Genomic DNA, 144,179 nt, shown 5'->3' with positions numbered 1-144,179 from the left:
TAATATCTTAAACCAGAAAATGAAGTATCATATAAGAGCCAAGTACACAGTTTCAAGACATTGATATATCTGCTGTCTAAAGTCCAAATAATTGGAAGCATTTAATGGAGTTGTTGAATGTGCCTACGTCAGCCATTTCGTAACAATAATAGGATATATAGACAATGTAAAGGAAAATACAAATGCCAAGTGGGCACTTCCTGAAAACGAATGTTATTACAGCCGCAAAATATGACTATGGGTAAAATTATTGGGAAAATCGAGACAACTCATCAAAAACTTACATTTAGGCTTATTTGACTGGTAGGTACTTTTCATATCCAGCAATCTATGTATTTTTCACCTCTAGGCTTGGAAATTGCAAAAAGCATGATGTGTGCCATCTTCACCTTTTTCATTCAAATATATATGGAAATAGAGATACATAGCCACATATAAAGTCGAAAGTAAAACAAAAGCACATGTTGCTTTTAGGATATAGTCTGTCCCACCTAACACGTAAACAATAAATCTATTTGCAAATAGAGAACATATTTTGCGACAAAATTCTTCACTAGTTAATGCAATAAAATAACTTCCTTAGACTGTAATGCAAATGATACTGAACGTCTTTTCATCCGTTGTGACTTTTAACTATCTATGTACTTACCAATTAATTGACCAACTAACCTTTTAAATAATTATGATTCATCAGAGTCCTTGACTGTAATGAAAGCTATTAGAAATAATATAATAATAAGGAAGCCGCATGATGCTGTGAACAATTAGTTACATTTCCTCCGTTCAAGGAAATATTGTCTCATTGTCTTTCTTCCAAGTATTCCGGATCCTATTACTTTTGAAATATGTATATGTAATCAAAGTATTCTATGAGATAATTGGAATATGAAGTGTTCTATAAACAAATGAGACATGATAAGTACACAAAGAAATAAAGAAAGCTTTTTATACATACGAGGGCTGTTCAGTTATAACGTACAGTACAACCTCTCCAGAGCGGCCCTTAAGCAAAACCCTCTCTATAACAACATCATCAAAATTTCCTTAAGCTGAAATATACTATCAAATGTACCTCTCCTTAACAACAATCTCTACATAAAGGTCAATATTTGTAGATTTTTCTCTAGCTTTGAAGCAACACAAGAAATATACCCACCATGATCTTTCAACTAAATGCACTGCAAATTTGACGTGATTATGACCATACAATCAGGTATTTATGCCTCCTCGAAAACAGTCACCCCGCACGGTGGTCATATTTCAACGACGATAACTACGTCGTGTCCCTTCCTCGAGATGTTTTTATTAAGTATGTATTAATTTATATTTCTAAATTTCTTTCGTTAGTTTTGATGAACAATACCTAAATCATATAAGTTGTTTGGTTAGAATACTGAAAAAAGAATGAACACTTATGCCAAGCACTTCAGACAGGGTGCTCAACGTGATTACTTCATCTTTATCCAAGAAGTCATACATTGATGTTAACGTCGAATCACGGATTTGTTTTTCTCCCTCCAACTTCGCTGACTTTAAGCAATTCTGGACCATTTGCGAATAGTGTGTACCACTTGAAGATCAAGACACAGATGACCGAACTTTGTTGTGGTGTCTGCTTCGTTAGTTTATAAATTCAGTTGTTGTTCGCCAAAATTTCTACATAACTAAACAACTGTCTGATTATCTGTGCGAAACGATGGCGACATTACATGCATTATAAACAGTAATACCCACGTTGTTTACTTCCGCCTCTTACGTCCGACGGGCGCCATACTCTCAGTGTTCGCCCCGACGTGTTGCTACACTTTGGCGTATTTTCTTGCAAACAAGTTTACTATCAGTGAGAACATTAGCGATCGAATTCAAATCATAACAGATGGAAAAGCGACTGGGGCGGTTACGCGTAGTTATGCTAATAAAACGTTCTACGCGCTCCGCCTTTCAGCAAAAATGTTATAAAAAAAGTATGGCAAAATTACAGAAAGATTGCGAATAACAATGATATCTTTCACATCGTTCCTTACACAACCGAGGTCAAAGCGTGAACTTAAATGTAAAACTGAAGATACGTAATTTTTGCAGCTTTAGAAGTGCAAAAAGAAAACCAGTTTTCAAGATTACAATCGATTTGGTTGTACGGAGGTATTTCATGTTCTAGGGTTGTTTTAAACGAAGAGTGACATATAGTCTAAAATGAAACGAATACTTAGCTATATAACATTCATTTAATGTAGCTCTAATGTAGCTTTGTACAAGTTGAACAGCCGTAACGCATGTTTATTTCTTGTCTAGCATCTGCAGGATCCCTACGAGCTCGGACACGAACCAATCCTTAGGGATTTTGCAGACATTATAACACAACAAGACATGTATTAATCTATTTTCTAATACCGTTTTAATTTTAACAGTAATCAAAGTGTTTGCAGTGTCTTTTTATACTTCCCTATATCTCCGAACAAACTAGCATAATCGCTACAAGAAGGAAGAAAAAAAGTAGACAAACCGAAAGTGTTATATTACTCCCTTAACGCATAAAAGCATTGTTCATTACATGTGATTAGAAAACTTCTGAAACTTCTGCAGAAAATGTGTTTAAATAGATAGCCAGGGTGCGCAAATAACTTTATACAAAGGAATAAAATTAATAAACACTAACATGTAAATTGTAGTAGTGGCAAGTCGAATTTTCACGCAGTTTCTGATGAACGTTGAAAATCTATAACTGTAAGTATTCATTGATCAGCTAATTTTTTATATGCATGTATACTGGATCGGAATGAAAATGCAACGTGCACATACGGTAAATAGTTCTTTCTTGCAATTTGCATCCAAATAGTTGATGTTCATAAATGATTATATATTAAATTTGATCTAATAGTGGTTCTTAAAGAATGGATGTCGGAATTCTGAGCACATTGAGCTCGTGCTGTAAATTATGTCATATAAAATTCACAGCTTTCATTTACAACAACAAACGTTCATAATATGTTTCAGTCCATATCAATTCACTATCGGCAATTTTCTTCATATTTTGTTCTATCAATTCAAATCTTTATGGAGATTTCTTGTCAAAAGTAGGCATATCTTAAAATTTTTAATCGAATACGATATAACGAGATCAAACCCCATCGACTTATCAAGATGCGCGGAAATAGACCAGGCAGACTGTGACCTAGAGTTCTACCTTTGGAAAACAACACCAACGTTTTTAATCATTTCAGTGTCTAACTACACTTTTACTAATCGATCCTGTGATATTAACAGTGTACTATACAATCTGTTTATAAAAATGATATTTTAATCATACCAATAATGTCTAATCTGCATGAGGAAATTTACAGAGATATATTACTTTCTTTTAATCGAAGTTTTAAAAGTTCTGTTTTTTAGTAAATAATGTCACTGTGTCACTCATGCAAAGGGAAACTAAAGGCTCGTGATTCCTTTGTTTAAAATTAGGTTGCTGCATTTTCCGTTAAGAACATAAAATCCATTAATGTCTTGTTAAATCGTATTTTCGATCAATGTTTTCTCTAATAATTGTTAAAGGTTTAAAAAAATGATGAGCATAGTTTTATTGAATTTATTGTTTTTGATTACCTCCCTTTATGACTCTTACTGCAAATGTTAATGTGCAACATTTAAAGTAGCGCTTTTCTAATAGTATAATTATTCACAACATCTATTTGGATAGCTGTTTCTATGTTTTTAACATAAAATTTAAACTCATGTAGAACTTTTAAAGTAAAATGGTGCATCTCTTTTTGTGTTAATTGTGGTAAATGAGTTAACTTTTCACTTATGTTCTCATTGTTGGTATCCCTATGACCGTAACCTAAAAACTAGATGCATCTGTGAGGTAGAATATAAATATCTGCTTAGATATAAACTTATCCGAATCATGGTCCCCTTATTTCTTATCCATATATGAGCCGCGCCATGAGAAAACCAACATAGTGGCTTTGCGGCCAGCATGGATCCAGACCAGACTGCGCATCCGCAATGTTGTTCGCTAACGGTTTCTCTAATAGCAATAGACTATGAAAGCGAACAGCATGGATCCTGACCAGACTGAACGGATGCGCAGGCTGGTCTGGATCCATGCTGGTCGCAAAGCCATTATGTTAGTTTTCTCATGGTGCGGCTCATATATGATTATATACATAATTAGGCAACTACAAGAACAAATTCTTTCGAATTTAGACATAACGATGTTGCGTTCAAACTTTGAGCCAATGTACATGTATAATAGAATGATATGCTTTATAAAGCCGATTTACCCGACAATTTACCAAACAAGACGATTTTTGTAGGGGTAAAACATTTCTTAGACTTGTCCATAGTTTACTGTTGTGTTTGCAACTTGATAGGATTGAAAAGAAAATTTTTAACGAGTTTCAACACAACATAGGCGGTTTTATTGTTTAGGGTTTTATTGTGAGGAGCTATGTTCATTAAAAGTGGCTGTTCATATTGCTTTTGGTAGTGGCCAGATGACCAGCAAACAACCGTTGAGCGTCGAGGATGTAATTTATAATATTTTAATTAATATATAGGAAAAGTATTACTTAAGCTTTCGCTTTTATAAAGAAGTGTTTATGTTGAACGTTTTCCAAATATGAAATGCTCATCATTGGCAATAGATAGCTGTTCAATTGTTTTCTTTTCCAGATTGAAAGTAAGATGCAAGACAATATGAAAAGTATTAACGAAACCTCTTTAACGTCATTGTCAGATCAAGACAAACTATTGCAAGAAGCCAACCGGCGAAAAGTAATAGAACACATTCCTCTGATAGTTGTTTTGTTTATAATAACAGTTATCGGAATAATCGGAAATATTCTGACAATTTCATTTTATGGCTTCAGAGCGAAAAGGACGCCAACCTTCACATTAATAAAATTGTTGGCAATCGTTGACCTAATTGTCTGTTTCCTCTGCTTTACAACAATTGCAGACCTTTGCGTAAACATCAAGTTTACAAGTGCAGTACTTTGCAAATTGATGTACTTTTTAGACCATTGGTCAATGCAATCGTCCGTGCTGATACTTTGGATAATATCCATTCACAGATACAGAAGACTCTGTAAGCCTGTTGGACGGCAATTAACCGTGAAATCTGCCACTATAGCAGTCATCCTTTTGTCAGGATTTTCAATGATATATTGCACGAATATCTTTATTACTTATAATCCCGTGAAAGTTAACATCTCTACTTCAGATGCTTCTATTCCGATTGTGATTGGTCATTACTGCACGAATACGGATGAACCAAATTTGAATGGTGTCCTTCTTACTTTCCATATCAGTGATGTTGTATTAGTAATATTTTGTTTCATTACATTTGTCTTTACATACGGCAATATCTGGCGAACGGTTAGAAAACACAACAGGAAAACGGCGGCAATACATAACGTTCCATCTAAACACCCAAGGCAAAAGTTAGACTAGCTCCTAGACTATGATATATCTTTTTTTTAAAATTTACATTTTTTATGATTGAATGTAGTGAACTGAGCCAGTCTATATCCTATGTCCAATATCATAGTCTAGTACAATCCGAAAATTCACAAACCTCTTTTTAGGTTTGTTATCAATCAATGTCAAGAACTGACCACAGTCTAACTGATAGAGATCAGTGGTTTACTGCGATTTGTTTATGCAATTCATTGAGACCATCTGGTAGCTTGGGTTAAGAAAGGCAGGGGTCAGCTGAGCAGAAACGAATTTTCATTTCTCTGTATTGGTACTTGCAGTTAGATTTGAAAATCTGAAAGATACACTTCCTATGGCTTGTCATAAAATGGACATAAGGAATTAAACTGTAATTGAACAATATAGGAGTAGAACAGATATGTTTTTCCCCCGACTGGTAGAGGAAAAAGTTAGCTTTTGCGATATTTGTGTTAAAACCTTAAACGTTAATAGACGGAATGCACAAATTCAATATTATAGTGGTGCATTAAAGAATATCCCGGTCCAGGGGCTAAATAATGCATATTGAAGTGTTGTATTTGAAGGACAGTGAAACACAAGTACACTGGATATATAAATCTGCAATCTTGCTCTGAGAATATTCGGACAGAATGCTTTCATTTCTTGTTATCCTGTATTCTGTTAGTTAGAAGGTCTATGGCTTTTCTGAAAGATTTTTTAGCTTTAAAAATGTGTATGTAAATACATAAAAGCATATTTTTTACATCAAAATTGGTATTTCTGCAGAAGATAGAAACGTCTCAAAGTTAGAAATACATTTTAGCTTATAATTCTTGTAAGTTTCTTATTTGTGCAAATTTCGCATTTAGCATACTATATTCTTCAGTTAACTCCAGTTGGTTATCTAATGCTTTACAAATCAAGAAAACCCCATACTTGTATTCTTTTTCGTAAAGATTAGCAGAGCCAAATGTCTTAAAATAAAATTAATTGATTTGTGAAAAACATCATGTTAAATAGAGACATTTGGTTTCAAAATGTTTCTGTGTTGAAAAGGTAACTCTCCATATTAACGATTAGTTACATATCTTATAAGGTACATGCATTTGTTCAACTAATCGCCAGTGTAGAGAGGACTGGAAATGGCTGAAAATCTTATGTATACTATAAAGTAATATTATTTGAAATTTTAAGCGCTGGTTATCTTATCTTATTAGACCACTTTATTTGCTATTTAGTTGATAATAGTATAGTTTTATTCATGAAAGGCTTGTTCAAGTTACCAAATACTTCATTTTAACGTCAAAAATATTTAATACTCTAAATACAAGTAAGCATTTGATATTTGGCATTAAATATATAGCATTAGGAAGTTAACATTATAACTCCGCCCTTTCATTTGAAAAATGCCACATGCCAAATGCAAAATGTTTAATGCCAAATGCTTAATCGTAAACATTAAGTCATAATTGTCAAATGCGATGGCAAAACAATACTGTAGAAAGGACGGTGCGCCATGCTAATTTCCAAATGATAAATGACAAATGATTTAATAAAAAATAACATTTAGCATTAAATAATATATGAATTTAGCATAAAGTTATCGGCATTTAGCATTAAAATTGACATTCGGCAATTAGCATGGTGCACAGGCTCTCCATACAAAGCTGAATGCTAACATGCATATGCTATTGTCCGATGTTGGTATGACATGGTAGAACATTCTTCAAATCAGACTCATAAGACATGATGCAGATCTTTATTTCATAAAATCAAAGGACAATCAGAATTATCTTTCAGCATTATAGACATTAGATATTTGAAATTTTCGCATTTATTATAAGAGCAAGAATATTGTATTTAGCTATTAGCATTAGATATCTGGCAATAAGAATGGTGCACCAGCCTTTCATATATGCATCGACCTTCAATAGTTTTATTATTTATCAATCTTTGTTAAGAAAATAAAACATCTTTTTTTGTTTGGTGCTGCAGTGACTAATATTTTTAACTAGTTTATTTAGTGACTAATTATAATAATTTTTTGCTGACACTTGTGTTTCTTTTAATTTTGGTACAGCCTTCTCATAATTTTGTCTATATCTGCTGGCTTTCCAATGGGACAAGTCTCAGTTTTATTAACACCTTTGAAATGTTTTTTATGGTAGCAATCATAATCTTCCTTTTTGCCACATAATGTACCAAGCAGTTTTTTTATCGTTAGAATAAACTTGAACTCAACATATCTTTTAAAATGAGCTTTTGACAATGGCATGCTGTAAGAAGCTTAAAAAATCCATTCTTCAGTTTCAGAATTTTAATTATAAGAATAATCCTTTAAATAAAATAAACATGTTATTGTTAATAAATACATTTGCAAGATGACCTATCAAGATTTCAAAAGTAGCAGAATGAATTATTCTAGATGAGAATGGTTCTTCAGTTATCTCCATTAAAAATCAGTAAGGTAAACAGATTTATGATGAGTAGCGTAACACTTGACCACTAGCATGATGTACCAAATTATCCACGGGTAATCTAATAGCCATAGGTGCCAATCATCTCTCTGAGAGCATTTCGGATTGTACTAGACTGATAATTTCAACATCAGTCCTGTGTGAAAATCTCTAAAATAGACTGGCTTTTGTCTCTATGAAACTGAATTCGTCAAAAAAGGGAAAAATATAGAAATACAGTTATTATCAGTCTAGTGGCTAGTCTAGGCAAAAGTTAGCGGATGTCCGTTTAGATAGCAAAACACCGATAAGTAATGCCAGCTCTAAAGATAATTTGTCTGCTGAACAAGCAACAATATTTCAATCGCATATAGATTCAACTACTGTAGAAACAGAAATTTTTTCAACCAAGCAATCAGGTTCTTCTGATCAGACTTTGGCTAAAATTGGAAAGGTAACCGCCGTCAAAAGCTTTAGGAAGGTCCAGACACCATCAAAATCAGCGACAGTTACGCGTGAACGTAACATTACCGCTGTTATGTTTGCCGTTACCGTGGGGCTAGTGATATGTTTCACTCCATATTTCATTGCTTCCGTCGGAATACGAGCGATGTCTGCCACAACAGAAGAGGAACTAAACACCGGCATGGAGCTGGCACTTAGGTTTCCCTTCTTTAACAGTGTCATCAACCCCATCATATTTTGCGTTTTAAATTCTCAATATAGAAGGTACATTAAGGAGAAACTGACATTATGCTTAAATACGGAATCACATTAAAATGTAACAATACGTGACTGAAATTCTGGATTACGAATTATGTTTTTGTTATCTTAAAGTTTGGAAAAGGATGTGTGTACTTATGCTGTATCAGGCATTTGATATGACTAACTAGACAGACAAAAGATCTACCTGTGTTTTACAAACTTTTGATTGGCCTTGACTTCTTTTGTTCTTTCTCGATGTCTGATTTACATTTCAAGTCAAACTGTGTACGTAAACAAAGATATTTTACCTGTCCAAACAAAGATGTGAATAACTAGCCTTTAAACACATTGCGTTATATTGCCTGTCCTCATTCGCTTGTTTGTAAATGTTCTAGCTATGTGTAACTTTGCCAGTAAAGTATAGAAGCATTACATAATAACAGAAGCGAATATAAATTCTGACGCAAGACAATATCTTGGCGGTTTAAAACTAACTCATTTAATGCGTGGACAAGAAATCAAGCCAGTGACAAAATACTGACAAGGTAGCTTTGCCAACGGTATAATGTCGTATGAAAATTAAGTCTAATATTGAAATTTAAAAGGATAATCAGGTATTTTATAAAGAAATGGGTTAGTACATTTTTCCGTTCATGACCATGGTTCTTACAGTATACCTGATGCGAATTACTCACTGACACCAGACCAGAATGAAAATGCCACTGTACATGATATACACTACCCTATAGGTATATTGTAAGAACCATGATCATTAATGGGAAAGAAAATATATTTACCCATTTAAACCGTGCATTTCTCACGTTAAACGAGCATTTCGACAAATGGGTACTATGCTGCATATTGAACGAGTGGGTATTTATCTTCCTTTTGCACCAGTTACATTGTCTCAATATTTTATATGGCAGATTATACTTTCGTCAATGTTACAGGAAAAACTTGGATTAACTTCCCTAGCGAACTTCCGGTCTAGACTACACGGTTATGTGCACATGTAAGGCGGAAAGTAAACAAATAAAAGCAGAATGTAACATATTCGCAATTATATGATGAATGAAAGTCGTCTGAAAAATTGAAATCATAAAGTGGTACACATTTGTATTGTTTATTCATTTCACATTGTACCGTGCTATTTCGATGCTTGATTGGACCTATCTTATTAGAAAATCGGGTAAATCTGCGAGTATAAATTATCAGGTAATGGATAACGTTTAAACGATTGGTCTATCATATACAGAATAGCCTGAATTCATAAAATGTCTGAGATAAGTTTACCACGAATTTGTGGTATTGAACAAATTCTTTTTCATTTTAAAGCATGCAGTCAGAAGAACATCACAATGTAAAAGTATATGAAGCCGATAACACTAAACAACGTATACACTGTTATTATTTAAGAAGGTATGACATATCAAGGTAAAATCCTTATCTTTACGTTTAACAAACAAACCCGACAGATTGTATAAGGGTAAAGCATGTTTGTTTCGTGTATCATAAATAACACCTGCAGAATCCAAAGCCGAGTTCAGGAGGGCATAACCAGCAGGAATATATTGATGTTCTACTGCGCTAATGTTCATGAAATGAACGGAATTATCAGCGTTGTTTTATTATGTCTGCGTCATTTTCTTTTGAATTGTGCGTCAAAAGGCCGCAATACATTTACGCTTTGTCGCGGGAAGCGCATATGTAAAATGCGAGAATCTCTCTGTTAGCTTGTTAAACCACCTTCTGTAAAAGGACAAAATTGCAGTTTCATACTAAACGAGAAAAAGTGTTTCAATATAAACCGTTCATAAATATTGTCTAGATCTCACTGAATTGCTTTAATACAATAGATAACAAGCGAAACTACTTTCTAAATTTTAAGCAAAGAACTAGAGTCGTTCCTCTTTATCTTCAAGTTGATACAAGTGGTAATTGTTTTGAAAGCATAGTGCGAATAGCTAACAGCAAATCAAGGGCTCAGAGCGAAACTAGTCTATCTGCTTCTATTTCTATATAAGCTTAGACTAGTTTCGCTCTGGGCTCTCGAAATGTAATGTAGACGTACACTACGGTTTACGCTTTTCCAAGGAAAGTGCGCATGTGCTAATATTTATCATCAGTTACTATCACAAACTTTCTAAATCAATAAAGGGATGGAGAAATTGTCCTCAAGGATGTTAAACAAACAGGGCCAGGGAGTGCTGTAGTATGCAGACTGGCAATTCATGCGAAGGGAGATGGCAAGAATTATCTTATTCTTTGTGCTTCTTTCCACTATACAGAGGTATGTGTTTTTGGGAAAAAAAATCATTGATTATCATTCTTCAAATTGTTTTATATCATTGAAATTGTTTAATTGCTGATTTTAAATTAAATTGGATAAAGAGTATTATTTGGAAGATGCATTTTAAGAATGATGGCTTGACGAAATTCAGTTGGCTAAAATATATGTAAGAACATTCTTAGGAAAAAAAATTCCGTTAGAAATTAGAAAAATATGTGTGGATTCATATTTAAATATTTACATCCGCATTCTGTCCCATTGAGAGTTATGACGTTCAGCAAAATGAACAGCAAAAGGAAGGGCGCGAAAGTTACGCCATCGCTGCTTAGTGATAACCGACCGCTGTTTTGACGACGTCCGTGTATATTCATTGAAAACGTTCCTTAGATGACGTCGCAGTTGTTCCGTCCGGTGAACAGAATGGCCGGGAAGCTGATTTTAATGTTAAATGCCACAAAATATGTGCGATTTATAATATTATCTTGTTTACAAATGGAAAGGAAATGTAAATATAAGAAATGAAACTATTTTTTCGGTGTTCATACGAAATGAACGACAGAATAGGATCGGCAAATTAAACAAGAATCGCTTGCGCGATTCATGGATTTGCCGATCCTATTCTGTCGTTCATTTCGCATGGACACCGAAAAAAAAATCATTTCTTAATACAATGCTGCTTTTCATGAACATCTTGATCAATGAACATTTAAAAGCGTTGTTGTTTCTAGGCATAAATGACAATGGAATTTAACAATTAACGGTTTGATTACTTGTCTCCTTATATAAATCTCTAGTCCATAGTCTGTGCTATATGACAGGTCTATTAGACCTTGAGCTGACAATAACCCCCCATCCCCCCCTCTAGGGATATTTCTACGCTATGATTTTCTTAAAGCATATAATATGAGCTATCATTCCAGAAATTCTGCCATCTGGTAGTCGGGTTCTTTTTACGTTACAGCCTACTTTATACGTTACCATTAATAATTTCTAAAAAATACTGACTGGCACTACAGTTACCCATAAATGGATTACTAGCTACACAATATGTCAATATATAAAGACAGAATATACAGATTTATATCTTGAAGGTAAAATTGACACTTATAGGCATTTGCTTTACGTTATCAAATGTACGTTACCAAAAATTGTAACGAAAATAGAAAATATAACTATGTGATTTTATATCTTATTTGAAATGTCTATGTCAAAAGAGGTTGTGGTTATAACAGATAAGAGCTTGACATAATTTTATCAATTGTGTAATATTTTTAATTATTACGAAAAAATAAGCGATATTGTATAGTAAAGAAGATAAAATGATATAATGTTGACAATATGAGTTTCAAATTTATAATAATTATTTTTTTACAAAAGTCGAAAAATATTTGGGATATGGTAAAATATTTTGTTTAAACAGATATGTAACATGTACAAATTCCATAAATATGTATTATATATATTAAAACGTATAAATATATCACAAATTATAAATCTATGTAACGAAACTTACTAACTACATAAATTATATATAGTTTTCTTTAAACAAGATTAACAGAAAATCATTTTTCATGATCGTGAAATGAAACTGATTTCATTGAGTGGAAAATGAAATGAATTGAAATAGAATGAAATAAATAAATAAATAAATAAATTACAAATGTGTGAAATGATTTGCAGAGAGTGAGTGCTCAAACTTGTTTCATATATATGGCACCTTGGAATTATTCAATCAATGATAATGCTACAGTCCAGCATATGTTAAAAACGTCAGTAGATGCAAGTAATGAAGTTAGCCTGAAATATACTATAGTGACATGTGACTCGGCTGTTGCTAAGAAGGCATATTCTTTGGTTCTTCAGTCTAGAGATGGACTTGGTAACATAATTGTTAGAATGGGTGTGTTTCACACAATCTGCTCCATATTTGGGCCTGTAGGAAAATTAATGAAGGACAATGGTCTTGTAGAACTTGCAACAGAATAAGGAATTTGTTCTAGTGGTTCACTTGATGAAGTATTACCAGGTAAACGCTACAACCATACCCTAAATGTACTCAGGACTGTAATGGAAGTTCTTGAGCGTTTGCTTCTATGCATGTTTGAAGAGACAGAACCCCACAAGGAAAGCATTTAAGAAGGTACTAATATTACAGAAACGGACTGAAAGTTCATGCAAAGAAAAAGTGTTTGAAATAAAAAGAGAATTTCAACAGAGGTAAGCAGTTCAAATCAGAAAGGGTGAAAGTGGCAAAACTGCTCAATTTTGGTTAATGTATGTAGACATAATTCACATGATATTGTTGCTCATCAAAGCAACACAGATTTATGCTTTTGATTTACATATATCATCTATGTACAAACTGTGCTCTTTGTTCTTCACATTTGACCGCAATAATTATGCCCGCTGCCTCCTCGTTTACCTGTTAACATTGATGAATACTGATCCAGGAGCAGAAGAGCTACTCTGAAGTAATGATTTTAGTGTATCTGGGTCTTCTGTACCGGCACTGAGAAATGCAGTAGATATTACTACAGAGCAGACAATTAACAGACATGCAAAGTCTGTGGTTGGCATACTTGGTTTCAGTAGAAACTATGCTGCATATTTCCATTGGTGCATGGCCCGTCATTACAGGGCCAGGCATGTTGAAGCAACACTTCAGAATGCAGACGTACATAGAGAAGACATGTCCGACCACAAAGAAGTATAACCTGCTCAGATAGGCTTGAGTGAAGAAGTTAACAGGATTATGATGGCATAGAAACCTTCACGAACCCATTCCAGGCCGAAAAAGATAAAACAACAAAGATAAAATTTACTGCGTGTGGTCTGGTATTCATGCGAAAGCAGAAGTCGCTCATGACCTTAAGGCAACTGAAATAGGTGAAAAGACAATGGATGGATTATCAAAAGAAGATTGATTGAAAAATCAGTTTCTTTCAAAGACCCCATTAAGAGAAGAAAACTTAATATATTTGCCACAGCTGAAGTTAAAAGGAAAGAAACCAGTTCTCAAAACAAAATACTACAGATAAGAGCAGAACGTAACGTGTATGAACAGTTGGTACTTTTAGCTGTTCAGCACAACATAGATCTAAAATTGACACTTTCTTTTCCTTTAGGACCTGTCACCTGGCCGTTATAGCTACTGCGACTGGAATGCCAATGAAAACAGACAAGTCAAAAAATACTTCACTATGTAGAGGCTGCTGCCATCAAAAAAAGTTGACATTGTTTTGTTGATTGACAGTAACGCCCTGCTGCAAAGCTTAGTAACCATTCCTGCAACATTCCAAGACGTAGCCGAAGCTGTGTTCATTCAACTACCTAAGACAGCTCGTGTCGATTTTGTAACTGACACTTAGAGTCCTCAGTTGATCAAATCATATCAGCGTGGAAGACGTGGATCTGCTCCAAAATTCTTACTTGTCAGGAGTAAAGACCAAAGTACCATGTGACTGAAATGCATTCATGTCAAATAGTGAAAACAATATCTTCAAAAACACGAAATACTGTTTTATTTTACACTGGAACAGGCAATAAGAGACGCCATATAAATGCTCACAACATCTTGATAAGCAAAGGAGAAAGAATCTGCTCAATTTTGCCTGCAATACTCTGTCTGACTGGTTGAAACAACCAGTGATTTTGTTCACACAGGGAAAGTTACACCCCTCAAATTAGTAGAGGAAAAAAACAGGTGTATGTTGCAACATTAGCGGAAGTAGTTCATACACATCACTGATCAGATGGACTGAAGAATACAATAACATCAATAAACTTATATATGACATGTTTCTTGCAAAGTATCAAGTACGTGCTGGCAATGTCCCGAGTACATATAATGGTATGGACATGAGTCTAGCTGAAATTGTCGGCACATGTGACTGATGACTCTGATGATGACTATGAAGAAGAAGAGATGACCAATATAATTGACACCATATACGAAACAGACAGTGATTATGACGACTTAGATGACTGAACCCCGCAACTTAGTTGTTTCTCAATTTGGGTTTATGTGAATTTATCTGGTTAAACAGATAAGCGATTGTAAGCGTGTATTTTTCAGTTACTAAAATACACATTAAGTAACGTATCATAACGTAGGTTACAATGTCAGTACTGTGCTAATATGCATTTTTATATCGAACTTGATAAGAGACTTGCATTATCTAAGTTTGAAATAATCATAAGGATTACATAAACAATCTATTGACTGAGAAATGAAAATCTATATATCGTAAATATCGTAACTTTTAGTAACGTATATAATAATGGTAACGTACTTGTTCTTGAAACTGTTGAACAATGAATTTTTAAATACTAATGTATTGTGTGTCTGAAAATACTATACTTTAGACATATCTGATATGTTCTGACAATTAAACCTACTGAGTTAATAGATACGAGTATTTTTTATAAATTATAATGGTAACGTAAATTACAAAATGAATTGATCGATTTAGAGAACAAAACTAGGCGGGAACATTAAAAACAGCATATTCTGCATATCACTGAACACACTTGCTAATGATTCTGGTTGTTTCTACCATATAAATCACCACATTCCAGTGTTATCATCTATTAAATAACTGTTAAGGTAACGTAAATAACAGGCTGTAACTCATAGAGAACCCACTTGCCAGATGGCAGAATTCAGAAATATGATCTACATACAAGGGCTTCAAAACTAATGGGGTCTACAAAAATCCCTAGAGGGGGGGGAGGGTTTCACCTTTCAGCTCTAGGCCTATATACTCAACACATATTTACTGGGCTAGTAAGTCAAAAAGTAAAAATCAAAACTGGACTAGTATGTGAAAAATTAACAATCAAAACTGTGAAAATTAATTACTTAAGTCATGTAATAAAACACTTATTAAATGGCTTGCCGACCAGTAGTCAAAACTATTGGCTCTCTGTTCTTCAAACCTTGAGCAATAGCTTTGCCTGTTTACCAAGAAGCCGTTCAATAATTTCATAATTCATTGTCTAATTTAAGGTAGTGGACCCGTAATGACAATCGGCAATTTCTGTTCGTTTACATATTCATCGTATGCGATTTTCAACATTCTCCGTTGGTTATCAAAAATAAGTTTCTGTTATGGCCGATGGATGCTGAAACCGCATATAGAGGATACGTAATGGCGCGGAAATTCCCGATTGTCATTACGGATTCATTACCTAAAGCGAAGCTATATTACCCAAGTTCCTTTAGTTTAACCCTTACCCTGCTAAATTTCTATAATGAACTTGTCCATCTTTCAATTTGGACAGTACCATTAACTGTTAAAAGGGGTGCATACCAAAAAGATACTGACTGAATGACGAACAGTGCAGATCATGATCAGACTGCACGGATGTGCATGCTGATCATGATCTACACTGGTCGCAAAGGCAGAATCAATCATGTCCAGCATTGTAAGGGTTAAACACATCTCCTAAAACTATTTATAGTGTTTCTTTTTAGGGTGTTTTGTTGTTATTGCTCTTGTTGATGATTTCATTGGGTTTAATGTCACATCGACACAATTTGTATTATTTGGCGACTTTCCCAGCTTTTGATATGGGGGATTTGGTGGGGAAAGTGTGGGGGAGCCAAGCTGCCGCTTTGAAAATACTCTTAACCGTTTTCATTAAATTCATGTCATTGCCACAAAAATGTATTGGTAAAGAAAATTGGTGTATTGCTAGTGTTTCGGTCTATGAAAACTGGGGGGAAATGTTATATCGTTGCTGCGTTGCTGTAATGCCAAAAATAAATACCTGAAAAACTTTTATAGGAATTAAACAACAAATTTAGTAAAATTGACAATTAGAACCTGTTGTCCAAAAGTGATGAAATTTAAAATGAGAAAAATACCTCTTTAAAATGATTTTTGATGTCAATGTACGAGAAATTAGTTAAGGATGTTCCTTGAACCATCTTGTAAGTTCTTTAGATTCTATCCAATAGAATTATTTCCATCAACAATTTTAAATATTATAAAGAAAATTAATTGAAAATTTTGTTATGGAATAGTATAACAAACAATACTTATATGTTGTTATTATAGCTGTAACAACAATAAAACTTGTGGAAAAACTAATATTAGATCTGCTTGTATCTTCTTTGTATAAAGACGTGTATCTCTAAACTTTCCCTTTTTGAACTTTTAGTTTCACAGATGGAGAAACCTTCCCAAACCAAAGAAATGAGGATATGTCTAATGGCATAGGGCTAAAGTTGAAAGCCCAGGTACAGACTACTGCAGAATTAGATGCTGCCATCCACAAAAAGGCAGAAATACCAGAATCAAAGCAGTAATTAGCCCTGACAAAGCAAGCCTTCGGAGAAAGTCAATCGAACCGGACACAGAACAGGACACTAAGGGAAATCCAAATCAAGGTTTGGGATACTTGGTTTCCACAGAAGAAAATACAATGGAAACACGTGCAGATGCAGGAAACACCGTTTTACTTGAGGATAGTCAGAAGAATATAAAACTGAGTATGCCACGAAATAATCTCTTGGTCAACAATGCTGAAAGGAAACGGTTCCATGGAAACAAAAGAAACGTCCCTGCACATAATATCAGGCACTGGTCCTCCCGTGGACATGCTGTGTTTGATTCACTTGTGCGCAGAATTCAAAGAATTTGATAGGTTTGCATTCTACAATGAAACAACATTTTACTGTTCGTTTTTGTAACAATCATGTATGCACACTTAATATCGAGAATTGACCAAAGATGATTACTGCGAAATCAGTTAAATTTGTAGGCATAGAATTTCTGCTTTAACAGCAATATCTTTGGGAAATGTATTGGATTATGTAAATTTCAGAAAATAATATAAATGGGATGTCAATTTGTTCGTTAGTCCTTATCATGCTGGACACGACTGGTTCTGCCTTTACGACCAGTGTAGATCATGATCAGCCTGCACATCCGTGTAGTCTGATCAAGATCTGCACTGTTCGCCATTCAGTCAGTATCTTTTTAGCAAGCACCCCTTTTAACAGTTATTGGTACTATGGACAAGTTCATTATAGAAATTTAGCAGGGTAAGGGTTAGGATTGATACAAGAACGAAATCCACGAAAATCAGTCCCCACACCAAGGTTATTCCGATCAAAGTATAATTCAGGATCTGACCATGTACGTAATATTTATATGTGATAGTTTAAATCTACTCGCCCGCAGTTTGGGTGAAATTTTTCAACATGTTCATTTCCAATAGGTTTGGCACAGAATGTATATATGACACTGAAAAATAATAAAGTGGGTAGAATAAAAGTTAGATATTGGTAAAAATGCATGAAAAATGTAAATTTTCTGCGTTATTTCAAAAGCGCTGCAACGGTTTACTATCTTCTGCACAATAATTTTGGTAATTTATAAGAATATCTTGCAAAAATCGTATGTCAATATGCTTGTACTACTAGTCACTCTTAGAGTACTCACTTTTTATGGATTTTTGACAAAAATTATTTTTCGCCCAAAATGTGTGAGTTAGTCCCTTTAAAAAAACAATATGAAAAATGACTAGATAAATCGCTTTTAAACATTTTAGTAAAATACAGAAGGTTGTTTTGTTCTGGATTAGGTCAATGTTTGATTGATGTCTTTGTATTTCTAAGATATGTATAACACAGCATGATATTCAGATTTCACCTTAAGCAAACTGAAATGGCAGTGTTTACGTCAGTGCCAAACATGCGCAAATAGACGCATAAGCAGTGTCGTCACTTACAGATAATTGACTACAGTAACTGTATTTTCTGAGAAAGAACTTTAAATGACTTGTAGTTTATAATGTTCTTTTCTGAAAGCTTAAAATTGTCCACTAAAATGTAAATTATTTTTTAAAAATCCATTTTGGCCCATTTGAGTGGCTTTAATCTAAAACTGATATTTACAAAGCGGGTTATTTGAGTGCACACACTGTGTGCGATTTGCCATTTTCCTCTACCAATGATGTCCCTTGTTGTGCACTTGAATAATATTACCTTGTTCCATAGACGGTATTAAAATAGCTCATCTGCATAAACAAACCTTTAAGCAAACACATATTAAGAGCACTTTATAGTTGTGTGGAAATAAATATAGGACCTCGTGTTTTACTTTGCGTTTTTTTTCCATTAGCACTGTGGAGTAGTGTTTTATGTTTGTGAAACTTATGTGTACACGACATTTTAACAAATGTTTTGTAAGCTAGTTATCAAACACAGTGTCATGGAAACAAAAAATGTAAAATCGATACATCTTGTTTAAACAATTGAGTCTCAATACTTTCAAGTACTTGCAGTTTGAAAACATTTGTATAAGTACTAAGATGGTGGTTATGCAAGTAACGGCAAACTGAAACAAGAACTGTCTGAAAGATAGCGCACTCTACTATTTGAAAATGTTTACAAAGATATTTTATTATATTGTATACATGTATAAGTAAGAAATAATGAAAAATTGGAAAGGGTGAAGGGTAAGTGTAGGGAGTGGTTGATGGTCATTATGAGATCCACATGAGATATAAGTAGCTATGAGAAATGATAATAAAAAATGTTTCGGACGTAGGGAGTGGGGGTGAAAAAAACATCCCTGGATTGGTACCTTTTTATGGAAATGTACAATACATAGTATTTGCTAAGATTGAAATCCATACGCCAGTTAGTCCTCCCACAGTTGAAGCAGGTCAATATCTTCTTGTAAAACCCCTCCATCTTATGCAGTTTTAATCTTGCTTAAGAGGGGACTGTCATGCGCGAAGAGTTGTAACGGTCAGGTGACTCTGCCTGAGTTTATTATGGACAGAAAAAGGAGCAGGTGACTGAGGAGTGTGTCTTGTAGAACAACTTAGGTAACGGATAAAAGCTGGAAACATTTCCTTCTACCATTATTTATTGACTGCAGCGGCCCAGGAAGTTCCCACACCATTTTACTACGTTCTGTCTAATGAAGTTTCATTAGAAGGTGTTCACGGTGAACTTTGTCGAAAGCCCTACTGAGGTCCAGGAGCACTGCATATATCTGTTCCCCCATCATCTAATTCAGATGCGAGATCATACAGAGATAGAATAAGGTGGAGCTTCTTTCTAAAGCTGTGTTGTTAATAGGATAAAACATTATGGATGCCTAGATGTTTCTTACCGGCTATGTAGGGTGTGCTCAAGGATCTTACAGTATACTGATGTCAAGAGTTTGCAGGTAAAAAGCGGTTAGTTAAACTTATGGATAACGGGCGCCCTTGTTTCAAAATTAGGAAAGTTAAGGACTATGCTATTTCGACAATGCAAAATTCGTATGTAAAACTGAGATTGTCGTAACAACGCGAGAAATGCACGGGGATCAAAAAGAAACTAATAATTATAAGAAAATGTATCTCCGAATAAATTATAAAGTATCAATGACACTCAAAAACATGTCCCAACAGTGCACTAGAAGAAAATGCATAGAAATTTTCGGGGTAAGTATTTGGTACCGTAAGTCTCTCATATATATACAATATATATATTCTTCAATCAAGGATATGTCAGTGTAAATGAGCTGAGCGTTAGCTTTCTAAGAAAACGCCGTTAAACTATGTTACACGAATCACACGTGCACCGCTCTTTTACAAAACTGTGTCCGCCATGTTTTCTTCAGTGAACGAAATAAAAGGAGTATTTTACCTTAGATTTCCTTATTGTAGAGTACGATTGACTTTCTAATCTAAATAAAACATCACTTTTTTATAACATCCCACTGTCCGATTTTTCTGATCACTTAACGATCACTCACAATTACAAAATAAAACCAATGTGTCATCAAAATTATCACTTTACACGGCTTCATGGACATCACGGCCTACTAACATTAAATTTGTAATCATGCGCCAATCAAACAAATGATGAAAGATCGGTACTTTTTCAAAGACATGTTTTATTTCCTGTAATTTTCTGATATTCTAACCTTCAAACAACCGAATTGTATGCACAGAAATAACGAAACATTTATGCAATATAGCTTTTAGTATAAATTTTGGATCTATCTTTTTCCAGCCCAACAACAGACATGTATATGTCACAAACCCGGTCTGTCCTCGAAGTCAGTGTCAAAGGTTACTAGAACATAAATACAATAAATAAACAACCACTCACTATGTTCTTGTAAGTCCTGTAAGATGAAACGGCTCGTGTTTATATATTCATATATATTCCGTATCGGGAACATTGACAATCACAAGTCGATCCTTACCACGAACATGAAAACAGTTACTTTTATGCCTTTGTTTACATTTCAAAAGTAACTATTCACATATACGTTCAAGAACGTAAATTTCGTGCTTTCCGACCCACATGGTGTGTAAACTTCTGTATTTAAAAGTATGGTGTATTCGGCAAACCATTTGTCACTTCCGACGTGGTAAATGTCATTGTCAGTTATGTTTACGAAATTTAATTGAATATTTATGTTTTATACTTGCAAAAGAAAAACTTGATGGTCATGGTCGCTGGCTTCGAATTCCTCGCCCATCACCGACGTGGGATCAAAAACCCACTTGAGGTGTGAAACTTTTCACGTAAGGAAGCCATCCAACTGAGGTTAGTGTCTCGATCTAGGTACTAGTCTGAGCCTCAAAAAATGTCTGGAGGGACCCCTGGAGCCTTTCACCACCAACAAAACCTGGGAAAAGTTCATTGTGTCGTTTCGGTGTTACTCATAATCAAACAAAATAAACATTGTTCCCGTTTTTGTTTGTTTGTTTTATATAAATGAATATGCAAAAAGGGTTTGTTTGTTTCAGTGTAACGTCAAAATATAATATTACAATTATATATCAACAGTGAACGCCACATGCATTATTTGTTCACGAGGGGTTATGCTTTAATCTTACAGTTAAAACAAATATATTCCTATTGTATAAAGGGTAAAGGTAAATATATATGTATATGTGTGTGTACTCGTGGAATTAAATGTTAAGTGTAAAAAGTATATATTCACAGTTTAAATCATCCATGCTAAATAATACGTACGATATGTTTGCTTTCTCACTGTCTAACATGTTCGAAATGATTTATTCGATTTTTATCATAGAGTTCTAGTTTATTTTTCACCTTAAATTAAAGCAAACGTGTTCAATATAATTTTAAACAAACTCTGAAGTTTAGTAGGTTGTAGCATTCTCTAGGTCAATGGTATTTTTATTACCTTCTGTAGTCAGTCATTATCTATTGTAAAAAAAACTGTTTTTAACCAAAGTGGAAAAATTCAGGTACTTGAAAATGCAGCTTTCTAAAGTTAGAATTCTCGATGTCATTTGTCAGACATACCTTGTAAATAAATAATATTATTACAAAATTAATACTGCTATTTCTTTTGTTGCACTTTGCGGACTTATGATAAAGTTATTTATGTGCATCTGTTCACAACGAAGCACTGACCCTGAGGACTATGTATGGGAAAATATAAGAGTGAACTAAGTGTTGACTGAAAAAGGACAATATTTATTTTGCCGAACAATACCTTAACAAATATATATTTTCACATATCTGGGCGAAAAATACCGCTTAACAAATATATATTTTCACATATCTGGGCGAAAAATACCGCCATTGCAAAACAATACATTAAAAAAATATATATATATTTTCACATGTCTGGGCAGAAAATACCGCCGAAAAATACCTTAACAAATTTATATTTTCACATATCTGGGCGAAACATACCGTCCTTAACAAATAGATATGTTCTCATATCTGAATGGAGTTACAGTCCAATACCATAACAAATATATATATTCACATATTAGGGCGGATATAACCGCCGAAAGCATATCAAGAAATGTAGATGAATTTGCATATTAAGAGAAATCTTTCAAAATTAGAAAATTGTCACTTGAAAGAGGAGGCTGAATGGCATGTGGTGGTAAGATAAAACCAGAAATTAGTCAAAATAAAATTAAAGAAAGAAGCGTGCTATTCACTCTTGAATGCTGACGAAGAAGGAAGATGTCGTTTCACGATTGGTTCAACGGTATAAAAGGAATTCATTGATTGGCTTTTACCGTAGTATATAAATTAACATATTTCAGAATAGAACCGATTTGCTCCAAATGTACAATAATGACATAAATAATTTTATCTACCTATAAAATTCATATATATATGAGCAGTACAATTCCTGTAAATGAGCACTACGTAAGCGCTCAGGCCCCTCTCGCACACCATACCTATAGTTCGGACTTCTTTAATGTGTAAAGGCATGTGCACAAAAATGACAAATTTTGCCAACACCTGGTAAATTGTAATGTGTTTTTTAGAAAAGTAATAAACGGAAATAGAAAAATAGCTCTCAGCTCATTTACACGGATAGTTTAGCTTTATTATGTATGTTATAGTTTTTCGCAGTTATGCACGATGACATAGAATACTTACCCCGAAAATTGTGACACGAACATACTGATAACTTTTCCCACTTTACTTTTTAAATTAAAGTAAGAGTTCAGCACTTCATGGTTTTGATGTATTGTCACATTGGAATAACGTTTGTTTTACAGTAACTTCGAAATTAATCAGAAATAATATCATGTACCCCACCCACCTAATTCATAATTTCAAAATAGCATAGGCCTTAAAAGAAAAGCTACTAGTTAGAGTAATATACTCTAGGTTATGAAAGTAGCCTCCCTAATGCTGCAAGGATAACTGACACTAATTACTTAGTTTAATGACCTATATTTTCATTTTATTTTTTTTTTATTAAATGATATAGTTAACAAAATAAGTAGTAAATTTAAGTAGAATAAAGAAGGATTAACATTTTGTGCATATTGATATATACTGGTCCGTTTCAAGATTTAACCACGTTGCGGTTTATCTGATATTTTTTCAAATACCTCTGTGGGTTTGTAAAACGCACAAGAGGTAAATTTCAGGCAAAATATCATTTGTTAATATGTGTTATCCTTACACTGATAATATAGTAGGCAACTGTTACCATTTTTCAATTTTATTATTGCTTCAAAAAAACTAAGTTTTCAATTATCTGTACACGGCTTGACATTAAACTTTCTTTCATGCACTGCCTGAATTATTCGTATATTGTTACATTTATTAGCGTTACATTTTACTCAGATGTGGTACTGTGAAGCAGAGGTCATCTTGTGGCCGAATCACTCTAGTAATCAACGTGAGAGTTAGAAACTTTGGTTGAAATCTTTTCAATATTACAAATTCAGCTATTTACCTTTAGATAGCTTTTCCCAGCTTATTGATAAACGTTAAAAGTTTGAAACAATCATTTTTATAACAATTACGGAATTTTATTACGATTGAAAACATGGATTATAGAGAATAGAAGGTTTTACATAGATTTCCAATACGATTTCTAACCATTCTGACTAGCGACTTCTTTCCATGGTCAGCATGTTACCACTTTGTATCACACAAAACATTTTTTAAAAATGCAACACTATTTCGAAAGCAGTAAGTATCGACTATGCATGTTTCGCTTGAATTCAATGTACACTGTTTTATTTTGAACAAAAGTCGATTCACAAAGAACTTACAAATGCGTAGATACTGTTCTCTTTAGTTTTTGTCTATTTTACGAATAGATATTACGTAAAATAAATTATAGACAATCTAAGCATATCTAAATATTGAAGTTAATGAAATTTATTTAAACGTATACGTATGTTTATGAAAGATATCTATGCATTTGGGTATTATTATCAATGAAGCCTCATAGGGTTACAAAACAAGAAACACAGCAAGGCACCGCCTGAAAATGGTCAGTACTAAAATCACAACCGTGTGCTTGTTAGGTATTTATATAGTAACCCTGTCAGTTTTTCTGCGACAAACTCAAACTGGAGCTGTCATTGACGGTGATTCATGCCCCCCACCCCCCAACCCCCAATTCGTAAATAAGGACCGTCCTAAACCATAATCATTATCGTTAAATGCATGAATTGTTCAAATTTTAACTGCAACAGATATGATATAGAAAATCACCAACTTTCCTACATTAAATTTGACCTACGTCATTGAAGTTGAACAGTAAGAAAAAATAGTATTCTCAAGTAACTAATTAACAACTAATTAGTTTCAGCATGGTAACTGCTACTTATATTTCTGATCTACTGAAAGTAAAGGTAACGAGACTAATGGGTAGCTATCAGATTTCAGCCAAACCATAAAGTGTTTCAATATATCTACTGTGAAACAAATAATATGAACAAATAGATCGATTCAACACAATAACACATGTTTTCCTTTCAAATTATAACTTGACTTCTAACTAGGTGTTCATTATTTAGTCATTTTAAATCTATTGAAGAAGTATGTAAATGTTTGTTCTAAGTTCTTCCTATTGTTTATTTTCTATTCGCCTAAACCGGATTTAAAATATTTAGATATTTAATATATTCAGTAAGACATTAAATTTATTATCTATAAATATCTAATATATTCAGTGAAACATTTTGAAAAATATGTTGAGCATAACTAACATTTTTGTGCGTAAAATTTCATTAACTTTGGAAGCAGTCCAGGAATATTTAGGTAAAGTAAATTTTTAATTTTCATTGCTTTATGCGAAACTCAAAAAGCGAACACTTTTGGATTAATAACTTAATATAAATCTAATACTGTCATCTTTTTTTAGCTGGGTGATAAAAATGATAAATGTTTTTATAAGTTTATTTATTTTAAAATTTGGATAATCAAAAATATTTGTATTTGTTTATATATTACGATAGAATGGTACTGAGTTTAGAGCGGGCCGTTAGTCTGATAGACTTGCGCAGGACTCAGAGGCGGGTAGCGGCACTGATGCTGAATGATAAACATGTGGAATTACAGAAATACCCAGTAAGAAAAGCTTAACTCTTTTTACCAGTATAATCAAACTAGAATTTGTTCATGTGTTTTCTTCATAAAAAGCTCAATTTGCCCTATATGTTTTACAGACAAGCATTTTATTATGTTAATTACATTTTACAATCTTTTACCATTGATGTATATAATATAATGTTGAGATTTGATTTCATTCTAACAGTCTTGTAAAATTGATGTACGCTGAACAAAACAGCTAACCCGCCATTTTGCAATTTAAATTACTGCATACACTTGAAATTATGCATACATTTAGATCAGTATTGAGCTATTATTTTAAATTTAACACAATTTTTCCAAAATATCGAATAACACAAAGATATAACTTTATTCATTTTACTACCACGCGACATTTTTGTTTTTAAAAAATCGCAAAACTACAAATAAAAGTTGTGTAGATACCTTTTATAAGAATACAGAGGTGCAGATTTGATTTTTCTGGAAAAGATATATCGCAATTACCAGATGGTCTTTTCTGGTAGGGCAGGACTTCAACGTTTTTGTTGTTGTTGTTGTTGTTGTTGTTGGGTTTTTTTGGGGGGGTTTTCTTTGTTGTTGCTGTCTTTTTGTTGTTTTGTTTTGTTTTTTGTTGTTGTTGTTTTTTTAGGGGGGAGTGTTTTTGGTCCTTTTCTTCTCTAATAAGTTTATTAATTCTATACATTTTAGTGGATTTTGTGACTTTCCAAGAATAGGTCGAAGTCGTAAAATGAGTAAATTTGTATGATGGAATAGCTCGATTTTGTTGAAATTTAAAAAACATTATCAAGCACATATTGTTCTGAGGGCACGCAAACTTTAAAAAAGAAATGATTTCATGAATCTTCAAGATAATAAAAATATCAAATAGCGGGTAAATTGTTTTATTTTGTATATATAATACTGCACGGAATATTTTATTTTCTATGATGATATTGAGATATAATAAAATAGAAAAAGCAGAAACTCCTTTAAGCTGGTTGTCGTTAGGCTATTATCCAAACAGCATGTTTGTGTGAAAAATGTTTGTCTGCATGTTAATGAGAAACTTTATTGTCTAGTAAAGATATATGTAAACATTTTGTTCTTTCAGTTGCGAAAACGTACTTTACCACAAAGAGTTTGCTACGTTTGCAGCCGAATTGATCCGAATGGGTTATTTCGTAATCCAGATGACCATCTATATAGGAAAGGGTTTTTCAACTCATGTGACCATTTGCACAACGCTCCACATACAGTAATTGTGCATGATGAACACACGAAACAAGATAGTTACGGCGAAGATTCACTTACCGAACTTGCAAAAAAACGTACAGAAAAAATAAGTGTCACTATACGTAGAGGGTCGAAGTCGACAAAGCTTCCTTCATCAATGAAACAAGAGGAAATATATGAATCAGATATTAGCAAAATTACTTACGAGCATCGTTCACCAGGAGACAATTTGTTAGTGAGAGAAGTATCTGATTCTTCAGGCAGGAAATTTAGTTTGCCACCTATTGTCCCGAAGAGAAGCAGTCGCCTGAGCGATAGATCTTCAAGACAAACAGTCACCTATTCAAAAATTATGAGGACGCCGTCAACCGTATTGTCAAGAAAATCTCCGTTTCTCTCTGAAACACTGCCTGTCGGAAGTGAGACAGAAACAGTTTCAATCGGAGAACGCATTACAGTTATACCGACGGGCTTCGACAGAACAAGTGCAATATCAGGGCTCTCAACATTTTCTGAAGGTACAACTCCATCTAAATCAACCAATGATCTTGATTCCAAGTTCGCGTCTGAGGAGGGCAAGTCATTACCCATTAGACATTCAGTTACTACAAGGACGAGTCAACGTTCAATTAATACGCCCATTGTTGATAAAAATTCAGTAACTACATTTCCTAGTAAACAGACACATACAACAAAGAGTAAAAAGACTCTATCTACTTCTGAATCCTCCACACTTATTGATATGTTTCTCAACCAATCAGATGACTTACAAGATGGCTATCGTCCAGCGCCACCTGTCAAAGAGGAAGTGATGATAGGTGAAAACCGGGAACCAGTTAGTCGACCTAAAGCAGGGCACCAGCGTGAACGAATTTTACAAGGAAGGCATCAAGTGACGTCAAAACAAAGTGGTTCAACCAAAGTATCGGAATCAGGTAGACTAGAACATTCTTTTCGTTACAGTCTAGACATACAAAAACCCAAACTAGAAATGTACTGATAATCTTTAAAATTGTAATCCTTTAAATCAAACTGATAAATTGCAAGTCAAAAGACCAAAAAAGCCGTATAGTAGCACTGATTTTCATTTATTTGCTGCCTGCTTTATCACACATATCTGCTTATGCTTCGCTTATAAAATACTAGCTAGAAGGTATACACCAGAGAAATACATATAAGTTAAACATATACAGTTAAACACTTTCCTAGGAAACCAATCTTTATTCTATTTAAAAAACAACTTTACTTCGGTAGCAAAATTACAGATAACAGAAACTGAAATTAAGACTAATTAACAAAGTCAATCAAACAAACCTCCTCCCCGTTAATGAACAAACATCCACCTTTATCTGAATTCATATCTAATTATTGTAAATAAATAACGTAAAAGACTTAGATTACTGGAAGCGAAAACAGAACGATGAACGAAGGCTGATCCAGAAGTAGTTTATTTTGTTCCTTGCATATTTATTCATCATCAATTTATAAAAGAAATTAATATGAAGAGATTAATTCAATTATAATTACAAGGGTGAATTTTTTTCTAGGGTTGTTTCATTTAAAATAATAGAACATCAAAGTTCACCAGTAAAGACATTTGAAAGCACGCAAAAATAGCACTTCTTTCTTTAATAAAAAAAAAGAAACGTCCAAAAACTTTCATAACTGACAACAAAACAACACCTAATCATATAAGTTACATCTTTCAGCATTGAATCGTGAAATTCATATAAGCACCCTGGCAGGCTAAAGTTTGCTCTGTAGCGCTAATACAGTCTATATGTGGATCCGTTGGAAGCATATTTCTAATGCAACCACGCAAAATAATAACAGACTCGGTTTGACTGAGTCTGTTCATGAGTGGTTAGAGTGGAAAGAGCAACATCCCTCGCGCCCCCTAACACTGTCTTCAGCGGAATTCTATTACATAGATATTAAATGGACTACATGACCCCAAAGGACAAGAAATTATAACAACACCGAATCCAAGTATTGGCAGACTTTTTACGGCCGCCACACTGCACTTAAAGATTGCTATTGTAATAGTTAATAAAATCTATATGAAGATCCTTTGGACCATGCAAGCAAGCAAGATAATAGCAGACTCGGTTAAGGCTTAGGCTTGATATTGGAATCTATGTTGTTTTACGTTTTGATGGCTCCAGTGATGCTGCTTCTGGATCAACCCTCGTAAATGAAAGTGCTTTGCAATTATTCAAACAGATACCGTCAGTTCAAATAACAAAATGGTCCAAAGTCAAAGACAAGTGTTTTCGTCCCATCTCTCTATGCTATTCTCATTGAGAAGGAATGAATCGAAACTTTTTTTAATCACCCTTCATAAACTCGATCTTTACAGATATGGGAGATCCGTGGAAACAAATCTAAGTAACCACAGCGATTTAAAAAAAAAATTATAAATATATGCCTATAAGTACTGTCTAACATTCATTAATACCACAACATCTTCCAAATTGTTCCAAGGTTCTTGGAGCGTTTGGACATGATAGATTACACTGTCACATTGCTTAGTCACGAGTGCAATAAAGAACAATTGTTTAAATTACACAATCCAAAACAAACCTGCTCTTTTAACTCAATTATTTTGTGATTTGAATTACCTCCCTTGTTTCAGGCTATGGTTTGAATGATGATCTGCTCACGGATCTAGGGTCTGAGAATCCACAGACACAATCAGAGCACGACATGGAGAAAGAGATGGGCAAGACTCAAATAGGTAGCTTATCTGATAGCTGCTCTTCGAACGGTATTAGTGACGCATCCATTATTTTCTCCGAGCAAACTGCAGAATCGCGTTACCCGACAGAAAAGCATGAATTATGCCGATGCTCTACGGCGCAAAGAGAAAAAAGTTTTTCGCGAAATTTATGCAAAGCGTGCGGTAAAAAGTATCAGTTAGAAAGTAGCATGTGGAGAGATATGGGGTCACAGCAAATACATACACAAACCGGAACCGGAAACGATACTCGCGCTTCAAGTAGCACGCGCTGTTTGTCTACACGACAACAAATGCTCCAACACGAAGAAGCAAAAGTGAAAACTAGTGTAAGAAGTAAAACAACTACCGATGAAGACCGCTTAACAAGAATGTACATAAGAAGTAAAACCTCCATCGATGAAGAACACTTATCAGGAATGTATATAAGAAGTAAAACAACCACTGAAGATGATTATATGACTAGGATGCATATGCGAAGTAAACAGTCTCCTGATAAAGATTTCATGGGTAGAATAAATCTAAGAAGTAAGCAAACGATAGATGAGGACTACATGGATATGGATAACATTATATACGACGATGACGGTCGGTATTGGTCTAGTGGGGAAGAATCGCCCTCGCCGACACCCATGTATCGTCACCAGCATGCACATCCCTATCCATTAGTAAACCCAGATATACATAAAATTGTTTATATACAAGCCTTGCAAGCAGCACAAGCAAGAAATATAAAGGACATTGAAGATTTCGATGAAATGTTACGCCGTCCAAACGTTTTCTCTTATATACCTCTGCTACCAGATAAAAACCAAGAAGACGCGAAACATATTGGACTACGACCAGATGACTCGACAACCCCAAAGAAAGGTCAGCTTATGAAACATATTTTTGGGAACTTTCGGCCTGATGACTATTATAAGGGAAATAAAACTGAAGTTATCTTCGACTATACGTCGAATGATTCTAGTACGGAAAAACTGACTTCTGGTGAGACTCCAATACCGACAAATTAGTCTTCAGTATACATGTACATGTATTTGAAAATGTCAAGGATTTTAAATGAATTGTGGAAAAGGATGTAAACGAATGTGTTTAAGTACGAAATTGTCTACTCGTATATTTTTTTTATTACCACACAAAAAAGTAATTTTATCATTCTGCTATTAGATCTAGTTTTGCTCGATCATGTAAAAAAATGTTTTTAGAACGGTACTGAAATCAATAGTCATAATCCCATACATGTATATATACTTCCTTTCTTCTGTTCATGCATTGCCTAAATCAATTGTGTGACATCTTATTATTCGTTTTCTTTTTGCCATAGAATGTGGTTTTTGTCACTTGTAGGAACATGAAGAAACATTTCTAACTACCAGTTGATTTAGTGTGGTGTTTTACATCAGTTAAGGTAAGCATGTGCACATAATTAAAGCCCAAGTGCAAGATTGCCCTCCTAAACTTACACAATGTAATCAATATTAAATGTAAACAACACTACCCTATAAGTAGCAATGTTTTCTCTGTCATAATATCTGTAATTGTCGTCAACTTCTGTCCATTCTATTATGACGTTGAATAAATTGTTTGCAGAGACAATCCTAGAAATTACAAATACGTATTTTTTGAAAGTCTTGTTAATATATATCTTGTTCTTGTTGCTGTCGTTGTTGTTTCGTTTTTGGTGATGATTGTTATACCTGTGATTGCAAGGAACGACAACTCTTACCACAAGTGTGTGGTCGAGTCAAAATTGAGAAAATATTGACAACTAACACAAATATGATATGTTCAAATAAGTATAAATGAGCCGTGCCATGGAAAAACCAACATAGTGGCTTTGCGACCAGCATGGATCCAGACCAGCCTGCGCATCCGCGCAGTCTGGTCAGGATCCATGCTGTTCGCTAACAGTTTCTCCAATTCCAATAGGCTTTAAAAGCGAACAGCATGGAGCCTGACCAGACTGCGCGGATGCGCAGGCTGGTCTGGATCCATGCTGGTCGCACACCCACTATGTTGGTTTTCTCATGGCACGGCTCAAATGAATTACACCTACATCTTTTGCTTACCAGACTGGAGTTTTCTAATTGTTCTCACGGCTGCTCGAATTACATCCATCTTACATATAGTGGGTGTAAGATAACTCTCGCGCTGTAAGCGTTGTATAATGAACTGCATTTATGCAGTAGTTTCTTGTAGTGATTATTTTGTTTTTTACGTAAAACCGGAGAACAACCAAATACTAGTACCACGATTGTTCCACTATCACTCTTTAAGTATATTTCTCATTCAAAAAACGTATTTACGAAACAAATATAACATTGAAACAACATTCACATCTGCCTTATAATTGGATTTCTTGTCTATGGCACTGAAAGAGAAAGGTATTATGAGGAAGTGTATAATTGACTATATGTGTGCTATTATTTTTCGAGTATTGCATGCAAGAAAAAACATAACTGGTTGTATTTGCAGATTGAAATATCCTGGTATTAGGTAACTGATTACGCGATAGCTCGACAGAGCCTTATTACCGCCTAAATAGTTACCGTCGAGCAGTATATTATTCCTATCTGCACCTACAACCAGTGAAAAAAATCACTTAGTAGTTATCTTGTACAATGCAGGTAGCACATTGTTGTCAGGTGTTATATAGTTCATCACAGGATGTATAAGTAAAGGCAAAATCATTTTGCTTTCTAAGACAAGAGCTAAAGCCCTGCCTCCCGAAAGCGCAACCCACACATAGAGGAACACATGCACATACAAAGACAAAGCAAACACACGAGGATTAAACAAACAAATAAAGGAACACAGTGGGGCACCGCCTTTGAAGTGTCACTGGCAATACCACCGCGGGTGCTTAAATCGGTTTATGATGTGCGCCTAACCTCGCTCCTACCTCGATCCGCCTATTCCAAAGTCAGTGCACTGTAAATAACAGTAATATCGCCGCAAGGTGAATCCCTAACACACACAATGGCAACAAAACAAATGGCATGCAAAACACAAAAATGCCCTTGTAAAATTATATATAAAGCAAACCGTAAGAACCAAAAACGCATATACAGATAACTCAATGCTATTGCAGAAGACAGAGCATTAAGAGAAACACCCTTAAGGGCCTGACGAAACAGGCCGGAAGATAGATATATATCAAAATAGCTCAGGCCCGGTGGGGTCTAAAAACTGACTATCAAAGAGTCCTCCCCATGTCCTGTCAGACACAATCAAGCCTAATTCTTACAGAGGGAAGATTAATAAATCAGAAAGGTAACATTTCATTTTAGGTTGACTGTTCATCAATTTCATAGAAAAAAAAATATAATCATTTATTTTATTTTATGGTTTCCATCTAAAGTGTTTGAAATTTTGCTAACAATATTTCCCAATTATTTCATTTTGGTCATAGAGAGAATGGCACTGAAGCTATAGAAGAAAAAAAACGTTATCATTCATATACATAGCTGTTTAACAATGACAGAAAATGCGTTGCAATGGAAATATGAGCCCGCGACATAAACATTTTAAGCTAACGTACATACTAATAAAACTGTTCCACTACGCAAACTCCTACGGATAACAATGAAACCGAAATGCACTGAAAATTATTGTTAAATATCCGTATTTTTCTCTCTTCTTTCAATATAAAATACCTTTGGAGGGCCATGTACTTCAAACCTAGATAAAATTATACTTGAAGGGACAGAGGTAAAAGAAACTGAGATTTGTTGCAGTTAAAACATGAAATTACTCGAAATACAATAGATTAATTGCTACAGTTCAATTATTTTCACTCTATCCTAGTAACAAGGTATACCATAAACGGCGTTAAAAACCCAGAACAAATAAACAAACAAGGTATACTACCTCCTAAACGGGGAAAGAAATGGTGTTGTTATGTTAATTTTATCTGTAAGGATTTCTTTAATCATTTAAAGAAGTGGAAGCATTTTCAAAATTGGCTTAAAAATGAGAAAGTTACGAGCATTTAAAAATATTTGATCAAAATGTCGGCCATTTTGTTTCCGTGGCAACAAAACAAAATGATAGATTTATTAAATTTCTAGATGCATATTTAAACTGCATTTATGTATTCATGTAAAATATTTTCTCTACTGTTTCCAACTATAATTAAAGAAATTACCGTGTTTTACATCTTACATAGAGAAACATATGATATTAATTAATCTAATTAAAAGGGTTATTTCCTAAATAAAGAATTCAGCAGTGTGTAAATGACGTCATAAGAATACTAAAGTAGCGTCCTCCATGATCAGCCATTTTCTTAAATTTCAAACTGCCTTATCTTGTTCTTATAAAGTCCGATTTTAAAGATTATTTCAGCGTATGTAAAGCTTGAGGATGGCTTTAGTATTATATTAACCTTTCGTCAGGCACTTCTTAAATTTACTTTTAAAAACTGTCCTGTGTTATTTCTGCATTAATTACATCAAACATTCGGAATATAAAAACATGTATGAACCCACTTAAAAGCATGTAAAAGATAATTAATACGTTCTTTATAACAAAAATAGCTACATGTAATTTCATATTTTTATAGGATCGGAAATCACTCTTCTTACGTATATTTTAATTCGTACTATATCGTAATATATGAAACCGAACTGACCCAAAATTCATCAAATTATATTATTTTTCTGATAATTTATCGATTTAAAACACTTAAAATCCAATCAGAACATTTCTTTTTAAATACTTTTTATAAGAATCGTTAATATATTGCTAGAGGTAATTAAGCTTTCAAGCCAATATTTATTTATTGTCGGTAGATTTATTTAACGTTGCATATAATCCAACATACAACACGAATAACAAAGCTCTTGTGCGACAAACGAGGTATCCAGTAACAGATTATCACCTGTGCTTATTTCACCTCCTGGTACAACCCTTTCAATGCCGAGTGCAAAGCAAGGGAGCTACCAGTACAATTTTTCATCTCTTTGGTATGACGCGGCCGGTGAATCGAACCCCAGACCTCCCGCACTCAAAGCGGACACTCTACCAGTAGGCTATTGAGGTGTTCGGGTTTTTCTGATAAAATAACGTAACTAGAAATAAAGCTATGATCACCGGTATGCCTAAATAGCAGACACTTTTTTTTGCAAAAAACACTTTAAATAGCAAAAAAAGCTCAGCATTTGTTTATTTTTTAATTTATTTACATGGTTTTTTTTTTCATATCGTAAATAATGTTAATAAAGCCTACTATACGAAATTTTAGCTATGTATACCGAAAAATGATAAAATTATTAAATGTTTTCAAAGCGCACCATGTAAAAATCTTTTTCCGCTATTTTCGCCTATGAAGTTTAATAGCAAAAAAAGCTCGGCATTTGTTTATTTCTTAATTTATTGACATGATTGTTTTTTCATATCGTAAATAATGTTAATAAAGCCTACTATACGAAATTTTAGCTATATACACCGAAAAATGATGAAGTTATTAAATGTTTTCAAAACGCACCATGTAAAAATCTTTTTTCGCTATTTTCGCCTATGATGTTTAATAGCAAAAAAAGCTCGGCATTTGTTTATTTCTTAATTTATTGACATGATTGTTTTTTCATATCGTAAATAATGTTAATAAAGCCTACTATACGAAATTTTAGCTATATACACCGAAAAATGATGAAGTAATTAAATGTTTTCGAAACGCACCATGTAAAAATCTTTTTTCGCTATTCTCGCCTATGATGTTTAATAGCAATAATAGCTCTGCGTTCGTTTATTTTTTTAAATTATAGACATGGTTGTTTTTTCGTATCGTAAATAATGCTAATAAAGCCTAATATACGAAATTTTAGCTGTATACACCGAAAAATGATGAAGTTATTAAATGTTTTCAAAACGTGCCGTGAAATTTTATTTCGCCCATTAAGTTTAATAGCAATAATAAGCTCGGATTTCGTTATTCTTTGATTTATTGGCATGTTTTATTGTTTATATATATATATATATATATATATATATATATATATATATATATATATATATATATATATATCGTAAATAATGTTAATAGACTCATATATATATACGATACTTGACCAGCATCATGAAACAAAACTTTTTTTTTCTTTTTTTTGCCGCTGTGGTTACCTATAATGTAGAATAGCAAACAAAGCAAATGTTCCGTATATACATCAAAACATCGTACTAGATCATAAGTCGACGTATACTTTTGAGGATGAGACGGGGCGGTTCATTAATTACGATAATTTAAATTTAATTCAAATATTTTTGTTTTTTTTTGCCGCTGTGGTTACCTATAATGTAGAATAGCAAACAAAAAAAAAACAAAAATATTTGAATTAAATTGAAATTATCGTAATTAATGAACCGCCCCGTCTCATCCTCAAAAGTATACGTCGACTTATGATCTAGTACGATGTTTTGATGTATATACGGAACATTTGCAGACAGCGCACATAATATTTACGATTTGATATTGACCAGCGTATACATACAGTAATCTCATAACTATTTGATATAATTAATCATTGATTACATCATGCTATTTTTTATTAAATGCATCCATAATAAATTGAACTTTAACCAACTTGGTACTTGCATTTTGTTTCAGTAGTTATATACTATTGACGTCACGAACTAAAGTTTACTAACTGTGACTACATGACCTCAAAGAGGCATTGCAAAGAAAATAATACTACAGCAGCAAAAATCATCGTTTCCTTAATCTCTTTTTATCTTGAAAAAAGAAAGGACTGATAACATCAAGCCAAACCATAAAACACATGTGATGGTAATTAATATGCAAGATAAATATATCTGGCTGACCACTAACTGAGTATCCATTTTGCAGATGACTATTAATTATTGACATGCTGGAGTGCTAATATGTTTCCCTGGGAAATGAACATCCCCCTTTAATCACTTGTTTATTTAACGCACGTTTTACTTATGAGTGTCCTCGGAGCTTCAAAGTAGATAGTTTCTTATTACAAAATTACTCAAAAAGGAATTAAAATTAAAAGAGTAATAACAATTATGAATGTTCATATATAGTGCATTTTACTAATGTTCTCATCCTTCTTTTTGCTTTTGCATCAAAATGTCAAAATCAAAATTCTCTTGTTATGTGTGCAGTGAAAACTGCAAAACGGATTGTATTAAGTTTTGTGATTTAATTTTGTTATAATTCTACAATATTTTCGTAGCTTATGGTACCAAATATTAGAACGTATTGGAAACGCAATTTTTTATCATAATTAATTTTCTTTGTATTCGCATGGGATGTCTCGCCGTTTCACCATAAAGTCCATCAAGATTTGTTGTCTTTTTTTACGCATAAGATTTTTCTAAGAAATTTACAATGTATCATTTCTATATTTTTTATATAAAAAACTAAAGGTGATGCCCCCGTAATTACCCAGTAAAAAAGAAAATAAAAAGATACTGGTCTTAAAACTTTAAAAATGCTTTAATAAAATAAATATTGAATAGAAAATAATATAAGCATGTGATATAATGTGAAAATGATTAATTGCTAAAGCGATTTTGAAGAAATACACCGATAAATTAATGAAACTTGTTCCGTTAATATCAAACATTGACATTTAAATACTTAGAGTTGATTTTTACAGGAATGTGAAAGATAAATGTACAAATTTAGGACAACATGATTCTGTATAAAGATGGATCTCATTGCCTCTTGATATATATTGTTTAAGATCGAAAAATTATAAAATAATATTGAAAAATGTCCAGCAAACATGTTGTATATTCAAACGAACATTGCCGCCGCCTCAGTACCATGGTCGCGTTAAAAATGAGAATGGCAATGTAAAGTACATTAGAACTAAAGACTCAGTGATGAAAAAATTGAAATCAAGTCTGAAACAAAATCCCATGAAAACCGTAGAACGACAAATGAATAGAGAAGAAAGTGACGACTTAGAAAAAACAAAGAAACGATAAATTGCTTAGAAATCTAAAATACTCAATTAACAAGGAGAAAAAAAACACCACATGAAAAAAACCAAAATGTCGTTGATCATGTTCAAGCTGTTGAGGAAATGACAAAAAAAGGTGATTTTGTTAAAACTGTGACACATTCTGAAGGACTTAACTTTCCGTTGATAACGTTATACACAAACCAGCAAATAAAGGATATTAAAAGATTTTGTTGTGTAGAAGGTGGTGCTGTTTTAGGTATATATAAGACTTATAATCTTGGAGCTTTTCATGTAACACCCACTGTTTATAAAGACATGTCCATGACAAGACGTGACGGCAAAACACACCCTATCTGCTTCGGACCCACATTGATCCACACAAATTCATCAACAAATTCATACAGACATTTCATGCATCAAATTGCCGACAATCTTACAGATGAAGAGATTACCAAGTTGACCATTGGAAGTGATGAAGAACTCGCCTTCAAAACTGCAATTAAACGTTGTTTCCCAGGATGTACTCACGTTTTATGTACGCGGCATCTAAAAAAGAACGCTACTCATTACATGGAGGCTACTGTTGGGTACAACAAAACTGAGCGTGATGCAGTTTTAGATGACATCTTTGATACTAATGGAATAACTGAAGTCAAAGATATTGACACATTAAATTACAAAGTTGGTGCTATTGGTGTTAAAATTGAAAATTACGATCAGAGAGTGAAAGAAGGTGATAAAACGTTTAAGAGTTATTGGGAGTCGAAAATGCTTCCAATGTTAAAAACACACATAATAGAGCCATCACAGTCTGGAAGAATTTCACCTAACTGGACTAACAACAACAGCGAGAGTGCCAATCAAATACTGAAGCGCGCAACACAGTGGCAACTCAAAGAACTTCCAGAATTTATTAGAATGTTTACAATAAAAAAGCTAAGTACTAGTAACAGTTACCATTTGTATAATTTATTAAAAATATACTATATGTTTAATAAGATTATGATGCCAACCATTGAATATTGTTTTAATGCATTGTGTTCTTTTGTGACTTATTACATAAAATGTAGACTTATTAATATTGTGTATATGTGTATATTATTGGTACCATACTTTTTTCACTTGAAATTTGTGAATTCTGATTCTACAATGATAAAGCTAGTAACAGTTACCATTTGTATGATTTATTAAAGATGTAATATATATTGAATAAGATTATGATGCCAAGTCAACCATTAAATATTGTTTTAACGCATTGTGTTCTTGTGTGACTTCTTACATAACATGTAGACTTTATCTAATCGTTTTAACAGGTTACAGTTCAAAACATGTTTGTACTATAGTTTGTTATAACTGAATCACTGATAAATGACAGCGACTGGCAACTGAAAAATCTAAAACTGACAGGAGTATGTAACAATCTATAGAACACACCTGTTTCGTACTGTAATCTGTTTCTTTGTGTTGCCCTTGTAGTAAGACAAAAGATATTTATAAGACAAAAGATCAATGTCATGCACAGACATAGTCAGCAGATCTACAGTATTCGTCCAACTTTGTATGCAAAAATACCTGACATAGTCCTCACGAAAAAGACTACTGGTCACTTGCTCATATTGACATAATTATTTTTTAATTGAATGAATAACATTTCACGGCCCACCGAACAATCTATCTGTCTGTCTGTCTGTCTGTCTTTCTGTCTGTCTATCTGTCTTTAACAAATGCTGACTTTTTGCTATTATACGCATAATATTTCATATGCGAAAATGGTGCACGTTTAAAACATTTAATAATTACATCAGTTTTCAATATAAGATGCTTAAATATCGTACATATGAGTCTATTAACATATTATTTACGATAATTAAATAAAACATGTTGATTTATTGAATAATAAACAAACGCCGAGCTTTCTTGCTATGGTACCTCATATGCGAAAATAGCGTAAAAAGATTTTTTTCATAGTGCGTTACGACAGGTTAACATATAATATCTTCGTCATTTTTCGATATATCATGGCCAAGTATCGAACAAATAAGTCTATAAACATTATTTATGATATTTATGAAAAAACATGTTGATAAACTAAATAATAAACGAACGCCGAGCTTTTTTGCTACTTAACATCATAGGCGAAAATAGCGAAAAAAAGTTTTTTCATGGTGCGCTGTGAAAACATTTAATAACATCATCATTTTTCGATATATCATGGTCAAGTATCGTACATATGAGTCTATATACATTATTTATGATACTATTGCTTTAAAATGTTAATAAATTATATAATAAGCAAACGCCGAGCTTTTTTTTTTTTTTTTGCTATTAAACATCAAATGTGAAAATAGCGGAAACATATTTTTATCATTGTGCGCATTGAAAACATTTAATAACTTCACCATTTTTCGATATATCAAGCTCAAATTTCGTATTTATTAGTCTATTAACCTTATTTACGATATGAAAAAAACAAACATGTAAATGAATTGAAAAATAAACAAACGCCGAACTTTTTTTGCTATTAAATATCAAATGTGAAATTAGCGGAAAACAGATTTTTTCACTATGCGCATTGAAAACATTTAATAACTTCACCAATTTTCGATATATCAAGCTCATTTTTCGTATTTATTACTCTATTAACCTTATTTACGATATGAAAAAAACAATCATGTAAATGAATTAAAAATTAAACAAACGCCGAACTTTTTTTGCTATTAAATATCAAATGTGAAAATAGCGGAAAACAGATTTTTTCATTGTGCGCATTGAAAACATTTAATAACTTCACCAATTTTCGATATATCAAGCTCATTTTTCGTGTTTATTAGTCTATTAACCTTATTTACGATATGAAAAAACAATCATGTAAATGAATTAAAAAATAAACAAACGCCGAACTTTTTTTGCTATTAAATATCAAATGTGAAAATAGCGGAAAAAGATTTTTTCATTGTGCGCATTGAAAACATTTAATAACTTCACCAATTTTCGATATATCAAGCTCATTTTTCGTATTTATTACTCTATTAACCTTATTTACGATATGAAAAAACAATCATGTAAATGAATTAAAAAATAAACAAACGCCGAACTTTTTTTGCTATTAAATATCAAATGTGAAAATAGCGGAAAAAGATTTTTTCATTGTGCGCATTGAAAACATTTAATAACTTCACCAATTTTCGATATATCAAGCTCATATTTCGTATTTATTAGTCTATTAATCTTATTTCCGATATGAAAAAACAATCATGTAAATAAATTAAGAAATAAAAAAATGCCGAGATTTTTTTGCTATTTAAAGTGTTTTTCTGCAAAAAAAAAGTGTTTTCCGCTATTTAGGCGTACCCTATGATCACCATATAAAAGATATGAGCATTCCCCACCTCTCCTTTTTTTTTTAACAATTTGAGATGACGAAGATATTTCCATAAAATATCATTCGTAACATGAAAAGTCTAGTGGAGGACAACAACAACAACACAGTTACTGTTGCGTAAATTATTATGGTTTCAGTAAAATACAACTCTTGAAGAAGTAGTTGCGATACAATACTAACATGAATAATCTAAAGGTTTGTATTCGTGACTAAAAATCAGTACAAAGAAAGAGGGAACGTGAGTGCAGTGTGGTGCGACAATAGGTACTCAAATTAACTCGTACCATGGTCCACTCCTAACATGATACGTTCGTACTAGAAAGTGATTTCACATATTCTTTAATATCACTGCAAGCTGGTGAAAGAAACTTTCATCCATTATCATCAGCTTCACAAATACAGGGGTCAAGGGTTGTTTTTTGGGTGCAGTGTCATTTTTCAACATTTCAGTAAATGTTATGAATGGAATGATGCCATTGATTGGCTGTGCACATAATTATTTTTCCGGCAGTGGCTTGGGGTCCAGTAACCAGTTACTGGACCTCTAGACAACCCTTATAGGAACCGGTTACTGGACCTCTATGCAACCTGTACAGGACTGGCTAGAGGTCCGGTAATTAATATGAATACTGTGCACAAGAAAACTGTATTTTACGGGATATGATTTCAATAGTTTGTTTTTGTCTGCTTATAACATGTGCTTCTCTTAATTTCATGGTAATAGTTACATAAGATACAGGGCTGTCGATATTTGCACTAATTTCATTCTATATCTATGTACAGTTTTGAGTGGCTAGATGAACCTTGACATGAACTGACCTTCATCTTGACCTAGTGACCTATTTTCACATTTCTGTAGCTACAGCCTTCAAATTTGGACCACATGCATAGGTTTGTGTACTGAAATAAACTTTGACCTTGACATCAACTTCGTGACCTACTTCCACATTTTTGAAGATACAGGCTTCAAATTTTGACCACATGCGTAGTATTGTGTACCAAAATGAAATTTTACCTTGATTTTGACATAGTGACCTACTTTCACATATCTCAAGCTACAGCCTTCAAATTAGGACCTAACTCAAAAAGTATTACAAATAAATTGATTAAACCTTGCATGAGTCTTAATCATGGTATGAACTTGTGTACCTCCTATTTTTTGTCTGCCTCCGCGCCCTGTTTTCAGAGTTATGGCCCCTGAAATAGTAAAAAAATGCACTTTTTGTGCCCCCCAATTGAGTGGTGGGAGCATATAGATTTGCTCTTGTCCATCCGTCCGTCCTTCAGAGAATGTTGTGTCGCGCCTAGCTCCAAATGTATTTGACCTAGAGTCACCAAACTTTACAGGAATGTTGGTCAGCATGTGCAGTTGTGCACCTGGGGTTTCGCGTCCAGATTCATTCAGTCGTGTAGGAGTTATGGTGCCTGACTTATTTTTTTTTTTTTTGAAGTTTTTTCATTACACAAGTCCAAACTTTTTGTCCAGACTTACTCAAAAATAAAAAAGTTTGTGAAACATGTATGTTAAAATGTACTTGACCTAGAATCATAAAACATTATAGGATTGTTTTATTGCCTGTGAAGTGTTCTCTTTAGGATTTTACTCAGCTAGGCCAGAGTTACAGCTAATTAAGTAAAAAATACACATAAGGTTTTTAAAAGTTTGTGTTGCAAACATCTTAAAAATTATTTAACCTGAGTCATAAAACCATGTTACTGTAGCAGGAGTGAGGGCACCTGTGTCCTATAGACACACATCTAGTTCATCTTGTGACGCACTTAGCTCAAAAGGTATATGATATGAATGGATGAAAACTTGCATGAGTCTTTATCATGATATAAACTTGCACACCTCTTATTTTTCGGCTAGCTCCACCCCCTATTTTTGAAGTTATGGCCCCTGAAATAGTAAAAAATGCACATTTTCACCTAATTATGTGCCTAGCTCAAAAAGTATTTGATGTAAATTCATGAAACATTGCTTGAGTCTTTTTCATGATGTGACCTTGCACTCTTGGCATTCTTCTTGAGAATCTTAGCGCTTATTACAGAGTTATGACCCTTGAAATAGCCAAAATATTGGATTTTTTGTTTCTGATGCTCATAGCTCAAAAAGTATATGGCCTAGAATAATGGATCTTTTTCATAAAATGTTTGTTGAGGCTGTACCCCATTAAGACTGCAAACATTTGAATTATTTCCCCTTATTTGTGACAAATGTACCAGTGGGTGGCACACCCTTTGTCCTACAGACACATTCTAGTTCAACTTTAATATTCATTCAATTGACAAGACTGTTGAATAGTCGAGCGTTGCTGTCCTCTGACAGCTCTTGTTTATAGTCAGCCTCTCTTTGCTTTCGTAGCTGCTATTGAAAGTCCGAATATCTTTCATGTGCATTTTTAGAATTGTGACCAGTCATTGTCCGGTGTGGGACATGCGTTCAGCATTAACATTTGCCTTGTAAACATTCTGGAGGCCACAGTTGTGATCCAATCTTTATGAAACTTGGTCAGAATGTTTGTCTTGATGATCTCTAGGTCAGGTTCGAAACTGGGTCATCTGGGTTCAAAAACTAGGTCACCTGGTCAAACTAAAGGCCACAGTTTTATCTCAATCTTTATGAAACTTGATCAGAATATTTGTCTTGATATCCTCTCGTTTAAGTTCTAATCTGGGTCATGTGGGTTAAAAAACTAGGTCACATGGCCAAATCAAAGGAAATGCTTGTGAAATCTCTAGAGGCCACAGTTGTGACTCAGTCTTTATGAAACTTGGTCAGAATGTTTGTCTTGATAAACTCTAGGTCAAGTTTGAAACTTAGTCATGTGGGGTCAAAAGGTAGGTCTCTAGGTCAGATCAAAGGAAAATCTTGTTAAAGGTGGATAATCAGATTTTGGCCATGTAACGGATTTGTTGGAAACTTTGCTTCTGATCATTTACACTCATTTATGTTCACTTAACACTTAATACAAATTAGATTTTCACTGGAGGTATTTTTAAAATTTCATTTTCCTATCCTGGTTGCCCAACCAAAATAGAGTTATTTTATCATAAGTATAAATTTGATAAACATACTTTGCCAAAGGAAATGTATAAATATTAGACATATTGTAATATATTTGTAAAATATTTGCATTAAAAATTATGTATTTAGATGGAATTCATTAGAAACACAAGTTTGAAAAATTATTATTACCTCCCTTTGCCTATCTTGGTTGCACAACCAAGATAGATTGGAAATAAATGAATTCAGAAGCTACACACAGCTTTAAAACTTGCATTTTGGTTCAGATTGTTCAATAGTCGATATGTCTATCAAATGCAAATGTAAAACTAGACATTGTATCGAAATAAAAAGAAATACTCAGCTTTTTATATACTTTCATATTAAAGGGGAGTAATTACAAAATTTTATAAAAATAATAAAATATACATTTCAAATAGGAATCTAACTCTATGTAATCGGTCTTTTTGTTCCTTAAATAATTCTCTACCAGAATATACAAAAAGTAAAAAATGTCATTAAATGTTGTTTAAATGTGATTGACCACCTTTAACACTCTGGTGTCCACAGTTTATGTTTGAAACTCATGAGAATTGGTCAGAATATTTGTCTTGATATTCTCTAGGTCAATTTTAAATCTTGGTCATGTAGGGTCAAAAACTAGGTAATATGGTCAAATCAAAGGAAAAGCTTGATAACACTCCAGTGGCTACGTTTTGACCCGATCTTCATGAAACTTGGTCAAAATGATGATCTTGATGATCTTTAGCCCAAGTTCGAATCTGGATCATCTTGGGTCAAATTTTAGGTCACCTGTTAAAATAAAAGAAAGACCTTGTGCATGCAATAGGGGCTGCATTTTTAGCTCACCTGTCACATAGTGACAGGGTGAGCTTTTGTGATCGCCCTTCTTTTAGCTATTTTGACCTTGTCTGCACAATAGCAGCTTCATTTATGATTTAATTTAATCAAACTTGCACAAAACTTGTGTCACCATAAGATCTCGGTTGCTTTCTTCAACCAACCAGATCCCATAATGGGTTCCAGAGTTATGGCCCCTGAAAGGGCCAAAATTAGCTTTCTTGAGCTTGTCTGCACAATAGCAGCTTTGTTTATGATTTGATTTTAACCAAACTTGCACACAAATTGTATCACCATAAGATCTCGTTTCCTTTTTATATGCCCGAAGGGACATATTATGTTATCGCCTCGGTGTCCGTCTGTCTGTATGTCTGTTGGTTAGCAATGTCCCTTCCGCTCTGTAACTCTTGAACCCCTTGAAGGATTTCAAAGAAACCTGACACAAATGTTAACTGCATTGAAACGATGTGCAGAGCGTATGTTTCCGATGGCTAACTTCAAGGTCAAGGTCACACTTAGGGGTCAAAGGTCATATGACTTTGTTTTGTATGTATATTGCTCTGCATTTGTGTCAATTGCAGTGCTCTTGTTTTTATTTGGCAGATCCTTTTGTTCACTTACAATAATTTTTTTTAATTACTTCCCTTTTGTGTTACTATAAATAGCTTATTTAGTAACTTTTTTATTATTGGCTGTAGGGAAAAACCAAAACCACTTTTCTGTGGTACCTCCAATTTTTAGGTGTCTTTTGACATATCTGTACCTTGTAAGAATTTTTTTTTCTTTTTGGTTAAATTCTTCCCTTTGTTGTTCCTGTCCTTTGGACATAGATATTTTTCTGAGTACTTAGATTTATTTTTAATTTCTTCCCTTTGTTGTTCCTGTCCTTTGTGCTTCATCAGTCAAAATTTTGCTCCTAACCTTCTCTGATGTAATCCTTTGGGCATGGAACTACTGGCCTGATTTGAAAATAGTTTTATTAGCTCATCTGATTTTTTGAAAAAAAATGATGAGTTATTGTCATCACTTGAGCGGTTGTCGGCGTCGGCGTCGGCGTCTGCGTCGGCGTTGCCTGGTTAAGTTTTATGTTTAGGTCAGCTTTTCTCCTAAACTATCAAAGCTATTGCTTTGAAACTTGGAAGACTTGTTCACCATCATAAGCTGACCCTGTATAGCAAGAAACATAACTCCATCTTGCTTTTTGCAAGATTTATGGCCCCTTTTGTACTTAGAAAATATCAGATTTCTTGGTTAAGTTTTATGTTTAGGTCAACTTTTCTCCTAAACTATCAAAGCTATTGCTTTGAAACTTGGAATACTTGTTCACCATCATAAGCAGACCCTGTACATCAAGAACTAACTCCATCTTGCTTTTTGCAAGAATTATTGCCCCTTTTGGACTTAGAAAATCAGTTTTCTTGGTTAAGTTTTTATGTTTAGGTCAGCTTTAATGCTAAACTATCAAAGCTATTGCTTTAAAAACTTGCAACACTTGTTCACCATCATAAGCTGACCTGTACAGCAAGAAACAATAACTCCATCCTGCTTTTTGCAAGATTTATGGCCCTTTTGGACTTAGAAAATATCAGATTTCTTGGTTAAGTTTTATGTTTAGGTCAACTTTTTCTCTTAAACTGTCAAAGCTATTGCTTTGAAACTTGCAACACTTGTTCACCATCATAAGCTGACCCTGTACAGCAAGCAACATAACTCCATCCTGCTTTTTGCAAAAATTATTGCCCCTTTTGGACTTAGAAATCATTTTCTTGGTTGAGTATTATGTTTAAGGCAATTTTTCTCATAAACTATCAAAGCTATTGCTTTAAAACTTGCAACAGTTTTTCACAATCATAAGTGGACACTGTACATCAAGAAACATAACTCTATCCTGCTTTTTGCAAGAATGATGGCCCTTTTTAGACTTAGAAAATCATGGGTAGGACAATATTTCTATTATACAAAAAAAATCAGATGAGCGTCAGCACCCGCAAGGCGGTGCTCTTGTTTGAAGTAACTTTAAGAAAATTTCAACTATATTTTCTCATAATTCTTTTGATTGATCTTGATTATGATTTTTGACCTTCTTGTCCTTAAGTGCATTGATAACAGGTGAGCGATATAGGGCCATTTTGGCCCTCTTGTTCATTTGATGTGCATGAAACTTGGTCAGAATGTTTGTCTGTATAACATCTTGGAGGATTTTTTATCTGGGTCATGTAGGGTCAAAAACTAGGTCACTAGTAGGTCAAATCAAAGAAAATGCTTGTTTACACTCATTAGAGCCCACATTTTTTTTTTGGTCCAATCTTAATGAAAATTGGTCAGAATATTTGTCTCCATGAAATTACTAAGTAAAACATGTTTACACTGTTATGGTTTGTTACTCAGGTGAGTGAACTAGGGCCAACTTGGCACCTTGTTGGTAAGATTAATGTTAAAGAAATGTGTAAAAAAGTTTAATTACTTATTTTAATATCAAAATAACAGCAAAATTATCATCAAATATTTGTCCGGCTACTGGTTTAATTCACGGGGAAAATAACGTCTTTTTGTGACCCCATTTGACGCCCCATGGGACCCATATTTGACGTAACAATGTGATACTGATTGCAAAACCGGATGCAGAATGAGCTTAACTTTGTGCAGTCTGAGCTTCATTAATGTCAAATATTTTTTGAGGAAATAATGGAGCAGAAATATGAAAAATTTTCTGGCTACTGGTTCCCAACCACTGAACCAGTATAGTAGTTATTATCAGCAACTTGGAAAACAATCCTGAAAAAAATAAATTCTAAAAATTTCACTAGGGGATACTTTAAATTTGTAATTTATTTAACTGTCTACCAGTAAATCTTGAAACTAAGTTTTAAACTATATTTAAATGTTAAAAACTCGCTTAATTTGTCGATACATTTTCGCAGTTTTAGAAATTTACCGCGTTTAAAATTCCCAATTTGACCAGAGGCCTTTTTCCCAAAAACCCTAGAAAAATGCCATGACCATTTAGAGAATAGGTAGAGCTATTAGACTCATCTATGCATTGGCGTCCACGCCGTCATCCCAATTTGGGAAAGTTTTTGTATGTAAGCTGATATCTCAGTAACCACTTGTGGGGATGGATTGAAACTTCACACACTTGTTCACCGTGATAAACTGACTTACGTTGCAGTTTCCATAACTCATTTTTGCTGTTTTTAGCTCGACTATTCATAGAATAGTGAGCTATTGCACTCGCCCATGCCTCGGCGTCCGCGTCCGCGTCCCGATTTTAGTTAAGGTTTTGTATGTAAGCTGGTATCTCAGTAACCACTTGTGGGAATGGATTGAAACTTCACACACTTATTCACTGTGACAAACTGACTTACATTGCACAGGTTCCATAACTCTATTTTGCTTTTTTACAAAATTATGCCCCTTTTTCGACTTTGAAATTTTTGGTTAAGGTTTTGTATGTAAGCTGGTAACTCAGTAACCACTTGTGGGAATGGATTGAAACTTCACACACTTATTCACTGTGATGAACTGATCTACATTGCACAGGTTCCATAACTCTATTTTGCTTTTTTACAAAATTATGCCCCTTTTTCGACTTAGAAATGTTTGGTTAAGGTTTTGTATGTAAGCTGGTATCTCAGTACTTACTAATGGGAATGGATTGAAACTTCACATACTTGTTCACTATCATGATCTGACAAGCACTAAGCAAGTCCCCTAACTCTACTCTCTTTTTTTCAAAATTATGCCCTTTTTTGACTTAGCAGTTTTTGGTTAATTTTTGTATGTAATCTGATATCTCAGTATCCACTAATTGGAATGGATTGAAACTTCACACACTTGTTCACTGTCATGATTTAACATGCACTGTGAAGGTCCCATAACTCTACTTGGCATTTTTACAAAATTATGTCCCTTTGACTTAGCAGTTTTTTGTTAAGTTTTTGTATGTAAGCTGGTATCTCAGTATCCACAAATTGGAAAGGATTGAAACTTCACACACTTGTTCACTGTCATGATATGACATGCAGTACAGAGGTTCAATACCTCTACTTTGCATTTTACAAAATTATGCCCCTTTTTCAACTTTTGTATTCATTCAATTGACAAGGCTGTTGAATAGTCGAGCGTTGCTGTCCTCCGACAGCTCTTGTTTTAAATTTTGTCCCTTTTTCAAATATTTTATTAATTCAGTTGACAAGGCTGTTGAATTAACGAGTGATGCTGTCCTCCGACATCTCTTGTCTATTAATTTAACTATGATTTGTATTTTTAAAATTGAAAAAATTTTATGGATAAAAATACGATGTCCAGCAGCACAAATTTTATCAGATCCTTTTTTTTTTTGAGCCAACTTCCCTGAAATTTTATAGACTTAGATATTTTTTATCTTTTTTAAAAATTTAGCTGTCAGAGAAAGAAAGAAAAGTCTTTCGAGTTTTTCCAGGGGGAAAAACTTTTACGGCGGGGAAAAATTAGTTCAAATTATTTCAAAAAGGAAAGTAAAAAGGGACTACTTTTTCAGTGTTTATGCACCAGATTTTAAAGACTATAATGTTTGTTCTGTCCATCAGTCTTTTGGTAATTTTTTTGAAACCAGTTTTGGATGAAACGGTTTTCTTATGTGTTTGTACTGCCCATAAGCCCGCCCGTCCCACTTTTTGGGGTAACAACCCAAATCACAGTTTAAAGCATTTAAAAAACTGAAACTTTTTGGACTTTTCTTCAATATAAAATTGGACTGAGAAAAAATTGTCAAGACTTTGTTTGTTGAAAATTTTTCGGGAGTTTGGCTTTTTTTTTTTTTGGACTGCCAAAATTACGGGTTACATTAAAAACGTTGTGTAATCAACCCCTCTACAGTTGCCACCCAACTGAAATAAAAAATTGGTGCCCTGTATGTCATCAACAGGGAAGGGGAACAGGGCCACATAAAAATCAGGACTTTCTTTGTCATTTTAGCTAAAAGGTCAAAAGGGGAAAATGGAAAACATTTTAGTTCCCCAGGGGTGCCAGGTGTTTCCTATCATCTATTCTTAGAAAATTTTCAAAAAAAAAACAATATTGCGCATGAAATTGTTCTTTTCTTAGCCTTAAGGAAATTGATAACAAAGGGAGGGGCTCAATAATATTTTTTTTTTTGTTATAAATTACCCCCCCCAAATTTTGGAAAGAAAATTAATGTGAAAAATTTTACTAAAAATTGGAAAAAAAACGGGGTTAAAAATATTTTTTTGGGTTTCCAAAAAAAAAGTGTTGCAGATCAAAAATAACTTTACCCATTTAACATTTCTTTTTGAAATATTTCAGTTTTCCCTTAGGTATAGGGGGCTTGCTGGCATGTCTTTTTAAAAAAAAGAGGTAAGAGTTAAATTTAAAAAAAAATAATTTTTGCAAAAATTTATTTTAATTTTTTAAAAATGCTACGGACGGGTTTAAACATCCCGTAGAATACATTTTAAAAAAGTTTTGATAACAGTTTGGGAAAATTTTTAAAAAAAAAAAAAAAACCCCTTTCCCTATATTATTTCAATTTATCTCATTTGTATTAAAAATAAAATAATGTTAAAATATGTTTTTCTTGGTCGGGAAAGAAAAGGTAAAGGGTTTATGTCACTTAACATTTGTCATCATTAGTTGATTTTGTCATTTCATGTGTATACTTATTAACTCACCTGAGCACAAAGTGCTCGGGGTAAGCTTTTGTGATCGCTCACCATTCACCATCCATCCACACCTCTTCAAACAACATTCCTGAAACCAACAGGTAGATCTTGATGAAATTTGGGGCCTGGATTTTTTTTGGGTGGTCCTTTTCCAAATTTTTAAAAAAACAGTTCCACTTTTTTTGAAATAGGGGCCCTGCTGGAGTTTAAAAATTTTGGAAAATCAGGAAAAAAAAACTCCCCCAATTTTGGCTGATCAGATTTTTAGTTTCCCGGGAGCATGAAGTGCTCAGGGAGGATTTATTGTGACACGCTGTGTCATTTCACCCATCGTGCGTGGGGGTCTTTTGCTCTGTCGTCCCCAATTTCTTTGAACGAAAAACTCCCCCAAAAAACCCCCTTAAAGGTTTTGATGAAATTTGGGCCCTGGGTTTTCCCCCTTGCAGGGTGCTCTTCCAAAATTGTTCAAGGGTTTCCCGTTTGTTTGGTTTGGGGGGGGCCGAGCAAAAAAATAAAAAATTCTTCAACAACATCTTTTTTTAAACCGATCCGGGGGTTTGATTTTAAAATTTGGGTTTCACACAAAAATTTTTATGAAACAAACTTCCCAAAAAATTGTGGTTTGCCAGGGTGCATGGTTTTTTTTCCTTTTATTAGTATATTTTAAAAGCTATAAAAATTTTCTCTTTTTAAAAACTGCTGCCAGTTTTTAAAATACTTTCACAAAATTTAGTCCTTGGGTGCCCCTTTTCCCCAAAAAGTTGTTCAGTATTTTTCGATTTGTCATAAAACAGGGGCAGCCCGGGGGTTGTCTTTTTTTCCCCTTCATGCTTTCTAGGGGAAAAACTGTTTTCCCTTGTTGAAACTGCGGGGCCCGATTTTAAAAAAATTTTTCACACAGATGGTCTTTGTGTGGCCCTCTCCCAAAGATTATTCAAATTTTTCCCAAAATTTTTAAAAATTTTTTTACAAAAAAAAGTTTTTATGTTGGGGCCCTTTACAAAATATTTTGTTTCATTAAAAAAAAAAATTTGGGTGCCTGGGATGTGTTTTACTTTTCCTTATCTTTTATGTATTTTCGGAAAATTTAAAAAAAAATTAGGGTTTGGGGATTGTCCTATCACATCATTCCACCAGTGTTTTACCCTACCTACCCCAACCACTAACAAACATACACTATTTGCCCATATCTATTTAGCAGAAAATTTAAAAAAATTCTTGTAAAAATTTTATTATTTCAAAATGATTCTCAGATTCTTTCCTTGTATTACCATCTCCAAAACTGTTAGGGAAAAACAGTGTAACTCAGGGGAGAAAAATTGAGCAAAACCCTTTGGCCCCCTTGTTTTAAAAATACACGAATTGGATCAAAAAAAAACCAGTATTGAAGAATTATTTTTTGGATTTTGCCCGTTCCTGTCAGGGGATTTAAGGTGCTGCAGGCACTAGTGAAAAAATGTTTGTAGGAAAAATTAAAATAAACTTGTAATAAATTTTTCCTTTAAAAATTTTAAAAAAACAGTTAACAAAAAATGATATTTTAAAAATTGTAAGTATTTTTGCTTTTCTTCAGGGTCGATTTGTTCCAGCAGACCACCCTTTTAAAAGGGGTTTGGTATGTTATTTTTTTTAAGTTTTTCCCCTTGGTTCTTCTTATTTTTGGCTTTTACTATTCGAAGAAAAGGCTGAGCTGTTATTCTATGTTTAAAAAAAAGTTTGGGTTTACACCTCGGGGAAAGTTTTGCTGCAAAATTTGTTAGCTGTTTTTTAAAAACATATTGTTTTTAAAACCCCCTTTTTTTGGGTTTTTTTGGGGCAATTTCCAAAACCCTTTCTGGGTCAAGTCCATGGGCTTTGACCAAATATTTGGCCAAAAAAATGCCCTTTTTAAAAATTGGGGTTTGGGAAAAATTTTTTTTTTGGCCTTTTTTAAAAAAAAGTAGAGCTATTACCCCTCCCTTTTCTGCGCCGTTTTGGGGGAAAATTTTTTATAAAGTCAAATTTTCTCTGTTACAGTCAAAATTTGATTTTGAAAAATTTTAAAATGGTTTTTTTCTATCGAAATCTACACCAGGAGAAACAACCTCCATAACTTGATTTGAAATTTTACAGGGCTTTCCCTTTTTTTGCTCAAACTGATTTTTTGAAAAAAAATTTTGAGTTATTGTCATCACTTGGGGTTGTCGGCGTCGGCGGGCTGCGTCGGGGGGTTGGCCCGGTTAAGTTTTTGTTTTTGGTAGCTTTTTCCTAAACTATTTAAAACTATTGCTTTTGGAAAAATTGGAATATTGTTCACCATTTATAAACTGGGCCCGGGATAGCAAGAAAAAATAAATCCATCTTGCCTTTTTTCAAGTTTTTTGGCCCCCTTTTTTACTTTGAAAAAAATTTTAGATTTTCCTTTTTTTAAGTTTTTTTTTTGGGCAAATTTTTCCCTTAAAAAAATATCAAAGCTATTGCTTTGAAATTGGAAAAACTTTTTCACCATTTATAAGCAGGACCCTGTACATCAAGAAACATAACTCCTTTTTGCTTTTTTCAAGATTTATTGCCCTTTTTGGGCTTTGAAAATCTTTTTTTTGGTTTAAGGTTTTTTGTTTAGGTAAACTTCTTTTTTCCCAAAAATATCCAAAAACTTTTTGGTTTTAAAAATTTCAACACTTGTTCACCATCATAAAAATTTAAACCCTGTATAGCAAGGAAAAAATAACTCCGTCCCGCTTTTTGCAAGATTTATGGGGCCCTTTTTTGGGCCCTTTTTAAAATAAACAGATTTCTTGGTTAAGTTTTTTGTTTAGGTCAACTTTTTTCTTAAAAATATCAAAGCTATTTCCCTTTTAAAAATTGCAACACTGTCCATCCCTAAACTGACCCTGTCAGCAAGTAACATAAAATCCTCCTGCCCTTTTTGGGAATTAAATTTTTGCCCCTTTTGGACTTAGAAAAAAATTTTTGGGGTTTAGTATTTTGTTTTTAAGTCAATTTTTCTAAACTATCAAAGGGTATTGCTTTAAAAAATTGCCCAAAAGTTTTTCCCCCATCATAAATGGACACTGTACATCAAGAAACATAACTCTATCCTGCTTTTTGCAAGAATGATGGCCCTTTTTAGACTTAGAAAATCATGGGTAGGACAATATTTCTATTACACAAAAAAAATCAGATGAGCGTCAGCACCCGCAAGGCGGTGCTCTTGTTTATACGCCCGTTTGAAAAACAGGACGTATTATGGGAACGCCCCTGGCGGGCGGGATGGCGCGCGGGCGGGCGGCGTCCACAGACTTTGTCCGGAGCATATCTTCTACATGCATGTAGGGATTTTGATGAAACTTGGCACAGTTGTTCACCATCATGAGATGGAGTGTCATGCGCAAAAACCAGGTCCCTAGGTCTAAGGTCAAGGTCACACTTAGAGGTCAAAGGTCAAATTCAAGAATGACTTTGTCCGGAGCATATCTTCTTCATGCATGGAGGGATTTTGATGGAAGTTGGCACAATTGTTCATCATCATGAGACAGAGTGTCATGCGCAAGAACCAGGTCCCTAGGTCTAAGGTCAAGGTCACACTTAGAGGTCAAAGGATACAAGAAAGAAAACTTTGTCCGGAGCATATCTTCTTCATGCATAGAGGGATTTTGATTTTAACTTGGCACAAATGTTCACCACCACGAGGCGGAGTGTCATGCGCAAGAACCAGGTCCCTAGGTCTAAGGTCAAGGTTACACTTAGAGGTCAAAGGATACAAGAATGAAAACCTTGTCAGGAGCATTTCTTCTTCATGCATAGAGGGATTTTGATATAACTTTGCACAAATGTTCACCACCAAGAGGCGGAGTGTCATGCGCAAGAACCAGGTCCCTAGGTCAAAGGTCAAGGTCACACTTAGAGGCCAAAGGTCAGATACAAGAATGACTTTGTCTGAAGTATTTCTTCTTCATGCATGGAGGGATTTTGATGTAACTTGGCACAATTATACACCATCATGAGACGAAGTGTCATGCGCAGTTCCTTTCTTTAGAATTACTTCCCTTTGTTGTTACTATAAATAGCTTATATTGTAACTTTTTCATTACTAGTCGTAGGGAAAAATCGAGATCACTTTTCTGTAGTACAACATGCATGCTACATCCAATTATGAGGTGTATTTTGACCAATCTCTACCTGGTAAAGATTTTTGTGTGGACTTAAAATTTTTTTTTGGATTTTTTTTTTTTTAAGATTATCTTCCCTTAGTTGTTACTATAAATAACTTATATTGTAACTTTTTAGCTCACCTGTCACAAAGTGACAAGGTGAGCTTTTGTGATCGCGTGGCGTCCGTCGTCCGTCCGTCAGTCCGTGCGTGCGTGCGTGCGTAAACTTTTGCTTGTGACCACTCTAGAGGTCACATTTTTCATGGGATCTGCATGAAAGTTGGTCTGAATATTCATCTTGATGATATCTAGGTCAAGTTCGAAACTGGGTCACGTGCGGTAAAAAACTAGGTCAGTAGGTCTAAAAATAGAAAAACCTTGTGACCTCTCTAGAGGCCATATTTTTCATGAGATCTTCATGAAGATTGGTCAGAATGTTCACCTTGATGATATCTAGGTCAAGTTCGAAACTGGGTCACGTGCAGTCAAAAACTAGGTCAGTAGGTCTAAAAATAGAAAAACTTTGTGACCTCTCATGAGGCCATATTTCTCAATGGATCTTCATGAAAATTGGTCAGAATGTTCAACTTGATGATATCTAGGTCAAGTTCGAAACTGGGTCACGTGTGGTCAAAAACTAGGTCAGTAGGTCTAAAAATAGAAAAACCTTGTGACCTCTCTAGAGGCCATATTTCTCAATGGATTTTCATGAAAATTGGTGAGAGTGTTCAGCTTGATGATATCTAGATCAGTTTTGAAACTGGGTCACATGCGGTCAAAAACAAGGTCAGTAGGTCTAAAAATAGAAAAGCCTTGTGACCTCTCTAGAGGCCATATTTTTCATGAGATCTTCATGAAAATTGGTCAGAATGTTCACCTTGATGATATCTAGGTCAAGTTCGAAACTGGTTCACGTGGGATCAAAAACTAGGTCAGTAGGTCTAAAAATAGAAAAACCTTGTGACCTCTCTAGAGGCCATATTTCTCAATGGATCTTCATGAAAATTGGTCAGAGTGTTCATCCTGATGATATCTAGGTCAAGTTTGAAAATGGGTCACGTGGGGTCAAAAACTAGGTCAGTAGGTCTAAAAATAGAAAAGCCTTGTGACGTCTCTAGAGGCCATATTTCTCAATGGATCTTCATGAAAATTGGTGAGAGTGTTCAGCTTGATGATATCTAGGTCAAGTTCGTAACTGGGTTTTGTGCGGTCAAAAACTAGGTCAGTAGGTCGAAAAATAGAAAAACCTTGTGACCTCTCTAGAGGCCATATTTTTCATGAGATCTTCACGAAAATTGGTGAGAATGTTCACCTTGATGATATCTAGGTCAAATTCAAAAGTGGGTCACATGCCTTCAAAAACTAGGTCATTAGGTCAAATAATAGAAAAACCTTGTGACCTCTCTAGAGGTCATATTTTTCAATGGATCTTCATGAAAATTGGTCAGAATTTTTTATCTTGATGATATCTAGGTCACATATCCTCAAAAACTAGGTCACTATGTCAAATAATAGAAATAACGACGTCATACTCAGTTCAACACTGGGTCATGTTGGGATAGGTGAGCGATTCAGGACCATTATGGTCCTCTTGTTTTATAATTGACTGTAGGGAAAAGACAAGACCACTTTTCTGTGGTACAACATAGATGTTACTTTCAAATTTTAGGTGTATTTTAAGGTATATCTACCTGGTGAGGAGGTTTTTTTTGGACTTAGAAAAACAAATGACTTACAATGATTACTAAACAACCACAAAATTAATATTCCATTTGCAAATACAGGTGCTAGAGTAAAGAAATTTGCTGTGACGGGCGTATATTGTGACATTCTGGCACTCTTGTTAACTTAGAATTTTTTGGTTAAAGCTTTATAAAGTTTTTACTGGCAAAGCTCTAATTCAGTGTCAGGCACTGAGAAAAGTCGAGCTTGCTGTTTTACGGACAGCAGTTTTTGTGTTGCGCCAGTCCATGAAATTTAATCCCAACAAGCATTAAATTTCAGTTTATTATGTTTTCCAAACATTGAAATCAGTATATTTATATTGCCATTAAATGGTCTTTTTTGGCTAAAAACCATGAAATTCTGTGCCCAAAAATTAAATGATTTTACATTTCATAATTATAACATTTCTTTGCATTGGCAGTTAATATTGTCAACAATAGGAAAATTATGTCAGTTGAGGCCAAGACAAACAGCCAATGTGATATATTTATTTTCATAATTATAAATAAGAAAAAAGTATAGATATATACAGTTATGAATATGTATCCAGTTATTGCATTTAACAAGCATCATTTCTGAGACACTCTAAGTTTAAAATGTGAGAAGACTTTAAGTATTCCTTAAATGGGTTGACATTTTTTTTTTAAGTTGCTGGTGGCGAAGACCCAGGAGACACATAGTGTTTGAACTGTCCTTCCACACTTCCTTTTGTGCTCAACTCCCAACTAGTTTTGTCCATCCATTTGAAAGGAAACTTGGTATACTTTATTCAAGATGAAGTGGACATGTGCATAATACATTATGTACTCAGCTGCAACAATAGCCATCCAATTGAAATTAAATTTTTTGTGGTATACATCATCAACTGGAAGCGGACTTGCACAAATTGTTTGGGCTTTTCCTGTCCAGCTACATGGAAAAATTGTGTACATTATATATTCAGTTGAAATAAAACTGTATATACATCATTGACAGGAAGTGGCAGTGATTATTTTTTTTTTTGCCCTTTTGGGAAAAGGTCCGGTACCGGATAAATTGGGAAAAATAGTGGGGTTTTCACTCAGATTGGGAATTTTTATAGTTAATTAATAACATCATTTAGAATGCTTCTTCCTTTAATTCCATGTAAATATCATCAAACAAACTGTTTGAATGGTTAAATCATGGTGAATGTCAATGTAGCTAAGTTTTCCTTCTGCAGTCATCAAAATGCAAACTTAATTTGGTCATTTGGGGAATTTTTGGATGATAATTGGGAAAAAAGATTGCACTTTTCAATTGGGAAAAGGTCCTTTTAGGGGTACTTTATAAAGAAGGAAAAAAATCACTGAGTGGACATTCTCAAATTAAAGAGGACTTTAACGTTAGAATACTTTATATGGAGGTTGGCCCTGTTATGGACTTTGTATTTTTATTCTATCTATGAGGGTTTATCCAAAAGTAATGGCACCGGATCCATAAAATTTTGTATACAGAAAAGTTATTAACAAAAAATCCTACCCACGTACCTTTATCTATTTGCAATACTTTTCGAAAATACCAGAAAAAAAATGTAGCCATCTTATTCAGATATCTACATCCACAGAAAGCATGATGGCGAAATTCGCCGCATGTCGTGAACAGTACTGAAGTCAGAAATAGATAATAGTTGACTACTTCAAGACTTGACTGCGTAGCATAATGTCATATGAGTATTTGTGTTGTTTTGATGCAGTTGATAATTATTTTTTGTCGAGCCCGCTTGCAGAAGCGAAGACATAGTTGTCCAAATGCCTGTTCGGTGTATGTGCGTCCGTCCGTGTGTCCGTCCGGATTTGTTTGTCCGGACCATAACTTTGACATGCATGGAGCAATCTCGTTTATATTTGGCATGAATGTTTACCACAGTGAGACAGAGTGTCTTGCGCAAACCGCAGGTTCCTATCTCAGAGGTCAAGGTCACACTTGGAGGTCAAAGTTTAAATTCAATAATGACTTTGTCCGGAGCATTTCTTCTTCATGCATGGAGGGATTTTGATGTAACTTGGCACAAATGTTCACAACCATGTGACGGAGTGTCATGCGCAAGAACCAGGACCCTAGGTCTAAGGTCAAGGTCACACTTAGAGGTCAAAGGTCAGATACAAGAATGACTTTGTCCAGAGCATTCCTTTTTTATGCATGGAGGGTTTTTGATGTAACTTGGCACAATTGTTCACCATCATGAGACGGAGTGTCATGTGCAAGAACCTAGAATTACTTCCCTTTGTTGTTACTATAAATAGCTTATATTGTAACTTTTTTATTATTGGACGTAGGGAAAAATCAAGACTACTTTTTGTCGAGCCCGCTTGCGGAAGCGAAGACATAGTTGTCTAAATGGCTGTTCGGTGTAAGTGCGTGCATCAGTGCGTCCGTCCGGATAACTTTGACATGCATGGAGCAATCTTGTTTATATTTGGCGTGAATGTTAACCTCAGTGAGAAGGAGTGTCATGCGCAAATCCCAGGTTCCTATCTCAAAGGTCAAGGTCACACTTAGAGGTCAAAGGTCAATTTCAATAATGACTTTGTCTGGAGCATTTCTTCTTCATGCATGGAGGGACTTTGATGTAACTTGGCACAATTGTTCACTATCATAAGACGGAGTGTCATGCGCAAGAATCAGGTCCGTAGGTATAAGGTCAAGGTCACACTTAGAGGTCAAAGGATACAAGAATGACAACTTTGTCCGGAGCATTTCTTCTTCATGCATGGAGGGACTTTGATGTAACTTGGCACAAATGTTCACCACCATGAGATGGAGTGTCATGCGTAAAAACCAGGTCCTTAGGTCAAAGGTCAAGGTCACACTTAGAGGTCAAATGTGAGAAGTCAGATACAAGAATGACTTTGTCCAGAGCATTAATTTTCTTCTTCATGCATAGAGGGATTTTGATGTTGCTTGGCACAATTATTCACCATCATTAGAAGGAGTGTCATGCGCAAGAACCTAGAATTACTTCCCTTTGTTGTTACTATAAATAGCTTATATTGTAACTTCTTTATTATGGGTCGTAGGGAAAAATCAAGACCACTTTTTTGTAGTACAACATGCATGTTACATCCAATTTTGAGGTGTATTTTGACATGTCTCTACTGGTAAGGATTTTTGTGTATTGACTTCAAATTTTTTTTTTTTTTTTTTTTTTTTTTTTTAGATTTACTTCCCTTTGTTGTAACTACAAATAACTTGTATTGTAACTTTTTGCAATCTTTTTTTTATTTGGCATAAATGTTTGCCTCAATGAGGCAGAGTGTCGTGTGCAACTCCCAGTCCTTTAGACAGCTGATGGGCTCGACATGTTGCCCGTGGGCATCTAGTCTTTAGTACAATATGCATGTTACATCCAATTTTTAGGTGTATTTTGACCTATCTTTACTGGTAAGAATTTTTATGTGGACTTAGATTTTTTTAAAGATTTACTTCCCTTTGTTGTTACTATAAATAACTGATATTGTAACTTTTGCAATCATTTTTTATTTGGCATAAATGTTTGCCTCAATGAGACAGGGTGTCATGTGTAACTCCTAGTCCTTTTGATAGCTGGCAGGCTCGACATGTTGCCCATGGGCATCTAGTGTTTGGTTGATTTTACTGTTGGCGTTTCTTTCTTTTTTTGTTTGGTTGATTTTCCGAAAGAAACGCTACTTTTGCATGTGGTGGTGGTACGTCCTCAGGGGTAAACCTTGAAATACTCGTAGAAAATAATATTTATGCCTTGTGATCATAATTGATAGATTACATCTGGATCTAACTTCTGTAATAATACAGTCATGAATAAATGCACAGTGGATGAAGTGACATTACTTCTGGATCAACCCTCATAGTATTTTCATTGGGGAGGGGAATGAAAGAGCATGTATCCTCATATACTGATACCATTCTTATGTTTAGACTTTACCCTGCTAAAAACTATATTTATTATTCTGACAAGCATTTTCAGAGGGCATGCATCATACATTATTGATGTTATCATTGGTTTTTTTTTGTTTTTTTCTAAACAGTGGTAGCCAAAAATAAAGACAGTATATTTCTAAACAAATACTAAGAGCAGTTAAGTGAGCTTAAACACTTTTCTGCTGGTATTAATAATGGTATTTTATTAAGGAATTTTTTTTAAGAGATCAGGTTTTCTTAATGAGAATATTTTAAATAACTTTAATAAAGATTCAAGAAGTGTTTCATCTCAATGCTTTTCGAAAACAAACTGAAAATTGTTAAGTGTGAATGTTCAAAGTGCAGTTGTTTGACTTCTATAGCTGCTGGATTTGGTGGATACCTGTTGGGTAAAATGTCTGTTCCGAGTCAAGTCAAGGAGGAGTTGCTAAAGCAGTGTCCTGATGGAATATTTGCCAGAATGAATAATCAGTTTGAAAAACTTTCACCTGAAGAAAGAAAGGCATTTGTGTCAGAGTATGTATAATTCTTAGCTAAATGCATATATAAAACCTTTAACCTTTAGCCTGCTGGCAGCAAGTAAATCTGCCTTTACAAACAATGCAGACATCCGTGCAGGCTGATCATGGTCTGCACTGTTAGCTTTTCAGTCGGTTTTATGTGAATTAGAACAGTAAAGAGCTGTGGTTTAGAGCTATGTTTGTGTGTGATTTTGAGCAAAGTCATATCTCTGTAGGGTCCTCGAGGGGTTGAATTCTTCATGTGAGGCAGCCATCCAGCTGGCATACAGAAGATCAGTTGTTCTACCCTGACGCCTGCTTGTGATGAAATAATGCACAACTGAGGGGTCTTCCTCCACCATCAAAGTTGGAAAGTTGCCATATGTCCTATAATTGTGTGGGTGTGATGTTAAACCCAACAAAAACAAAACAAATCTGTCTGCCATATTTTGTGTCCAAAACACAATTACATTTCTAGGTGTTGACTTCAAACTTTGCAAGTAAGTAGATGGTGAGATGATGTGTAGAAGGCATGAACTTTGTGGGTTGGTCAAAATTAGTTTTACAAATTGAGTCTAAACATTTTATTGAAAACCTGAGTTATTAGATTGGGGTATGTCGTTGGGCGGGCGGGCGGGCGGGCTTCGGCGTCAAACTGGTGTTTCCGGTCAATAACTTTTGTTTCGGTAAAGATATTTGAGTAAAACTTGGTATGTATGTAGCTTATATCAAGACAAAGGCTGGGATTGATTTTGGGGTTTCTGGGGTCAAGGTCAAGGTCACTGTTACTTAAAATAGAAAAAGGGTTTCCAGTCAATAACTTAACTTAGGAATGAGCTATCATGATGAAACTTGGTGTATAGAAAACTTATATAAAGTTGTAGCTTGGGATTGATTTTGGGGTTTCTGGGATCAAGGTCAAGGTCATTGTTACTAAAAATAGGGTTAGGGTTAGGGTTGTGCTTTAAAGTGGTGCACTGTGATTCAGTATACTTTTTTATTCTTATGAAAAGTGTTGAAAACCTGGTTTCGTGGCATTGCCGCGTTTCTTGTTGTATTTTATGTCTTGAACTCAACTCTAGACTATTCGAGGTATTGACTTTAAAACTTGGAATATAAGTGGATGGTGATGAGAGCATTTGAGCAGTGCAACAATCCACATTACTCCCCCCTCACCCTCTTATCACACACGCATATTACGATTCTTCTCCCTTAGTATTCTGTTACCGTTACCAAAGCCTCACCTACCGCTACAGCACATCCACGTCTGACATACATACCTGAAAAGATTGTCTATAGATTTTACTTCCTCCTCCTCTGATCCAAAACTTAAGGCATATATTGCCCTGCTTTGCTTTGTTCATTATACATAAAATAGAAAAACCTTTAAACAACTTCTGATGAACCGCTTGATGGATTGTCATCAAACTTGATGTGCAGCATTCCTATAAAGTCCTCTGTTAAATTTCTTCAAATTGGGGACAATAAAAAGTAGAAATATCTTTAAATGACTTCTTCAGACTAATCTTCATTAAGTTTAGTCTGTAGCATTCCTTTAAGGACCTCTCAAATTGGTTCATATAGGGGAACTTGGCCTGTTCTATTTTGTTTTGTTGTACTTAACACACTTACTACCATTCATGATTCAGTCTGTCATACGTTGATCTAAGGTAAAATAATCAGCTATAGGTGAGCGACTTAGGGTGACTAACTTAAAGGCTGTTTTGTATACTGTACAGGTTGTATGGAAATGCGAAAAATAAGCCACAAGGACAGATAAATGAGACTTCACCTGGAGTATCATCAATGTCTACAAGATCAGAGCCAAGCACAGAAACTCGAGATCCTTTGTTCCTCGGGTCTTCAGGTTATATTAAGTTTAATACACATGTTCATAATAAAAGACTCCAAATATCGTTACATTTCTTATCAGGCATATTCATCAGTTTAATAATAAACTGTGAAATCATTAATATTTGTGGGGGATTAATTTTTGTGGATTTTGTGGTTGAGTCAATCCACGAAATTTAATCCCAGTGAACAAGTAAAATTCCCATTCATTTTATGTTCAAAATTTGAAATCCACAAATTCATATCCCCACGAAATTGCTGTTTTGACCAAAACCACGAAATTTCATGCCCACAAAATTGAATGATTTTACAGTATAGTGTTTGTGTCTTTTATAGCTTTTTTTCTTGAATTCAGCTTTTTAGGGTTGCAAAAGAGAAATGCTTTCCTGAGTTGATATATATTCATAAATATATCTCATAGAAGCCAGCAAGATTTCTTTTGTTTTTGTCGCCAGTTTTCTTTGCTATATGGCAGCTGTACAGTGTTAAGATCATTAACCTTTAGCCTGCTGGTGGCAAGCGATTCTGCCTTAGCGACCAATGCAGACCAAGATCAGTCTGCAGGCTGATCATGGCCTGCACAGTGTTTTCTATTCAGTTTGTAAATTTTCAGTCAGAACACCCCTTCCAATAATAAATTGTTTTGCCCAAATTGAATTTAGAAATTTAGCAGGCTAAAGGTTGAGTACCGAATCCAAATCAGCTGAAAGGAAGCCATCCATACGACTTATAGAAGGTCGTAAGTTCTACCTAGCTACAACTTGTGACTAATTTAACACCTAGAGAGACACCTTTGATCTTCCTCCACCATCAAAAGAACCTGGAAATTATTACTAAATGACATAGTTCTGTTGCTTTGATGTTAAAGGCAACTCTGTGTATTTACCATAAAGTGGATTTGCCTGATCTCTAGTATATTGTCTACTAATAATAAACCTAGGTGCATGTTTTGTTGTTTCTCTGACAGGTTCTACAGGATCTCCACCAGCCCAGCAGCCAGCAAGAGACAGTCAATCTACATTTTCTTATGCTGAACAGAGGTCAAAGTATAGTAACACTGAAACAGGTAATTAACATTTTGTGTGTCCCAACTCCTCCCACACTATTAACCTGATTAATTGCAGGTAACCATAAAGGAAGGATTTTTTTCTGTGAATATTTTTACTGCAGTTATGGCCCTTTGATAGTTTTTGTTATATAGAGGATGGCAAAGTATGTGGAGGCATCCGTGTCCTATGGACACTATTCTAGTTAATAAATGGACTACAAACAACAAGTGAATTTGAACTTTTATCTATGCAGTTGATGAGATCCTACAAGCTGGTTGCGCTATGTACTGAAGTAATAGACACATACCTTTACCAAGTAACTTAACATTTACTCTGCTAAATTTCTAAAATGGCCTGGTCAATCATTCAATATGGGCAGTACTGTTTATTACTGGATGGGGTGTTCACTGAAAATTTACTGACTGAATTGCAAACAGTGCAGACCATGATTAGCCTGCACAGGTGTGCAGGACACAGAGGTGCAGACTGATCTTGGTCTGCACTGGTTGCAAAGGCAGAATCACTTGCCACTAGCAGGCTAAAGGTTAAAGAAAATGCATAGAGATCAGAAAATCTGTTTAATAGTATCACTCCTGTCTCTAGTTTGTTTATCAGAGATATTTTTGTAAAGTTTCTACATATAGTTTTTGTTCTTTTACATCTGATGTACTGTGGATAGCATAAAATTGTGTGGTATTTCTTGCGGATTGAGATTTTTGACTTGCTAGTTTTGAAGATAAAATCAATTGGATTTTATTTGCTCTTTGGGATTTATTTTTCTTGATTGGCGGAACTGGGAAATATATGAAAACTAGTCCCCCATGAATATGAATGATTTCATGATATTTGTAAAATGTCAGTAACCATAAAATAACATATTATTATGCAGTAATGATTTATACACTGTATGACTTCTTTCTTGACTTCTAAATTTGAGGACCAGGGTCAGATCTTTCTTATACTGGGATTACCTAAGTTAGGAGCGTGGGTATCAACTAGGGATATATTCAGTGAAATTGCTTCAGGAACACACAAGTTGTGACCTTAAGTACTTATGGGTGGTTTTCAAAATAATGAAGCAAAAGTGTGACATAGGGGTTGAAAATTCAAACTTATTTGTTAGGGTGGTCACCTATTTTTTATGATAGCAAATACTTCAGATTTAAAGGAAATAACTCTCGGAAAGTGTTGAGAAATGCCAATAAGAAAATATTTCAGCCTTTAATTCGAAAGTTCAGTGAATTTCCCGTAAGATGGGTGATAAATGTTGCAGTGTTTTATGACAAGGAATTATGTATAACAGTAATTTTTTCAACATAAATGATAAGTAATGGGTGTATGTGTATGGTTTGAAACTTATTTACTCAAATGTTTGTGGACACTGGTTTTTAAAATCACAATTTCTGCACAAATCTGACATGAAAATAAAACTTTACCTAGAAAAATTGTTGCTAAATGCAAAATAACTAACATATAATTATTAAACCTATTTTTTTCTCTCACTTTGCATGTTTATAAACCACATGCCAAATTTCAAGAATGTCCAGTAATTCTAATTTCTAGAATTGTCAACTCAAAATTGAGTTATTGTACAGATGCACAGGGGACACATACTAAAAATCAGTGTAATATTTATCCATTATTAGTTTTCTATTCATAAAAAGACTAATGGTGATCAACTTTAGTCAAATCCTATTAAAAAATTGATTTATTCCACAAAATAACTACAAAATTGAAAATTTTCACTACAAAACATGAAAATTCAACTGAATGTAATGCTTTAAAAGAAAAAATAAGTGACTTTATACATAACTAATACACTGAAATCATTTAGTTTACATGCAGTGCTTATTCATAGTAGACAAATGACGAAATGCCATGCATGATAAAATGGAATAGTAAAATTCATACATACTTTATAATGTTACTAAAAAGGGTGCACAGGGGACAAATTGTATCAAAATATTTATTCATAGAATATGTTCATGGTAAGTAAAATTCTTTTAACTACACAATATTTACTAGTGAACATTAGATATTTAGGTAAATTTAAAGAGCTTAAGAAGCAATAAAATTGATGTATCCACTTTTAAACTTGAAAATTGGCAACTTCAGAAATAAATGCAAACAATGAATTTTAAATTGTCCAGGGTTTCTTATATAATGCTAAATTATCAAGTAATGCCTAAATTTTGCTTTCACACTGTTAAGAATATAGAACTGCCACCACAAATTACAGTAATGCTATGAAAATTGATATATGTCAAAAAAGGGTGCACAGGGGACATCACTTTTGGCTCTGTGAATGTTTAACAGTCAGTAATATGTGAAGTTGAATGCTGCTTTTGTATCTGTTGTAACTCCCTTTCAAGGAAAATAAAGTAAAATCCCATTTTATTTAAAGAATATAAGAAATCTGACACTTAACAACTGAAAAGGTGCACAGGGGACATTTTTAGGTGTATAGACATCCAGCAAGTTTCTGAGAAAGTTGATTTATTAAAGAAAAAAATCATACTGTGTCTTCACAGCTGAAGGGATAAGGATCTTAGAAAAACATTAAGACTTTAGAAAAGTAATAGGGTTATGAAATTGTAGTGTTCAACATTTAAATTTAGTATTTTTTTCACTATTTTTTGTGAAGGGGGTACCATCACAAGATGTGAAATATTGGTAACAATAAGATGTAGGTAATGAAAAGAAGTATTTTATTTAAATGTGCAGAGTTTAAGTTACACGAAAAAGCCAAAGCTGTTACAATAAAGCATGGTTTTAAAAAGTAAGCCACAGTTGAAAACTATACTTCATGTAAAATGTCACACTTTTTTGGGTGCACAGGGGACAAAATTAGCTATATAATTTAATATAACTTTAAAACTGTTTGATTCATTAAGCTGAAATTGCACACATTTATTGACTACATTGATTTGGATATAATTTGCCCCAAAATGCATTCTAAAGCTAAACTGAATTAAAGTAAGGTGAGAGAAAAGAAAAAGCTTCATTATTTTGAAAACCACCCTTATACAATGTCATTTTAAGATTCATTTTTGTTATAGGATATTGTGACAAAGCTTAGTACATATATAGCTTTGTTGAAAACTTGTAGAGTAGGCATTTTGGTCACTGGGGTCAAGGTCAAGGTTGCTGTTACTATAAATAAAAAAAATATGTTTCTGCGCAATAACTTCACTAAGAATAGGGTGTTGTGTCTATACTTGGAACTTATGATTCTTGCACGGAGACCATGGTTTTAGACATGTATTTTTGTTTGCTTAGGTCAATGTTAAGAACATTGTTACTAAAGATAGAAAAGTGGTTTTCTCACGATTACTTCAGTTAGGAATGAGGTAAGCAGACCAAACCTGGTAAACAGGTAGCTTCCATTGAGATTGTTTTTTGTTGTTTTTTTAGCTCACATGTCACAAAGTGACAGGGTGAGATTTTGTGATCGCGTGGCGTCCGTGCGTGCGTAAACTTTTGCTTGTGACCACTCTAAAGGTCACATTATTCATGGGATTTTTATGAAAGTTGGTCAGAATGTTCATCTTGATGATATCTAGGTCAGATTCGAAACTGGGTCATGTCGATCCAAAACTAGGTCAGTAGGTCTAAAAATAGAAAAATCCTGTGACCTCTCTAGAGGCCATACTTTTCAATGGATCTTCATGAAAATTGGTCAGAATGTTCACCTTGATGATATCTAGGTCAGGTTTGAAACTGGGTCACGTGCGGTCCAAAACTAGGTCAGTAGGTCTAAAAATAGAAAAACCTTTTGACATCCTAGAGGCCATACTTTTCAATGGATTTTCATGAAAATTGGTCAGAATGTTCACCTTGATGATATCTATGTCAAGTTTGAAACTGGAACACGTGCCTTCAAAAACTAGGTCAGTATGTCAAATAATAAAAAAATCTTGTGACTTCTCTAGAGGCCATATTTTTCATGGGATCTGTATGAAAATTGGTCTGAATGTTCATCCTGATGATATCTAGGTCAAGTTTGAAACTGGGTCAACTGCAATCAAAAACTAGGTCAGTAGATCTAAAAATAGAAAAACCTTTTGACCTCTCTAGAGGCCATATTTTTCAATGGATCTTCATGAAAATTGGTCAGAATTTATTATGTTCACCTTGATGATATCTAGGTAAAATTCGAAACTCACATGCGGTCAAAAACTAGGTCAGTAGGTATAAGAATAGAAAAACCTTGTGACCTCTCTAGAGGCCATATTTTTCATGAGATCTTCATAAAAATTGGTGAGAATGTTCACCTTGATATCTAGATCAATTTCAAAACTGGGTCACATGCCTTCAAAAACTAGGTCATTAGGTCGAATAATAGAGAAACCTTGTGATCTCTCTAGAGGCCATATTTTTCAATGGATCTGCATGAAAATTGGTCAGAACTTTTATCTTGATGATATCTAGATCAGGTTCAAAACTGGGTCACATGCGCTCAAAAACTAGGTCACTATGTCAAATAATAGAAAATACAACGTCATACTCAGTTCAAAACTGGGTCATGTGGGGACAGCTGAGTGATTCAGGACCATCATGGTCCTCCTGTTTTCATTTTAGGTACCTTGGGTCAAGGTATAGACAAAAATGGTATTCGATCAGTTATTAGTCCCCTACTGGTTAAAAACCTGTTTCGGGTACTATAGGAATGCGCTTTTCCTAAGTCTTTCTGTCATTCCGTCCTTCCATTTGTCCACAATTTGGTGTCTGGTCCATAACTCTGTTATCCATGAAGGTATTTTAATATTACTTGGTACAAATGTTCCCCATGATGAGACAATGTGTCATGCGTAAAACCCGGACCCCTACCTTTTAGGTCAAGGTCACAATTGGAGGTCAAAGGTCAACAGGACTTTTTTCCTGCCCGGTCCATAACTCTGCCATCCATGAAGCGATTTTAATATTACTAGGCACAAATGTACCTCATAATAAAACAACTTTCAGACCCCTAGCTCAAAGGTCTTGGCAGTCAAGTGTTAACATGGCATGAACAGGGTCAGTTTGGTGTGCCGTCCATAACTCTGTAATTCATCAAGGTATTTTAATATCACTTGGCACAAATGTTTCCCAGTATGAGACGACATGTCATGCAGAAATCCCGTACCCCTGGCTCAAAGGTTAAGGTCACAATTGGGAAGTCAAAAGTTAATTTGGCTTTTTTCCTGTCCGGGCCATAACTCTGCCATCCATGAAGGTATTTTAATATAACTTGGCTCAAATGTTCCCCATGATGAGACGATGTGTCATTTGCAAAACCCGGATCCTTAGCTCAAAGGTCAAGGTCACAATTGGAGGTCAAAGGTCAATAGTGATTTTTTCCTGTCCGGTCCAGAACTCTGTCATCCATCAAGGGATTTTAATATTACTTGGCATAAATGTTCCCCATGATGAACCTAGGTTGAAGGTCAAGGTCACACATAGAAGCCAAAGGTAAGATACAAGAATGACTTTGTCTGGAACATTTCTTCTTCATGCATGGAGGGATTTTGATGTAACTTGGCATAAATGTTCGCTACCATGAGACGGATTGTTATGTGCAAGAACCAGGTCCCCAGGTCTAAGGTCAAGGTCACACTTAGAGGTCAGATGCTAATTTCAAGAATGACTTTTTCTGGAGCATTTCTTCTTCATGCATATAGGGATTTTGATGTAACTTGGTTCAAATGTTTACCACTATGAGGCATCCTTGTTTTTAGAATTATGTCTTCTGGTTGTTACTATAAATAGCTTATATTGTAACTTATTTATTACAGGCCGTGGGGAAAAATCGAGACCAGTTTTCTGTGGTACAACATGCATCTTACATCCAATTTTTAGGTGTATTTTGACCTATCTCTACGTGGTAAAGAGTTTTATGTGGACTTGTTTAGAATTTGTTTTTTTTTTTTACTATTATAAATAACTTACCTTTTTGATAATTGGCCAAAAAATGCTATATGAAAACAACTATAGGTTTTTATACATACAAATTTTAATCCAAGTGTTTTGTTATTACATATTGTATATGTAGTACAATATTGTTTATACATTATTGACAGATATCAGTTCATTATGTTATACTGCTGTAGAGAAAATTAGGTGCCATCCAGTAGGGCATGGCAATACTTCATTCACTTGTTTAGAATGAGTAGCTTTCAAAAAGACTGAAATTCTATTGCAGTTAAGTACTTTTCACAGGCAGAGAATACTTCTTCAAGAGTAAAACCTTTATCCAATTTGGCGGGGAATACCAATTCACTGAATTTTAAATTGACATCATCCAAAGCCATGCTTACATATAATTATTATTGCCTGTTTTGTTATTATATCTGTTTAGGTATACCACAGCCTCCTCCGTCTTCTCGGCAACCTGAATTTTCATACGCCCAACAGCGAGCATTAAATTCCGGAGGCAGTATACAACCAGTACCAACTATACAACAAGACACACAGCCACCTCAACCTACAGGATTATCAAATCCACCAGCTGGGACTGGCAAAAAAGGTAGGAACTTTATCAACTTGATAGGATAAGGGGTTGTATCCTCCCTGATTTTTCAGTGGGAGGCGATTTGTCCACCCGTATTTTTTAGTGGGAGGGGTTTTTTGCACCTTGAAATTTAAGCACAAGGGTTTTTTTCCTGCTCGTTACAACAAAGTGTTGGATTTTGTCCTACCTCATAGAACAAAGGGAGGGGGTTTGTCCTACTTGTTAAAGGGAGGGATTTTGTCCTACCTGTTAAAATGAAGGAAGGGGTTTTGTCCTACCTTTTAAAGGGAGGGGGTTTGTCCTACCTGTTAAAAGGGAGGGGTTTTGTCCTACCTGTTACAATGAAGGGCGGGGTTTTGTCGTACCTGTTACAATGAAGGAAGGGGTTACTAATAGTGAGGTATTGTGATCACGGACAGCCCAAACTAGAAATAGAGAAATGTGCACTGAACCATGGTAGATCAGGCTCTGCTGTGTGAAAAAAGTTCCAGAACTGCATGGCAGATTATTAGCTCACCTGAGCACAAAGTGCTCATGGTGAGGTATTGTGATCATGCTGTGTTTGGCGTCCATTGTGCGTGCGTCAGACCGTCTGTCTGCCATCAACAATTGTGTTTAAACGACATCTCCTCCAAAACCACTGAATGGATTTTGATGAAACTTGGCATGGATGTTCCTTGGATGGTCCTCTACCAAAATTGTTCAAACGGTTCTGCTTGGTTAAACATAGGGGCCGCCAGAGCTAAAAATAGAACAGTTTTCAAACAATATCTCCTCCTAAAGCAATGGTCCGATTTTGAAATAATTTCACTCAAATGGTCCTTATGTAACCCTCTACCAAGATTGTTCAAATTATACCAATTCATAAAAAAACATGGCCGCCAGAGGGCGTGGTCACTTTTCCCCATATGTATATAATGAAATTTAAAAAATCTTCTTGTATAAACTGCTGGCCTGATTTTAAAATAATTTTACAGAAATGGTCCTTGTGTGACCCTCTACCAAGATTGTTCAAATTCTTTCGATTTGTCAAAAAACATGGCCGCCAAAGGGCGTGGTAACTTTTTCCCATCTGTACATGTATATAGTGGAAACTCTGAAAATCGTCTTGTGTGAAACTGCTGGCCCGATTTTAGAATTATTTTACACAAATGGTCCTTGTTTGACCCCCTACCAAGTTTGTTCAGATTATTTTGATTTGTCAAAAAACATGGCCACCATAGGGTGTGGTCACTTTTCCCTTTATGTATATAGTGGAAACTTTAAAAATCTTCTTGTGTGAAACTGCTAGCCCGATTTAAAAATAATTTTACACAAATGGTTCTTGTGTGACCCTCTGCCTGTAACCAGGATTGTTCAAATTATTCTGATTCATCAAAAAATATAGCTGCCAGGGACGTGGTCGCTGTTCCCTTCATGTATACCATACTTGTCCTAATTATTGCTTTAAGGTAAAAAAAATGGCCACGCCCCTGTGTCTGACATGTACTTACTATAGGCTTTTATAGAAGAAATTTGAAAATCTTTTTCTCTGAATCAATAATAGCAAGAGCCTTGATATTTGGTGTGTAATATCAGAATTTTAATGTCTACCATAACTGTTCAAGTTATTGCCCTAGGTTCAAAAGTTATGTGACATGTAAATAATATAGGCTTACATAGAAGAAAGTTCAAGAAACCTAACTCTGACTTAAACAAACACACTTGAAGCCTTGTACACAGGTGAGCGCTTTAGGGTCAATGACCCTCTTGTTATTTGTTATCATAAGTCAGTATCTGTATGAATGATTAAAGGGCATTTTTATCCTGATGTTATAAAATAAATTATGTTCATATTTTCTATTTTCAGTTAAAAGAAACATATATGGAGATGAAATGGACTGACGGAATGTATTTCTTGCATCAAGAATGGTTCCCATCTCATGTCTTTTCACTCCCGGAAAGTGGCCACTATAAAAGTTCTGGTCTGATCTGTGATATAGACCAACAAGGATTAACAATAAATTATTTGTATTTTAATTTTGTCTTTGTTGTACAGTAAATGCCATACTTCTAGAGGGCTAACACATTACCTTATTTGTAGGTCATTTTTATTCATATATTAAAGATGAAAACTCCTGGTTTCCATTCACTGGTGATCTGTAACAGAGGTTTTCCTGTATTTCAAGCTTTTTTTTATTAGCTTGACTATTCAAAGAATAGTAGAGCTATTGGACTCGCCTGTGTGTCCGTGTCCCGATTTGGTTAAGTTTTTGTATGTTAGCTGGTACCTCAGTAACCACTTGTGGGAATGGATTGAAACTTCACACACTTATTCACTGTGATACTTACATTGCACAGGTTCCATAACTCTATTTTGCTTTTTTTTCAAAATTATGCCCCTTTTTGGCTTAGAAATTTTTGGTAAAGGTTTTGTATGTAAGCTGTTATTTCAGTACCCACAAATGGGAGTGGATTTAAACTTCACACACTTGTTCACTGTCATCATCTGACATGCACTAAGCAGGTCCCATAACTCTACTTTGTTTCTTTTTTTCAAAATTTTGCCCCTTTTTCGACTTAGCAGTTTTTGGTTAAGTTTTTGTATGTAAGCTGGTATCTCAGTACCCACCAATGGAAATGGATTGAAACATTACACACTTGTTCACTGTCATGATCTGACATGCAGTGCACAGGTTACATAACTCTACTTTGCAATTTTACAAAATTATGCCCCTTTTTCGACTTAGCAGTTTTTGGTTAAGTTTTTGTATGTAAGCTGGTATCTCTGTACCCACTAATGGGAATGGATTGAAACATCACACACTATTATTAGACCAACATTTCGGCTTTTACAGAGCCTTCTTCAGTGTGTATTATTGTATAAATGATAAAAATTTGTTATTACGCCTGAGCGAAATTGAAAATGTCGTCGTAAAAGAACTTTTAAAAGGGACAACATAAATGAAACTCATGTCACAAATTATGTCACACACCCGATATGAAATCTGAACGTCAATGTGGAAAAATATTGGCGTTTCAGGTTTCATCGAAACAGAGTTTTTAAATGAGTATGTAATAAATGTAGTTTATTGATTTCGGCTGCCAGCACATATCAACTCGCATAAAATATGTTGTAGGCATAGTATTTACCTGCAGGAAATATTTTTTAGAACCCATTTGATAATAAAACTAGAAACCCCGGATGACATACAGATTCAGTTCTTGATGAAAAAAAATTGAAAGGTATATGCCAGGACGCTAAGTTTGGTGTAATTCTAACAAATAGTTTCAGAGGAGATGTTCAGGGAAAATGTTGATGCTAACATACTAGCAGACATCGAGTGATCACAGACTAGGCAAAATGCTCAGTTGAGCTAAAAGAAAAACAAACTCTGTGATACATTTTATTTTGGACATTATTATTATTTATTCATTATACTCGAAGCAACATAATACAACTGAAAGTCTATATATTGTACAAGGTTACTGGTTGAATATATAAATGCATTAAGGATACATCTTACATGTACCTTCTCTGTACACTATAGACAATATTTTCTTATGTTAATATATTTACATAGTTTGTCAAAACAGATTTATACCAATTTGTTTTAAGGTAGCAGATCTGAAAAAATAATGGGTAATATCCTTTTTTCTTCTTCTTTTTTTTACTACAAGAGCTGTGCAAACAATTCAGACTATTTAACACTGTGTACAATATGGGATATATCTGGGCTACTATATCCATCTGAAAATAGGTACCAATTGAATATATCGCCATATTGCACAAAGCAATATTAAATAACCTAAGATTATTGCGGATCATGCCAGAACCTTGTTTGCTGATACAAAAAGTGAATGGAAATTGCTGATTGTCACACTGGTCAACCATCTTAAGCTAAACAAGAAATGAATCTACCAACACATAATGAAGATCTGCTAAATTTTAGTAAAACTCTGCTTTTGGAAACACCAATTGAAGGATTTCAATCTTTAAACAGAGCGATGGAAAATGTCCTATGTCTGCTGTTTATGCTCACTAGTATATTCATGCAGTCAGAAATTTAGACTTGTGTTGCTGAAATTTTAATTGAATTGCCTTTTTCGTGGTAAGGCTCTGAATCCTGGTGGTCATATAGTCACACCTGTCTGTAAAGACCACACTTTGGTAATGAGGAGCGGATTCTTTCACGGGTTGTGTCTCTACAAAGATAAATTTACACTACAGTCAAAGAAAAATTGAGCCACGCCATGAGAAAACCAACATAGTGGCTTTGCGACCAGCATGGATCCAGACCAGCCTGCGCATCCGCGCAGTCTGGTCAGGATCCATGCTGTTCACTAACAGTTTCTCTAATTACAATAGGCTTTGAAAGCGAACAGCATGGATCCTGACCAGACGCGCAGGCTGGTCTGGATCCATGCTGGTCACAAACCCACTATGTAGGTTTTCTCATGGTGCGGCTCAATTATGGGTTTAGAGACTGGTAGTGTTAAGAGATCACTTTTTGCCCTTCCCTTAAGTGGTCCCTAGAAACAAGTTGTACTGGATTTAGCCTAAAAGAAAATGAACAAATAGTGGCTTTTTCCATAAATTAAAGGTAAAAGATACCCTTAGAGCACGATAATCATGATATTCTTAAAATAGAAATAAATAAATATGTATCTTTTGATAGTAATATAGCAGTTTTTAATGTGCCATTTGTAAAATTTATTTCTAACATCAATCGCAAACAAAATTAGCAAAAACAACTATTGTTTGTTTAATGGAAAAAATAAAATTTGCATTCACTTTAGTTTAAAATTTGAAATTCACGAATCCATTCCGGCAAAAAAAACCAAAAAAACACAAATTTCCTCCTTTACAAGGTTGAACATGATTTATTTTGTAACAAAGAAGTCAGATAGCCCTTAAGTGGTCTTTAGCCTTGAAAATCTTTTCATTTTAAAACAAAAGGAAAATCTGTACAAATGTATATAAAGGGAGAAACCAGCTTAACTGATAAATGAAACATTCTGCTGACTGGTTTAGTCTTGAAGACATACTGATGTATAAGGTAAATATCACTACCAAACTAGGTTGAAGTTGCCTTAGTGGCTACCTGTATTAACTTTTAATCTGCTAAATTTCTAAAATGGACTGGTCCATCATTCAATTTGGGCAATATCATTAATTATTCGAAGGGGTCCACTTAAAATTTCCAGCAAGCTGTTCATTGTGAATATTTGTTGGGTTTTAAGTCACATTTATACTGGAGACGTTCCAGCTTCTATGGGAGCAGATTTGTCCGTTTTGAGTTAAACGCAGTTTTTCAACAGTACTTAATTTAAGTAACAGCGGGCAGTTAACCTAACCAGTGTTCCTGGTTTCAGAACCAGTATAAACCTACTCTCCCCAAGTAACTTCCAACTTTCCCACATGAAACGGAGATGGAGGACGAATGATTTCAGATGCAATGTCTTTCATCAAATCATCCAAGAGAACATACGCCACCAAGATAAAAAAAAAAAAACATGACCCTGCGATCCGTTAATCTTGATATCCCTACTGAGCTAATCGAGCGCGCTCAATGCGAGTAGAGAACTTGTATTTTTGATTTTGGTGGGCATTTGTAACTTTTTCCAGCTGGATGGCTCCTTTGCTGAAAAATTTAGGGCTCACACCCTCTGCTGTGAGGGTCGAGCAGTCTGAAAATCAAGAGACCTTAACCACTCAGCCTTGGAGAATACGGGAATTTATCTGAAGATCAAGTTAGCTTTGTCTTACAGAATATTGTCTAATCAATACAACAGATACAAACAGTAGTGTTACAGGTATCTGTATCTATACTAAGTGAATATGAAACTTTCTCCCATGGCTTTCAGATAAATAGGTAAAATGTTTCATTTATCAGAGAAAATAAACACATCAAAATACAAGTATATATGTAAAGTGTTAAAAATATTGCACATAATTGGGTTAGGGATACAAAAACAAAGGAAACAAATATATAATAAAACATAATTAAGCGACAAGCAGTAATGCAATCTCTTACAGAGTTGTCATTCCTGACATCACATTCACCTTGGCCACATCGAGTCTGATGGTTGTAATTTCAATGGCAGATGATGTCATGAAAAATATATTGAATGAAAACAAAATCAAAATACTAGTAACACAGATTTTTACCAATTAGGTGAAAGTATAAAGTAGAAAATCTCTCCAGTTTAAATACTACACTTTTACAAAAATCTGAGAATAGCTTCGTATTAAGTAGGTTGGATAAAAACACGGAAAAGACCTTTGAAAGTTATATTTAGAGTTTTCACACATTTGCAATTTTCTCAGCAAAATAAAGGTGCATAATACTAAAGCAATAGAAGATATAGAATTGAACACAATTGCTTCTTTGGTTTTAATGCAATTTTTCAACAGTATTTCAGTTACTTAACAGTAGGCAGTTGACCTGACCAGTGAGTGTTCCTGGATTCTGTACCAGTACAAACCCGTTCTCTGCAAGTAACTGCCAACTTCACCACATGAATCAGAGGTGGAGGATTAATGATTTCTGATACAATGTCTTTTATCCAATCGTCACAAAGAACATGCACCCGTCTGGGGATCAAACTCAAGACCCGGCGATCCGTAGATCTGTGCTCTCCCTACTGAGCTAAGCTGGTGAGACACACACATTTGCAATTGTCTCTGCAAAATAAGGGTATAAAAAAATAAAACAATGTCAATATGACTAGACACAAACATTCTATTTAGTGGTGTTAATATTAAGATTTTTGGTAAAGATTCTTCTAAAAATATCAGACTTAGATGTAGAGGTGAATGCTTCAAAAGCAGAAATGTAAGAACGTCAACTCTGTAAGGAAGGTCGGCAATAACATAACCATGTAAAGTTAGTCACCTGTCAGCATATATTGTAACAAGTGTGTATGGGGAGCTAAGCTCATTATTTCACTAAAACATTTTATCTCTGGATATCTTATAATACATTTTACATGTATAGATATATAAACTGTGTGCAGAGCTACAATTTGAGTATCGAATAAACTGTACGCAGAGCTACAATCACAAGTATCAATTTAAGCAGCATTTCATCATTTCGTGTACTTTTTCATTTTCACATTAACTCGTATTTTTGGGTCCCTGCAACTTTGTTCAACTTTTTTTTTTTTTCTATGATGATTTTCACCAGTTGCCTAAATCTATACATTAACCATACAAACAAAACTTACGAGATTTATTTCAAAAGACAACAATAAACCAATGCAGACAAAAAAAAAGTTGAGAGGTAAACTACAAATGTGGAACAATCGCTACAGCTGAATGTGGATAAATTGGTCCATCTGGAGATAACATTTGTACACATGTATATAAGCTTCAATGAAACATTAGTAATAAAATTCAAACAAAATAAATGCAAAATAAAAGAATTAACGAGTGCCTGTGAAATACTGTGTTTAAAGTCTGTGTTGCAGCCTTTTGACTCCACACATGCAGGTGTTTTGCCTCCACACATGCAGGTGTTTTGCCTCCACACATACTTAAGTCAAAGCATATTTCATATCCAAATGAAGACTACTAAAACATATTCGATTCCTTAAACTGATAAACTTGCAGTTCTTGTATATCTAAGAAAAAAAACAAACAAGGAAGTCCTTTTGCTTTAGTTTTTTTCTTATTTAACCCTATAAGCATATGGTGCAATCTCTAGAGTGAACACCACTCGGAAGACAGTCTCCATCTTTCTTGGAAGGATTCGCTCCTATGAGGAATCATTAGCCAATGTTTAACTGTATCACAGAGGCCATAAGACTTGAAATTTACGAAATATTGGAAGTAAAAGGATACATTTTCAACTAGTCAGATTTCAAGTCTAAACATTTTAAATATATATCATTTACAGCTTGCTGGTAAACTTTCAGTTTGAAAGTACAAGGAACAGGTATGTTTGGCCAATTTACCTAGCTGAAGTCTCTGCGTACGCAATATGTGCCAAGTTTAATCTACATGTGAAATACAGAAATTTACAAGCTTATTGAAATTACGTGAGCTTTACATTTTAAATTTTCCATGAACTATTTGCTGAAAATGTGACAGCTGACACTTAATAACATTTGATAAGAAGTGCAGCAATAAATCTGATAAAGATCTGCATATAAAATAGCTACCTATTACTACAATTTATCTGATTGTTATTCCATATAGACATATAGCATGGAACTTAGCACATGCAATTCTGAATTACAAGTAATACTGAGCACTATTAACTATTTTCCAGTCTTGGAACTGGCTGCCCGTGTAACACATGTACCCGAATCGTAAGCAATTTTTACATGCGGGGACAGAGTTAACGCTATATACCACACTTTTCCCTGATTACAGTATTGCACATTGATCATTTTAACAAATGCTTATTAACAAATAAACTGACGGCACATTTTCAATCAACTGCCATTTGTTGATTTGCAGTCGTTACTCTTTGGTACAAGAAGGTCTATCACCTGGTATAGGAAGGCCTAACATTTATGATAGGAAAGTCTTGGTATAGAAAGGTTAAACATTTGATATAGGAAGGTTCGATCTTTGGTATAGGAAGGTCTGCCATTCGGCAAAGGAAGGTTCAATCTTTGGTATAGGAAGGTTTGTACGTTATAGGTTGGGTATAGGAAGGTCTACTGTTTGGTATAGGAAGGTCTAATGTTTTAATGTATGGTATAGAAATGTCTATCATTTAGTATAGGATGGTCTAATACTTGTAACATTTGATATAGGAACATCTAATCTTTGAGAAGTCAAAGCAACTTGTTTACGCACACAGCGAGTGAAAAGTATCATATAAAAATTATACAGTCTGATTTATATAAATGTATTCTTCAAAATTATTATTCATGAGAGACCAAAATTTCATGAATTTTTTGGTTGTGTAAATCCACAATATATACAAGTGTAAGACTATATTCCCAGTTGTTGAATTGCTTAAATTTTAATTTAGCATGACTAAGATATTTCCAATAAAACTATTATATCTTACCTCCACAAAATTGAATAAGTTTACATTACCTTACATACAAAAGTAAAATACAAGACGACCCATTACAAGTGTTGCGAAAGCTTTCATACCAGTCATTTTGCAACATATGTGCACAAACATTGTATATGATGTAAATAAAACATGTATATAGTATACCAAGTATAAATGCCCCTGGGCGAGTAGAGCTATAAATTACATTTCTAGATAGCTATAAATTACATTTCTAAATAACTATAAATTACATGCTATAAATTACATTTCTAAACAGCTATACATTACATTTCTAAATAATGATTTATTTACCTAAATAATGCTGATATTCACTTACATAATTTTTCTTTTGTAAGTAAGTAGTGGGGAGGGAGACTGAGGGGCATTTATACAAGAATATATGGAAACTAAACAAAGACTGCCTATTTTGTTGAAAACTTAAATGTTTGCAACACTAAGCTTATCAAAGCATGGATTGTACGAAACCAGAACAATTCTATTAAACGAGGCATGTTAACAAGTTTATGTCATATTGCCATTGAACAAAAAACAATTCATTTTAAAATAATTCCATTTTTTTTTTCTAAAAAAATATTTTAACTAGTTGGTATAAAATAGAAGAAGTTGAAACTTTTAAAAAATAAATGAATATATCTAAATCCCCTATACAGGAACAACAACTATACATTACCCTCTATGCAATATAATGCTTGGAAGACCCCTTCAACGTAAAGATTATTTTCATTATATAATATCAGTAAATGCACAGATTATGAAAATTATCGCTGTAACAACTAACACGACTGACCTGTCAGTCTGTGTAATTACCATTGATATGGTTTCAGCCAATCAAATGTCTTAGTGATGAATTGAAAATTCATGCATCATCTAAGAAATATACTTGGTAATAACAGATAAAGATTACATAAAATGACAACAATTAATAAAGATTTACTCCTCAATTTGGATATTTAAGAAATTACCTCTAAATATAAATCTATCCCATGTCGTTTAGTGTCAATACTGAAATGAGCTTGGCCATGCTATTCACCGACAATATTCAATGGTTCGCGACGACATTTTGCTAAATGCAGTTGACTGGCTGAAACCGTTACTCTTGTTGTCATGTATGTGCCAGATGTTCAACCACTGAACCATGTAAAAAACCTCTTGTATGCTAAAAAGATTTTGAATGAAAAATACTATGTTGTAATTATAGGCGGATTCAAAATGACCATTCCGACCAAGGTTACCGTAACTCAGTTGTCTGAACAAGATGTACTGTAACAATTATGAGACATAAATGCTAGATGCAATTACATGTGCTATGTTCGTTTTATTTGTTTTGAATTTAGGGCCATTTTTCAACAATTTTTCAGTTATGAAAGGCGGGCAGTTAGCCTAGTAACCAGTGTTCCTGGTCTCTGTACTAGTACAAACCTATTCTCTGCAAGTAACTGCCAACTTCTCCACATGAATCAATGGTAAAGGATGAATGATTCCGGACACAATGTCTTTTATCAAATTGTCACAGAGTACATGCGCCTTACCCAGAGATCAAACTCAAAATCCCACAATCTGTAGACCTGTGCTCTCCCTATAGAGCTAAGCAAGCGGGCTACGTGTACTACAATCATTTTTACTGTTTAGAACATGGTGGTTACGGCAATTCTTCAACCAAACTGTTAACATTTATTCTGGGTATATCGAAGCCTACAATACCCATTCGCTCCATACCCTAATTATATAAGTAAGACTAGAGTCTTTTGTCAGAAAAGTTATTTTGAATCCTTTTATTTTAATCTATCAATAGCAATATTATGTCCTTTACAAGGAATTGCAACTACATGTATACAACTTTTTAATTGTTTGGTCCCATATGAATGAAAATATTGGTCATTTGGTGTATATTAAATGCATTAGGCTTGCTAAGGTGCAGGAAATACTACTTGTAAACAAACTGGTCCACATATTTTCTACAATAAAATTATTTGTTTGGTTTGAATTTGGTTTAAAATATAACACAGTCCAACTGTGTTTGCTCAAACTCTACCAAATCAGCAAAATTTGTTCAAGTTATCAGTTATTCGTGCCATCAAACAATATAAATTGTATAGGGTTTTTGCTGGGACCCGAAGGGCGGTTTCAAAATATCTGATTTGACTGAATGAAGTTCGACTGTATTGCAAAAAAGAGTGATATGAAGTCTGTTTAACTTGGACCCTTAACAGTAAGACTTTTGGTTTTAAATCTGAATAAAATCTGATTTCTTTGCACATTTGTACAGAATTCACAAATGTACAGTCAACTTCATTTGTTCAGACTCGACGGGACTGGCCCAATTTGTTTGAGTTATCAGTCATTGGAAATATCTATCAATTTACTTTATATGGATTTTGCCAAGACCTGACAAGTTCCAGAGAATGGTGGTGTTCGATCGGATAATTCAAACGAGCGAAGTTAGACTGTTAACTGTCAAAGTTTACTTTTAAATGCTTAATTTACCTAATTTAAGTCTTACTGGCTTTTGCATTAAGTCTTTCATCTTAATAACTGTTACTGGTTTTTGCACCAAATATATGTATAGCACTTTTAGACAGTCCTGGTCTCAAATCTAAGTAAAGCTTACTAGCTTTTGCATGTGCCTTCAGTATAAGTGTTCAATGACCAAATAGCACTTTTAAATGCTTTATTTACCCAACCTTAGTAAATCTCACTGATTTTTGCATATGACATCATGACTGGTACATGTACTTAAACAAGCGGAGTGACCCAAATCAAGTCTCAAATCTCATTTAACCTTACAAGCTACAGCATGTGAATCAAAGCATGTGTTTATTTAAATGGCTAAATTGCACTTTTAAAATACATGTGATATATTATGCACGGTGTTATTGCTTCACTGCACTGATGTTCCAACACATTTTGGACTGCATTATCCAACTTGAAAAAATTCTACTAGATATCTGCTAGTCAATCTGGAAGTGGTTTAACAAAGCTGATAGGGAACAGGCCCTTTCTGTCAGGCTGGTTCTCTACCTCCCCTTCCTGAAACACAAACATACCAAATAAATCATCTGAAGTATTGAAAAAGCTATACACACTGGCAAGCTGAAGCAATTATTATTCATACCAGGAATAAATGTTGTCTTTCAAGGTACAAAGAAGTACTATTTGTTTGCGTGAAATATTGGGTCTTCAGTTGCAACCAGATAATATAGGTCACATGGTGACTTTACAGTGAGCAATATAGGTCATATGACCACTTTCTAGTGAACAATATAGTTTTGTGGCAACCTTCCAGCTTTTAATGCTGAAGAAGAGTCATGGACTGCCCCTGAGGCATTATTTCAAACAAACCTTTCATCAGCTAGCTGGATCAAGTTCAACTTTGCCTTGTGATGAAATACTACATGGGAAACCATGGGAAATAACTTACCTGCCACACTCTTTTCTTCCCTAAAGTATAATAGACTCCACTTTTCTAAATGGTAGCTGTACATCCTCACTGACATCATCATAAATAAAGGGGAACAACTTACCCACCACTCTTCCTCTTCTTCCCTCAGTAATATAATTATCTCCCCTTCTCTAAATGTTAATTCATCCTCATTGTCTGCATCACAGTCAAACAGGGCTTCACACCGCCGGAAACCCATTTTCTTTGGCTTTAAAAGAAATCAGAGCAAAAATCAAGTTTATCCTGCAAAATTACAGTGAAACACAACTCACACAAGCACTCATGTCTCAGACACCATGGTTAGATTTTCCAATTCGTAAAGTCTCACACTCGTTTCCTGATATTTTCTATGTTTGGATCACTATTAACCTTTAGCCTGCTAAATTTCTAAAATGGACTGGTCCATCATTCAATTTGGGCAGTACCATATATTATTCAAAGGGGTGTTCAATGAAAATTTTAATTTACTGTCTGAATAGCGAACAGTGCAGACCATGATCAGCCTGCATGTCCATTGTGAAATTCAGCTGAAATGCAAAATTTTTCCTAGAATGTTTGAAGTCTGGAGGAAACATGCCAAGTTTGTTTGTCCAATTTTGTAGAAGTTTTTACAAAATACTCTGTGACCATTTTGTATCAATCTGAATGACTGTAGTGTCAATTAAAACTTTTGAATCAGTAGATTAAGTACCAGCCTAAGCTGTCATCGCCTTAGCAACATAATCCCCATGCCAATATATACAACAAGAGGAAGCTTCTTTGTGTAATTTGTAACAATAAACAGGGCTGAAAGACATATAATCACAGACTTTGATCTTTCCTTTTACTTGACCAAAAGTTTATTTATTTTCTAAGGATTTTTCAAATAGTGGAACAGCATTCAAATATTTGAGTTTACAAACAAATATCTAAAACTATGAGTATTCAGCAACATCCCTACAAATCAATATAAAAAACTAAAAATATCTGAATGATGATTGTAAACAAAATGTACCTTTCTAGGAGCAGGTATTGGGGGCGGAATCTCAACATCTGAAGTGCTTGTCTTACTAGACGATATGTCTGAAATAAGAGAAAATACATGTTTACTAGTGACGCTATAGTTAAGCAGCAATGACAGTTCACACAAAACAATTCTCATCACTGATGGTGGCTTACAGCACTCATTCTCATAATTTCATAGCAAAGGTCATCCAACCACAAAGTCTGATGATGGATTGATAAATGTAAGAACAAGAGCTCCGCCAAGCGGGGCAACATATGCCCCAAGGGTTACATCAGAGGATGGGAGCAAAATTTAAAGAACTTGACTGTTGAAGCCCAAAGGCAGGAACAACAAAGGGAAGAAATTCCAAAAAAAATTCTATGTTCACCAAAAAATCCTTACCAGGTACAGGTATGTCAAAATACACCTAAAAATTAGAGGTACCATCCATGTTGTACCACAGAAAAGTGGTACCCTACGGCCAATGATAAAAAAGTTTCAAAATAAGCTATTTATAGTAACATAATAAAAAATTATTTTGCCTAAAAATAATTACATTTATTTTCTCACGAAATTGGTAGCTATCTTGTTGCTAGGTGTGTAAACTAGAAACTATCGTTGTTGTCAAGTAATCTTGTTTTGTGATTTATTGGTTACCTGTCTAAACACAATAGAGTAATGATGAACGCCTTAGCGTCTGGGAACCACTCAAGCGTTATATTAACTTCAGATCACGTGCAATATTCACAGTTGAATTTAAGGTGTACTGGCTAGCGTTTCAGATCGATGTTAAATTGAATAGCTAGATCTACACGCCACGTGGACGATACAGAGCGCGCCAGGAACGTAGAGGCGAACCAGCTTGTCTAGAGGATGACCAGGGAAAGCAAACAAAGACGGCGGATTTGCCAGTAAATCCCAGGCATCAAACAAATGCTGGTAGGTCTGTTGTTATTGATTTCAAACACGCAAATAATTTTGCAGTCTAATAATTACCGTTTTTCTGTTGAGAATCTATTTATGGGGTGTGGCGGCCCTAATGCTCATAATTTGCAGATTCGAACAAAAGCATTAGCGTTTCTCGTTTAACAACTGTAAAAATTTGTTTTCTCGTACTTCCAAAACACGAGATTCACAAACAGCATTTCCGCTAACTATTCGCAAGGTGCTCGTAGAGCAAGTTAGTGACGTCACATTGCTAAGGACAAGGAAATTTTGCACAGTTATTTCTAGCAATTTTAAAAATAGCAAATTTGCAGAGGGTCTTACATTAATCTCGCCTAGAAGCTAAAAGGGGCCGTTGAATTGTCTAAATAGTGAATGGCCCAGTATGCGGGTTGAGTTTGGACGAGTTTATCGAAACTGGCAGAAAGATTGTAAGGAAAAACTAGCGTCTTTGATAGTAGATAAATTAGTTTTATTATTTATTTTATTATTTATACTAGTAGCTCTATGTCAATTGATGTTCAAGTAAGTTTTTCTCATACATGCGCTTACAATCACCGGCCGTCATCCTGCGGTAAGTCGCACAGGACCGGGAGTATCTGCCGGCATGCAAACGCAGGCACCTGCACAAATAGTATTTTTTCACGGCAAACATTTCTGTTAAAAGTCTGACCAGGTTACACAACAAAGTTCTATCGAGATCTTAAAATCAGCAAAATCACTCGTCAAAATTTAAGATTTAGAAGTACTTACAAATTTTCTCCTGAATGATTTCATTAATGTACAACAGTCCACGTGCATCCAGAGAATAAGAATTTAAGATCCACTGTTTAAATTCAGATTGGATAAAATCTAACATAAATAAAGAGGTCGAAATTGTTAGGGTTGCAGGTCTTATACCGAACGACCTTTGAATTTTTTTTTTTTTTTTTTTTGTAATACAGGTAATATACAGCTATACAAAAGTTGTCAGGTGTACAGTTTAGGCTGTTCCTGGATAAATTGGTTTGCGAAAACGTTATCTGCAAACTTGTTTATACAATATCTTTTCAGCATAGTTTTTAAAGGTATAGATGAATAATTGCTTTATACTGCAGAAACAAAGAGTGACTGAAATGTAACTAAATACATGGACGTAGATCTGTATACATATTGCTATATTAATTCAATAAAATGTTGAGACATTAAACACATTGTCTTGGCCTAGAATATGTCACTGTCAATTTCAAACTAAATTCTTGTGTATCTCTTATTTTTCATGCAAATCGTGTATAGTTACTGTCATTGAACACAAACGAATACAGTTCTTTAATACATAGTTATAAATAGAAAATGATAACGTTATTAGAAAAGTTGATTATGCTTTTCTTTTCTTTGTTAAATCAGGGTTTTCTTTACAGTCAGTACGATTCAAAAGTAGTACAACTGTTTTGTAATGGATAATTGTTTCAATATTCGATTCCCCTCTTATCAATGATATTGTTACAAATAATCTTATTTTATCTTTTATTCATATCGACGTAAAATTAATACTCACAAGCGGTATTAAAACAAAATACATGTGGTATTTTGTGTAAATAAGCTGAAATGTATTTGAGAGTCCCTTTTGTTTGGTGTTCAGGATTGATAGTTTTGGATCCATCCGACACCGGAGAATGTTGCATTACTGCGTTTTTGTTTTGGAGTTGGAGAGGAATTTTTTGTCAAAGTTCAAACTTCCGTACACATTAGCTACATTAAATATTTAAGAGGCTGTTTTGCATTTCCTGGAATACATATAGTTTAAAGTAAACAACGCTCAAGTGGTCTTAAACATTTCTTGGATTTAAAAAAAAAAAAAAACTGGGGCGGACCGAGTTAGTAATGTTATAAACTTGTGGTCCGGTCCAACCATTTCACTATTCTTAGAATGCTTTGTTTTGTATATACAGTACATGTACTTGTTATTAAAAAAGAAGGGATTGTTAAATCGAATTAAGTCAAATCACCTTAATTATATTAATTAATATAGTTTGGGATTCTATCGGTATGACCGTGAGAATATTGGAGTAAAAATAAAATAAATAAATAAATTAATTAATAATGTAGTTAGCCTTTCTACAAACTTTAAGGATCATCATTAATTCTGGATAGATATTTGTTTCGAATTCTAACATACAGCTGTTACGTATTTATTTCTAAGGGCTTTATTTCTAAGAGCACTTGTGTCGGGTTACATGGTATTTTGGATGGCATTCACGGGGGATAACAGCAGATATAACTGTTTTTCAATTGTTCCCCATTGACAGTGTCACTGTTTGTTGTAATTAAAGGTTTATAATAGAACATCATACCTGTAAATATAAGATAAGTTGGCACGTTTTAGGCCAATTCCAACATCGCATATCATATTGTTCTTAACAATTCTTTGAAATTATCAAATTCTATTCCAACATACTTGGCTGTTCAGGATAAGTTTATCATTTGTGTAGCAAAATTTTAGAAGGTTGTCGCAGGAACCGGGTAATACGGGATTTAGTTGATCTATACCAGTTGTCCGCTAAGTTATATATATCTATGTTTCAAAAAAAAAAAAAAAAAAAAAAAAAATCGTTGTCTTATTTTTGGTCTGGTCTGAGTAGGCGAATTGTCAAAACCAAATCATTTTAGAATAGATCATGTAACACATGTCAACGATATAAATTTGTATCACGATAATCAGTATTCGATGTTTGTAAGTCACATCAGACATCAAAAGAACAAACCAGTCTTAAGCTTCTGCTTAATAAATGTCAATTGTAGCCGCAGTTTAAAACTTCTGGAATTCTTTTAGAACTGCGTAAAAAGGTCTCATACACAGGTTTAACGTGATTTCATTTAATCTGCACGTGATGTTGGCAAGATTTGCTGTGCATGTCTTTTAAGTTGCCAATTTATTTATATTTATAGTTACATGGTTGAATTAGGTTCGTTTATAGAACAAATATAATTGTGGTAAAGGTACTATATTTGAATTAAGAAATCTTACTCAGAATTTTTGGGGGATAAATTTTGGCAAATTTATTGTGGCCGGGAAAAATTCTGTCGACCGCGGGGGCGATCGGGCGTGCTTTCGAACGTTGTCATAGTATGGATGTTACTGTGTAAAAGGTATTGCTCTAGTGCCTTGGCAATATCTGACTAGCCTTGCTTAAATGTGTCATAGCCTTGCTTATGTCATAGCCTTGCTCATTATAGTATAGTTGCCTTGCTTAGAATTACAGTACGTTGCCTTGCTCCATTGGTCCGCTAAATATTTCTTCATTACTTCGGCAGCCAACCGTCGAGTTATGGGGAATGTTTAATTTACTGTGGTGTACTGTAGCCTTGCTCATTATAGTATTTGCCTTGTTTAGAATTACAGTACGTTGCCTTGCTCCGTTGGTCCGCTAAATATTGTGGTGTACTGTAGCCTTGCTCGCTTTGCTTAGAATCACAGTACGTTGCCTTGCTCCGTTGGTCCGCTAAATATTCCTCATTACTTTGACAGCCAACCGTCGAGTTATGGGGGGTGTTTAATTTACTTTGGTGTACTGTGGTATCCATTGCATTCGTGTGGTGCTGATTGTTGCTTCCACAGCCAACCGTGGAGTAATGATGTGGTGCTTTACGGGCGCGTCTGGTTTCCTCCCGGTCGACAGGGTTACTACAAACAATGGAGTGGCCAAACTTTGCCAAACTATTTATAATAACTTTTATATATAAATGTGAATTACATATTAGACTTGTTGCTTGCAGTATCATATACACCTATAATCAGTATAGCCTATTTGAGTGTCATCATATCTAAAATGTACAAATAAACATGTAGTAAACTGTGAATATTGCAGTTGTTTCTTGTGTATAATTTCGGGTAGTAAAATAATAAAAAATTATTTTGCCTAAAAATAATTACATTTATTTTCTCACGAAATTGGTAGCTATCTTGTTGCTAGGTGTGTAAACTAGAAACTATCGTTGATGTCAAGTAATCTTGTTTTGTGATTTATTGGTTACCTGTCTAAACACAATAGAGTAATGATGAACGCCTTAGCGTCTGGGAACCACTCAAGCGTTATATTAACTTCAGATCACGTGCAATATTCACAGTTGAATTTAAGGTGTACTGGCTAGCGTTTCAGATCGATGTTAAATTGCCCACCCGCCACACCCCAATGATAAAAATTTCTGTTTTTATGCTAAAATTAATTATATTATTGCATTTTAAATTCTGCTATGGCAATCTGACTGTTCTGTGAAGTTCTTATGTTACAGATGATATGCTGCCATTTGGATGCTAACATCGAAAGTGAACAGAATGCAGGCACCTTACATAGATACGGAGCTGAACAGATTCCTGGGCTACAAATCAATCATGAAACAGACAAATCCATTTTGGTATTAACATTTTTCCAGATGGTTGATGATGAGAAACCTAGATGATAATTTACCAAGTTATGGATTGAGGACTAATAGACATTTTATGTTATACAGATAGTGATCCAGTTAATCATTTTTATCTTTATACTTATGTCACTCCTAATATATTAAGGGCCGGGAAAAATTCTGTCGACCGCGGGGGCAATCAGGCGTGCTTTCGAACGTTGTCATAGTATGGATGTTACTGTGTAAAAGGTATTGCTCAAGTGCCTTGGCAATATCTGACTAACCTTGCTTAAATGTGTCATAGCCTTGCTTATGTCATAGCCTTGCTCATTATAGTATAGTTGCCTTGCTTAGAATTACAGTACGTTGCCTTGCTCCGTTGGTCCGCTAAATATTCCTTCATTACTTCGGCAGCCAACCGTCGAGTTATGGGGAATGTTTAATTTACTGTGGTGTACTGTAGCCTTGCTCATTATAGTATTTGCCTTGTTTAGAATTACAGTACGTTGCCTTGCTCCGTTGGTCCGCTAAATATTGTGGTGTACTGTAGCCTTGCTCGCTTTGCTTAGAATCACAGTACGTTGCCTTGCTCCGTTGGTCCGCTAAATATTCCTCATTACTTTGACAGCCAACCGTCGAGTTATGGGGGGTGTTTAATTTACTTTGGTGTACTGTGGTATCCATTGCATTCGTGTGGTGCTGATTGTTGCTTCCACAGCCAACCGTGGAGTAATGATGTGGTGCTTTACGGGCGCGTCTGGTTTCCTCCCGGTCGACAGGGTTACTACAAACAATGGAGTGGCCAAACTTTGCCAAACTATTTATAATAACTTTTATATATAAATGTGAATTACATATTAGACTTGTTGCTTGCAGTATCATATACACCTATAATCAGTATAGCCTATTTGAGTGTCATCATATCTAAAATGTACAAATAAACATGTAGTAAACTGTGAATATTGCAGTTGTTTCTTGTGTATAATTTCGGGTAGTAAAATAAACGAAGTAATTCAAAAAAAAATTATTGTAAGTGAACAAACAAGAGGACCATGATGGTCCTGAATCGCTCACCTCTTCCCACATGACCCAGTTTTGAGTATGATGTCGTTTTTTCTATTATTTGACATAGTGACCTAGTTTTTGAGCTCATGTGACCCAGTTTTGAACTTGACCTAAATATTATCAAGATAAAAATTCTGACCAATTTTCATGAAGATCCATTGAAAAATATGGTCTCTAGAGAGATCACAAGGTTTTTCTATTATTTGACCTACTGACCTAGTTTTCGAAGGTATGTGACCCTGTTTTGAACTTTACCTAGATATCACCAAGGTGAACATTCTCACTAATTTTCATGAAGATCTCCTGAAAAATATGGCCTCCAGAGAGGTCACAGGGTTTTTCTATTTTTATATCTACTGGCCTAGTTTTGACCGCACGTGACCCAGTTTCGAAACTGAACTAGATATCATCAAGGTGAACATTCAGATCAATTTTCATGAAGATCCATTGAAAAATATGGCCTCTAGAGAGGTCAAAACATTTTAATAATTTTAGACCTACTGACCTAGTTTTTGACCGCACATGACCCTGTTTAGAACTTGACCTAGATATCATCAAGATGAACATTCAGACCAATTTTCATACAGATCCCCTGAAAAATATGGCCTTTAGAGAGGTCACAAGGTTTTTCTATTATTTGACCTACTGACCTAGTTTTTGATGGCAGGTGACCCACTTTCGAACTTGACCTAGATATCATCAAGATGAACATTCAGACCAACTTTGATACAGATCCCATGAAAAATATGGCCTCTAGAGAGGTCACAAGGTTTTTCTATTATTTGACCTACTGACCTAGTTTTTGATGGCAGGTGACCCACTTTCGCACTTGACCTAGATATCATCAAGATGAACATTCAGACCAACTTTCATACAGATCCCATGAAAAATATGGCCTTTAGAGAGGTCACAAGGTTTTTCTATTATTTGACCTACTAACCTAGTTTCTGAAGGCAGGTGACCCAGTTTCGAACTTGACCTAGATATCATCAAGGTGAACGTTCTGACCAATTTTCATGAAGATCTTTGAAATATATGGCCTCTAGAGAGGTCACAAAGGTTTTTCTATTTTTAGACCTACTGACCTAGTTTTTGATGGCACCTGACCCAGTTTTGAACTTGACCTAGAAATCATCAAGGTGAACATTCTGACCAATTTTCATGAAGATCTTTTGAAATATATGGCCTCTAGAGAGGTCACAAGGTTTTTCTATTTTCAGACCTACTGACCTAGTTTTTGATGGCACGTGACCCAGTTTCGAACTTGACCTAGATATCATCAAGATGAACATTCTGACCAACTTTCATAAAGATCCCATGAAAAATGTGACCTCCAGAGTGGTCACAAGCAAAAGTTTATGGACGGACGCACGGACGGACGACGGACACCGCGCGATCACAAAAGCTCACCTTGTCACTTTGTGACAGGTGAGCTAAAAAGGTATCTGCCAAAAAAAACAGCAAGAGCACTGCAATGTAGAGCAATATACACAAAGCAGTCATATATGACCTTTGACCCCTAAGTGTGACCTTGACCTTGAAGGGAGTCATCCGAAACATGTGCTCTGCACGTCGCCTCGGTGTGGTGAACATTTGTGCTGTGTTTCTTTGAAATCCTTCGAGCAGTTCAAGAGTTATAGAGCGGACACGAAACAAACGATATGACCTTTGACCCCCAAGTGTGACCTTGACCTTGAAGCAAGACATCCAAACCATGCGCTCTGCATATTGTCTCAGTGTGGTGAATATTTGTGTAAAGTTTCTTTGAAATCCTTCAAGGGGTTCAAGAGTTACAGAGCGGACATGAAACAAACTGATATGACCTTTGACCCCTAAGTGTGACCTTAACCTTGAAGCGAGTCATCTAAAATATGCGCTCTGCTCGTCGCCTCGGTATGGTGAACATTTGTGTCAAGTTTCTTTGAAATCCTTAAAACAAGAGTTACAGAGTAGACAAAAATTGCTAACAGACGTAGGGACTGACGGACACCGGGAAGGGGGCGGGTATAACATAATACATGCCTTGTACAATACATTTTACTTCAAAGAAACTTGAAATGAAACAGGAATTTTATGCGTCAAAAGTGTTATTGGTACTCTTCTCTACATGTTACATGACCTGAAGCATTCAAGCCTTGGGAAATTGAATACTACAGTAGGATTTAAACGTATTTTTAATTTCTTAAAATGTTTAAAACATGATGTTAGATATTACCTCCACTGCCTGACAGGGCTCTTGGTCTGGGCGGAACAGCGGGCTTGTCCGAGCTGCAACAAACAAAATCAGTATCCCTTATCACAATATTTCATAACAAGATCAACAGTTAACCAGTTTTTTTCACACAATAAAGAAAAACAGTAATATTTACCTGGCAGAATGTTCTTACGAGGAAATAGTAGATTTGTTTTATGTTGAAAAGAAAATCAGAATGACACATGTACCCCTTAAAATGTTTGATAGAGTCAAATAAACAATCAACAAGAGCTGTCTCCATAGGATGACACATGCCCCCGATGGCACTTTGAATGAATAGTTATGGCCGATGTTAGAGTTTAGGACCTTTGACCTACAGACCTGGGTCTTGCGCGCGACACGTCGTCTTACTGTGGTACACATTCATGCCCAATAATTTTAAAATCCATGCATGAATGACAAAGATATGGACCGGACACGCCCATCAATGCACTATCATGAAATATGACCTTTAACGTCTAAGTGTGACCTTGACCTTTGAGCTACGGACCTGGGTCTTGCGCATGACACGTTGTCTTACTGTGGTACACATTCATGCCAAGTTATTTGAAAATCCATCCATCGATGACAAAGATATGGACCGGACACGAATGCACTATCATGAAAAATGACCTTTAACGTCTAAGTGTGACCTTGACCTTTGAGCTACGGACCTGGGTCTTGCGCGCGACACGTCGTCTTACTGTGGTACACATTCATGCCAAGTTATTTGAAAATCCATCCATCGATGACAAAGATATGGACCGGACACGAAAATTGCGGACAGACTGACAGACCGACAGACAGACTGACAGACCGACAGACGGTTCAAAAAACTATATGCCTCCCTTCGGGGGCATAAAAACAGGGAAAACTGGAAAACAAGAGGATCATGATGACCCTGGATCGCTCAACTGATTAATATGAGCTACATGTTTCAAATGTCAAATTGATGATAAAATATTAAGAAAGTCAGTAAGTCACATTCATGGTCAATGAAATTCAGTTTTACGATTTGTGTGCAAAACTGTGTATGTCATCAAAATTTCAAGACTGTATCTTAAAAAGCAAGAAAGTAGGTCAGTAGGTCAAGGTCACAGTCAAGTGACATCATATTACTTGGGGTCATCAGGTAATTATAATTAAACAGTCTCGGAAATAGGATCAGATGATTTTTTAGGTATTTTTCCTATATAACTCACATAATAACTAAGTGACCCCAGGGTGGGGCCCCTTTTAACCCCAGGGGCATAATTTGAACAATTTTGGTAGAGGACCATAAGACAATGCTACAAACCAAATATCAAAGGTCTAAGTGTTGTGGTTTCATATAAGAAGATTTTTAAACTTTTTTTTCCCTATATAAGTCTATGTAAAACTTGGGACCCCCGGGGCGGGGTCATATTTGACCCTAGGGGGATAATTTGAACTAACTTGGTAGAGAACCACTAGATGATGCTACATACCAAATATCAAAGCCCTAGGCCATGTGGTTTTGGACAAGAAGATTTTCAAAGTTTTCCCTATATAAGTCTATATAAACGTGTGAGCCCCGGGGCGGGGCCATATTTGACCCTAGGGGGATAATTTGAACAATCTTGGTAGAGGACCACTAGATGATGTGATGCTAAATACCAAATATCAAAGCCCTAGGCCATGTGGTTTTGTACAAGAAGATTTTCAAAGTTTTCCCTATATAAATCTATATAAACCATGTGACCCCCGGGGCGGGGCCATATTTGACCCTAGGGGGATAATTTGAATAATTTTGGTAGAGGACTACTAGATGACGCTACACACCAGATATCAAAGCCCTAGGCCCTGTGGTTTTGGACAAGAAGATTTTTAAAGTTTTTCCTTTCGGCTGCCATGGCAACCAGAGTTCTGCATGGAATTCAATTCTTTGAACAATTTTGAAAGGGGGCTACCCAAGGATCATTCCTGTGAAGTTTGGATGAAATTGGCCTATGGACGATGGACGCCGGACGAAAAGCGATCACAAAAGCTCACCTTGTCACTCCATGACAGGTGAGCTAAAAATGTAACATGAGAATCTTAACAATACGTGACTGTGTAGATACAAATTTCCAGTTGAATTGGATGCAAACTGGAGCTGAGTACACAAGGTACAGAGGTAATTCTAATATGACTAAGTCCACACAAGACCCCTCAGATTACTGTTTCAGACATAGACTGGCATCTTGTTAGAACCATCGACCATCTGTATGCCAGCTGGATGGCTTCCTCATATGAAGAATTCTACACCTCATACAAAGTTTCAAAGCTACATTGGCAAGGCACTATACTGAATAGATGTTATAAACTGAAGTCAGTTGCTATGCTTCCTCCCTTTAGCTTTCTTAATTTTCTTAATTTCACTTCATGGCCTCTCTCACATTTCACTTTATACTGTAGAAAGATAGGCATGTAGAAATGTTCACAAATGTTGCAAATTTCTTTATTCCACAAAAATATCAGCCAGCGTAAAATTCAACATTCCCCAAGACATGTCATTATAGTCAAGTAAAGATAACTTTGCTTTGGCACTTCAGTTCAGTTCAAAAATTTGCAAATTCTTCCGCTTGCAAAACGTCTGATATCAGCAATTCTCAATATTTTAGACCTCCAAATATATCCATGTATACATTAACCTATATGTCTATTTAGCAACAGATAGTATTTTTTATAAGCATTCATGAAATAATGAAGAAACTTTACCTTGAATCAAGCAATGGCTGCGATCCACCATGTTTGGCTGAAAATAGACAGTATAACAACTTTGACTAACTAGACGTGACATCTACTGGTCTGAAGAATCTCTGCATTTCAAATACATCACAAGGTCGTTTTGTTTGTTTGGGGTTTAATGCTGTTTTTTCAACAGTATTTCAGTTATGTAACAGCTGGCATTTAACCTAACCAGTGTTCCTGGAATCTCTTCCAGTACAAACCTGTTCTATGCAAGTAACTGCCACCTTCCCCACATGAGTCAGAGGTGGAGGATCTTTTATGAAATCGTCACACAGAACATACACCTCACCAAAGGATCGAATTCATGACCTCGCAATATGTAGATCTCTGCACTCTCCCTATTGAGCTAAGTGGGCGGGCTATCACAAACTTTACCAATAACTTGTTTTGTCACGTTGCTGAGTGATACGATTTCTGCATGATTTACAACTAGATAACATGACACATTCTAACAGAACGCCCCTTAATATATGTATAAATTCGCTTTTAGGCCTGGAGTAATCTTTCACTGTTCTTACCAAGCAGTACAAGAATCCCTTTTTTCTGCTTTATGCAATTCTTCCACTTCCAAATTTTTATTCATTTCATATGATATTTTATTGCCATGTAGATTAATTTATAAAAATCTACTTCTGATTAAAACTTTGACATGTCTGGCCCATTACATCCATCAAATTGAAAACTAGTGAAAATCAACCCTTTGCAAACATTTTTGATTTTGAAATACTTACCATCACTATATGGAATGCTGACAGTATATCTGGCGCCAGCATCAAGAGGCTGGGGTCTAGGAGGAGGTTCTGAAGGGGTTCTACGGTGAAGAACATACGGTATATCTGTTTCGGGATTAGACGTATTTCTGGCATGTGCAGGTCTTCCTGACTGCCCTCCGCTCAGCGATAGCATAGCTGGTGGCTTTTTGATACCCCGCGGAGGTAATGGAGGCTCAAGGGAATTTCGATCTTGGCTATTCGAGGAGATCGGTGCTGAGTTTGGCAGGGATTGACTAGAATGGTTCAACATACCTGGAACTAACAAAGTTAATGAATTCTTCATAAATACAACTGAATGCAGTCTAGTCCATCAAGTGAATGGCATTTCCTACAATGATAATAATGACAAAAATTACTACCCCCGAGAGAGAATTCTCTACTAGGAAATTATATAATTTCACAAACATGAAATTTTGTGGTTTTGGCCTGAACGAATATTATGTGATGATAAAAATTGTGCAATTTCGCATTAAAACGTTTTGTGAAATCAGTGAATTTTGTGAGCATGACCTTCTACGATTTTAGCCACAACTGCTTTTTTGTGGAGATATGAATTAAATTTCGAAGAAAAAATGAATGGTAAATTTCATTTGATTACTGGGATCCAATTTCATAGATTTATGTTACCACAAAATCCACAAAAAAATAGTCCCCCTTGAATAGTAATAACTACACAGTAAACAAATTCGAATTTTACTGCTGTGTCTGCATTAAATCTTGCAGAGTGCGGCTAAACCAGGAAATCCTTGAAAATTGGTTCCCCCACTCCCACCACACACACAAAAATTAATGATTTCACGTTACTATCTCTAGAGAGAGGCTTGTATAGTTGCTTAGGCAATGTTCTCTATCATTATTCTAAGCCGAGTTTCTGAAGCAAATATGCATAAAACACTTTAAAGAAATAGTCTTTTTAAATCGCACGAATACCGTCTTTTTTCATTTCTAGATGAATCCCATTTGCTGTTATGTCTTCTTTCAATGTCATATGAAATATGTCACTGCTATCTATTTACCTTTACCCTGCTAAATTTCTTATATGGACGGGCCATAATTCAATTTTGGCATTACTTTTTATTATTCGAAAGTATTTAAGTTTACTAACTGAATAACGAAATGTGAAGACCATGATCAGCCTTCCGTGCAGGCTGACCTTGGTCTGCACTGGTTGCAAAGTTAAAATCACTTGTAACCAGCAGGCTAAAGGTTAAGGAGCTGATGTTAACTAGAAAATGCTTTTGTAAAAAAGCGCATGTCTCCCCCAAATGCAAAGTCCTATAGGCAAGCAGTCAATAGGGGTCAGGAGCGAAAGTCAAAGAGACACTGATGGTTGGCTGCAATAGGGATCATCTACTTGGCATGTCCAGTCATCCCGCTAAATTTCAACACTCGTGGCCTAGTGGTTCTCAAGTCACTGTTCAGGCTCCTTTGACCCTGACCTTTGATCAAGTGACCTCAAAATAAATAGGGGTCATGTACTTTGCATGTCCAATCATCCTATTAAGTTTCAACATTGTAGGTCAAGTGGTTCTCAACTTATTTCCAAAAAATTATTTTACATGAACAGGCCACTGTGACCTTGACCTTTAATGGACTGACCCCAAAATCAATAGGGGTCATCTACTCTGCATGTTCAATCATCCTATGAAGTTTCAACATTCTAGGTCAAGTGGTTCTCAAGTTATTGATCAGAACTGTGACCTTGACCTTTAACGGAGTGACCCCAAAAACAATAAGGGTCATTTACTCTGCATGAACAATCATCCTATGAAGTTTCAACATTCTGGGTCGAGAGGTTCTCAAGTTATTGATTGGAAATGGTTTTCCATGTTCAGGCCCCTGTGGCTTTGACCTTTAACAGAGTGACCCTAAAATCGTTAGGGTTCATCTACTCTGCATGACCAATCATCCTACGAAGTTTCATCATTCTGGGTCAAGTGGTTCTCAAGTTACTGACCGGAAATGGTTTTCAATGTGCGGGCCCCTGTGACCTTGACCTTTCACAGAGTGACCCCAAAATCGTTAGGGGTCATCTACTCTTTATGACCAATCATCCTATTAAGTTTCAACATTCTGGGTCAAGTGGTTCTCTAGTTATTGATCAGAAATGGTTTTCAATGTTCAGGCCCCTGTGACCTTGACTTTTGAAGGAGTGATCCCATAATCAACAAGGGAAAATCGTTAGGGGTCATCTACTCTTTATGACCAATCATCCTATTAAGTTTCAACATTCTGGGTCAAGTGGTTCTCAAGTTACTGACCGGAAATGGTTTTCAATGTTCAGGCCCCTGTGACCTTGACCTTTAATGGAGTGACCCCAAAATCGATAGGGGTCATCTACTTTGCATGTACAATCATCCTATGAAGTTTCAACATTCTGGTGTTAAGTGGTTCTCTGAGGATATTGATCAGAAATGGTTGTTTCAATGTATCAGGCCCCTGTGACCTTGACCTTTGACGAGTGATCCCATAAATCAATAAGGGTCAACTACTCTTATGACCAATCATCCTATCAAGTTTCAACATTCTGGGTCAAGTGGTTCTCTAGTTATTGATTGGAAATGGTTTTCAATGTTCAGGCCCCTGTGACCTTGACCTTTGACGGAGTGACCCCAAAATCAATAGGGGTCATCTACTCTTCATGACCAATCATCCTATGAAGTTTCAACATTCTGGGTTAAGTGGTTCTCTAGTTATTGATCGGAAATGGTTTTCAATGTTCAGGCCCCTGTGACCTTGACCTTTGACGGAGTGACCCCAAAATCAACAGGGGTCATCTACTCTTCATGACCAATCATCCTATGAAGTTTCAACACTCTGGGTCAAGTGGTTCTCTAGTTATTGATCGGAAAGGGTTTTCAATGTTCAGGTCCCTGTGACGTACGGACGGACGGACGGACGGAAGGACGGACGGACAGACGGATGGACGGACAGGGCAAAAACAATATGTCTCCTGGGCGAGACATAATTAACAAATGTACATCATAAGTGAGTGCATGTGTTGTGTAGAATGAAAATTTGGAGAGAAAAAAACATGCAAAACTACTAATAGAAATAAAATGTTGAAAGATTCTCCAACTGCCACAAATTGAGACAAGCAAAAATACAGAAAAATTCTTTCAATGCAAACATAATGTCAGGTTTGTCATATTTCAAAGAACTTACAGAAGCAATCATATTGGTCAAACAGAGTTTTTTTATCAACTGGATTCTTTACCAAAGATGTTTTGTTTTCCACATAGAAACCTTACTACTTCAATTTTCTTAAACTTAGCAAGGCTGGTCTATACAATCAACTACAGAATATAGACCAAACTGAGCAAATGCATAATTTGTCTTGTTGGATTTAACATCACACCAACACAATTATAAGTCACATATAGACTTTTCAACGTTTAATGGTGGAGGATGACCCAAGGTGCCCTTCTAAGCATGATTTCAGGGCAGGCTCCTACGTAAACCTCACACCTTCCGCAAGCTAGCCGGATGCCTTTCATAGGAAAGAATTCTGCACCACAAGCGAGGTTTCTAACTCACAGCAGTGACGGCCAAGTGATCTGAAGTCAGCAACAATAACCACTCAGCCACAGAGGCCCCTAGCAAATGCATACATAATCATTCCAACTAAACTAATGAAACTAAGAAACTAAGCAGGACAATTGACACACATGCTGACACAAATAATACTATCTGAAACATGGTCATGCAAAAGAGCTTTTCAACTACCTTGAAATATTCTTACAATCACACTTAGCATATTTCACTCCAATTAACTGGTCGCCAAGTCCCTTATATCAGACATTCTCATCTGTATCCGATGAGTTTCAATTTTTCAATTTCACCATTTACTGTACCTGACTAAATCTGACAATATTTTTGTTTTCAACAATTACTGTACTTGACTAAATCTTATGTTTGTTTTTAAATTTTCAACGTTTCCTGCATATGCCAAATCTGATAAACTTTCCAAAAATTCCAAAAAAAAGTAACTGTATCTGACTAAATCTGATGATATAGAGGATAATTGTTGGTTTCGGTGTAATATCACGTTATAATTTCACCGAGTGGGCACCAAAAGTGATATTTTCACGAGTGGCGCAGCCACGAGTGAAAATAACAACTTTTGGTGTACACGAGTGAAATTACCGTGATATTACATCGATACCAACAATTTTTCTGTTTATTTTAAGTCTAAAACTCTACTTTTGTTGCGTTTATTTCAATAAAATGTCGAAATTTGCGGGAAATTTTATCAGGAAGCATCGCAAAGATGACGTCATTTTAACGACGTCATCGTCATGTTGTTTCCGGCTTTCAGTACGCTCGGTAAACTTTTTGACGTTAATCCGGGTATCAGATTTGATAATTTTCACTGAGTGGCCAGTGAGTTTATCAGGATATAATTCACCGTTATATTTCGATAAACCACCGAAAAACATAAAATAATATTTTAATTTTCAATTGTATCTAACTAAATCTGAAGGTGTTGTTTTTTTTAATTTCCAATTTCTGGTTGAAAAATTTTTTCAACTGTATCTGACTAGATCTGATAACTTTTTTTTTCAATTTTTCAAATGTAACTGATTAATTTAGTGATTAATAAAATTAACCATGTCTGATCGATTGAACTGGATACTTGATTTAAAATTTCAACTGTATCTGCATATTACATTTTCAATAGTTACTGTATCTGACTAAATCTGAAATTTTTCTAAAAATTGACAGGTGATCTTTAATACATATAATGATCCGAGTGCAAACTTATTCTATACAGATATATATGATATTGTGTTTAGGTGGAAATATGTAATTTTTTACACTTAGTTAATAGAAATACAACCATATTTAAATATGCTAAACTGTGCATGGGAAACTAATGGTTAAGTGTTCAATGGATTTACTTTGTTTCGGAAACGGACAACACTTTTACAAAAACAAAATTACTTTTATTTGGATTAGATTACACAGTAAGACAATGTATGATAAATAAGACACATAGACAGTAGGGTTATAGAAAGGTTGGTGTTTCATATATAAAGTGTCACATATCAACATTCCTTACAATACGTGTGATTACATATACGACACACTTACTATTCCTCAGACTATTACGGAATCTTGTTGGATGGGTTAAATGGTGCTCTAAAAACAATAGTTAACAAAAAATACAATATTTTCTTTTACACAAACAGTGAAACACCGCTCGTTTGAGTATCTATGGCTTGATGGAGCACACTGTGTTTTATCTAATATCTTTACTCATATTTTCTGTTTGCTCGAAACCCTGATTCTAACATGCCCCCTTTATTTCCCTATTTAACAAAGAAGACTGAAACTGTGTGTTAATATGCAACACACATGTTGTTTTTTTTACATCATAGCATCAAACAACACAAAACTGGCAAATACTTGGTGAATATCTTCAAAGATATACGTAATAACCCTTAACAGCATGTTAGAATCAAAATAATATATCTCATTTAGTGATTTGCTCTTGCACTAAATCACTGTTTGTCGCTTGAATGTATATTATTATATCACTCAGGCTGTGCATGTAATTCCTTCAATTCTGAACTTCAAACAATGATTTTCTTCAACGAAAATTCACTAAATGAGATACATTATTTCTTAAACAACACACATATTTTGCTCACTGCTTTGCCATCTCAAACGATCAGTGTTAAACTGTAACTCACTTCCCTACACAAAATAATTTACACACACATAAGAAACAAAACTGAGCTGCACCATGAGAAAACCAACATAGTCCATTAGCAACCAGCACGGATCAGGACCAGCCTGTGTATCTGCGCAGTCTGGTCAGGATCCATGCTGTTTGCTAACGGTTTCTCTAAATGCAATAGGCTTTGAAAGAGAATAGCATGGATCCTGACCATCCGCACAGTCTGGTCTGGATCCATGCTGGTCGCAAATGCACTATGTTGGTTTTCTCATGGTGTGGCTCATTACTGATTAATTTCCCCCCAGTTCCAAATAAGGTTATCAAGAAACATAAAATACAGTCTGGTATTAAAGGTCACATGCTAAAAGTACATATTTCATATCTTAGAAGTATTAATTTCAAACCTATTGTCAAACCCTTAATGTACAAAACAGTCCTACTATGTCCCACCTTGACTTATGTGAAGTTTTAAAATTCATTAAACCCAGCAGCGGCTCCATAGCTTACATTTATACTATCACAAAAGATTAGATGGATTACAGATAAAATCCCCTCTTTAAATTCCCCTCAGTGGACAAAATCCCACCTACATAATTTGAACTTAAGACAAAATCCCTCTTTTGATAGATTTTATAAACAGATCGATTCATTCTGAATGATTATCTATTAAAACAAGGAGGATCATCACCATATTTTCGTTTTTTCGATTCATTTTAACATTTTTCTAATACATGAATCGAAATTTTTATTAACTAAAATGAAAACTGGAAGGAGGGGGAAGGGGTTTGTTTGCCTTCGTGAAAATTGACCAGAGTATGTTTTGTATGAGGAGGGATTTTGTTCTATATTCTGTCTTCGCAAGAACAGCAAGTAACTATCAGAAAAACCTAAAATAATCAATAACCTGGTTAAAACAAAAGAACTATTCACTCACTGTCACAAAACAAAGACTGTCACAATAGAGGTATAACACCAAAACATTATCATATTCACAATACTGTACTGACAAAAGAAAACTTAAAACAAAAACCTACTTTTTGGTTTTATCGGTCGAGTTATTGCATCGGATTCTGCTCGGTCTCTAGGCGAGTGTGGAATCTCTACTCCAATCAGACTAGATGGCCTTGACCTTGGTTTTCTTGGTTCAAGCTACAAAAAGATAGATAAGAGAGAGGGTTGAGATTTTTAACATTTCTAACATGTATGTGTATATATAGGTATGTGCAAGGCTTTACTTAGTGCACCAACCTCTGTAGAGTGAACATCACCTAGAAGACAGAACTTTGTTTGCTGTTAAGCGGTTGCTGCTTTCAAGAGATCAATGTACTAAGAATTTCATTTGGATGGAAAGGATAAAAAGATCTTACATGCCATTGTCTGCCTGTGTAGGACAAGATTTTCCCAACCATAGGGACAGCAGACAGTGAGAAACCAAGAGCTAGTGAGGTTTCTTATAGGCAATGTCCTGACAGTTTTAAAAACACCCATCTGACACAGGCAGCCAAGTAAGATCATTTTTCTTGCCTAAAATTGCGAAATTTTAATTTTTTCAGATACAGTAAATTTTAGTTAAGCATGTAGTTTATGACATCAAATATATGACATCAGACTGCATGTGTATAGCTTAACTTTTCCCTCTGGAAAATAAAGTGTGATCTTCTACCGGGATATCCTTGGCTTTTCATGCCAAGTAAAGAAGAAAATATATGCCACAGTAGAGGATTTTGCAGTTGGGAGGAGTCATTAACACTGGTTATATTGTTCTGTGAAATCATCTTATTTCAATGGCATACATTTTTGTGGTGATTTCCTAATTAGCTATTTCATGTAGACATGTATTTGTGAATTTTAACTTGAAAAGATTCAAGGAATGGAGATTTTATGTAATCTTTGGGATTTTATTTTCTGGACTGAAGCAACTATAAAATCCACGATCAAATCCACCACCAATAAACCTATTTCACAGAAAATCGTAATGATTACATTAGAATACTAAAACTCCAATAGAATTCAGAAAATTGTGCACATGTAACTACTAACTTGATCAAAATAGTCATTTCTTGGTATGATTTGGATTTCATGGCTTTCATGTACTTTCGCATGTAAAATGAATGGGAATGTTACTTGGATGTTTGGATTTGATTTTGTGGATTGACTCAACCACGAAAATTAGTCCCCCCCGATTACTAATGATTTCACAGTACGTAAAGCTAAATAGTATTCAATTTAAAGGCAGTCTGTAACTACCTATGTGTACTGACTTCCATCACATAGGAGTACAAATCTCAAACTCTCATTCTTGTGATACTACAGGGAGGTAAGTATTTAGTACAAGAGACAACTTTTAGAAGAAGATTCTACACTATGTTGCCATTACGATATGCAAGACATGACTTACCTCCAACTCATCATCACTAAAGTCTGGACCTTCATCCTGAAATATATATATATTATACCAGATTTATATAGCGTCCTTTTCATGATAAACACGTTCAAAGGCTCTTTACATATAGCAAACGCAGCCACACAGGATACAAAATTCATCCTCTACCAGTACAGACACAGAGCTATCTGACCAGAGGGCCAGAGTGAGATAAAGCCCCCATAACAGATAGAGAGAAATCCTTTTTAGATACAGGCTTGTCCGCCTAACTTTAGCCTGGCTCTTTGGGAATAGACAGTCTGGTTCTTTAATGTGCCCGATGTTTTGCACCAATACACGCGAAGCCTTCTTTCCTGGGAAGAACCAGTTCAGGCCTCTTAGTTAGGTGGGAGACACCTAAGAGCATCTAAGAAATTTCCAGTGCCTGGACCGGGATTTGAACCCCGGATCTCTGGATTGACAGTCAAGCATGTTACAACAAGACCACCGGCTTACCCTTCTTTTCAACCAATCACATGAAGGGATAACTGGTTACTGTCATTTTTTAATATTGACACAACTAGAAAATTCACCAAAAAAAGTTCCTCTCTACTTCAAAACTCGTTAACCTGACTCTAATTCTTCAGAAGAATCATATATATTATATATATATATATAGAACATACCGTCATTAGGTCCCATTCTATGTTTATATGTTCAAACACATCTTTCTTTCCTGCCATAGCTGCTTTGGCCTGAAATAATTCAAACATCTCCATAAATACAAACAACCATTTAATTTAAATAATGAAATATGATAATATCTGAAAAAATCTTGCTTACATATCTTTTCAGCCAGATCTTGTCGTCAGCACATAGCAACTTTAGGCAGTTAATAAACCACTACCATACTCTCTAGATGTTGCCATAGCATTTTTATTTGGTGAGCATCATTTACTTCTAAGATAATTCATAAAATAATGAAACTGTTAAAAACTGAAGTTTCTATTTGGTTGATTCAGAGTACAAATTTGAAATTGACCAACAGCAAAGCCTTAGTCTGAGACTGGTTTCCAAACTAAGTTTTATAAACCTTCACCCTGATCAGCTTTCTAAGCCTGGAGCCAAACTAATATAGTTTTGTCTCAAATGTGTATCTTATTTAGAAGGGAGTTACAGTTTGTCTCATATGTGTATCTAAGTTGGAAATCTATGCGAAAGGAAGTTAAAGTAATGTCTCACATGTATGTGCATCTTAGTCAAAAATCTGTAGAAGAAAGGGAGTTTCAGTTTTGTATCACATCTGTATCTTAGTTGGAAATTTATGGGAGAAATGGAGTCCAGTTTTGTCTCACATGTGATTTTTAGTCAGAAATGAATGGAAGAAAGGAACTAACAGTTTTGTCTCAAATGAGAAAGTATCTTAAGTTAGTTTATACTAGTTTATTTATTTTAGCTCGATTGTAATGAAAGCTTCCGCTTCCTGGAAAAACCAGTGTCATCTGAGAAGGCATACTCATGACCCCAATTGGACTCAAACCCACCACCCCTAGGCTGAGCGGCCAACACATTAACCACTAGACCATCACTCTACTAGAAAAATTATTTAGAGATCCATAGGAGAAATGGAGTTACAGTTTTGTTTCATATGTGTTTCTTATGAATCTATGAAAGAAATGGAGTTACAGATTTGTCTCACATGTGTTTGTAAGAAATCTATGGAAAAAATGGAGTTAAAATTGAGAATAATCTCTTACCAACTCTGCACAAAGCTGATAGTCGTTTTCCTGAGCTATATCATAAGCTGTTACCCCAGCATCATTTTTGATATTTGCTATATCAGGCTTTGTCCTCAGTAAACATTTCATACACTCAGATTTGTTCAACATTGCACACAGGTGTAAACACGTATTGCCATCTCTAGTTTGTCTGCTGAGACTATTTCTGTAAAGACAGACACAAGAGAACACATTATGCACATACAGTCAAATGAACGCCTCAAGACTTTAGAGTTTTGGTTCAAATTTTAAAAGAAATTTCATTAGTTATCTCAAGAGTTGTCCTCCAGGCAAACAAAAGCACAACACAAGTAACACGACTTCCTGCGGACAATGCTTATCTAACTTGTCTTAATTTTGGCAAAAATATTCAAGTTTGAAGGTTAAGGTCATATGAAGATCAAGGTCATTTATAAGTCAGTAAGTTTATAGGTTGTGCCACAAGAATCGTTGAGTGCGAGTATGAAGTAAATTGTGTCATTAATATGGGCTGTAGGCAAAGTTAAGTGGATGAATTGAAGGACAAAGGGACATGTCAAACACTTTGTGATCGAGGGAATAAAAATATTGACCACCGGCAATCATTCCTTTAAGACTGACCACTGTAGGTCGAAGTGTTCTCTGTTTATCAGAAACCAAAGTCATTTACTTGCCGGCGGACAGACCTCCTGACCAACCTACTGATCGACCGATATGATCTAAACAATATACCCACTCTTCCTTGTAGGGGATGGGCCATAGTAACAGTACTGATATTTGGTACTTTATCCAAGTTTTCTTCAGAAATACTTACAAGTTGGAATTCTGTACAATAAAGTCCACTATAGGTAATGAGGTACCATCTTCCTGGGCTATGGCAAGATGTAATGCTGTCTCATCATCTGACTGTAAAAATAAACATGAACTGTTAGTAAAACACATCTAACTTAGCCTAGCTCATTGCTAAGAGACAGTTTTGTTCTATAAAGTGCACGGTATGTAAGACAAATACAAGCAATGCCATCTTTCCTGGGAAGACCCAGTACTGGTAAGACTGTCATGAGATCTAGTCCCTCAGAATACACTTGTATGACAGCTTGTATACATGTATCTCTATACGACATGTGAATATACTCACAGATTCTGGTAAGACTGTCATGAGATCTAGACCTTCATCATACACTTGTATGACAGCTTGTATACATGTATCTCTATACGACACGTGAATATACTCACAGATTCTGGTAAGACTGTCATGAGATCTAGTCCTTCAGCATACACTTGTATGATAGCTTGTACACCTAAATACGACATGTGAATATACTCACAGATTCTGGTAAGACCGTCATGAGATCTAGTCCTTCAGCATAAACTTGTATGATAGCTTGTATATCTCTGGTCTGTATTGCTTGTTGAAGATCCTGCTGTAATTCATTCGTATCACTACACGTCTGTATTGTAAACTTGTGGTGAACATATTTTGCCTTGATAAATTCTTCTCTCTCTTTCCTATAATATAAGTTGATAAAATTAATAGTTTCCAAATTCACATGAATGCATTTTTACATCAAATAAAGATGTTAAAGACAGTATGCCTCCTTGCATTACAACAAAATAAAGAAAATAGTCGCTTTATGCATACCTTTATATAAATTATGCACTGAATTCTATAAATTTAATCTTGTGTTTGTTAGGCAGATAATATTTGGCTCTTTGGATGCCCATAGGCAGATAGTGAATATATCAAAAATAAAATCCTTCACAAAAATTTGATTTTACTGTACCTAAAAGGGAGAAAATTATTTCTAAAATAGACCCTGAACAGAATCCCTTTCACATTCTCTTGACTTGAATTCTAAATACAGTAACAGACTGCCTCATTTCCCATACACAATATACAAACATGATGAATTGGATTAAATCAGACTGCCTGAATGGCAAAAATGATTATCTCATTTTAGTGGATATTTTGGTATTTTAAGTGCAGTTTGGTTACACAGTGCAAAAATATGTGAATGGTTTAATAAATCATAAATCATATATACACAGAATTATCATACATACATAGGACTATCTGGTTTCAGTTTTGATGATCTGTCTAACCTGGCCTCCAACACTTCATTGAAGTTATCATTGCCTATAACTCTAGCTAACTGAAATATAATAAGCAAATCTATATTAACTGTTCTGTTCAAACTAAGATATGGCCAAACCTGTCTGAACAGCTAGTAAAAAAAGAGTGGTACAATCTGGCTATATGTGGCAGGTGGCTGCTCAAGGAATTTGGAAAGTTGAAATTTGGGCAAAAAATCAATTTGAAAAGTTAACGGACTGGTACTTAACCCTTATCATGCTGGAAACGACTGATTTTGCCTTTGCTACAAGCGCAGATCATGATCAGACTGCAAATCCATGCAGTCTGATCATGATCTGCATTATTTGTCATTCAGTCAGTATCTTTTTGGTAAACACCCCTTTTAACAGTTAATGGTACTATCCAAATTGAAAGATGGACAAGTTCATTATAGAAATTTAGCAGGGTAAGGGTTAAGGCAAGTTGCTGCTTTATACAGGTGACTGCTAAGGCGGGTTCAGCCACATACTCTTATTGTTTTGTTCAGACAATTTGGAGAAACATACCACTTTTAAGCTAAAATATCTGTTCAACTGATAATTAATAATGTGTCAGCAACTCTAGCTGGAGACAGTTCAATAAAAAAAACAGCATATATTAATGGTAAACAATTTTCTCCAAAGCAAAGCTATTTACTATCATAATAAAATTACATTCCCCACAAGATCAAGGTTAAGGACACCAAGTTTTGAAGATATCTGAACAGAAAAACCTTTAATTTGTTTTTGTTACTGACAATATCTAGAACTAAATTGCTCTCTGTTTGAATGTTTTGCAGAGTTTAACATCACAATCACACAATTATAGGTCCTATGGTGATTTTCAAGCCTTTATGGTGGAGAAAGACTGCAGGTGCCCCTTCAAGCATTACAAAGTTTATTTGCCCCATGTGGTTCTGGGACGATCTGTGTATGAAAAGAATTGGAACCACTGCCTTACCCTTGCATGATCGTAAGAGGCGACTAATAGGGTCTTAACACTTGGTTTTGCAGTAACTCTGTGATTCCAGCAGGTATGCATATTTTGATTCCATACCTCATGTTTTTATTTCGATGTAAATGAGATGTGGAACCAAAATCTGTAGTCCTGTTTGGCGCCATATAACCTATACTGTGTTGGTGCGCCGTAAAACCCAAATAAACAAGTGAATGAAGTATTGCCATGCAATACAAAGTCCCCTACTGGAAGGCACCTAATTTTCTCTACTGCAGTATAACATAATGAACTGATATCTGTCAATGATGTATAAACAATATTGTACTATATATACAATATGTTATAACAAAACACTTGGATTAAAATTTATATATATAAAAACCTATAGTTGTTTTCATATTGAATTTTTTTGGCTGATTATAAAAATGTTATCATGTAAGTTATTTATAGTAACAACAAAGGGAAATTAATCTTTAAAAAAAAAAAAAAAAAAAAAAAAAAAATCTATATAATATAAGTCCACAAGAAACTCTTAACCAGATGAGATAGGTCAAAATACACCTAAAAATTGGATGTAACATGCATGCTGTACCACAGAAAAGTGGTCTCGATTTTTCTCTACCGCCAGTAATAAAAAAGTTACAATAAAATCTATTTATAGTAAAACAAAGGGACGTAATTCTAAAAACAAGGGTGCCTCATGGTGGTGAACATTTGGTCCAAGTTACATCAAAATCCCTCCATGCATGAGAAGAAATGTTCCGTACAAAGTCATTCTTGAATTTGACCTTTGACCTCTAAATATGACCTTGACCTTAGACCTAGGGACCTGGTTCTTGCGCATGACATGTTGTCTCATCCAGGGGAATATTTGTGCCAACTGATATCTAAATCCTGCTTTGCATGACAAAGTTATAGACCGGACAGGAAAAAAATCCTCTTGACCTTTGATCTCAAAGTGTGACCTTGACCTTTAAGCTAGGGTACTGGGTGTTGCGCATGACACGTCGTCTCATCATGGGAAACATTTATGCCAAGTAATATTGTAATCCCTTGATGGATGACAGAGTTCTGGATCGGACAGGGAAAAAACCTTATTGACCTTTGACCCCCAATTGTGACCTTGACCTTTGAGCTAGGGGTCTGGGATTTGCGCACGACACGTCGTCTCATCATGGGGAACACTTATGCTAAGTGATATTAAAATTCCTTAATGAATGTCAGAGTTATGGACCGGACACGAAACAGACCCTGTTCATGCTATGTTAACATTTGACTGCTAAGTGTGACCTTGACCTTTGAGCTAGGGGTTTGAAAGCTGTGCATGACAAATCGTCTTATTATGAGGTACATTTGTGCCAAGTAATATTAAAATCCCTTCATAGATGGGAGAGTTATGGACCGGACAGGAAAAAAGCCTTGTTGACCTTTGACCTCAAATTGTGACCTTGACCTTTAAGCTAGGTGTCTAGGTTTTGCGCATGACACGTCGTCTTCTCATGGGGAACATTTGTTCCAAGTAATATTAAAATCTCTTCATGGATGGGAGAGTTATGGACCGGACAGGAAAAAAGCCCTGTTGACCTTTGACCTCCAACTGTGACCTTGACCTTTGAGCTAGGGGTCCGGGTTTTGCGCATGACACGTCGTCTCATCATGGGGAACATTTATGCCAAGTAATATTAAAATCCCTTCATGGATGGGAGAGTTATGGACCGGACAGGAAAAAAGCCCTGTTGACCTTTGACCTCCAATTGTGACCTTGACCTTTGAGCTAGGGGTCCGGGTTTTGCGCATGACACGTCGTCTCATCATGGGGAACACTTGTGCTAAGTGATATTAAAATTCCTTAATGAATGTCAGAGTTATGGACCGGACACGAAACAGACCCTGTTCATGCTATGTTAACATTTGACTGCTAAGTGTGACCTTGACCTTTGAGCTAGGGGTTTGAAAGCTGTGCATGACAAATCGTCTTATTATGAGGTACATTTGTGCCAAGTAATATTAAAATCCCTTCATAGATGGGAGAGTTATGGACCGGACAGGAAAAAAGCCTTGTTGACCTTTGACCTCAAATTGTGACCTTGACCTTTAAGCTAGGTGTCTAGGTTTTGCGCATGACACGTCGTCTTCTCATGGGGAACATTTGTTCCAAGTAATATTAAAATCTCTTCATGGATGGGAGAGTTATGGACCGGACAGGAAAAAAGCCCTGTTGACCTTTGACCTCCAACTGTGACCTTGACCTTTGAGCTAGGGGTCCGGGTTTTGCGCATGACACGTCGTCTCATCATGGGGAACATTTATGCCAAGTAATATTAAAATCCCTTCATGGATGGGAGAGTTATGGACCGGACAGGAAAAAAGCCCTGTTGACCTTTGACCTCCAATTGTGACCTTGACCTTTGAGCTAGGGGTCCGGGTTTTGCGCATGACACGTCGTCTCATCATGGGGAACATTTGTGCCAAGTAATATTAAAATCCCTTCATGGATGACAGAGTTATGGACCCGACACGAAATTGCGGACGGACGGACGGACGGACAGACGGACGGACGGACGGAATGACGGAAAAGCGCATTCCTATAGTCCCCGAAACTGGTTTTCAACCAGTAGGGGACTAATAAATAAATGAATAAATAAATACAAAATTTATTTCAAGCAAGGGCTGAACCAACACTCTGTAAGATAGCTGGTTTCCTCAAATGAAAGAACTGTACATCCCAAAGTGAGATTTTCAATTCTTGAGAATAATATATTAACTCTCTTTTTTTCAAGAGAGATTTGCTCAGCGTAGTGAAGTCACAAGGAAAACACTTTCACTTTGCTGCTAACACCCATTTATTTTACTTCACCCTTAGCCTGCTAAATTTCTAAAATGGACTGTTCCATCATTCAGTTTGGGCAATACCATTTATTATTCGAAGGGGTGTTCACTGAAAATTTACTAACTGAATAGCGAACAGTGCAGACCATGATCAGACTGCATGGATGTGCAGGCTGATCTTGGTCTGCACTGGTCGCAAAGGCTGAAATATTAGCCGCCAGCAGGTTAAAGGTTAACCTTAGATAATTTTATTAACTCACCAGTAATTGTGAAGTTCCTAATTGATCTATTTCTAAACTCTGTGTCCGTGACACATGAACACCCAGGTTTCTATGGATACCACAGCATTCCAAACATATTAGTACACCCAGGTTTGTTGACAGCCATTTTGGATCTGGAAAAAAGGTTATGTAAGAAATCAAACAGAAAATTACCTCTGTTGTAATTCAAATAGGTTTCAATTTTTAAGAATTCATGTGTCAAAATGGTACAAGAGGCTGAGACTGCATAATTATGTTGTAAAAACATAAAATATATGTAGACATAAAAGTTGCCAACATCCGCCATATCAAAATTTAAGAAGAATTTAGAGGTACACTTTCATAAAGTACTTGTAAAGCTTATGTTTGAGTTTACTGTTTCCACTTTCATTGTTACCAGCCTATTCTTAGCAGGTACATATTGAAAAGTATTTAAGTCACTTCAACATGATTTAGATCACATGGTTATTTTCAAGCTTTGGCTGATGATTCATAAGGTGTTCCTTAGTCATAGGTTGGTCCCTTGGTAGAACAACTGACATTTTACATGCCTGCTGGACAGTTTTTTACACATAAAGGCATGTGCGGGGCTTGAATCCGCAGAGATCAGGGGCAATTATTTGCAGATGATGGCATATTACCACTTAGCCACTGAGGCCAACTATTAGCAATTATGCTAAACCCCTCCATTTACTATTAGTTTCTCATCCTATCAATTTACATTTAGTTTCTCAACCTCTCTATTTACTATTAGTTTCTTATCCTATCTATTTACTTTTAGTTTCTCAACCTATCTATTTACAATTAGTTTCTTATCCTATCTATTTACTATTAGTTTCTCAACCTATCTATTTCTGATCAGTTTCTAAACCACTCTATTTACCATTAGTTTCTCAACACCTCAATTTGCTATTAATTTTTTTATCAACTTTTCTCAACTTCTTGATTTCTTATGAGTTTCCCAATTATTATTTCCAATTACTATCCCAACCTCTCTCTATTTATCATTACTTTCCCAACTATTTCCTGTTAAGTTCTCAACCTCTCTATTTGCTATCAATTTCTCAACCTCTTTTTGAGTGAAGATTTGTACCTGGTGCTCCACAGTCACAGCATACGCCGTTACCAGGCAATTTGAAGATTCTGCTGATGATACTCTGTGTTAGTTCTCGGACACTCTCGTTCATTGTAACAGAGGAACCAGTGTCCTGGAAAGCCTTCAATAAAACCTCCTCCTTGGCATTGCTCAACACAGAAATCCATCTGAAAATAACAGAAAGTTATCCATTTAAAGCATCAACAACTATTCTCAAACAATTTTTATGGAACCAATTACTATTGTTAATTCCGATGTTTATTCTATAGATGTCTTTTCACAATAGACCTTTACTAAAATGTTACTATTACTTAAAATACCAACAAACCCTTGCATCTCCAACCTCACCCTACATTTTATCAAGGCAGACAAAGTTCCCAACCTTCTCCTTTTTCAAATATACCCTTACTAAGAAATCATTTCATTTCATTGGCAGAATGTTTTCATTTAATTTTAAAAATGGTCTGAACATTTTTTGCAACATTAGAACTTTACAAAATCATTTGTGCACGTACTGACGTAGAGTATATGGCCAACTTGTAAAATATAAGGGACAATTAATAACAATAAAATCACTCTAATGTGTAATTATCAAATGCTAACAATTAGGAAATGAATAAAAAAAAATCCCTTGAAAAATTCTGAATTTACTAACAACTGAATGTGTAAGCAGTGTAATATATAAATATATTTTCAAAATATTAGCTTACTGTCCCATCTCTTTTTCATCGTCGGCTTGAAAATGGTAAGTTCTGTTGCCTGAAAAATAGCAAAATTAGTTACAAAACTGCATGAAATACATTAAAACAATGACCAGAATTGCCTATATCACAGAAAAACAAATTTCATGATTGCCTAAATCACAGCAAAACAAGTTTCATGATTGCCTAAAACACAGAAAAACAAATTTCATGATTGCCTAAATCACAGCAAAACAAGTTTCATGATTGCCTAAAACACAGTGAAACACAAAAATCATGAAAATTCCAAGAAAACCTGTTTTTTTTTCATTTTGCAGTCTCTATCAACTCATCAGATTACAAGTATCAAAATATTATCATATAAAGTTTTACTTCTACTGCTAAAATTTCAATACATTTAACAGGTCTGTAAATAGTAATTGTAAATCAAAATTTTATTTTTGCCGAGTTTCCTAAAGCACTTGTTTATACAGTTTAAAAGCAACTCAACCGTCTACTCCTTTTAAAACACCTATTTTCTGTCTAGTTTCTATTTTAGGACATATTCATGGAATACAATCCCTTGACATAGAGGATTTCAACTGTACTAAGTACGAACAGATCACATCACTTTTAGTATTCACTTACCATGACTAGAAACTAGATCAAAACATTTCTTTCCTGGGTCTTCTGAGACAAGCTGCAAATATACAGGTGTTTACTCTAATATATTTATTTGACATAGATACTGTACAGAATGTTCTCTACTGTTAACTGTGCTTGGTAAATATTTTCTGGACTTACTACCAGAACTCAACAATCAACAAGAGCACCGCCTTGCGGGTGCTGACGCTCATCTGATTTTTTTTTGTGTAACAGAAATATTGTCCTACCCATGATTTTCTAAGTCTAAAAAGGGCCATCATTCTTGCAAAAAGCAGGATAGAGTTATGTTTCTTGATGTACAGTGTCCACTTATGATGGTGAAAAACTGTTGCAAGTTTTAAAGCAATAGCTTTGATAGTTTATGAGAAAAGTTGACTTAAACATAATACTCAACCAAGAAAATGATTTTCTAAGTCCAAAAGGGGCCATAAATCTTGCAAAAAGCAGGACGGAGTTATGTTTCTTGCTATACAGGGTCAACTTATGATGGTGAACAAGTGTTGCAAGTTTTAAAGCAATAGCTTTGATAGTTTAGGATAAAAGCTGACCTAAACATAAAACTTAACCAAGAAAACTGATTTTCTAAGTCAAAAAGGGGCAATAAATCTTGCAAAAAGCAAGATGGAGTTATGTTTCTTGATGTACAGGGTCTGCTTATGATGGTGAACAAGTATCCCAAGTTTCAAAGCAATAGCTTTGATAGTTTAGGAGAAAAGTTGACCTAAACATAAAACTTAACCAAGAAATCTGAAATTTTCTAAGTACAAAAGGGGCCATAAATCTTGCAAAAAGCAAGATGGAGTTATGTTTCTTGCTATACAGGGTCAGCTTATGATGGTGAACAAGTATTCCAAGTTTCAAAGCAATAGCTTTGATAGTTTAGGAGAAAAGCTGACCTAAACATAAAACTTAACCAGGCAACGCCGACGCAGACTCAGACGCCGACGCCGACAACCGCTCAAGTGATGACAATAACTCATCATTTTTTTTCAAAAAATCAGATGAGCTAATAAGTGATTGTGGAGACCATGGTTGAATTCCAGTCTCACAGGAATTCGACCCCTTGACCTTCATATCAGGAGTCTGATGCCCTACCCTTGCACCATTATGCCTATTATATAGTTATGATATACATGTGTGAACACATAATTAAATTCATAATGCAATCCTCCAAGCACTGAATTTTCTAAAGAATGTATTAGTTTGTAGTCTTATTATGTGATAACAGCTTGCAGAGGTCAAAGGCCTTTATTTCTAACTCAATAAACACATTTCATACTGAAACTAGAGCAGCTTTTGAGAAAAGTGCACGTCTCCCACAACTGCCAAATCATCTGAATAGTTATGTATCTGAGTCAACCATGCACCAATGATTTAGAGGGCGGATAATGGCATCAACCATGCACCAATGACTTAGAGTGCGGATACTGGCATCTGTGTACAGAGTGATTATTCAAGGGCCATAATTCTGAATTGCCTGGGCCGATTTGGCTAATTATCAAACCTGGCCTAGGACTTATTGGCAAACACATTTTGTTCAAGTTTGGTGAAGATGGGATGAGAAATGTTCGACTTAAGAGTGCGGACAAGATTTGTGACACAAGACAGACAGACAGACACACGAACACACAGACAGGAGTAAATCAATATGTCTCCCACCACAGTGGAGTGGTGTGGGAGACATAATGAATATAAGCTAAAATGTCATTCATTCTTACATTTAGAGTTTTGTTTTCTATCTGAATCCTCTTTCTAATGAAAACAGGTTACAAACCTCTAAGTGTGAAATGATATGCTAATAGGAAAAGCAAAAATTCTAACAGGATGTCTCAACCAGGCCATGTTACATAACACTCGGGTTTCTCGTATGAGGCATGAAGAGAGGCAAATTCATTGTCACCTCCAAATTTATTTGCATTTGGGAATTTACTATAGGCTCCATGCATATAGGTACACTGTACACCTTAACATCAGCCATAGTTTTTCTACCTTTACACCAACTTTCTAGAACGGCTGACTTCTTAACTTCTTACACAGGACATGAAACTTAAGTTTCTCTGCAGAGTCTTAAGACACAGTACAGACATTGTTTTGATAGATTTTTCCAATAAAAAATACTTCCCAGATAAAAGGTGCATAAAATACTTACTTTGACTTGGCAGGTTAATAAATTAAGCCTAACTGGATCTTTTGTTTCCTGAAAAGGAAAAGAAAAAGAAAATTAAGTAGTTACATGTATGTCTAAAAAAAACACTGGCAAAATAAGTAAAAGTAATACTGCTAAGCTATGCATTTCATTTTACCATATAAGTTAAAGAGAAGGGTGATATTTTTAAATTTATGCTTAAAATATGTTTGCATGTAAATAATTTACATTAACATTAAAATGTTCATCAGAAAACAATAAATTGCTAGAAATCCTTCTAAGATTACTGAAAAAAGAGCTGTTTGGAAACACATATGCCCCAAAGATGACCCAACCTTTCGCCTGCTAAATTTCTAAAATGGACTGGTCCATTTTTCAATTTAAGCAATACCATATATTATTCGAAGGGGTGTTCACTGAAAATTTACTGACTGAATAGCGAACAGTGCAGACCAAGATCAGCCTGCACATTTATGTACCACTTCCAGACAATGCAAAACTTACATCTGAATGGCTAATAGACATAATTCCATCTTTGATCCGACATTTGCGTTTCTGCCAAATTTTTTTCAACATGCCTTCACTCTTTTTCAATAGGTAACCTTCCTTTACGCTACCATGGCTTTTGTTCCCCTGTAGCTGATGTAAGCTGTACCCTGGAGGCGTCACTGATGTTGAACTTGGCTACAACATTATAAATAGTGTAAAGACTAATACAAGGACAAAATATTGTATTCAATAATTTATAGAGAAACGAAATTCTCCCTTTATTTTTAAAAAAGTTTTTGTCCTCATTAATTGAACGAAAATTGCTATCCAGTAATATAATAAAATCAGGACTTCTCATTTGTGTTTTCACTTCACATATCTACATGTATATATAAACATGAATATATGTTTTTTTATCAAATGCTAGTCCTTCTCATTTAAAACCCAAAGAAACTAGAATGGCTCTCATTACTTATCACTCAAACAAACTGTCAAGATTCCATGGAGGGGACAATGGCCTGTTTTGTAAAAACAATTCTATATTGGTATATACTTAATATCATCCAACAAAACATGGGAATTATTTTAGTTTTTGTGCAATACTTTCTTTAACTGTATGAACAGAAAAATAAAACATATTAGCCATTTCAATTATTGGCACTTTTCTAGAAGAATATATTAAATATTTTGACAGTTTAAAATACCGGTAATGCATCAAGTCCTGAATTCTATCCTCAAAGAGTAGGCATATTTTTCCATTTTACAAAATCTTAGGACTACTTCCCAAAATTAAAATAAAATCTCTCCATCTACAAAAATGTTTCGGATAACAATATTACTAACAAGTGAAAATTATATTTTCTAACACGAATCACAACATCAAAATATCATCCCACTTTACAAACAACAAGAAAAGATTAAGTACATTTCTTAAAGAGTGGCTAATGAAAAACTCCTTCCAACTTATTGTTTCAATACACCAGGCCATCAACCATTTATCTACAAGAAATGCCTATCCCAAAGCCCCGCCCCCATGTCCCTCCAAATTTGCCTACATGTACAGTAATATAGGAACATTAGTCAAAATATATGAATGTAAAAGAAGCATATTGTCTTAATGTGAAAAACAACTTATTATATATTAAATAAGTTTTTTTATGAAAATCCTTCTTGTGACTTAAAAAATACTGAAATTACACAAAATACTATTCCACCATTTACCTCCATTTCTGATTTTGACCTTTGACCTAGTGAACTACATCATGCACTCTGTATATTGTACTAATGAGGTAAACAATTGATACTAGTTTTATTAAAATCCTTCAAGCTGGATAAAGGCTGGGGCCTTGACACCAAATAAAGCCATTTGACATTTAACCTCCAAGTGTGACCTTGACCTTGGACCTAGTGGCTTCAGTCATGCATATATCTAACAAGAGGATCATGATGGTCCTGAATCGCTCACCTGTCCCCACATGACCCAGTTTTGAGTATGACGTCGTTTTTTCTATTATTTGACATAGTGACCTAGTTTTTGAGCTCATGTGACCCAGTTTTGATCTTAACCTAGATATCATCAAGATAAAAATTCTGACCAATTTTCATGAAGATCTCATGAAAAATATGGCCAATAGAGAGGTCACAAGGTTTTTCTATTTTTAGACCTAATGACCTAGTTTTTGATCACATGTGACCCAGTTTCCAAACAGATCTAGATATAATCAAGGTGAACATTCTCACCAATTTTCATGAAGATCTCATGAAAAGTATGGCCTCTAGAGAGGTCACAAGTCTTCTATTTTAAGACCTACTGACCTAGTTTTTGAACGCACATGACCCAGTTTCGAACCTGACCTATACATCATCAAGTTGAACATTCTGACCAATTTTCATGAAGATCCATTGACAAATATGGCCTCTAGAGAGGTCAAAAGGTTTTTCTATTTTTAGACCTACAGACCTAGTTTTTGACCGCACATGACCCAGTTTCGAACTTGACCTAGATATCATCAAGATGAATACTCAGACCAACTTTCATACAGATTCCATGAAAACAGGACCTCTAGAGAGGTCACAAGGTTTTTCTACTATTTGACCTACTTACCTAGTTTTTGATCTAGATATCATCAAGGTGAACATTCTGACCAATTTTCATGAAGATCCATTGAAAAATATGGCTTCTAGAGAGGTCACAAAGTTTTTCTATTTTTAGACCTACTGACCTAGTTTTGGACCGCATGTGACCCAGTTTCGAACTTGACCTAGATATCATCAAGATGAACATTCTGACCAACTTTCATAAAGATCCCATGAAAAATGTGACCTCTAGAGTGGTCACAAGCTAAAGTTTACGGACGCACAGACGCACGAACGACGGACGCCGCACGATCACAAAAGCTCACCTTGTCACTTTGTGACTGGTGAGCTAAAAATCCATTCAACTACTATGGAGATAATCATGGAAAAACCAGCCATCTAACAGATTTGATTATAACAAGCCCTGATATAATTGGTTGACAGCTTGATATACCTCCATAAGTAAATAAAACACCTTGGTACATAAGTAATACATAAAAGAATACACACGATTGTTACTAAATATATCACAAACAAGGAAAATTACCCATAATCCTCCAGACCAGCGGAAGTGTGCATGCTAATATAAAATAGGATTGTTTAACAGAATGAATTAGTATTTTTTTCATTCTAATGCCATGTTATGCTGCATTTATTCAAAAATGCGATGTAATTACTAAGTTATTATCAAAATTAATTCATCTAAATTTTCCAAACGTTCACAGACTTTTATTTGTAGAAGCAACACAGTTGGGCAAGTCTTTTAAGAGCAGCTTACATTATATTTGCAACACTACAAGCATGTTAATGTCAAAAATTCAAAGCAACAGGAAGTATAATGTCGCATTATTTATAAGTCCTAAAAATCCAGTTTTAACAAGCAAATTCGATAAATTGGTATCCCCCACCGAATGGGTTTGTGATGAGGAATAGCAAAGAAATATATCCGGCAAAAAGTTTGACCGGGTGAGGGTACAAAACTTCACATGTTGATAATAAATTATATTGATGGAAAATAAAAGATGAAGAAAAAAATTGTTGGGGGAGGGATGCTTCATGATCAGGGTGGTGGAGGTGACTGGGTGGCAGAGCCAAGTGGGGGAAGGGTACAACTTTGCAAGTTGATAAATATTAACTGAACATTTGAAAAATTTTAAAATAAGGAATTTCTTTCTTTTTTAAAATTTGTTTTGGGGGAGAGGGTGTGACCAAGGCTGTGGGGGTGACTGGGTGTGGGTACACAACTTCACATGTTTACAATAAATGTTCATGGAAAAAAATGAAAAAAAGTTTAATTAAATTCTACCAATTGGTTAGTTTGTTATCTACAAATATGCGGATTTTTAAACAATTAAAGGGCAATAACTCTGAAGTTGCTAAAAAGATCCTGATGAAATTGTGTGTGCACTACAACATTATGGTGATCTAAATTCAATTTTAGTTACATAGTTCTAGGTCAAATGTATCACAACTTATTAAGCAGAAATTGCCATATTTATAGTACCCTATATAGTTAACACTAAGGGCCATAACTCTGGTGTTACTTGGGCAATCTGACTGAAACTTGACGGGCCTCATAACCTCATAGTGGTGAACATGTATAAGAAGTTTTATCTAAATATACCCATCCACTTCCTAGATATGGCTCTGGACTGGTGGACGGAAGGACAACGCCAAAACTATATCCCTCCGCCTTCGACTGGGAATAAAAAGTATCATGAAGTACTGAAGAAAAATCTCTCAAAGTATAAGTAAACTCCAAAATACTTTGAATTCATTAATATTCCTTGGAGACTAAACTTCATTTGTGTTGTAAGTGATACAGTCAACAAAAACCATGTCCCTACAAGCAAGTAAAATTGTTCATAAGCTGAAATTCACATACTCAAATCCAATTTAATAGCCATTTTGGCTAACTCATGAAATTTCATGACCAGATAATCAAATGATTTTAGAGTACAGTCAAACTTTGTTAACTAAAACATGATCATTCAAACACCGCCCTTTGCTTGAACTCATGGTCAGGTCCTGGCAAGTTCGCTTTATAATATAAAAAGTTTGACGGCTCGGACTACAGATGACTCGAACAAATTTTGCCGCTCCCGTTGTGTTCGTGAAAACAAAGTTTGTCTGTATATACTGCAACAGGTTTTGGAAAAAGAAATACTATAACTGTGATGTACCTCTTTATAACCTGTCATTGAGCTTTTCAGTGACGTCTGCAGCTCCTGAAGTTTACTTCTTTCCTGGTTTTGCGTCTGCTTAATGTCTTTCAGTTGCTGTCCTAAATTTTCTACAAATTTCTGATGTTTTTCTATCTCTGTCTGACCCTTGTTGAAAAACCTACAAAAGGGTTAAATATCTCAGTGCACAGCCCTGTGAGGCCATATTATGAAGCAAAATGGGTTTTAAGTTCGAAAGCATTTGACCAAGTTTTTGAGAAACCAGCTTACATACAAAACTTTTTTCAAAACATTGCCTAGAATTTCTGAGTTAAAAAGTGATGTTACTTTGACAAAATAAAAGCTAGATTTAGGTAACATTCCCTGTGAGGTCATCTAATGATGCAGAAGACATGTGTGAAATTTGAAAGCATATCACTTTGTAATTTTAGCTTTCATGCAAAGCTTTCATGATACAGACATGGACACCAACACCAACCCTATCAAAGTGTAGAAACAAAAGCTCTGCCATTTTTAAAATTTCAAATATTTCAAACTAAAAACCCAGCCACTGATTGGCTGAATCTCAGTCCAATCTTCTAATTGACCAATGGCAAGGCTGCATTTTGGACTGGTTTCCAAACTCAGTTTTACAGCCTTGGTATCAATTTTTTCATAAGCCTTACAGCACAGTTTAAAGTCACAACGAACAAAGTTCAAGTCATATGGTAACTTTCAAGCTTTGATGATGGATGAAGACCAAAGAGAGAGCCTGCAACCCTCTGCCACCCAGACAGACTGCACTTTATGTAAATTGTTATAGTGTTATTCTAGGTCTAAATACAATCTAAACAGCATTTCAGTTATGTAAGTTTATGTATTTTTTGTTTTGTTTGTTGGGTTTAACATCGCAATGACACAATTATAGGTCATTTAGCAAATTTCCAGCTATGACGGTGGAGGAAGATCCCATGTGCCCCTTTCTGCATCATTTCATCAAAGGCAGGCACCTGGGTTGAACCACTGACCCTTCTAAAGCCATCTGGATGGCTTCCTCACATGAAAAACTCAACACCCTGAGTGCGGCTCGGACCCATAGTGGAGAAGGGCAAGTAATTAGAAGTTAGCAACATTAGCCATGGCAGCCCCTAGGTTTAAGTCTATTGTAGAATGTTTATGAAATATGGTATAATTTGAACAATACTTACAGTCTTACAGCTTTATAGTATTCTATGAGGTAATTTAGCAGATCAACTCCTTTCTTTGTCTTTATCTCATTCACTTTAATCAAATACTGAAATATAGAACATTACATTCACTTTATTTAGATCATTACATTCACTAAAGTTAATCAAATAACTAGAGCTGCTTTTGATAAAAGCGCATGTCTCCCACAACTGCCTAATCATCTTGATTGGCACTTCTTCTCCATTATGTATCTGAGTCAACCATGCACCAAGACCTGTATCACTGACATCAGTATTTTCGGTAAATCAAGGGCCATAATTCCAAAGTGCCAGGACCGATTTGGCTAGTTATCGAACTTGGCCGAGGACTTATTGGCAAACACATTTTGTTCAAGTCTGATGAAGATCTGATGAGAAATGTTGGACTTAGAGGGCGGACAAAATTTGTGACAGACAGACACATGGACACACAGACAGGAGCAAATCAATATCTCTCCCACCAGTGATGTTGGAGACACAATGAAATATAGAACATTACATTCACTTTATAAAGTTTATAGAGATCATTACATTCGCTTTAAAGGGAATTCCTATAGTTTTTTATGCGCATCTTTCTGCGCAGCCGACACTTTCTAAGGAAAACTGAACTGAAGTCAACATTTGTTGAAACATGTTACAGACAATCTTAAATATGAGGAATTTTGAATGAAATAACATTTTTGATAAGTTTTATCAGTAATCAAATGTTGATACTGGTTTATGTTGTATTGACAAGTATCATGCCTGACAGGTATTTTGCTATTTTGTGGTTGTGTTTTCACATCGCATTTTAGTACAAAGACAGTGTTGTTCATATAATGTAAGATAATTGACTTAGTCTGATAAGACAATATCACCTTTCAGATTATTTAGTATTCAATTATAGAAAGAATTAAGAATTTTTAAAACTTTTTTTTAACTTTTAGCAGACATACATGTAATCAATTTGGCCAGGTTCGCGCCATTTCCGTCCGAACGGGTGTTGTATTCTAGCGGTCTTAACATAAAATTTAGCCTGGTGACCCATACATTTTTAGCCATTTTTATGCTCACAATACAATTATCTATACACATGAAGAAAGAGAAAAAATTCTATGAAAGAGTTTTTTCAAAATTAAAAAAAATTCTTCACTATGGGTATTTTTCATTGAAAAAAGTTCACAAAAGTAAATATGAAACAATATTTTTTTTTTCATTTGTACCCATTATTGTTAGGATAGAGTATTACAAATATGACTATGATATCAAGTAAGTATATAATAAAATCTGTAAAAAGAAAAAAACGTATTGTGCTGCCTGGATGTATATTTTGGTTGGTATTTTAAATACTATTTATAAAAAAGCAGAAAATTATGAAAATGTTGAAAAATCGCTGGCAGTTTCAGCAACAGTGGGTGTGTTCAAAACAATTTTTCACAAAAACAAGCCTGGTGACCTATTGTTTTTATTTGTTCATTGTTTTCAGCACAAAGGGGGGGTCCCAGTTAGGTGTCTGCGCAAAATGTTTTTTGATTTTATTTATACTTTGTGGTAATATACCTACATGTATTAAGTTTCATTAACAAGTGTTACTGTTACCAGTTTTGATCTACTTTTATATACAGTCGAATACCGTTACCTCGATATTCAAGGGACTGTAAAAATTGCATCGACGTATCCGAAGTTCGACGTAACAATATCGACTATCTCGGACTTGTTTGTACTTGTGTGGACGCCTATATTGTCATTATATCCAATGCTTTTTTTTCAGAGGGTTTGAAAGGGGAAAGAAATAATATAAAAAGTAAATACGATTTTGATTTTATTCACAAATTTTACAAATAAAACATCTTAATTAAATACATACATACAACTTTATAATTTTAAAAAATGTACACTTAAGCATTAGCATTTTTATTCCTTCCGTAAACAAGTCTGAATGCAGCGATAAAGTTCCCAGTTGAGTAGTCATTTTGACTGTGCTTCAATAACGAAAATTTGCCAGTTAAATACACACGTTTTTACTCAATCCTAAATGGCAGTTTTTTACTCCGTCAAACTGAAAATATTTCATCCAAATTAGTTGTTATATTTGAAAACAGCTTTCCTGTTTGCATGGTGTTTTATAACACTAATTATTGGGAATTAAATGCAAATTTCCTGACATTTAAATTGGATTAAAGATTAAACAACAAACAAAACAAACACACAAACTAACTGGAATATGATTAATACATCAATATTTACTTACAATAGGTTGATTTTCACACCTTACAAATAACATGGATATTTTTGACAAGCTGTGATATCGACGAAACCAGGTGTAAAAACAGTACAGGTAAGTTGACGGGACTGAAAAATCTCATCGAGCTAAACAAAATATCGAGATAATCATATCGAGGTAATGATAAATAATTACATTAAGATAAATAGGTAAAAATCGGGACCGACTCAAACACATCGTGCTAACCGGAATATCGAGCTAACCGATATCGACGTAACGATATTCAACTGTATATTCACATTTAAAGTGGGTGGGGTAATCTGACATGTGACCAGCCAGGAACACAATTTCTGTTATTTTTTTTTTAAATGGTTCAAACCTTTTACCTGAAACTTTCATGATAAAATAACTATGCAATGGGCATTCACACAATATGTCGCATTTTAAATTGTACTGAATACTTTTTTCATCACAGAGCCACAAAGTGGTCTAATCAAATTTACTGATTTTCAATGGACGAACTTTACCAAAAAGCTAAAACATTTTTCATTAGTTGAGATATTAAGGTGTTATTTTCAGCAGATATTATAAACTAAATAAACATTAAAATGACAGTATATCAGTATGCTCTGATTAATATTGGAAGAGTGGTACACTCTCAAACTGGGAAAAAGTGGGTGGGGTAAATAAATATTCGAAGCAACACTACAAAAATTGTGGAGTTGTTAAGCAATGGCCTCATATTGTCTATTACTATCTTAATTTTATTAAATACAGCATTGATCGATAAATTTTAACAAAAAAAAATCCCACTTTATACATGTGTGTCATGGAAAAGGCATGGACCTTGGAAAAGGCATGGACCTTGAACATGACATGTAGACAAACCAAATTAACCCTGAAAGCTCAAAGTATTTAACAAAAGGTTTTGCCTGAGGCAGTATATTTTGAGGAAAGCTATTGTTCAAATTAACATTAAATTTTCTGCATTGATTTTTCCATGGCAAACATGTATAAAGTCTTATTAAAGAGAAAAAAGTTTTGTTAAAATTTATCAACCAAGTTTGTATTTAATAAAATTAGAATGTGTCTGTAGGACACAGGGTGTGAATATTTTTACTATTTCAGGGGCCATAACTCTGGAAATAGGGGGCAGACCCAGATAAAAAATAGTAGGTGCGCAAGTTCATATCATGATAAACACTCATCAATTTACATCAAATACTTTTTGAGCTAGGCGTGTCACAAGGTGAAAATGTGCATTTTTGACTATTTCAGGAGCCATAACTCTAGAAATAGGGCGCGGACCCAGGTTAAAAATAGGAGATGCGCAAATTCATATCATGATTAAGACTAAGGCAAGGTTTCATGAATCTATATCAAGTACTTTTTGAGCTAGGCATGTCACAAGGTGAAAATGTGCATTTTTTACTATTTCAGGGGACATAATTCTAGAAATGGGGGCGGAGCCAAACGAAAAATAGGAAGGGTGCAAGTTCATATCATTATAAAGACTCATGCAAGATTTCATCAATTTATATCAAATACTTTTTGGGCTAGGCGTGTCACAAGGTGAAAATGTGCATTTTTTACTATTTCAGGGGCAGTAACTCTAAAATTAGGGGGCGTAGTCAGACGAAAAATAGAAGGTGCGCAAGTTCATATCATGATAAAGACTCTTGCAAGGTTTCATCAATTTATATAAAATACTTTTTGAGCTAGGCGCGTCACGAACTTCGGACGGACGCACGGACGGATGGACGGACGGACGCACGGACAAGAGAAAATCTATATGCCCCCACCACTCATGGGGGCACAATTAAGATAGTAATAGACAATATGAGGTCATTTTGTAACAACTGCACAATTTTTGTAGTGTTGCTTCGAATATTTATTTACCCCACCCACTTTTTCCCAGTTTGAGAGTGTACCACTCTTCCAATATTAATCAGAGTATACTGATATACTGTCATTTTAATGTTTATTTAGTTTATAATATCTGCTGAAAATAACACCTTAATATCTCAAATAATAAAAAATGTTTTAGCTTTTTGGTAAAGTTCGTCCATTGAAAATCAGTAAATTTGATTAGACCACTTTGTGCCTCTGTGATGAAAAAAGTATTCAATGCAATTTAAAATGCAACATATTGTGTGAATGTCCATTGCATAGTTATTTTATCATGAAAGTTTCAGGTAAAAGGTTAGAACCATTTTTAAAAAAATAACAGAAATTGTGTTCCAGGCTGGTCACATGTCAGATTACCCCACCCACTTTAAATGTGAATATCTATAAAAGTAAGTCAAAACTGGTAACAGTAACACTTGTTAATGAAACTTAATACATGTAGGTATATTACCACAAAGTATAAATAAAATCAAAAAACATTTTGCGCAGACACCTAACTGGGACCCCCCCTTTTCCTATCATATATGTGAATTTAAAAAAATTTTCTGAAAGGAAAAAACTATAGGAATTCTCTTTAATCAAATACTGAAATACAAATCATAACATTCACTATAACCAAATACTGAAATATAGAACATTTCATTAATTATACTCAAATACTGAAATATAAAACACTAATAACTACATGTACCATTTTAAATCTAATAAGTAATGCCACCTGTCATGTAGTAGACATTCTATGCAAACAGGTGCATACTTTTCACATTGTTCCGGCACAACTTGAATTTTAAAAGAGAAACAGGCCTTACTGGCTTATTACTGAGATATATGTGGAGAAAGCTAGAACTGCTCAGTATTTTAGCAAAAGAGAATAAAAATTCTAATGTAAAGTCGTTTTATGGCACAATACTAGTATTTGAAATAAATTTTCTGAGCAGAAGCCCTAGCTATAAAAGTCCTGCCTAGTGGTTCTTTAAGCATATGAATTGGCGTTTCCAAGCCAAGGGGACATACTGAGAGTGCACAAATGTAACTGCAAGATGTACTAACAGGACATTATTGAATACTAATTGTGTGTTACATCTTAAGTACACAAATGTAACTCAATGGAAGATATACTTAAAAAAAAAAATTGTTTTGGATTTAACGCCATTTTTCAACAGTATTTCAGTCATGTAACGGCGAGCAGTTAACCTAACCAGTGTTCCTGGATTCTGTACCAGTACAAACCTGTTCTCTGCAAGTAACGGCCAACTTCCCCACATGAATCAGAGGTGGAAGACTAATGATTTCAGACACACTGTTGTTTATTAAATAGTCAGTCACGGAGAACATATGCCCCGCCCGTGGATGAAACTCATTACCTCGCAATCTGTAGACAAAACATAATTGTAACTGGATGATGCAACTACAGTGCACAAGTGTAACTGAAAAATTTACTAACAGTATATAATTGTAACTGGATGATGCAACTACAGAGCACTAGTGTAACTGGAAAATTTACTAACAGTACATAATTGTAACTGGATGATGCAACTACAGTATGCAAGTGGAACTGGAAAATTTACTTACAGTACATAATTGTAACTGGAAGATTTTTCTTTCTTTTTCCATTTCTTCAGCTATATCACTTATAGACAATTCCGACCGGTATAATCCTGCATCACTCCATTTCTTTTTGTGATCTTTCTCCAATTTTGAACTGAAAGACGAGTGAAAAACTTGTTAATAAAGTGCTGAGCTATCCTATCACTTTTGATGACCCAAAGCTGTGTTTTTTCAGCTGTTTTGGGAACCAAAACTGAACCACCCAACAAAAAGTATGCAATTTTCCTCAACATTTTTACATATCCAGTCAATCTCTTAGTAACTATGTAAACCTTAACATTTAAAGCACACAACAATATGCTTTTTAAATTTTAGCCTGCTGCCGGCAAGTGATGCTGCCACTGTGACCAGTGCAGACCAAGATCCGTGCAGGCTGTTCATGGTCTGCACTGTTCGCTATGCAGTCAGTAAATTTTCATTTAAACACCCCTTCAGATAATAAATGGTATTGCCTAAATTGAATGATAGACCAGTCCATTTTAGAAATTTAGCAGTCTATAAGTTTTTAAGACATTTTCTTCTGAAATGTGGTATATTACGTAACAAATACCCCACCTATTTTTATGAAGCAAAATAGCTATCCATCCAATCAGTACAGTCTACCTGAACAAGATACCAGTGAGAACAAAAGTTGGATCACTGAGGAAAAGAATACTTACAATTTAGACTCGTAGTCTTTCCAAGATTTGTCGAATGGTTTTCTAAGGTCCCCTTTCACTCCCTTGATGTCACCTTTGAGTAACGACTCGAGAGGGAATTGAAGACTATTGTGTAAACTCTTCGACTGCAAGAAAATTTCTCAATTCTTTAGTTTACTGAAAATTTCTTGAGGCAGTTCTACAGCAATTATGATTGGGGTATAAAAAAATTTCTATGTAAATTTCTGCCATCGACCAAACTTACATACTTTGTAACAAAATAACAGACAGAGGTGAATTAAGTTACTTATTTCATTTCCATCCATAAATAGCTATCATTAAAGATATCACTACCCATAAAGTTCTTTAAAATGATACAGTAACTATATTCAGATCTTGCAAAATAAATCTGTAATACAAGAGCTCGTAGATCACGAAATGCCGCCCCCCCCCCCCACCCTTGATGCATTCAGTAACTGCACAAGGAACAGGAATTATTTGGTCACTGCACTGGACATTTGACGTACTGACCTCTAATCAATAATTATAGGTCATTCACCAGTCATAAGGGACCTCCTTATCAAATGTGATCTAGTGTCCATCCCATTATCTATAGTACCCATCCCATGGACACTATATCTGATGGGATAGGTACTATAGATAATGGGATGGACACTATAGATGCTCGGATGGGCACCATAGATAATGGGATGGACACTATATATGATGGGATAGGTACTATAGATAATGGGATGGACACTATAGATGCTGGGATGGGCACCATAGATAATGGGATGGACACTATATATGATGGGATAGGTACTATAGATAATGGGATGGACACTATAGATGCTCGGATGGGCACCATAGATAATGGGATGGACACTATATATGATGGGATGTACACTATAGATAATGGGATGGGCACTATAGATGCTGGGATGGGCACCATAGATAATGGGATGGACACTACATATGACGGGATGGGTACAAAAGATAATGGGATGGACACTATATATGATGGGATGGGTACTACAGATAATGGAATGGGCACTATTTGAGATATACAGCTGAAACTAAGTTTCTTAAATTGCATGGGACCTATCGTTTAACTTAAAGGTTACATATGCAGGTGTTTTAGATATATGTACATGCAAACATGCCATATTCATTTTTACTTGCATCTATGTAGGGAATAAGGTTTTAATTTAATACAACAGAATTTGATTTACAGGACTTTAAATTTGCTTCGAGACAACTTGCAGTATGCCCAGTTTGACTAAAATGGAGAGCAAATACATACATTATATATTAAGCAGAAAAATTGACAGTACTTGAAAATTTCTTCAAGAATGTCAGAAATTTGAGATCACTGAGTTTGAGAGACCTAGTTTCCACTATATAATGAAAGCCTGTGTACAATTTTCAACAGCACTATTCATACATCTGTAATTATCTTCATAAGCAGGATATTAATTTATACATACGAGATCCTCAATTAGTGCCCCAAGTGACTTTGTTACACTTGCAAACTCTTGCAATGCTGTATCTGAAATATAAAAATTAAAAGATGTATTTCAAAATTTGTCGCAAATTTGCTACTAAAGGACAATGAAAATAAAGAAATAACTAGAAAATGCTTTTGTAAAAAAGCGCATGTCTCCCCCAATGCAAAGTCCTATAGGCAAGAAGTCAATAGGGGTCAGGAGCAAAAATCAAAGAGACACTGATGGTTGGCTGCAATAGGGATCATCTACTTGGCATGTCCAGTCATCCCGCTAAATTTCAACACTCTTGGCCTAGTGGTTCTCCAGTCACTGTTCAGGCTCCTGTGACCTTGACCTTTGATCAAGTGACCTCAAAATAAATAGGGGTCATCTACTCTGCATGTCCAATCATCCTATTAAGTTTCAACATTGTAGGTCAAGTGGTTCTCAAGTTATTTCCAAAAAATGATCTTACATGAACTGGACACTGTGACCTTGACCTTTAACAGACTGACCCCAAAATCAATAGGGGTCATCTACTCTGCATGTTCAATCATCCTATGAAGTTTCAACATTCTGGGTCAAGTGGTTCTCAAGTTACTGATCAGAACAGGTTATCAATGTTCAGGCCCCTGTGACCTTGACCTTTAATGGTGTGGCCCCAAAAACAATAGGGGTCATTTACTCTGCATGAACAATCATCCTATGAAGTTTCAACATTATGGGTCGAGAGGTTCTCAAGTTATTGATTGGAAATGGTTTTCCATGTTCAGGCCCCTGTGGCCTTGACCTTTAACAGAGTGACCCTAAAATCGTTAGGGGTCATCTACTCTGCATGACCAATCATCCTATGAAGTTTCATCATTCTGGGTCAAGTGCTTCTCAAGTTACTGACCGGAAATGGTTTTCAATGTTCAGGCCCCTGTGACCTTGACCTTTCACGGAGTGACCCCATAATCGTTAGGAGTCATCTACTCTGCATGACCAATCATCCTATTAAGTTTCAACATTCTGGGTCAAGTGGTTCTCAAGTTATTGACCGGAAATGGTTTTCAATGTTCAGGCCCCTGTGACCTTGACCTTTAATGGAGTGACCCCAAAATCGATAGGGGTCATCTACTTTGCATGTACAATCATCCTATGAAGTTTCAACATTCTGGGTCAAGTGGTTCTCTAGTTATTGATCGGAAATGGTTTTCCATGTTCAGGCCCCTGTGACCTTGACCTTTGATGGAGTGACCCCAAAATCAATAGGGGTCAATTACTCTTTATGACCAATCATCCTATGAAGTTTCAACATTCTGGGTCAAGTGGTTCTCTAGTTATTAATCGGAAATGGTTTTCAATGTTCAGGCCCCTGTGACCTTGACCTTTGATGGAGTGACCCCAAAATCAATAGGGGTCATCTACTCTTCATGACCAATCATCCTATGAAGTTTCAACATTCTGGGTCAAGTGGTTCTCTAGTTATTGATCGGAAATTGTTTTCAATGTTCAGGCCCCTGTGACCTTGACCTTTGACGGAGTGACCCCAAAATCAATAGGGGTCATCTACTCTTCATGACTAATCATCGTATGAAGTTTCAACATTCTGGGTCAAGTGATTCTCTAGTTATTGATCGGAAATGGTTTTCAATGTTCAGGCCCCTGTGACCTTGACCTTTGACGGAGTGACCCCAAAAACAATAGGGGTCGTCTACTCCAGCAGCCCTACAACCCTATGAAGTTTGAAGGTTCTAGGTCAAATGGTTCTCTAGTTATTGCTCGGAAATGAAGTGTGACGTACGGACGTACGGACGGACGGACGTAGGGACGGACAGGGCAAAAACAATATGTCTCCTGGGGGAGACATAATTACTGAATAAGATATGGTCATCAGAAGGACAAGTATTGCCGCTAAATCGAAATTGAAAGAAAAGGTGTCTTAACCTTTACCCTGCTTAATTTCTAAAATGAACCGATCCATCATTCAATTTGGGTGGTACCATTTATTATTCATGCAAGGGGTGTTCAAGGAAAATTTACTGACTGAATAGCGAAAAATGCAGACCATGATCAGCCTGTATGGATGTGCAGGCTGATCTTGGTCTACACTGTTCACAAAGGCAGAATCACTTGTCGCCAGCAGGCTAAAGCTTAACAGAGTCTGAAATTGTATGTAGCGAGGCAGTCTGAAAGACAGCTATATCCCCTGCCATTGTTATGGATAGTGACAGGATTTATGGTATTGGGTGGAACCATTAAACAATCCAGTTGTGACCTTGACCTCGACCTTAAGCTGGCAGGGGTGAATTTTGAATTCTGCACATTGTTTTGATAAATGGAATATCACAGCCAAGTCATATTAAAATCCTTCAAGGGGTTAAGGAGATACAGAGCAGACATAAAATGGAAGGTTCCAACCTTTGACCTTGTGTTGTGATCTTGACCTTGAGCCAAAAAGGCTGACTCATGAGTTCTGGATATCGTCCTGATGAGGTGATTAATTGACCCAAGTTTCATGAAAATCCTTCGAGGGGTTTAGGAGATACAGAGCTGACACAAAATGGAAGGCTCAAACATCTGACACTGAGTTGTGACCTTGGCTTTGAGCCAACATGGCTGACTAAAAAATGCTGCACATCGTCTTGATGAGGTGATCATTTGACCATCCTTCAAGGGGTTTAGGAGATACAGAGCAGACACAAAATGGAAGGCTCAAACCTTTGACCTTGATCTTGACCTTAAGCCGACATGACTGACTCATAAGTTCTGCACATGGTCTTGATGAGGTGATCATTTGACCCAAGTTTCATGATTATCCTTCAATGGGTTTAGGAGATATCATATAGAGCGGACACAAAATGGAAGGCTCAAAACTCTGACCTAGAGTTGTGACCTTGACCTTGAGTCAACATAGCTTACTCATAAGTTCTTCACATCCTCTTGATGAGGTGATCATTTGACTAAAGTTTCATGATTATCCTCCAAGGGGTTTAGGAGATACAGAGCGGACACGAAATGGAAGGCTCAAACATTTGACCTCAAGTTGTGACATTGACCATGAGCCGACATGGCTGACTCATGGGTTCTGCATATCGTCTTGATAAGGAGATCATTTGACCCAAGTTTCATGATTATCCTTCAATGGGTTTAGGAGATACATATAGAGCGAACACAAAATGGAAGGCTCAAAACTCTGACCTCGAGTTGTGACCTTGGCCTTGAGTCAATATAGCTTACTCATAAGTTCTGCACATCCTCTTGATGAGGTGATAATTTGACCCAAGTTTCATGGTTATCCTCCAAGGGGTTTAAGAGATACAGAGCGGACACGAAATGGAAGGCTCAAACCTTTGACCTTGAGCTGTGACCTTGACCTTGAGTCGACATGGCTGACTCATGGGTTCTGCATATTGTCTTGATGAAGTGATCATTTGACCCAAGTTTCATGAAAACTCTTCATGGGCTTTAGGAGATATCATATAGAGCGGACACAAAATGGAAGGTTCAAAACTTTGACCTCGAGATATAGAGCAGACGCGAAATGTTACGGACAGACAGACGGAAGGTCAGACGCCACGGAGACTATTCTTATAACCCCCCACCACTTGTGGCGGGGGATTAAAAAGGGTGCATAATTAATACTGGTGCCAGTGTCATGAACGCTGTTTTGTATGAAGTGGGTGTACAATAACTATTCTTAAGTTTGAAACAAACCAACTCAGTAATAAAATAGATGTGCATCGAAAGTTTAACCTGAAATCAGGACATGGGTGTTAATAGAATAGCTCTCCATATGTCTTCATAAAGTCAAGCTAAAATATTGGTAACACTAACTTATCTGGCTGTAACTGTTGCTGGTGCTGTTACTGATTCTCTCAATGTTTTCTGCGATATCTTTCTCATTTTGGGCATGTTCTGTAACAACAAAAAGATTTTATTAAGGCAAAGATAACATGTTTACATGTACATTATGTACGAGGCATTATTGTACTAAATATAAACCGCGAGATGATAACATGTCATTTGGCGCATAGCATGACTGACATCTGTCAGTAGCTAATTAACATACGACGCTCCGCCTACTGCCATATTTCCGCTTGTGCCGGCGAACAATATTGAAATTCACTGGGATTTTGATTGACGAGGGGCAGAACTTTCGAACTTGAGACGCACCAAAGTAAATTTCCACGAGTCAGGCCGACGCACGTGGCATATTTCATGCGGGTCAAATACGAGTTTTCTCGATTTTCGCGGGTCAAAACCTGTGACTTGTGTCAACCGAACGCCCTGGTTACATAACCACTTGTTCAATGACAAAGCTAATTTATGAGCTAACAGATGACAGCTGCATGTCAGACATCTTAACTAAAATTGCCACATTTCATTTTAAAACTTAAGTTATTGGGCCAATAAACTGAAATTAAGGACAACCTTGAAGTCAAATTATATTTTGCCGATTTTGGAATTGTTAACTGCCATTTTAAGATGTCACCATTGGCAAGCATACAACAAACAAGAGCTGTCACAGGAGACAGCGCGCTCGACTATTTCGATGCTGGATAGTGAAGCTGGGCACATCTGAGAAAACTGGAGCTGTCACTGGAGCAGGGTTCTAGGAAACGCCGAAATCGGCGTCCCTGTACGCATAATTGGTCCCGGTATACGCGTGTTTATTGCAGCTTGGGAGTCCCCGGACGCACGTTTCTGCTGTGAGACGCAGTGAAAATTGATTACATTAATTGCGAATACACATGGTTTGACTCGAGAGCAAAATATGTGGGCGGAGTTACTCGCTTGTCACCGATAGCCTCGTATAGCCAATCAGCGTTGCCCGTTTCCACTTCACCGCGAGACAGATCAACTCGAATACATGTGATTGTCGGTGTGATTGCATAGGTGACAATTTCCAATTGTTAACGACGGATTACGTAGTGCTCGAAGTTTTCTCACGTACTAATTACCAATTCTAAAGAACTTTTTAGATTTTTTTTTAAAAAAGTGATAATTAGGCTTAATTATGAATGTCCGAGTAATTTTAAGATGCCGTCGATGTCGGTCTTAGTAACGTGATTATTTTTCTGCAAAATCGCTGATGTTATTTGAGGACGCAATTTTATTAATACGTTGATCATAGACATACTGTGCATTCTTGTATTTTAGACCGGATGTTTTAACGTTGTGCTCTTAATGAGTATTAAAATAAAAGTTGTTTATATATTTTCTTTTCACTGTATGTTTATATACGTTTCCATTCTGAAATAAAAAGGTAAAGAAAAAATTATCAGGAGCAATATTTGGCCAACTTGATATTTTCACAAGGGGGATTTTGTCCAACTTGATAACTTCACTGGGGAATTTTGTCCAGGAAGATCAGAAACAGCAAGGATGTGGGGGGTGGGGGGAGGGGGGTGTTGTCCAGGGGTGATTTTTTCCTACATTAATTTTTAACTACATGTGACCTATTTTATCTTTACCTTTTTACCACACCTTAACAATATTTGGGTGAAGAATTGTCAGTCTAGTCAGTAGTTGGGACTGCAACTTTTTCAGCTTTTGGAGTCCCAGGACTGCAACTTGAAATTGCTAGTGAGAACCCTGTTGGAGAGTTTAATGACTCCAATGAAGGATGAAGATATTTAATAATAGCTTGAGTCTGTGTCAAAAATATTAAGTAATAAGAGAGATAAAGTGTATCAAAACACTTTAACCTGAAATTCTAAGTACAAAGGGGGGATAAATCATGAAATATTGGTGCAATAGTTATGTACCTTGTGTCATATGACGTGGCTGATAAGGTTAAACAACTATTTTAAGTTTGAATCAAATCTATTCAGTAATAACTGAGAAAGAGTGAAAAAGTATCAAAACTTTAACCTGAATTTCTTGGTAAAAAGGGGGGATAATTCATGAAATCATGGTGCAAAAGTTATGGCCCTTGTGTCATATGATGTGGGTGATGATGATGAATAACTATTTTTAAGTTTGAAACAAATCCAGTAACAACTGAGATAGAGTGAAAGTGCATCAAAACTTTAACCTGAAATTTTAAGTAAAAGGGGGGATAATTCATTAAATATTGGTATCAGAGTTATGTACCTTGTGTCATATGATGTGGGAGATGATGTGGAACAACTACTTTAAGTTTGAATCAAGTTCATTCAGTAATAACTGAGATAGAGTGAAAGTGCATCAAAACTTTAACCTGAAATTTTAAGTAAAAAGGGGGGATAATTCATTAAATATTGGTACCAGAGTTATGTACCTTGTGTCATATGATGTGGGAGATGATGTGGAACAACTACTTTAAGTTTGAACCAAGTCCATTCAGTAACAAGAGCTCATCGAACACGAAATGCCCCCCTTGATGCATTTAGTAATTGCACAAGGAAAAAATTATATGCTCACTTATACATGTGGTTCAAATTTGAAGGCTGCAGCTTGAAAAATGTGAAAGTAGGTCACTAGGTCAAAATCAAGGTCAAATTTCATTTTGGAACACAAAACTATGCAAGTGATCCAAATTTGAAGCCTGTACCTTCAGAAATTTGAAAGTAGGTCACTAGGTCAATCTCAAGATCAAAGTTAATTTCAGTACACAAAACTATGCTTGTGGTTCAAATTTGAAGGCTGTAGCTTGAGAAATGTGAAAGTAGGTCACTAGGTCAAAATCAAGGTCAAATTTTATTTTGGAACAAAAAACTATGCATGTGGTCCAAATTTGAAGTCTGTACCTTCAAAAATGTGAAAGTACATATGTAGGTCACTAGGTCAATAACAAGGTCAAAGTTTGTTTCAGTACACAAACCTAAGTACGTGGTCCAAATTTGAAGGCTGTAGCTAAAGAAATGTGAAAGTAGGTCACTAGGTCAAGATCAAGGTCAACTCAAGTCAAGGTTCATCTTGCCACTCAAAACTATACATGTGGTCCAAATTTGAATGATGTAAGTTATGGACATGAATATTCTAAGTTTTTCCCTATATAAGTCTATATGAACCATGTGACCCCTGAGGCGGGGCCCATTTGACCCTAGAGGGATAATTTGAACAACCTTGGTAGACAACCACTAGATGATGCTACATTACAAAATATCAAAGCCATAGTCTTTGTGGTTTGGACAAGAAGATTTTTAAAGTTTTTCCCTATATAAGTCTATGTAAACCATGTGACCCCCAGGGCGGGGCCATATTTGACCCTTGGGGAAATTTTGAACAATCTTAGTAGAGGACCACTCGATGATGTCATATACAAAATATCAAAGCCCTAGGCCCTGTGGTTTTGGACTAGAGGTTTTTCAAATTTTTTTCCTACATAAGTCTATATAAACCATGTGACCCCCGGGATGGGGCCATATTTGACCCCAGGGAAATAATCTGAACAATCTTGGTAGAGGACCACTAGATTTTGCTACATACTTTATATCAAAGCTTAGGCCCTATGGTTTTGGACAAGAAGATCAGAAACTGTTTAACTGTTCCTGGTCAATGCGACCTTGACCTTTGACCTAATGATCTCAAAATCAATAGGGGTCATCTGCTGGTCATGGCCAACCTAACTATCAATTTTCCTGAAACTAGGCCCAAGTGTTCTTGAGTTATTGCTCGGAAACCATTTAACTGTTCCTGTTCAATGTGACCTTGACCTTTGACATACTGACCTCAAAATCAATAGGGGTCATCTGCTGGTCATGAACAACCTGCCTATCAACTTTCGTGACCCTAGGCTGAAGCGTTCTTGAGTTATCATCCGGAAACCGTTTAATTGTTCAGGGTCACTGTGACCTTGACCTTTAACATACTGACCTCAAAATCAATAGGGGTCGTCTGCTGGTGATGACCAACCTCCCTATCAACTTTCATGATCCTAGGCCCAAGCGTTCTTGAGTTATCATCCGGAAACCGTTTTACTATTCAGGGTCACTGTGATCTTGACCTTTGACATACAGACCTCAAAATCAATAGGGGTCATCTGCTGGTGATGACCAACCTCCCTATCAACTTTCATGATCCTAGGCCCAAGCGTTCTTGAGTTATCATCCGGAAACGGATTGGTCTACATTCCGACCGACCGACAGACCGACCGACATCTGCAAAACAATATACCCCTCCTTCGAAGGGGGGCATAATAACTGAGATAGAGTGAAAGTGCATCAAAACTTTAACCTGAAATTCTAAGTAAAAAGAGGGGATAATTCATGACATATTGGTGTGAGAGTTATGGCTCTTGTGCCAAATGATGTGGGTGATGATGAGGAATAACTATTTTAAGTCTGAAACAAATCCATCAAGTAATTACCGAGATAAAGAGAAAGTGCATCAAAACTTTAACTAGTGTTATTTCTAGAGCGACGCAGCGGGGCGCCCCGCCCTGCCCTTTTTTACTGCCGCCACGCTGCCCGTAAAATGTGCCCTGTTGCCTTTGATCTTATGCTAAATCCCGCCAAATTCCCTGTTGACATGCCTCGACGATTTTTTGATCAGCAAATTACGTCACGGCGAGTGCACACAGGTAATGAGAATCAATGAAGTGTTAAAACAAATTGATAAAGAGTATGGAACCTGTGAAATGTCAAAAAAGCGTGCGTAAGCGGCCAGCTGATTACCGAGCACGTGAAAAGTGCCCTAGATTTCTTTGGGCAAAATTTAAATTAGACCGTCGTTTAGTATAACAAGTATATATCAATGCAGTTTGATTCTACTGTAATTTAAACTAGAAAATGCACACATTTTAATGATTATCAAAAGTAAAAGAAAGTTTAGAATGTCCGTTCACGAGTCTTATTACTCCCGATGCCGTATGCAATTTTTCCAAATTTCCTTCAAAAAAGCTGACAGTCGGTGTATTTTTTATGATGAGAAACTTCAAAATATGTGGAACTATCTCTGGTTTACCCAAGTGGGTCATTTAAACTGAGTAAAAACTACTTTCAGACAACATTCCGAAAGTGTACCAGTACCCGGATAGTATATTTTGGATATGCGATTTAGTAAACTTTAACCTTACTGTAATAGCACTTTTCTGTTAATGAAATATTGATGAAAGACCTGATAAATACATTAGGACTTTTGATAATTATCAGTTTACAATGTGACCTGAAACAGGCCTTGAACTATGTTGTTTACAACATGATCTTGGTTTCAAGATTAAGCTTATATTAAGGCCATCCACTATTTCACATTCATATGAATAAGTTGACATTCTTGGTGACATTTTTAAGAGAAAGGCTTGAATGGTTTAACCTAAACTATAAAGTAAGTAAAAAGCCTTTGTAAACTTTGTTACTAGTTTTGGGAAGATTTAGCACTTTATTCTGTGACATTTCTTTTAAGTGTGCAATAAAGATAAATGGAATACATACATGTATTAACTATAGACATCTAGAAATGCAACTACTTCTATGGTAACTTTCACATCTGAAAGGGCACCCTGCCCCTTTCGGACAGCACCCTGCCCCTTTTTGGCAGCACCCTGCCCTTTTTGAGCTCTAGAAATAACACTACTTTAACCAAAGTGCGGACGCGGAAGGACGCCGATGCGGACGCCGGGTCGAGTAGGATAGCTCTCCATTCTTCATATAGTCGAGCTAAAAAAGGAGTTTATATTGGTTATTTAGGTCATCGATACTGTAAAAACTGTACCAAAGAATCACAACTATAGTTGCATTTAGGAGGAATTTACATTTTATATGTGACTGCATTTACATTATGTACACAATTACATGTAGCCAGAGCAAGTGACATTAATTTCTGTAGCCCTTAGGGCTTAATTAATCAAGGTAAAAAATTTTAATTTCCCTTGAATCACTTAAATATTCCTTTCAATTTTTCTAACTGTATGTAGAAAGATGTATCATGCTTACTGTTTGTGGAGTTATAAAGAGCTCTGACTGACTTCTTCAACTTGGTAAGCTCACTCCTATCTGTGTCTAATTCCTGAAAAAAAAAATAACAGTCAGGGGTGTAACTGTTATAAGTTATGTAACCTATTTCAGTTACTTTTTCAAGCATTTTATAACCTGTATTAGTTATAAAATGTAGCTAACTCAGGTAAATTATTCAAAAAAAGTCTTTTTGCTGTTCTCACAAAGTGACCTTTAAAGTGAAATTAGTAGCAAACTGTGGTTAATCAAATTCTTTTAGTCTGAGCATGACCTGATAAACATAATGGGATATTAAGAGTTTTATAGCTTTAAAACTTTTGCGTAAAACTTTATCAGCCTTGCGTAAAAAATTTTGCTGCATAGCTGTCCAGAAAGATAAAAGGTCAAGGATTCAGGAAACAATTGCATTAGTCTCATTTAAAATGAGGAATTGGCACAGGAGGGCTTTGTAATATTTTATGATAACTGAAACAAGTTATGAAAGTTTAAGCAATAACTCAAATGGGTTATAAACTGCGATAACTTGAAACAGTTTACACCCCTGACTGAATAAGTGACCAACTTATGAAAGAACTTGCGATTGCATTACTAGCAGAAACATGTCTCCCAAATGATGTCCTTTGGAGTACATGAGACCAAGGGTGACAAAATCAAATTTTGACTTACTCGTCCATTTTTACTAAGAGCTATTATAATGGTTATATAGTAAAATATGGTGAAACTCTACTTGTCCGTATGGGCTCTTGGACAAGCTGGGTAAGTCAGACAATTGATTTTGCTACTCCTATGAGAATGATTGTTATTAAAACAGAAATTGTTGATCAATTGGCAATCTCATATCCTTATCAGATTTTACTCATACTATTTGTAACAGTCCCCTAGGGATTCCTCATCAGACCACATTTTTTTCTTGCTCTTTTATCAGAAGGATACTAGAATATGCCAGCTCCTCTTATGATTCCTACATAAAAAGAAACATCATAAAATAAATGCATACAGTTTCAACTTCACACCGCCTGTTTTGTCAAGGCTGGCAACAGAACAAGCAGTAACATCAGGTCCAGGTCAACAAATGTCATCACCAAACCCACAATTAATTGCTTTCCTACCCTCAGCTGCTATTTTAGTGCATTAGATTCTGTTTCTTTCATTTTTCCCCCAAAACCATAAACTATGGAATTACCATTCCCAAAATCTAGCAAATATATTCCTGGTTTATTAGGAAATCATTGGCCATTCTCCACAAAGAATTCTCCCTTATATAAAGTAAAGTACAGGGTCAGGAATAAGGAACTATCATTCATACTGTCAACTGCTATTCATTTAAGGGATTATTAAGAGATTGCGCCTGGAAACAAGAGTTGCATCAAAACATTTCAATATTTGGCATTCCCTGTTTGTGTGTTAGGGTTAAGCGTTGTTTTTTTTTCAACAATTTTTCAGTCATATAAACGATGGTGACTACTTGTAGCAGTGAGCACAATGCCCAGCTTAATAGCGCTGCCACACTGGAATAGGTGACGTATTACCCCTCCAAGTCACATTATACTGACATCGGGCTGACCAGTCACCGCACTATCCTCTTAATGCTGACACTGCCAGAGATCGAACTCAACTAACGACCTCCGCACTCGACATGTATAGACTCTACGCTACCACTAGGCTACCGAGGCACTGTCTTATGCACAGACTAGTTCAAGATGTAATTTCCATTGGAAGATGAAAAAATATGCATTCCTCCTCACGGCCAGGCATTATGGCTATAAGATGGACGTAAAAACTGGGCGATCATGAACTCACTTCCTCAATTTGGGCAACAGCATTTCGACATTTTGGCATCTTCTTGTCAAATGTCGAAGTAGTCGGGGACTTGAAGTCTGCCCATGTTTCCTCAATAATGTCTGCGACAGATATTGCCTCTGGCATGATTGCATTCCGCTTATAATGTTAAATAATCCAAAAAAAATATCTACAAGTTTTGTTTCCGGTAAACCCGGAAATCAAAATTTCGGATTCTCGAAATATTTTGCAAGACTGGTTCATCTTGCCAAATTACCGAAATATAGCCCAAAGACTAAAAAGTACTGAAAAGAAAATCATTTTCTTCAATATTTTTTGGTTGCGGGTTTATCCCGCTACCAAAGTTAAGTGTATTTCTGACAATCATATAGAATCTTTATTTGATTCCAAATTACATCCAAAGGATGTTCATGTGCTTCACAAAGTAGTCCCATTCATGAACAATGCGGATGAATTATCAATGACCAAGCAGTTCTTATTCAACCTCTATCCATTCACACCGACCATTTAGATTATACAAGTTCTATCAAAGAAAAGAAAATCATTTTCTTCAATATTTTTTGGTTGCGGGTTCCTCGAAAAATTCCAGTCCATTTGCATAGGAAACAAAACTAATAAAGCAGTCAAATCCTTCAACATAGGTCAAAATGAAATAATATGTGAAGACGAGGTTAAACTACTAGGAGTCAATCTTGATTTTCAGCTAAATTTTGACTCCCAGGTTACCAATCTCTGCAGAAAGGCCGCCAAACAACTTAACGTATTACAGAGACTGAGCAAATTTCTCAATGAAAATACAAGACTAATTATTTTTAAATCTTTTATTAGATCAAATTTTAATTACTGTCCTCTAATCTGGCACTTTTGTTCAAAAACCAACACTGAAAAACTTGAAAAAATACAATTTAGAGCTCTTAAGATTGTCTATAATGACTTTACTTCTTCATATGAAACTCTATTAAACAAAGTAAATTTAACAACATTACATCTAAACAGACTACGAACCATTGCCATCGAAACTTTTAAATGTATACACCATCTTTCGCCTGAATATCTGCAAAATATTGTAAAATTAAAATCTTATAATTATGATTTCAGGTATGAAAATGTTCTAGAAGTGCCACAAGTAAGGACAACAAGGTATGGAAGAAACTCATTTAGGTTTGAGGCCGTCAGGGTGTGGAACAGTCTGCCAAATGACATGAGAACCATAGATAGGTACAAAGACTTTGTCAGACTGGTCCGCACCTGGACTGGCCCCAAATGTAAATGTGCCATGTGTCAGTGAGTGTATGCTGTATGTTTGCTTATTGTATGTGCTGTTGTCCTGCTTGCTTTGTTTTGCTTGCTTGTTTTTTGTTTGCTTTTTCTCTATCATGCTTTTGTTTTAAAAAATGCTGCTGTTATCACATTTTATGTAAACATGACTCTCTGCGAGAAAGTTGCTGATCAGTTCTTCGCAAATCTGATTTGAGGAGATATCTGTTCTTAATCTCATCTTATCTGTCACACTTTTGTGTTATTTTTGCTAATCAGTTTTTTTATTTAGTTACTTTTATGGCAGTTTTTAGGCCTAGGTCAAGATCAGCAGCTTTCCCACAGGTTTTACTTTTTCTCTTTTTTCTTTCTTCTGTATAATACTCTTCATGCCTCATTTTTTTTTTTTTTTTGTTTTCTTAGTTGCATGGTACAGGTTTAGGTTAGTTTTTCCTAGTAATAATCTGCATGTGCTTAAAAAGCCTATTATTAAATATGTGCTCCTCTCTTAGTATGTCTTAGTTTAGTTAATTTTATGTAAATATGTACTGTAAGTTGTCTGTTTTGTTTTTTATGTTTTAACTTGTGTGCTTCTTTTCTCCTAGGGTAGATGACAGATATGGGTGTGGTGGAGTGAATGACCTCTCCAGGCCCTTTTCCCAAATCTACAACTTTCTTTCGGTAGTTTTTTGGGACATTTACTTAGATAGGGTTTTTGTTTTTACACTTGCCACAATACCCATAATGTCATCTACTTATTTGTAATTAACTAATTTTTTTTTGCTTGATTTAGTATCCCTCTTTTCAGCATGTATGCTTTAATTTAGCTTTTAAGGGGAGTAACAAGGTCAGTAATGTTTATGTACTGTTACAGAGTTACTTCCCTTGTTCTTTTATGACTGCTTTCTCTTTACAGCTGTTTTATTTTTTCATTTTATTCTTGTTATTACTATATCATACGTTTGTCGGGAAATAGCTTTAAGCTAATGTTATTTGTTAATTTCATATCCGACGTAAATAAAGTTTCTAAGGTATTCCAGCCCATTGTTACATCACTGACTTCCAGCTGTCAATTTAGATAAGTTCATGTAAGGTCAGGCAGAGTTAATCTGAGACATTAGG

At 35.3% G+C, this 144,179-nt stretch overlaps 4 protein-coding genes across 7 annotated transcripts; 3 read left to right on the top strand and 1 right to left on the bottom strand.

Annotated features, from left to right (window-relative positions):
• The first annotated feature begins 2,496 nt into the window (after positions 1-2,496).
• LOC123540625 (cholecystokinin receptor type A-like) lies at positions 2,497-9,712 on the top strand. Its single transcript, XM_053526750.1, has 3 exons — positions 2,497-2,724; positions 4,672-5,435; positions 8,160-9,712. The coding sequence occupies exons 2-3, from the start codon at positions 4,684-4,686 to the stop codon at positions 8,668-8,670; spliced, it is 1,263 nt and encodes a 420-aa protein (XP_053382725.1). The 5' UTR covers positions 2,497-2,724; positions 4,672-4,683; the 3' UTR covers positions 8,671-9,712.
• Positions 9,713-25,118: 15,406 nt separating this feature from the next.
• LOC123540501 (uncharacterized) lies at positions 25,119-31,071 on the top strand. 3 transcript variants are annotated; one of them, XM_045325583.2, is made up of 4 exons: positions 25,119-25,195; positions 25,615-25,726; positions 26,820-27,876; positions 29,577-31,071. In XM_045325583.2, exons 2-4 carry the CDS (start codon positions 25,616-25,618, stop codon positions 30,692-30,694), a joined length of 2,286 nt encoding a protein of 761 aa, XP_045181518.2. In that variant the 5' UTR covers positions 25,119-25,195; position 25,615; the 3' UTR covers positions 30,695-31,071. The 3 variants fall into 3 exon arrangements, with proteins under 3 accessions (XP_045181518.2, XP_053382723.1, XP_045181516.2); XM_053526748.1 differs by having other exon boundaries at positions 25,184-25,285; XM_045325581.2 differs by lacking the exon at positions 25,119-25,195 and adding an exon at positions 25,206-25,417.
• A 29,567-nt stretch (positions 31,072-60,638) lies between these two features.
• Positions 60,639-72,216, top strand: LOC123541292 (probable serine/threonine-protein kinase samkC). The gene is made up of 5 exons (XM_045326708.2): positions 60,639-60,823; positions 62,547-62,674; positions 63,626-63,724; positions 70,045-70,212; positions 72,047-72,216. The coding sequence occupies exons 1-5, from the start codon at positions 60,702-60,704 to the stop codon at positions 72,079-72,081; spliced, it is 552 nt and encodes a 183-aa protein (XP_045182643.2). The 5' UTR covers positions 60,639-60,701; the 3' UTR covers positions 72,082-72,216.
• Positions 72,217-77,804: 5,588 nt separating this feature from the next.
• On the bottom strand, positions 77,805-142,017 carry LOC123540680 (arf-GAP with SH3 domain, ANK repeat and PH domain-containing protein 2-like). 2 transcript variants are annotated; one of them, XM_045325901.2, is made up of 28 exons: positions 141,801-142,017; positions 139,980-140,052; positions 133,957-134,037; positions 130,138-130,199; positions 128,672-128,796; positions 127,977-128,106; positions 122,276-122,361; positions 121,089-121,248; positions 116,845-117,024; positions 116,344-116,391; positions 114,177-114,228; positions 113,559-113,607; positions 112,846-113,015; positions 111,753-111,886; positions 107,658-107,746; positions 106,922-107,102; positions 106,408-106,499; positions 105,594-105,780; positions 104,523-104,591; positions 103,873-103,908; positions 102,509-102,623; positions 100,886-100,933; positions 95,750-96,049; positions 94,986-95,022; positions 92,250-92,302; positions 83,651-83,718; positions 82,739-82,864; positions 77,805-82,244 (listed from the first exon to the last, which is right to left on the bottom strand). In XM_045325901.2, exons 1-28 carry the CDS (start codon positions 141,924-141,926, stop codon positions 82,170-82,172), a joined length of 2,952 nt encoding a protein of 983 aa, XP_045181836.2. In that variant the 5' UTR covers positions 141,927-142,017; the 3' UTR covers positions 77,805-82,169. The 2 variants fall into 2 exon arrangements, with proteins under 2 accessions (XP_045181836.2, XP_045181837.2); XM_045325902.2 differs by lacking the exon at positions 100,886-100,933.
• Positions 142,018-144,179: the final 2,162 nt, after the last annotated feature.

Source organism: Mercenaria mercenaria, chromosome 16 (assembly GCF_021730395.1).
Source record: "Mercenaria mercenaria strain notata chromosome 16, MADL_Memer_1, whole genome shotgun sequence".
NCBI classification, from domain to species: Eukaryota; Metazoa; Mollusca; class Bivalvia; order Venerida; family Veneridae; genus Mercenaria; species Mercenaria mercenaria.
Note: the sequence above shows the minus strand (reverse complement) of the source record. Positions and strands in the feature narration are given on the sequence as shown.

Coding starts and splice junctions, on each gene's coding strand:
- LOC123540625 (XM_053526750.1), top strand. CDS start 4,684: ATGCAAGACAATATGAAAAGTATTAACGAAACCTCTTTAACGTCATTG. Junction 5,436..8,159: donor GTTCCATCTAAACACCCAAG/GCAAAAGTTAGA, acceptor TGGCTAGTCTAG/GCAAAAGTTAGCGGATGTCC.
- LOC123540501 (XM_045325583.2), top strand. CDS start 25,616: ATGGTACTGAGTTTAGAGCGGGCCGTTAGTCTGATAGACTTGCGCAGG. Junction 25,727..26,819: donor TGGAATTACAGAAATACCCA/GTAAGAAAAGCT, acceptor TTGTTCTTTCAG/TTGCGAAAACGTACTTTACC. Junction 27,877..29,576: donor AACCAAAGTATCGGAATCAG/GTAGACTAGAAC, acceptor CCCTTGTTTCAG/GCTATGGTTTGAATGATGAT.
- LOC123541292 (XM_045326708.2), top strand. CDS start 60,702: ATGTCTGTTCCGAGTCAAGTCAAGGAGGAGTTGCTAAAGCAGTGTCCT. Junction 62,675..63,625: donor TTTGTTCCTCGGGTCTTCAG/GTTATATTAAGT, acceptor TTTCTCTGACAG/GTTCTACAGGATCTCCACCA. Junction 70,213..72,046: donor AGCTGGGACTGGCAAAAAAG/GTAGGAACTTTA, acceptor TTCTATTTTCAG/TTAAAAGAAACATATATGGA.
- LOC123540680 (XM_045325901.2), bottom strand. CDS start 141,926: ATGCCAGAGGCAATATCTGTCGCAGACATTATTGAGGAAACATGGGCA. Junction 107,103..107,657: donor CTGAAACCAGATAGTCCTAT/GTATGTATGATA, acceptor CTTATATTATAG/GAAAGAGAGAGAAGAATTTA. Junction 100,934..102,508: donor TCGACCGATAAAACCAAAAA/GTAGGTTTTTGT, acceptor TATTGTTTTTAG/AGCACCATTTAACCCATCCA.